Here is a 144,179-nt window from a genome sequence, read left to right on the forward strand (position 1 = left end):
AGGCCCACAAGTAGGTGTCCAGCACGATCCCAAATCAGCAGGAGTCCTCAACAGGTATTCCAGATAGTCGTGAAGGTCTAACTTAGAACCTATGTTGACATGTTCTTATTTGAGTCAGGTCAGGTCGTGGCAGGCTTCTGTCTCAGTAATGGCATATATTTCCAGACTCTGGAGCTCTCGCTAGACTTGGTCCAGTTGGGTGTGCAGTGCAAAATGCACCACGTTTGAGTTCTTAATGCAGAGCTCCCTAATGTATGCTTTGAACATGGCCCACTGAAATCAGTGGTGATGTCGTTGAACCCACATTGAGCTTGAAGTAGCATGTTATTTCTTCCTTCACTGTGCTAATAATACATAATTAAGAACTAAACATTAATTACTAACATGAGAGAAAGATGTTAGGTTTAAAACTGCCATTGCTTTTAATGCTTTAAAATTATACTGTGATCTTTGCATAACCTTTTGCCGCTTCAGTCGCAAACTCACTAAGCTGGCAGATTCTTGTCACTGAGTGTTGACTTATAACCCCTGTTTGACTTGTACATGCTACGAAATGTTTGTCTTAAACAGTGAAACCAGTATTAACTATATCCCTTTTTCATTTACTAAACTGCTTTTGAATGCGCTAACATGCATAGAAGATAACCTATTTACTTTGTATGAATGACTTAACAGTATGAATGCAATGGGATCGAAGTTGAAATTATATTCATGTATACAATTCGTTCTTTCAGAGGAAGAGTGGACATATGGGAGGAAAACAAAAAGTGTAAAAACCCTTCTGTTTGTCAAAATGTTCACAAATATTGTATATTGGAGCTATCAATAATGTATAAAAAGGTGTCCCAGGGAAATAGTAGGGACTGCTGCTGTACTATTTAATTCTAAAAGTAAACATTTTGGTTGAGGGGTTACTAACAAAGACTAAGGGCCTCATTAAGAGTGCTGCGGTCTTACGACCGCCACATAACCCTAGCAGACAGACCACCAGGATCTTGGATCTCAGCAGAGATCATAAACCACCAGGGCAGCGCGGCCCTGCCCTCTGGATTACAACCTCGTTCTCTGCCAGCCTTTTCAGGGTGGTAACACCGCCATGAAAAGGCTGGCAGAGAACAGGTGTAGGGGGCCCCTGCGCTTGGTATGGGCAGTGCAGGTGTCCCCCTGCCCAACACCGTCACAGACAGTGAACATTGCAAGGCTGCTAATGCATCCTGCTGGCTACAGCATTGCCGCCAGCTTGATTACGAGCCAGATGCAATGCTGTAGCCTGTTTCCACCCGCCGACCTAGCAGGAAACTTAATGACTCCGGCAGGGAGGTTGCTGCATAGGTGGACACCCTGTCGGGAATTAAGCAGGCGGGCTTTTTTCCATCCACCAAACTCCAAATGAGGCCCTAAAATCCAGCACCTCATGAATTTGTGACTCACAAAACATGAGCAATAGATTTTATCTGGAAACAATATGGTGCTACAGATAGGTCATGTTTTAAATTCCAGCACACTGTTGCCGATACCTGAAGAAAATGGGTCTGACCATTACTAATGTGTTTTATATGTTCTAACAGAGAAATACTGCTAAATTCGGTTTTCACTGTTCCAAGGCCTATCTCTCTCATAGGTTAACATGGGGGCTGCCTTTAAATATGATTAAAGTGTAGATTCCCTTGGGGAGCGGATAGACATGTGGAGTTTAGGGTCTCTGAGCTCACAATTTAAAAATACATCTTTCAGTAAAGTTGATTTTAAGATTGTGTGTTTGAAAAGGCCACTTTTAGAAAGAGCATTTTCTTGCTTAAACCATTCTGTGACTCTGCCTGTTTGTGGATTCCCTGTCTAGGTCAGTTGGACAGTTGAGCTGGTTCCACTTCTCTCTAGACAGTGAAACAAAGGGAGCTGGGGTGTACCCTGTATATCCTGATGAGCCATCTGTGCTAGGAGGGAGGGGTGGAGTGGTCACTCACATGACAGTCTCCAACCCCCTGGTGTGTGTCTGGGGCCTGGTCCGGGCAAGGCAGGACTTCACAAACAAGAAGAGGCTTTTTTTTTTTTAAGTAAGCCTACTTCAAAGGGCAAAATAGGTAAAAGAAGAGCACCCAAAACCAGACTCTAGATAACTTCTGGAAACCAAGAGGAACCTCTGCCTGGAGAAGAGCTGAGGAAGACGAACTGTGCTGTGCCCTGCCTGTGTTTTGTGGAGCTATCTCGCAGTTGCTGCTTCTGCCTCTGCAAGAGGACAAAGACTGGACTTTGTGTGCCTTCCTGCTTGTGAAGAACTCTCCAAGGGCTTAAAACTGAGCTTGCCTCCTGTTGTTAAAGTCTCAGGGAAAGCAAAGACTTCTCTCTGTCAGCACTTGGAGCCTCTGCTGAGACTCCTGCCCTGCCAAGTGGTGCCCTATCCAGTTCCTGGGGCCTTGACAGGTGAAGCTGGTGGACCAAGGTTAGAAATCCACACCCAGATCGATGTGCGGAGAAATTTCTGACGCAACCTCCGAGAGCGGCTATAGGAACTATGCACCACCGGCTCCACGGCTGAAACAGATGCAGCGCAGCTGGGAAATTGACCCACATGGCTGGAGAAACAACGCTCTGCATTGCTGATGGAGGCTGCAACATCACTGGGCATGAAAAAACAACGCAAGCCTGCCCAGACCTGAGGTGTTTTGTCTGGATCGACGCATCTCTCTCCTGCAGGGAAAGAAACGACGCACGCCGATCAGACCGGAGAAGGAGAAACGAACAACCCAGGTACATTTTAACGCTAACAGCATTAGCGTTGTGTTTAAAAGAACATGAAGACTCTTTTTGCATTTTAATTAATAACGACTTGTGTATGGTGGATGTTAGTTGTTTTGGTCTTGTTTTGCTTAGATAAATATTCTGTATTTTTTTAAACCTGTGTTGTGTCATTTTGTCGATTTTTCATTAAGTTACTGTGTGTGTTGGTACAAATACTTTACACCTAGCACTCTGAAGTTAAGCCTGCCTGTTTGCGGCATGCTACCAAGGGAGTGAGCGGGGGTTAGCTGAGGGTGATTTTTTTTTTTTACCCTGACTAGATCGAGGGTCCTTGCTTGGATGGGAGTAACCTGACTGCCAACCAAAGACCCCATTCCTAACACTACTGTACAATTATGTCATGCACATACAATAGTTCATACATGACTGGGAGTCAGGAGGGAAGTCTTCTTGCCATGATTTTGAAAAACAGCTGACAATTGGGATGATTTGAGACACAAGCAAGAAAATGTGCCTGTGGAGGAAAAACAAAGTTGGATTAGAACAGGTTGTGGAACTGATGATAACAATGTATGGGCCTCAATGGAAGGACAACCAGTATTGCCAGACAGCCTACTTGTCCCAGTGACACATTATCTACATGGTCAGGCACATTTAAGCAGAAACACTATGTTCAGAACATTCAAACAGTATTGGTACAATGTAAAATTCAGAGCTCAAGCTGAAGAAGTCTGCAACAGGTGTGTGGAGTGTCAACACATGTATGTGGGAAACAGAACACGTCACACAGTCATATAGGCAGGTCAGGAGGGCCCTTTAACAGGACGCAGATGGACTTTACTTAAATGCCACCTTGCAATGGTTTAAGGTACACTTTAGTGATTTTATCTTTTCTAGATGGTGGAGGCTTATCCAACAAAAAGAAATGACAGTCTCATGGTAGCAAAGCTACTTTTAAGGGAGCTGATACCAAGGTATGGTATATGCCTGCCTCTCTAGAGTTAAATCGAGGTACTCAAGCACTGTAATAGTGATGATGATGTTGTCTGCAGCATTAAGAGTTGACCAATACCTCCATTGCAGTTATCGTCCAGAGGCTTCTGGAATTGTGAAGCAGCTAAATGGCACTATTAAATCAAGAATGGCAAAGAAAAGCTTTGTGCTTCTACATCATTAAAACAGCCGGATGCTTTACCTTTGGTTCTAATAAGTCTGCGAAACATACCAGATTGAAGAACTGGTCTGTCACCCCATGAAGCTTTGATGAGGAGAGCCATGAGGTTACCGCAGTTCTAGCAAATGTATTTGTAAATATTACAGGTGACAAAGTGCTCAATTATGGCAGAGAACTGGCTGATGGGGTGCATTCTATGTCTCGACAGGTTAAAACTGTGACTAAAAATCTGAGCCAGAGCCAGTACCACAATTTAAACCCTGGTGTCTGGGGCCTTGTTAGAAAGCATGTGAAAAAGTCCTGTTTAGAGGGCCATTGGAAAGGCCCTTACCAGGTGATTCTGATCAAAAACACTGCAGTGAAATGTGCTGGAGTTCCTAACTGGGTTCATGCATCTCACACCCAGAGAGCAAGGAATCCACATGAAGATATAGAGTTGTGTGGAATCTCAACCGTGCTGTCATCTCAAAGAAAATGTAAATGAAAAAGCTGTTGAAGAGCTGACTGTCTTGTGTCTTCTCCTTTTGCTGTGGATAAGATACTCCTGTTAAAAGAACCTACTTCCAGAAATATCAGAAGAATGGTTCTTCATTACACGTTCCTTGGTTCAGTAAAGCCAAGGGATTTGGTGAAAATAACATCTCCCATTGTACGAGTATAAACTGGTGATCAGAACAGTCAAAAAGATGATAGGGGTGAAGAGACCAACAGGTGAAGTGGTCACTTTGCCAGACATCTCACAGAGCTGTGATGATGGAGAAGTACTGATCATTACTGTCAGAGACCAACATACAGGAGTGAACACACAAACAATTTGATGATCAGTGAGAGAGTACAAGTTCTGGAAGTAATGCCAACAGAAATACAGTTAACGAGAGTTGGTTCAAAAATGTCAAAAATAAACATCAACTGAGTGTGAATACCAAACTAGCACCACTAAAACAATCAAAGAAGAACCAAGTCGTACTAGGAAGCAGATGAAGATCAAATTGAGCTTGAGTAACTTGCCAAATATATTTATCACCTGACTGGACATACTATTCAAGTCAGATACTGGACCTTCCGATCTTTGACTTACTTGATTGGAGCAAAGAACTGCCAGAACCTCCTTGAAAATAAAATGGTTGAAAGAAATTGAGAAAGTAAGACGTCAACAAAAGAAATGATATGAACTGTGCAAACAAAAAGAATTGTAAGCCGATTACCTAGAGCCAAGATTAAGAAGAATAAACTTAGGGATTACAATTAGAAGAACAAGAAATAGAGTTAATGATTATCTAACAAAGATTGTGTTAAGAATAGTAGAAAAATAATAACTGACTAGCTGAAGAAAATAAAATGTTGTAATTGTTCAACTGGAAGAAGAAAGTTAAATTGCTGTCACTAACAATTTGATTGGTAGTAGATCTGATTATAGAGACATGTGTACTGTAACTAGAAATAAAGTTAAGATATTCCAAATGATTTTACTTGTGTTGGTAGTATTGAAAGCCACATCTATAGTTTTAGTGATCCAACTTTTGAGTTGTCAGGTGGGTAGTGGCAGATTTTGCAACAAGATGACCCAACAGTACCAGGAGTATATTACATATGTGGAAGATGTGCATATTATAGATTACCTGCTTTTTGAGGCAGAATATGTGGCTTAGGTTTGTTATTTCAAAACATGCATCATGTACAATCTTTAAAACCACTAACAATGAAACCAGCACACAAAAGATTCACACGGAGTATGAATGAAGGGACATAAATGGAAGGAAATATATTTAGAGCAATTATACCATCAGTAGTTTTAAACAATGAAAACGTAAGTTTGTCAACAGTAGTAGATAAGCTAGCAACAAGTACTTCTGGAGCTATTTTGTTAGAAAACACAGAGCTTGTAGCTATTAGTTCAATGGTTTTACAAAATCACTATGCACAAGACATTCTTTTAGCTGAGAAAGGCAGACTCTGTAAAATGTTAAGGAATTAGAATTGCCGCAGCCACGTTCCTGATGAAAGCAAAAAGATAGAAGCATATGCTAATAACAAAACTGATTTAGAGTTCTACCTAACAACTTTGGAGACTCTTACTATAGGTGGAAGTGTTTCCAAAGGGCATGCAACAATGAGAACCTGGCTAAGATGAGTAGGAATCCTCAAAACTATATAGATACCCATCATAGTAATTGTTTGTCTTTTAAACACACTAGGCTCCTATAAATCTATAAAGGCATTGTTAATAAAGAGAAAGAACTGCATAGAAGAATGAAACAAGATTTAGAAATTAGCGACAGTGAATGAGGAATACAATAAATAAAAGAAAGAACAATTGCAATAAAAAAGGCACGGGTCTGATGTCAATGAAGACTGAAATCTAGTAATTATTGAAGTAGTTTGTAATGGTTCCAAACCATCAAAGGGGGGATTGATAAGGCTTCCAATAGATAATTAAGAACTAAACATTACTTACTAACATGAGAGAAAGCTGTTAGGGCTAAAAGTGGCACGGCTTTCAATGTTTTAATAGCAGGCTCTGAACTTTTGTTGACTTACACATCCTATAAAATATTTGTCTTAAAACAATGGAACCAGTATTAACTATATTCCTTTTTCACTTACTAACCTGCTTTGGAATGCCTTGATGTGCATAGAAAATAGCTAATTTACTTTGTATGAATGACTTAACAGTATGAACGGGATGGGAAAGGAAGTTGAAATTATATTCATGAATGCATTTTGTTCTTTCAGTGAAAGAGTGGGCATATGGGAGAAAAACAAAGTGTCAAATCCCTCCTGATTGTGAAAACACCTATTGTCTGAAACTGCAACATTTCAAGAAAATGTTTACAAATATTATAAATTGCAACAATCAATAATATATAAAAGGTGTCCGAGGAAAAGAGCAGAGACTGATGCTGAAGCTGTTGAAACTGATGAGAGCTGAGGTTCAGTTTCGAGCTGTAGAAGACACCATTAGTTGCAGTCACCTCCTCTGTGTGAGCTGCTTGGGTTCTGGGCTATTGAGGTACAGTATTGCGTTTTTTCTCTACTGCAGAATAGGCATACTTATTATAGAGAGAAGGGAGCTGAATAAACCGTTAGTGTTGTATGATAGCTGAGAGCATATTGTACAGATAGTCGTGGTAAGCTGTTAGTCTTTAAAGAGTGATTTATTTTTGGAGGAAGCTAAAAAGTATTCAGTCTACTTTAGACAACAAGACTAGATTGTTACAGCATTATGTCTTTGTGGAGCACATTCTGGGAGAAAGACAAACAGAGTAGAAACAGATTCGGGACACTTCATGTGTGTTTCTGTAAACCTTTGTGATTATTAAAAATTATTATGCAATTTTAAAAATAAATATTTCAAACTAGCCTAACTCTCTTTATTGACTAACAAACTAGACAATATTGGCAACTGTAATTTGTGGTATTATTTTGCAACTTAATACACCTAACAGCCACCAAAATAATTATCCATACGGAGGACCCACGAGAAGAAAGCGTAAGTGGTAGCAGGGAAAAGAATAAGTGATCACAAGTGGATGTTGCTTCTTTAAAGTCTGAGTGCTCCCACAGTGCTGTGAAACTCATTGTCCAAGGTCGCACAGCTGAGCTGCCACGAGGGGATGCACATCTTCTGCCTCCCTCACCTCAGAAACAGAAGGTAGGGGCAGCGGTCTGAGCCTACCCTTAAGAGATATTCAGCATAATGTGTTGTACCTGCCAGGTGCCTGGATATGAGAATCGGGTCAACTCTGGTGTGTAACACATGTATGTGAAAGGGTGCGAGTGTTCACTACTTGCTGGGTGGGTCTGGCACCTCACATTCCAGCAGGTGCCATTTGGCCTGCTTCTCTCCCAACTGTTCTGCTATCCAAAATGAGAAAGCAAATTTGTCTCTTTGGACCCACTAGGGTAGAAGAGAAAAAAAACTTGAATCTGACACTGCTCCAGTGGTCAGCTGAAGATTAAGAACCTTGCTAATCAGCAGGATAATTTTTCAAAATGTCAGGAAATCAGAGTAACACCAGAAACTATTCTGTGGCAAAATAAAAGACTTAAGGCCAGATGTAGCAAGCAGTTTTGCCCATTCTGTGTCTATGGGAAAATGTGTTCATACATATGGCCCTTATTGTTGATTTGCCCAACCCTAGGCTATTTTGGTTGCACTACCACTCTTTAGTATTCAGGAAACTCGAAAATCACTAGGGGCGTGGGGCATACTTTTTAGTCTGGGTGGAAAGTGGTCAGTGAAGGTCCAGATGAAATTGTGTTAGGAAATATTCAGATTAAAGAACACACGTCTTGTCTATCAGACTGTCTATTTTCCAATCTGCCACCCCAATTGCAGGCTTCACATCATTCCTGCCCGCTCAGAAGTCACTTTACAGGGTGCTCCCTAGCACCATTTCCTCTGGGCCTTTGGGTCCCAACAAGGGTGTGTCCAACAATAGTTCACTCTACACATGTCTGAGAAATTAGACATTTGTGTGGATGCAAAAGCTCTCCATGAGGTACAGTATCAAGTTCAAAGTGTTTTTCCATTTTTTTCAATAATGTTTTGTATGGCCCGTACAAATTAAAGACATACATTTATGAACAAGCCCTTGGAAAATAAATACGCTCAATTTATTTACAAAATATTTTAGCAGGCAAAAGATTGGAATAATAATGTGAGGTAATGTGCTTGAATTGTGCTCAAGTGAGTGAAAGCTGAAAATGCATCCAAGCATGAAAATTATGAATGACCCGACTCCTCGGATGATTTATGGAATGTGGTCAAAATGGAATTCGGGCAAAATATAAATAAAAAAATATTGAGATGCAGAAATAAAGTTTTTTGTATCACACAAATAGTGTGTGCAAAAGCTTTGTTGACAAAAATATCGATCTTTTAAGAAATATCATTTGTTTGTGTTTACAAAATATTTTAATTGTCTAGGTTTTATATTGTTTGTATAATTGTTAATGTTTTTAAATATAGTTTGTAATTTTAAGTTATTTATATTTTTTAATTTAATTGTAAAAAAGTCATTTATAGTGTCATCGTGGGTTGTGAGGTTTGTAGGAGTACAGGGTGGGAAGTTAATGGATTTTTTTTAATTATTAATTATTCAGTATGTGAATTGTACTAATAGTCTTTTTACGTTTGAAGCAGTATAGAGTGGAAAGTTAATTAGATTAATTATAAATTATTTATAATGAACTATTATGTAAATTGTGTAATTTTTTTTTTTTTTTAATTTAGATATGTGTAATGTGCTACTATTGTGTGGGAATTTAATGAAATTAAATAATATTTTTAAAATGATAATTATTTTAATTGTTTAAATGTGTATTCAATCTTATGTTAATAGTCATATTTGTTATGAAATTAATATTTGTATTAAAATAAGTTATGTTTGAAGTTTAGTACTATTCCTAGTATTGCACAGACTGGAGTCGGAATAACTAATTTACCCATCCCGATTCAAACGCTTTCCCTGCTGTAACAGAGACTGAAGTGGGAATAGTAAATTTTACCCCTCCTGAGTCCACAGCTTTCACTACTGCTGCACAGAGTGCAGTGGAAATATTATATATATTATTCCTAGAAATTTAGTTTTTTATATTGCTTAAAATGATATTGTTTGTGTTTTTTTTTTTTTTTTTAATTTGAATGTTTGTAATATATATTTTTAGTACTTTGCCCTCAACTGGTATTCGATCACCTTTGATGGCCTCCCTTTTGATGGCTCTGCAAGCTCTTTCTGGCAGTGGCACTATAGAATTAATGGTAGGATTTTTTTTTTCAGGAAGTAATTGTGCTTCAACAATTCTGGAAGAAACAATTTTGAAGTTAGAATCAAATTACACCCCCAGCACACCCTTCAAACGTCTTCCTCCCTGAAACCTATTGCCTGCATAGATGGTGCTCTTTCATTGTTGTTTTTGCTTGGTCTGTCCGGACGTGTCCTTTTGCCCAATGTATAATCTTTTCTTTATACAGCAAAGATTTTCAGTTGATAGTTCCAGGGAGGCACAACATACATACCTGGTATTCCTTATTTATAGTGAACCTTCAGGTTAGATAGACCATTCTGATAATACAAAAATAGAATTGAGGATCTTCAGCGACAAGAAAGTTTCCTGTAAACATTCCCAGACCCAGTTAAATACAGTTGGGTAGAACCCAAGCTACTCATTCCAGCATTGATTTACCTCCACTGGAAGACCTCGTCAAGCATTGGTAGCCGAATCAAAATAAATTACATGTTCTCTGTTCACTTCTAGAGGTATCCTGGCACTCCTCCAAACCCAACAGTGATGATGGGTTAAAAAAAAAAAAAAAATGTAAAGTATAAATCATGGAGCATTTTGTTCTTATAAGTCTGCAAACTCCACCCAGGCCAATGCAAAAAAAAAAAAAAAAAGCTACAGGAATATTGGGAAAACACAGACCCAACCATCGTGTGGCTGTATAAAGCAGATCGTGGTAATCCAGAAGATACATTAGACAGCAAAACAAGTACTTAGTAGTTACAACATAAATACCTCAAACGTGCAATTATCTGGCATTTGTTCCCTCCAAATGCCTTACACTGATCCCTAGTAAAGTAAAATAGTACAGTAAGCCAAATGATGTGTGCATGGAACAAAGTACTGGGATTCAGGGCACTGAGTAACCTACAGCTTCCTAGTAAGTGCTTATTCAAGTTTCCCATATACATGGTGGGGGGGGTATGGCTACGCCAGTGACCAAGATGGCCACACAGCATTAAAGCTCCACGTGGATTGGGCCCTAATACCTTTGCAGCCCCGTAAACAGAGCCCACGGCTACAACCTGTCAGCACACCCGGGTGCCGGACGACCTGTTGCCGATGAATGTCTGAATCAGGGAGAAGCTGGAGACCTGGGGGTGGGCTGCTGGCAGCCTAAGTGTGGTCACTGCACCTTCGATGCCCTGTAGTGACGGGGGCTGCAGGTGGGCTTGAGGCACAGCCAACTCAAGCTGCGCAGTGCAGCTCACAAATGCTGGCACCAACTCCCCTACATGAGAAGCCTGGGCCTGCTTCAAAGACCAGGGCCGCAGATGCTGCACAGACCTGGGCCGCAGCAGCGAGTTTGCTGGCCGCAGGGTGCTGCCTGCGGCTGTTGCTGGGCCTCTGGGGAGACAGACTGTAGAGGTCCCGCCATGCCCCCCTCCCCCCAAACCACCCTCCCTCCTGACTGGCTGGGCTGTCAGATGGGATGCAATGGATCCTGTAGGGGGTGTCCGTGCCCCCCAAATGCCCAGGTGGCCCCACTGCAGAGGGATGTGGGGCTTGACCGGTAGGTGAGTGCCGGGCCTGCACTGCACCGTTTGCAGTGAGTGGGAGCGAGTATCCGAGGGGTGCTTTTCACCACCACCTCTTCACCATACAGCAGGGGTGGGGGTGAATTGCCCCCCTGATACATTGCTGGGCCCAGTATAACATGCGCACTGGAGGAGCACACGGTTATACTTAACTGATGTGAACATTCAACTTTGGTACATGGCCCGTGCTGTCATGGATAAAACAGACCCCAGGCTGCGCAGACTCACCTTTGACAGGCAAAAACATTTGCAGCAACAAGGGGAGACCGGCATGCAGGAGCAGGGAGCGTACACACAACAATGCAGCGCAGCACCGCACCGCTGCCATTCTGAGGATGCTCCGTGCAGTCTTCAAGGCCATCAATGCTAGTTTTGACAATGGTTGGCCGCCTGGACAAGCGCCTTGACCACCAGGACCAGGAGAACTAAATATTCAAGACAGAGGACACCACTACTAAACACGCCAGAAGGCTGGAGGGGCTTGAGGCCCATCTTCGCACTGTTGCAATTAAAAGCAAGAACCTAGAGGTGAGAAGTAGACGTTACCATACGCATCCTTGGGGTAGCAGATACTACGAACACAGGATGCATGCACATCTTTGTTGAACGTTTGCTTACTGAGCTTTTTGACCATTACAGCTTTACATTTACATTTGTTGTGGAATGCACCCATGGATCTCTTATGGCACAGCTGGTGCCTGGTGCCCCCTCTCGTCCAATCATCACCCGCCTGCTCAACTTTAGGGCCCACAACACCTCCCTGCGCTTGGCAGCCAAAAAAAGCTCCTTTACAATACCATGACACCACGATATCCATGTATCCTGACTACACTGCAGCTGCACAGGAGGTCAGAGGGAAATTTCAGGAGGCCAAAACAGGCCTTTGGAGACATGATCTTCGCTATTGTATGTTGTACCCGGCCAAGGCTATATGTAGATGTCCCGGATGGGAAACCACGCATCTTTGACAAGCCAACTGGAGTGCTAGATTTCTGCAAAAACCTCTGTAAGGCATTGTCAACCCAGGACAGCACAACTCAGAATGCTTAACCAATGCACCCCTTCGGGGCTGCCAGTCAGAAACTCTTCACATCGGACTGATCATTCCCTGTGCAGCTCCAGTCGGTTTTGTGATGTAATGAGACCTGGATTCAGATGCCAGTCCCCCCTCCTTGGGAATGGTCCCTGCAATCCCGGGTCAACTGCACCACCTCTGGGGCTCCTCAATAAGACTTAATTCTCTTTTCTTGCATATTGGAGAAATAGGGCCTATCCGCAGTAGCGTTGCCAACCCTCCATGGTGCACATCATGTTACTTGATCTTTTGGGTTTATCCCATATTTAAATGCTTTGGGCTTCAGCCATCATGTTCACCAAGTGTGGGTGGGAGATGTATATGCATTCAGTTACTGTATTGTTGATATGTTTCTATGTGCAAACCAACATGCCCATGCACTATTCTGGTACACCACCCTTCACCTGATAGAAGGCTGACACACTGATGCCAAGACGACATAACACGGCTCTGTGGGTGTTTTTGAGGTCCCGGGTGTTCCACAAAAGGGAAGCAGGTTCCACAGTATCTGGCAAGCCATTGCGTACAAGTTGCCTTCATGCAAGAGAGCCACCTGCCTCCTTCCTCTTCCTCCCCATTAGCAAAACAATGTGGTCCACACGGATTTTTCTCAAATTATAGCTCCTACTCACATGAGGTTTGCATCCTGGTTCACAAAACTTTACAGTTCTATCACCAACACACCTCATAAAACAACAATGGGTGATTTCTACTGGTGAGGGGCATTCTGTCTGGCCGCCATATAGCTTTACTCAACATATATGGCCCAAATACTGATACTCCTGAGTTTTTTCACATGATACAGCGGCACTTGGACAAGGAACCTGCTGAACACCTGATATTTGAGGGGGTGAAACGGGGTGGGGGGTCAGCATGACCGACTTGAACCTGCTAGAAGACCCCACCCTAGACACCATCTACCAACACTCCTCTATCGTGGCGGGTTCTCTGTGACATATGAGAAACACTCCCTCCATGACCCTTTGCGACTAGCCACCAGTGCCACCCTCACATATACTTTCTACTCCACCGCCCACAGCACCTGGTTGCAGATATATTTCTGGCTGCTGTAGCCCATGTAGATTATTATTATTATTTTTTTTTGGGAGCGAGTCAAGTTTCTGTGCATACATTCTCAGCCACACTGTGGTCTTCTATTGTAATTTAGGAGAAGTGTTTTTTGTTGTTTGGTCCAGATGACGCGCAACTTGATCAGTATGGACTGCACTGCAGTAAGGCACGAAACATGTTGACTTGTTGTAGTGGTTGAAGGTAATTCCTTCACCCATGTCTGTGTTTTGCTGGTAGAGTGGCTGAGCATTATCTTTTTTCCACTCCCAAGTATTCTTTTAACCTTGACCAAGACCCTTCCATGATCAATAAATTGTAGGTTTTCAGCCAATTTTATCCCTTTTTTCTCTCCTGCTCTCTCCTTGCCTGTAGGTTAAAATTCATCCCTACACTCTAAGCCATGGCACCGATTACCAGTGAAGATCTCTGGCAAAGAGCCCCCTTTTTGGGGGGCCCGTCAGACATTTCAGCACCAGTCTGACTAGGAGCAAGCCCTATGATGAAGCATGACATCCAATGGATTTGTAAGGGCATTTGCTTCTAGATATAGAAGTGCCTCGTGGATTTCTCATCTTTTCTGGAACAGTGTGTTTTTGTGTGTTATCATTATTAGGGACGCTGTACACTGAACCATTAATCTCCCTGTCCCTCTTAATGAGTGTGTAGGTATGCTGTCGCCCTTGGTCATGGCAGGGCAGCACAGCCCATTTACCACACACACTTTCACACCACTCCCTGGTCCGACTTCAACTACACATCCCATGCATGGCCTATATGGAATGCCCATGGAGCTTTCCCACATTGACCGTGCACGACAATGCTTTCCGCAAGGAGATCTGCATAGTGATTACTGAATATTTCAACCTTAACGCTCCCTCGTGGGCAGTGCTATGGGAGTCATTCAGGGGAATAATTATCTCCTAACATTCAGATGTGCTGCGTTCTATATGCTGGAAACTTGCCCGAGTAAAGGCTGCCCTGACTAAGCTGGACGACTATGATACTAATTCTGATGACCCGTTGTTGCAGGCTAGGTCCCACCTTATGGAGGAATGCAGGGAACACACAGAGCGTAAATATGCCAGGGCACGCCCTATGCTGGCCCTCCTCATTCACCCATCTAGATCCACCTCCTACATCCCAAAGATAAAAAGGCCAGAGGGCACCATGGCCTCCGTCACCATGGGCGTCCAGGCACAACTGCTTGACTATTATCAACAGTTGTATACTGCCCAGATCACCTCCAGCAGCCTAGCTCTACTACAATATTTAGAGGAGGTGGCTATGGTTTGGCCAAGTTCAGACCAACAATTCCTCAGTGAGCCCTTCACTGAGGAGGAACTTCTACTCGCTATGGATGCACTGGATGGCTCTAAAGCACCCAGGTCAGATGGCTTCACAGGTGTCAAGAAATACAAGAAACTCCTGACTCCTCACCTCCTTGACATGTATCAGGCGGCAGTGGTACACAAAGTCGTCCCCCCATCTTCCCATCTCCCATTCCCCCCCCAACCCCCCTGCCCCCAACCCCTCAACCCCCCATTCCCCATCCTCCCCATCCCCCCCATGCCCCCAACGCTTAGAGAAGCAGAAATCACTCTGCTCCTGAAGCTGGGGGAAAACCCATGCTATGTGATCATTGCAGGGCATATTTCCTTGATAACAAATAGTGGCACTTCCACAGTTCTTAAAACTCTTCGGTAACATTCCATTTCCACTAATTCATTCTTCAGAACGCTGCAGAGCTCACTTACCCGACTGTTATGGGCCAGAAGGCACCCGCGGATACACTGGGAGATCCTCGCGCTCACTTACGAACGAGGGGGACTCAGAATTCCCTACTTTCAAATATATTATCTGCACAGTGCCATTACACTCATTATTGGTACCATCCAGACGCCCGCTAGGCATACCACATACCAGAAAGGGACCTAGTGTCCCTACATGCTTGATGACCCTGCTCCCATCCGGCATCCTGTTACACTACAGACGTTCAACCCCTTGCCACAACATGCTGGGCAGGGCACCATTTAGGACACCTACTGGCATCCCCTACATTATACTCACCAACACTTCCTCTGAATGAAGAATCTGTGGCTTCCGCTTACACTGGAAAAGCTGGTCCACCGTACCCTTCACTCCCATCATTTACTGCAGGCGACCTTTTCCCAGACAGACACATTCTCCCAGATGGAAGACCCTTGCTTCACAACAGCCACCCAAATGGATCACTTTCTCTTTAGATGTCTTCAAAGTACATTACAGGCACTCCTTCCCACCTCCCCATCTTTGGATTTTACTTCACTTACTTTGATAATTACTGCCAATTCTAATACCGGTCTCATATCCAAACTTTCACACTTGTCTTGCACAGCTCCCACTTAATGACTGGCATGTGCTGAAAGCTTGGGGGACTGATCTGGGATGTGATATCTCGGACAAGGTGTGGCTATGAGTGCTGCACACAAAAGTACAATATCCCTTAATCATAGACATAAGCCATTTCTACATAGAATACATATGACACCTAAAGCCCTAGCCAAGCTTGATCACACCCGACCCTCTGTTTGAAATGTAATGCTGAACACACACAGACTTTGCCCACCTGGCCGGCTTATTCCACCGACACTCTCAGCCACTGTTGGTTATATTGCTATACCTTTGAATGTTTCTCCGTGTCAGACTCCATATGTTACTGGCCCTATTATGGACTTGCTACTTTTTGTATGTGGCGTATGACTGCTTACAGTTGAAAATAGTTATAAAAATAAATATATTTAAAAAATAAAATAAAAAAAATTGCCATATACATGAGAAACAGGGTACTTGGTGAAGGTTTAAAAAAAAAAAAGCGGGGAAGGCACTGCATGGGACAGAAAAAAAAAATAATGTAGACTTTTCTAGAAGATTTATTAGTGATTAAACAGATATTGATTTATTTTGCTATGTTACGTATGGCTCTTCTGTCATCTTGTGAAGCTGGCTTTACTTCTCGTTGCACCATTTGGCCATCCGGCTATTGATTGGTGTTTTTATAAAGCGGCTGGATTTCATGTAAGCAGCGATCTTTTCCAAGGTCTGTTAGGAAAACAAGTGAAGAATGATCAACAATAGCAAGCTGTTCTCAGAGAGCAGAGTTTAACAAAGTTACTCCTTGGACAACAAACCAAGCTTGATGAACAACACACTGCCACAACACTCCACCTTCGCTCCAATCTCCTCTGTCCAAACAGGCCAGTTTCAGTGCCTGCTCTATACCCTGACACTGCCTCTTTATTGTCCTTTCTCCTCATCCCCTAAATACGTAGGGGCCTATTACAAGTTTGGCAGATGGGAACAGCCATCCACCAAAACCCCCAACGGGGTGGTCGACACCATACTGGTGACCTCTCTGCCAGCCCCATTACGACTTTCCCACTGGGCTGACCAGCAGAAACCAAGGTTTCCAACTGTCAGCCCAGTGGGAAAGTGGCGGCAGCTTTGTCGAGCTGCTCATAAAACAGCCAGTGGCCATGCTGCTGCATGCAGAGGCCACAAGCACAGTCAAAATGTGCACTGTGTGCATAGCAGACAGTGCATATTTCAAGGATGCTGGGCAGGAGGCCCACTGCACTTTTTTTCCGCCAGCCTTTTCATGAAAACAAGGTTGTAATCAGCAGGACGGTGCAATGTTCAGCACCATAGTGGTGGGTTCCCTTGGATGAACCAGGATGTATTTTTAACAAAATATTTTCTGCATCCCTGCTTTATCCAATAAGATACATTATCTAAGAACTCTCATTTCTGGTTGAGTCGGCCCCAGTGGTATCATCCTACCAGGGTGTGGATAGGCGCTGATGATGAAGCATGCAACAAACAAGGGGTGACGCATCTACTCCAAATCTTTTTTGGATGTTTAAGATAGGCTTTAATAGTGATTACTTTTCATAATGTTTTCCTTCCCGAGCCAAGTTACATTTTGCATTTAAGACAAAAATGTAAGTACCGTTTGTCTGACTCAAGCTTCTTGTACCTGAATGTTCACTCAGTAATGCTTAGTGAGTGTAGCTAACAGTCCATCTTTCAGCTTTACAGAGGTGTGCAACTTACATGTTACCTAGGAAAGATATAATGTTCACTTTAGGAATTGAATATGCCATAAACAAACTGTTTTATGTGTCTCACTCTGGCATAGCAAACCTCAATGCATTTGAGCCATGTGACAAAGCCCATCTTGGGCTGCCTAAGGGATACAAAGACCTGCTTGGTTTTTCTAAAGAATTTGATGAGGTCAGTGTAGTATAGAAGCTAGAAGGGCTTTTTTTTTTTTTTAAACATCCAAACTGTGCACAGCCCATTCTGCAGTGAACTTTGTTAAGGGTAAGGGGGGGGAGGGGGGTGGGGTTAAGGAGGGCAAAAAAAAAAAAACCAGTTTGATGTCAAAAGGAGACACTTTAGCTAGAAAACAATTAGTGTTCTAAGGACAATCCAACCTTTGTGCACTTGAATAAACAGCACCTCAACATTTAAAGCTTGAAAGCTTGTAGACCACTATCCTTATGCAGTAACATGACTGCACTTCCCAAGAAACCAACGGAGAGGACAAAAGTGTAGTAGTTCAAATGCAGGCCCCATAAGTCATGCAAGGACAATGTTAAGATCCCATGAAGGGACTGGTGGTGTCCGAGTTGGGATAGCCCCCCAATAAAGACTAACTACCAGTAGATAGAAGTTAAACTGGTCTTCCAGTTTTGCAGGTAAGTGGCTAGGTGTACTCTTATGGAAGAGTAGGCTACTTCTGCCTTTTGTTGGTGCAACAAGTAACAGATGTCTTACACTGTGGTTCCTAAGGGCCATTTTTTAAGATATTTACAATCGAAGACAAAGCTTTGCCAGTTACCAAGGCATTTATTCGCCATTCTTGTTTGTTGGTGGCACTACTCAGCGAGACTACAACTATCACTGCAATTCCGGGGTGGTGTTCTACTAAGTAGACAATCTGGTGACAAATGCCCCAGTACCAAATTGTCTGCACTAGTGTGGACAGTTGTAGTGGCTTACTGTTTGGCATTGGCAGATAATCCCGACGGTGCAGGAGTAAAATAGCTGGTTGAATGCAAGTGAGGTAGAGGATTTGGATGCTGCTCTTCTCATGCCTATGGGACTGGCTGGTAAAGACATGAATGTCATTGCACATAAGATCTGCTAATAAAACAGCCTGGTATTTGTTGAACACCAAAGGGGCTTTTCTGACCCCCTTCCCCTTCAAAATGGTAGTTCTTTGAATTGATAATGAACTTTACTTGCCATGAACCTGATGTACTGGCAATGAGCTAGATATGTGGAAATGTGCTGGGTGGATGGGAATGTGGAATTAAGATCCAGTGTTACCATGTAGTCCCAACGCAGAGCAGCAAAAAGTAGTCTTGGAGAGTTGTCCTATTAAAGATGCTTGGATAGGACATACTGACTAAGATGTCAGAAGAGTAGTATTAGCCGCAGGTCCTGTTTTTCTTAGGGATAAGAAATTGTAGGGAATAGATTCCTTGCTCTCACGGTCGTTGTGATCACATAGCCATCTGACTTTCCAGAAATTGCTGGTACAGTAGTCGTGATGAACTTGCTGTTTTTGCTGCAGCTCATAACTCCTGGTGCCAAAACTACAAATTCTGCCTGGTTCTGGAACGCTTCCATGGCCTATGTGGAGTTGAAGAAAATGTTTGCCATAAAAACAGCAAGTCACTGAGATGCTACTGACAGTAGTCCAGATGCTGGCGTTCACCCCATGGGAGGCAATATTAGCACTGTGGATATTCGCAATTATTTTGCCCTCTTAGACAATCTCTTTCCCTCACTTTTTGTAAATCTTAGGAAAGTGCACAACTAGATCCTTCATTTCCTTCCAGTGATATCAGTCATGCCTAGTAAGCGGGCCAAAAGAAAAACTGTAGATTCACCACAGTGACAGCCCCACAGTTAGCTGCTTACCCACTGCAGGGATCTTCGAACTCCTTATTGGGAGGAGAGGGTAATTCCCTCCCCCCTTCCCCCCCCCATCACCTGCATTAATGGCCCTTTTTGAGCCACGTTGACGACCGGGGAAGTCAGGTGGGATAGGACTGCGAATGAAGAAGGGAACTTGCAGAGCAGCTTTAAGAGGTTTCTCCTTTCTGGTTGTGACCACTCGTGCCTTAACTGGATCCTTAAAATTCGCAGCAGAGCATTTTGACATGCTTTTAAAGTATGGGCAGGAATTGCAGAAACTGCTCAATTTTCAAGACAATCTGTATAAGGAAATCTTCTTTGATTTCTTCCATATGGTATTTGACCTCGAGATGGTCTGCCGCACATTGTACAACAACATGGTAGGAAGCTGTATCATCAGGGTTTGACAGGATAAGGCTCTAAAGATGGGTTGTCTGGAGCATCTACATAAACATGCCAAGGACAGTCCCAGTCATCCATTGATTTGTCTGCTCTTGGGTCCAGCTCTATATGAATGGACTGGACTGGACTGGACGGTGTAAGAATCATGGGCTTGGTTCAATGGCCTTTTGTATGGGGTAAGCCCTAAGCTCCTCTGCAACTGCCTCCTCAAAGGTGAAATGGCATATTTTGGCATGTGGCTAGACTGTTGGAGGAGGCTATCCGAGGATATGCCTAGATACGTAAATCTTCCTTTCGGTACATCAGGATGGACTCCGTGGGCTCTATGCTTCGAATGTTGTGTTGAGGATCTGCTTCTGGAGCAGAAGGAGTGACCAAAGCTGAAAGCAACTTTCGAGCTAAAGGGGCTTCGGGAAAAGTGGAAGGTGCCATCTGTAAAGGTTTCTTACAATTGGGTATCAACTTGTGATTTGTCCGTACCCTCCTCCCCTCGCACTAGTCATTCTCAGGTGACCTATATGGGGATTCTATGTATGTTTCAGCTCAAAGTATAGGACAGCAACACAAGTCATGGAGTGTTGTCTGTATTCCAGTGTATCTGCGTCAAAGATCCTTGGCTCTAGAGGGAGAAGGTACCAGAACATCTAGAGGATACATCCGACCCAATGTAAGAAAAGGAAAAAGAAAAAGAAAAAGAAAAAGAAAAAAAATCTGAGGTGGGGTGCGCCCTTGTGCATTCAAGGTTTCAGGGAGCTTATCACAAGTCACCTTAAAACATAAACTCCTTCAGAAGAAGTTTGCATATGATCTACAGCAAACACAAGCTGTAAACACAAATGCACGAAGGTCTTGGATTAGTCTCAGTACTTTTGAAAAGTCACTCAAGACCCGACTTGTAGAATTCCATAAAACAATATAGAGCTTTAAGGGAACTCATGCTAGAGCCTCCTGAAAATACAATGTCATTGATCAGGGACACTCTTGTTGGGAATTTGGTTACAGAGAAGGATAATGTAACGCGAGTCCAAGAACTTATTACCCGTGTATGACCAAGAATGGATTGGATATGCTTGTACAAGGTGTGGCATTTACAAAGTCCTTGTTTTATAGGCGCATAGATAGTGCCCCGCACTCATTTAGATCTGCCGTTAAGGTGGCGCGCTCTTCACTGTGTTGTTCAACTAGAAATATCTTCCATACAACTAGAACATGCCTGTTCTCCACTGAAAAATCTCATCGACGTCTATGATACAGATGTAGCATCTATGATGGCAAGTGCCTCAACTTTGTGTGACCTCACATTCCCTGAGCGACTAAGACCGAGCGAAGGAAACGAGCGCCTGCCATGAGTTTGCATATTTTGTGGTAACATTTGCTAGCATTCTTCCACTGTGTGCAAATGTTGTATGAAGGAGATCGTGAGGGCATTTTTCCTGATCGTTTTGTTGCCACGATGGAAAACACAGAAAAAAAACCCCAAAAAAACACACTGCAGCAATTCAAACTAAAAGCCTCTCCAATATATTTTAGGAGACAAACAGCAGTTATTTGATGCGTAACATGATATGTAGCAGGACAATCCTGCCAGTCAAAAGTGGCAATTCCCGAGAAAACTGGCAGCGCTCAGCATTCTTGGGTACAGTCTGAGGAGTGCAAACATGAAATGCCTCAAAGCCTGTGCCTGCAGCGAAATTATGGCTAGGCCGGGGCCTGCGAGAGTGTTGTTGCTGTAAGCAGTTACATGAGACTACCTGTTAATTCTGTGTCGGGTTTGCTTAAAAAAAAAAAAAAAAAAAAAAAAAAAAAAATTATAAACACCCACACACACCGCCCACAATACCCTTACAGTACATAAAATAAAATGTTAGTCAGTTTTAATTATCTTCCAATATAAACGGAAAATGTTATTTACCCTTTAACTATCTACTCGCAGCACATGGCGCTGTAAACTTGCATGCTTTGCAAACTCCTGCCATCTAGTGTTGGGCCTGGACGTTTGTAACTGGTTTTTCTTCAAGTAAGTTTCAAGTCTGAAGACCTGATGTGCTCCTCCCTTAGTTCTCCTCCACAGATTGTTTAGCCGTTCAGCAGATGAGTAGCCTAAGTGGGGTGCAATATGGAAGGTAAGTGTACTGGGTGTTGTGGTAAGGTAGTCCAAAGGCAAAACATCAGGAGACTCTTGCACTACACTCCCTGCAGAGCTCAGGGTTCAGCTTCGTCTTTATTTGTCAGGCTCTCCAAGGTTCGCTTGGTAAGATCTGCAGGTCGCTCCTTTTCTGTGTTGGGTGGCAAGGCATTGATTGGGATCAGCTTCCGCTCCTTCTGCGCTCACTTCAGTCTCAAGCCCGTTTCAGGGAAGAATTGAAAACACCTCTTTTCTTGCTGATCTTGCGGTGAGGAGCTGGTTTTGACCCAAGCAGTGTGGCGCCAGGACACTCCTTCGGAGTAGCTGAACCCTGAGCTGTGTGAGAACTACATTTAACTTCCAGACAGGGCCGGAGGCATTTTGGCAGGTATAATCCTTATAAGGCTCTCCATGAAAGTTTTAACTACAGGAATTTTGAGGCAGGACTTCTGTTGCTTATTCTGCAATTGCAGTCAAGTGTAGGTGGATGGAAGTGTACGGTAATACAGCCTCTTGAATGTGATGCAAGTAGCAAACGATAACCTGAACTGAGATCTGGGAGGTTTATAGGTTAAACAATGCAACAGTGGACACATTGTTTCTGCTTTTCCACATACCAGGCACATGGAGTGTTCTTGGTTGAGCGGTCTGCAGTCTCGGACACAGAGCTGGCCCAGAGATTGAGTGAGAAGTTCTGGTCTCATAGGCACCTTCTTGTGAGGGCTGATAGACACCTCCAGGAGACCAACTGCCTGGTCCAGGGGTTGGCACCACTAGAATGGGAGCAACGGACACACGCTTTGCCATATCAGAAATGAGTGGGAGATGTGGAAAATTGTAGGCAGATATCCCAGACTAGTTCATCCATAGCACATTGCCCATGGGCGCGCTTATCTGGAGGTGAAGTTATGGCATTTTGCATTTTCGGAAGTAGCCACCAGGATAATTATCAAGAACGTCCCACTGTTGGAAGCACCTGTGGAAGGCTTGTGGGTTCAGTACCAGTTTGTGGATTGACAAGTCCTGCCTGGTGGGTTGTAATGGTCACCTGAGCAAAAGGGTAGGCCTGCTGAGCAACAGATTGTTGCTAATTCCCTAGAAGAGGAAGTAGAGTCTTGGCCTGCTTGTGACCATTGCCTCAGGAGGCCCTGCCTTGTAAGTGGTCATAATGCAAGAGATTACACAATACTGACAGGGCCCTTTTCTGTATGCTGTACCTTTCTTTTCCCCAGAGAACCCCTACAAAAAGCTGATCACCCATCCAAATGTCACTGGTGCAACGGATGTAAAAGCTTAACACTCGTGGGGTCCAACCTGTGTAGTCTCTCCTCCACTTTCAAGGGGTGAGGCACGGTGCAGAATGTTGGAAATATGATGGGTTTCCCCTTGTGCAAAGGGGCAATGACTTTGGACAAGAAGGCCAATGTCCCTAGGATTCACAACTTTCATGCAGAGAACCAAGGTGGCCTTCTTGCCCAGTCTGTCGAGAAAAGTTAGTGTAGGGCAGTTGCACTGAGTGCTGGAAGTTCACTCATAATGAGCTGATGTGATTGCAATGAGGAAGACAGTCTTCAATGTCGGGAGACTCAACAAGCAGCCGTGCATCAGCTCGGACAGCATACACTTGAGAAAGATTGTAATCAAGCTATGGTACCGCTATGGCATCACAACGATTTGTGAGGAAACATGCATGTCAAACCTTTAGAAACAGGCAACTTAAACAAGGACTAATCCAGTCAACGTAAAAAGTTCAAAAGGGCTGCCAACCCTTAACAATCGCACCCACAACAAGGTCTTGCAGGGCAAAAGGCAAAAACAAACAGGTCAACTGACAGTTTGCTTATGAGGGCTCTGCCTTGGGGACTTAAAGTTAGCCGCAAATTTGTCCTGGCACCCCCTCTAAGTAGCAGAGCATCACACTGGTACCAGCCACCCTTCCAAGACAATCAGCATTATCACAGCCAAGAAGAAGAATTTGCTTGGCTGCATCTTGACCATCCTGAATGGTGCGAGCCAGTTATGACTTGGGTTTTCCAGGTCTGCCAGCAAGATCGATAGCCATGTCCTAGGGGGTATGTGTAGATTGATCCAACAAATAAACTGCCTTGACTGACCTCCATGGTAGGCTGGTTGCAGAGAATTAGACTTCTGAACACCTCCATCCTTTTACACTCCCTATCCGACAGAAATGTGGGGAATGAGTTGGGGTTCATCTTTGTGGATGAAGCCTGAACCACAAGACTTTCTGGAGTAGGATGTTTAGTGAGAATGGCAGGGTCAGTAGGCACTGGGCTGATGCCTTGCTACTTGCCTATTCACAGGTGGGTAAGAACAGGGATTTGACCAAGTGCCAATTAAAGTATCAGTGAGGGCCTCAGTGAATGGGAGCAAGGGCTCAGAAGTGTCTGTCCCAAGCTGCAAGATTTCCAAAAGGAAATTTTGCTTAACCTCAATGGAATATAGTTGTAGGTCCAAGACATCAGCTGCATGTCAAATTACCACCACAAAGGAAGCACTCTTCCGTTTGAGGGCCAAATGGAGTCCAATCCTGTATCACGAGAACTATCAAGCCCATCACCATCATCACCTCTAGGTGGTGTCAAGCTTTGAACAGAATCGGAGCTGAAAACATAAAACAACCTCTAAGGAAGATGAACATGATTAAAGTCAGGCTATATGGTGATCAGTTGCACTTTATTGATCTAATAGTGGAACATCGGTCTGGATTGTGCTGATGCTGGTTCATGTCAGACATCAGAACCAGCACCAGATCCTCCACTAGCAGCATTGATGGAAGAACAATCACAGGTCATGGCTCCTGGGTGGAGGTCCGAACCAGAGATGGCACAGAGCCCATCGAAAATCCAAAGGGGTCAGACGGCGTGGAGGAAGATCTATCAGCTGTATCCAGACTGCCCTTGCAGATTCTTGCAGCCAAACCCCTCCCCACACACCACCCACTGCCGCAGGTGTGTCAGAGGGAGCTAGAGAGCACCACATAGCTACAAAATTTACTCCTTAAGGCCTTCAGCCTTCAGGACGAGCTGAGGGACAGGCTGCACAAATGGAGAACCAGAGGCAGAAAGACTCAAGAAAAGATGCGAGGGAATCTCATTGTCAGACAGTAGCAAGCAAGAGCTGAGTTCCATTTTGCTTTCCTGCCATTGTTTGCACTTTACCTTACCAGAGGATTTGATCTTTTGCAGGAGTGGCCTCGTGAGCAGGTCCGCGCCCTTGACTTGGAGTGGGACATGTGAGGGCTGCAACTTCTTGTTTTTGCTGATGAGCAGCTTTGCTTCCTGGACCCAGATCCATTTTGGCGCCTGAAGGTACACTTGACGCATGACTTAAGAGCCATACGTTGAGCCCAAAATCCAGAGACACCTCATGCAGGACCATAACCAACATCTGCCTGGTAGTCTCCTCACGGTTTGAAATCTAGTTTTATAAAAGAACAGTGTTCTCTAGCACACTAGCTTTTGTTTAGGTGGTCCCAGTAGACAAACAAAATTGGGAACAGAACTCAGAATCTGCATTAGAATGTGCAGAAATAAAGGGACGGACATCAGCACAAAAGGGTGGCAACACCAACACCTAGCAACTTGCAGGAGCATTGCTGAAATGTTTCCAGATAAAGTCTGGCACCTGGATTATATTCTAAAAGGTGATGCATCTGCAGTTAGAAGAATAGATTACAAAAAATGTGTAAACATCCTAGACCAACACACATTTTAGTTCTATGTTTTTCCCTCACACACAAATTTCATTTGGTGGATAGTCAATAAATATATTGTGATTGAGAAGTACTACCGCCTCAATATTGCATCCAAGCTGGACTACTGCAATTCTCACTTACCCCACTAAGGCAATAGGCTGCAATAAATATAGAGCAAACACAGCCACCCAACAGACCAGCGGTATCAGAAGTAGACAGCACCTTTCTAAGGTCTTATCTCAAGCACACTGACCGACACTAAACTAAATGATTCAGTTTAATCAACTTTGCCAGGTAAGCAATGGCTTCTATAATCCTGATCCAACCTTCCGGATTCATCACTAAATACTGCACCCCAAGCACTTTATTGATCTGTGCTCCCCATCTAATCATTATCTGTACGCGTCTAAAACAAATACACTTGGTGTACCCCACGTCTCTGGAATGGTTTGACCAGAGTGCTACATACTCTCAAAAATCACTTAGCACCAGCATCAGAGTTTGGTAGAAGAGATACACCTTCACAAATGTAATGGCTATCCCACCCACTGTATTACTAGTGCCAAAGAATATAGTGCACATGTAATAGGGCACTCAAGCTATCCGTCAAGTTTGTGACAGAGTATTCCATCTGCCAATCAGGAACTTAGAATTAATTGTTTCCCCAAATAAGATGGACCATCACAATCACCCCACCTGGATTCGTTTAGCATCACAAAACCTTCTTTGTTGTGCAAGCACTTAAGTCACCCATAAATACAACCCTCCATTCCAGAAGGATATCCAGGCCCATCAGGAACAAAAGTACACTCAGACAAGCATCCCTACACAATAACCTACTACAAGAGTTACCTCAAACTGCTGCATAAAGGTCTTCAGGTTGGGGAAGGACTCAAGACAAGTGGCCTCCAACATCCGATGTTGATCAAGAACATCATACATTAAGAAATCAGCAATGGTGATCTGAGGAGAGAAGACTAAGTTTAACTACTGCAGTGTGTCAGGAACCACTAACAACAGTTATAAGGCCAGCTCTCACAAGCTGCGCACCCTTGTAGGAACAAGGAACACCACACAAGATCACAATCCCAAAAGTCTTGTAAATTTATCAGCTTTCTTTTACCCATACACTCACCTTTCTTACACATTTCTTCTCATCACAAATAAACCACAATCCTTTCGACACTCGAAAGGCAGTTTGAACGACCAGCACCCCCACCTTCTGGGTTAGTTTCCCCATGTAGCCTACTGCATTCTGCATGTTGCAGATGGCTGTGGGCTGTGGGCTGGCAGAGTGATCACACACTCCACAAAGTCTCTGGGTTCAACCACAGAGGCAAGGAGTACTCCCTCTTAGCCCAGACACCCCCGAGCACCAACAATCAAAAAATACCTTTTCTCCTGCAAACCACTTCCGCTCTCCAAGGTACTGTGAGAACCGCTTCAATTTATCAGGGAGTTGCTCCAGATATGGGCCCTTTAGACTCTCCTGTATTAAAAAAAAAGATAAAGCATGGTCAGAAAAGTTAAATCGGGCAAGAGGCACTGCAGAAAGGCACAACATCACATGCCTTTACAAGAAAGAGTACCTCACATGAAAAACCGCACAGATGAGCCCTCCTCCCACTCCCTTATGCACAATCCACAAGTACTGTAAATAAAAAAATAAACTTACAAAGTTCGGATTATATGAAATATTAGCCAGTCCCAAGCGGAAATCCATGACCTGGCTCACTAAAACATCCACTCGGCTAATTTCGGTCTCACTTTCACCACCTAAAACAAAATACACAAACAAAACGCTGAGATGCGACACGTTTACATTTCACAGAACTCAGTATACTGATTCCAGCAACCATTTACAGCAGTTACTCGCAAAAATGATATTAAGTGAGCGGTTGCTAGCATGTGGCCAAATTATGCATAAAAATTCAGCTTGCAGGACCTCCATTGGCTCAGGAGCCCGAGATAGTGGGTGGCTTTCATAGGTCAGCCTAAACCAGTAGCATACTTAGAGTGTCATGTGCCCTAGTGCACAGAAGGATATTGCCCCTAACCTGCCTACTGTTTAAACACATATATATATAAAAATAATGTTACTTACCCAGTAGACATCTGTTCGTGGCATGTAGTGCTGCAGATTCACATGCTTTACATAAGTCTGCCATCTGTTGTTGGGGTCTGAGTGTTATAACTTGTTTTTCCTTCAAAGAAGGTTTGAGTCACGAGATAGAGTGACTCCTCCTCTAGTGCACATGGGCATCGAGTCCTTTGTTAGGCTGTTTTCCCACAGGAGGGCGAAGTAACTGAAGTAAAGAGTGTGTATATATATAAAAATATAAATATATGAGAGAGCGAGCATGTGTGCAGCTTTAAACTGCCAATTCGATGCAATGTATATACATATTTACATAAATAGAGTACCACAACCGCTACAGGCTTTCGGGGATGAGGGAAGGCGCATGTGAATCTTCAGCACTACATGCCATGAACAGATGTCTACTGGGCAAGTAACATTTTCTGTTCGATGGCATGTGTGGCTGCAAAGACACATGCTTTGCTTATACTGAAATGCAGTTTCCTCCCAAAGTAAGCGGTGGCTAGCCTTTAGGATTTGGGGTAGTTTGGAATAGTGTTTTAAGCACTACTTGTCCAACATTTGCTTGATGGCGAGAGAAGACATCCACACAAATGAGCAGTAAATGTGTGTAGTGTGGACCATGTGGCTGCTTTACATATCTGCCACTGGTATACTTCCTAATAATCCATTGAAGCTCCTTTCTTTCTAGTAGAATGTGCTTTAGGAGTTACTAATAACTGTCTTTTAGCCTTAAGATAGCAAGTTTGAGTACACTTAACCTCATAAAGGTATCCCGATTTCAAAACAAGGATTAGCCAGATGGATAGTAGAGAAGCCACAGAGTTGTTTAGATTTTCTGAAATCATATGTTCTGTCTACATAATAAATGAGAGCTATTTTAACACGAAGGGTGTAAAGAGCTCTTTCAGCAACTGAATCTGGCTGATGAAAAGACTGGCAATTCCACTGACTGATTGGTGTGAAATGGTGAAACTACTTTAGGCAGGAATTTTGGGTTTGTCCTAAGTACTATTTTATTTTTGTGAATTTGGAAAAAAGGTTCTTCTAAAGTGAATGACTCAATTTCACTAACTCTTCTTTGAGTGTCAGTGAGGGAGATATGACTGATCTTGTTGACCAGAAATGGCATTAGTGCAGGGGGAAGCATAAGCAAACATCCCTCACCAACTGATTCATAAATCATTGCCCTTGGATTGAGGGTGTTGGTAACTGGATGCGAAGTTTGGGCATTTTGTGTTTTCGCTTGTGGCAAAGGGGCCTATGTATGGGGTTCCCCACATTTGGAACTATTGTTGAATCACTTGTGGGGGAAATCTCCCATTCGTGTATTTGTTGCTGCATCCTGCTTAAGAGGTGCACTAGTTGGTTGTGTATCCCTGGGATTATACTCTGCTAGTAGTTGAATGTGATTGTGAATTGCCCAGTTCCAAATTGTCTGTGCTAGAGACAATTGAGAGACATATATATATATACACACACACACACACACACACACACAAATAAATAATCTTTATATGGAAAATGTCACTTACCCAGTGTACATCTGTTCATGGCATGTTCCGCTGCAGATTCACATGCTATGCATATTCTGCCATCTAGTGTTGGGCTCGGAGTGTTACAAGTTGTTTTTCTTCGAAGAAGTGTTTGAGTCACGGGATCGAGTGAATCCTCTTCGGCTCCATTGTACATGGGCATCGACTCCATGTTAGATTGTTTTCCCGCAGAGGGTAAGGTAGGAGCGATAGAGTATAAAGAAAAGACGTCCATGTAAATGGAAAATATATATATTTACTTAACCTCATAAGAGGTATCCCTATTTCAAAACAAGGATTAGCCAGATGGATAATAGATAAGCCACATATATATATATACACACATATATATATATATATATATATATATATATATATTATTTCATCAACAGATGGACTGATAGCCATCTGACGGCTGCACCGATCCCATCACGTATCTCCCAAGTGTCGAAGTCAATGGAGTCCAAAGCGCTCGTATTTAGTTGATAAATTTATTTATTTAGCTTATATAGGTAATTCAGAGTCCCGAATGAGATGTCTGTCAACGCGTTTCGGCAAAACGCCTTCTACTGGACAGTTTGGCTAATCAGCCGGCATCATTTACATATAGCTATTACGTCCTACATTTATTTCTATAACACTGTGATGTACTACAAACGCGGCGGCCATTTTGAAGTGTGTAATTATAATTATTATAGATACAACAATTAATAGAGGAATAAACCTACATTGATGCCAATATTTACAGATAACATCAAAGTTAAAATTGGACAGTCATAAGGAATAAATATTGAATAATAAATATATTAGGAAAAAGGACAATTGCTTCCAATAATTCATAATGTTTGATCATCTAAAAACATTAATTAAATAACAAGAACAATAATAGTATAAATATAAACGAAGAAACGGTAATATCAATTTTTTCAATTTTACAATGTTTAAATTATCATTCGTTATATATACTATATAATTAGTATCTTGTATTAAAATCATGTTTAGGTAGTAACAATAGTTATGTTTTAATACCATAGTTTTTATCGGATGCCCGTATAATCAAATCTAGTTCCTCACTGTCCTTATCTGTATACTAGGTAATTCCATACACATAGATATAAATATGTTGTATTAAAATGAGGCCTTGGCGTAAAGTGCAATGTGCTGAAAAACTAAACTAATAATAAGTGCAAAAGAGCATATAAAGTGCATAGAAGTGTTACAAAAACTCCAATTAAAAACAGTCAGATCTATTGATCTTTTGGTCCATGTTATAATCTAGATGTGCATATATACCTCTATATATGATATTTGATATTCTTCAGTCGCCAAGTTATAGAAGAATAAAATGGAATCAAACATCATCATCAATGGTACAGTACAAATCTGTATACGAACTAATTCCATCTATGTTTCATCAGTTTGTGATATGAATTCAAACTAGGGAAAGTTATTAAGTCATGTCTATTTTACAGATTACATCATGGCACGATCATTTAAGTAGATAAGATCTTATCACCCATCTTCCTAAAAAGGAAATATAGATAACATACTACCAAATTAGCACTACTATTTTTAGGAATTGAAACACTGGGGGAGTCTCCATCTAAAAAGCAATGAACAGTGTGTTTTCATCTAAGATGGACATAGAGCTCAGCATCAAGATTGTGCCCCAATGGGGACTCAGATCCCAATAATAAAATCATCTTGGATTCCATTTGTCTGAGCTCGAGTGTTCTATTGCCACCTCTGGAGTTGTTTTTAATGTGTTTGATGCCATAGAAAGCTAAAGTGCCACATTCTCCTTTGTGTACTTCCCAAAAATGTTTAGCCAGAGGATAGGTCTTGTCCTGATTTTTAATGGCTCTAAAATGCTGTAAGAACCTAACTTTTAATTTATGAATGGTACTTCCAATGTATTTTTTCGGGCATCCACATTCGATGACATAAATCACAAATTCAGTGTCACATGTAATCCGATCTTTGATCTCGCACTGTCGACCATCAAAAGTTTGGTATTTGTATGTGTATGTGTATGTGTATATATATGTGTACAAGTGAATATTTAACTTAAATGGCTACAGGCTCCCAGGGAGGCAGGAGGGTGCATGTGAATCTGTAGCGGAACATGCCACGAACAGATATACAGTGGGTAAGTGACATTTTCCGTTCGATGGCATGTGCAGCTGCAGATACACATGCTATGCACAGATTACAAAGCAGTTTTGCCTCCTATAAGCGGTGGTCAGCCTGAAGGAGTTGAAGTGGTTTGAAATAGGGTTCTTAGTACAGCCTGTCCTACTGTGGCCTGTTGTGTTGCTAACACATCTACATAGTAATGCTTGGTAAATGTATGTGGTGTTGACCAAGTGGCTGCTTTACAGCTTTCTGTCATTGGTATGTTCCGTAAGAAAGCCACTGTAGCCCCTTTTTTGCGGGTAGAATGTGTTAGGTGTTACTAATAGCTGCCTTTTAGCTTTTAGGTAACATGTTTGGATGCATTTTACTATTTATCTAGGTAGTCCTTGCTTTGAGATCGGGTTACCAATATGTGGTTTCTGAAATGCCACAAATAACGGTTTGGTTTTTCTAAATGACTTCGTTCTATCAATGTAATACATTATAGCTCTTTTAATGTCTAATGTATTCAGGGCTCTTTCTGCTACAGAGTCTGGCTGTGGAAAGAAGACTGGCAGTTCCACTGTGAGTGATATGAAACGGTGATATCACCTTTTGGAGAAGATTTGGGTGTGTTCGAAGTACAACTTTATGTTTGTGTACTTGTATGAACGGTTCTTGAATAGTGAAAGCTTGGATTTCACTAACTCTTCTTAATGAAGTAATTGCAATTAGGAAGGCAACTTTCCATGTTAGGTATTGAATCTGACATGAATGCATAGGTTCAAATGGTGGACCCATGAGTCGTGTGAGTACTATGTTTAGATTCCACAAAGGCACTGGCGGTGTTCTCGGTGGGGGACTCTAAATAGAGAGGTGTGTTGTATATTTTGCTAATACGCAGAAATTGCAGTGAGATGTATTTTGATGGATGAAAAAGCTAAATCTGCTTTTTGTAAATGAAGCAAATAACTTACAATGTGTTGTATTGGTGCTGAAAGAGGGGCAATCTGTTTAGGTTGACAGTACAACACAAACCTTTTCCATTTGTTTGCATAACACTGCATGGTAGTGGGTTTTCTTGGTTGTTTAATTACTTCCATACATTCGGTTGGAAGGTGTAGATATCCAAACTCAGACTTCAGGAGCCAAATTGTGGGGGATTTTGATATGTGGTACCACTGACAGATCTAAACAAGGTTGTGTACCAGGGTTGACGTGCCCACGCTGGTGCTATAAGTATGAGTTTGTTTTGATGCAGTTTGTTGACTAGAAATGGAATGAGTGGGAGAGGGGGAAAGCGTAAGCAAATATCCCTGACCAGTTGATCCATAGAGCATTGCCCTTAGATAGAGGGTGTGGGTACCTGGGTACAAAGTTTTGGCATTTTGCATTTTCACTGGGGGCGAATAGGTCTATATCTGGCGTTCGCCAGTGATTAAAGTATGTCTGAAGCACTTGGGGATGAATTTCCCACTAGTGCGTTTGTTGATGATCTCGGCCGAGAACATCTGCCAATTGGCTGTGTATTCTTGGAATGTATTGTGCTACCAGGTGAATTTTGTTGTGGATTGCCCAATGCCAAATCTTTTGTGCTAAAAGGGACAGTTGTGATGAGTGGGTCCCTCCTAGTTTGTTTAGGTAATACATTGCAATCATGTTGTCTGTTTTGATAAGAATGTTTTTGTGAATGAGAAGAGGTCGAAAGGCTCAGAGTGCTAGCAATACAGCTAGCAATTCTAGGTGATTTATGTGAAATTGTTTGTGTTTGGTGTCCCATTGTCCTTGAATGTTGCGATTGTTGAAGTGTGCCCCCCCCCAGCCAATCATTGATGCATCTGTTGTGAGTATGGTCTGAGGCACAGGGTCTTGAAATGGCCGCCCTTTGTTCTGATTTGTGGAAGTCCACCACTGAAGTGATGTGTGTGTTTGGCGGTCTATCAACACTAGATCTTGAAGTTGACCCTGTGCCTGCGACCACTGCTTTGCAAGGCACTGTTGTAAAGGCCGCATGTTTAATCTTGCATTTGGGACAAAGGTGATGCATGATGCCATCATGCCCAACAGTTTCATTACAAATTTGACTGTGTACTGTTGGCCTGACTGAATTTGTGCTAATACATTGTGGAATGCTTGCACTCTTTGTGGACTTGGGATTGCAAGTGCTGTTTGTGTATTTAGTGTGGCTCCTAAATACTGTTGAATTTGCGCAGGTTGTAGATGGGATTTTTGGCAGTTTATGGAGAACCCTTGAGTGTGTAGGGTTTGTATTACATAATGTGTATGGTTTTGACACTGTATGACTGCTGGATTTTATTAGCCAATCGGCGAGCTATGGGAAGACATGAATGTGTTATCTCCTTAGGTAGGCAGCTACTACTGCTAGGCATTTTGTAAATACTCTGGTATCTTGTTATCCCGAAGGGTAATACTTTGAACTGGTAATGTTTTCCCTGAATTACAAACTGGAGATATTTTCTGTGCGCTGGGCGGATGGGTAGGTGAAAATACGCATCCTTGAGGTCTAACGTTGCCATGAAATCTTGCTGTTGTAGCATTGGGACCACATCCTGTAGCGTTACCATGTGAAAGTGTTCTGACAGGATGTAAAGATTTAGAGTTCTGAGATCCAATATTGGTCTCAAGGTTCTGTCTTTTTTGGGAATAAGGAAGTACAGAGAGTAAACCCCTGTTCCTATCTGATCTTGTGGTACAAGCTCTATCGCTTGTTTGAGTAATAGTGATTTTACTTCTTGCAACATTGAGATATGTTGTGAGGAGAGTTTGTGTGGTTTCGGAGGTATATTTGGGGGAATTTGTGCCAATTCTATGCAATAGTCATTGTGGATAATACCCAGTTGTCTGTTGTAATGGGTAGCCAATTGTGGAACCTTTGCAGTCTTCCCCCCACAGGTGAGATGTGAGTTGGGAAGAGATGGAGAAAGTCACTGTTTTGGCTGTGAAGCTTGTTTTGTTGGCTGATATTTTCCCCTGTCTCTGGGGAATTGGCCTCTGTAATTACCTCTAAACCCACCTTGTTGGTATTGAGGCTGGTAGGTTGACTTCGATTGTGAGGTGGATGCCTCAGGTGTTTGCGCTCTAAAACGACCTCTGTATTGAGGTTTCCGAAAGGATCCTCTGTATTGTGTCGTATACAGAGCACCCATGGCTTTAGCCGTGGGTGAGTCTTTTTTTAATGGCCGTATCAACTTCAGGGCCAAATAGCTGTTTTTGATTGAACGGCATATTAAGGACAGCCTGTTGAATTTCAGGCTTAAACCCTGACAACCGAAGCCATGCGTGTCTCAGAATAGTAACAGCAGTATTGATTGTCCTAGCTGCTGTGTCTAGGAACGGCAGGCTATTACTAATAACCAAATTAGATCAGCCCTAGATTCAGCAGACTATTTGTCCCCCTAGGTGGCCTTTTTTGTTGGTCTTTGGGGAGATGTTGGATGATATCTTTCATCTCGTCCCAGTGGGCTCTATCATACCTAGCCAATAGTGCTTGGGAGTTGGCCATCATCCATTGGTTGGCTGCTTACGATGCTACTCTTTTAAAAGCAGCATCAAATTTCCTGCTCTTCCAGTCATCTGGTGGTGCATCACCAGATGACTGGGAGTTGGCCCTCTTCCTAGTCACAATTACAACTACAGAATCAGGAGGCAGTTGTTGTGTAATGAATGCCGGATCAGAGGGAGGTGGTTTATACTTTTTCTCCAATCTGGGAGTAATTATCCTGGCTTTGACTGGCTCTTGAAATATCTGTTGTGCATGCTTTAACACACCTGGAAGCATGGGAAGGGTAGCGTTTGTGGAGAATAATGTGTTGAAGAGAAAATCATCCTCCAAGGGCTTGGTGTGCATGGCGACATTGTGGTATGATGCCGCCCTAGCCAGAACCTGAGTGTATCTGGTGCTATCTTCCGGTGGTGATGGTTTGGAAGGATAGCAGTCTGGGCTGTTATCTGAAATGGGATCTGGATCATAGAGATCCCATGGATCCACACTGTCTTGTTGTGAATCTAAAGAATGTACAGGAGACTGCAGGTGTAGTAGTACGTGGCGAGACAAGCAGGTGAGGAGGAGACTGAGGAGGTGAAAATTGTGGAGGTGGAGATCTTTGTTGAGGCTTTGGAACTTTAGCCGGTGGCTGAGCAGTGTCCAATTGTTCCTGAAAGGCCAGTTTCCTCTTTGGCAAGATCAAACTACACCTCCTCTGAAGCCTGTGTCCTTGTGAATGTGAATTCTGGCTTGCCTTTCAGCAATGTCCTCCATCTGTGTGTATTCCTCTGAAAACGTATGGCTTTGAGTACTTTCGAAAGTCCATGCTCCTCGGTGTAACTTGGCCTTTTCAGCTCCGAAGCGGGTTCTCTCGGGATCGGAAGGCCGGGAGTGGATGTTGGCCTCAGCTCCAAAAGCGATTGTCGAGGCTTTGACTCGAAGGGTCGATGTTTTCCTGTTTCGGAGCCAGTGTTTCGGCTAGAGTCCGAAGGCTTCGGTGGCGTGGCCTTTTTCTATGCCGAAGTGGTTGCTTGGTCACCGCAGGTCTTTGCAGGTCGCGCCATGGCCTTCCGGCAGTGGCGTTCCCGAAGCCTTATGTTTGGGCTTGGCTGGGACAGGGGCAGGCGTACTCACATGCTGTCCTGCCGTGACCAGTCTGTCCTCCTCGGAATCCTGCTCAGAGTCGGACCCTCGGACGGAGACTGGGGTGTGCATAATCTCCTCCACCTCAAGACGCTCAGTGCTCTTCGACATCATTTCTAACCTTTGTGCTCTTCTGTATCGGAGAGTCTTCTTCAAACAGAAGGATCTGCAGGCCTCACAATTTTCCTATCGATGATAGGGAGAGGCAGAGATTACAGACAAGATGTTGGTCTGTATACGGAAATTTGGCGTGGCACTGAGGACAAAAGCAAAATGGGGTCTGGTCCATAAGGCTTCCACGCAGTTGGCCCAACCAGGCCAGAGTTGGGCTTGGGTGCCCCGAAGGGCGAGTCAAGATGTTAGATCCGACGGTACCAAAGTGTCGATGAGAGAGGATACGTGATCGAAACAATACCGACGAGAATTAATGAGTTATAAAAAAAATTCGACTCGAACTATCGGAGCAAAAAGAAACACGTCCGAACCCGATGGTGGAAAGAAAACAATGTAACATGGAGTTGATGCCCATGCACCATGGAGCCGAAGAGGAGGAGTCACTCGATCCAGTGACTCAAAAACACTTCTTCGAAGAAAAACAACTTGTAACACTCCGAGCCTAACACTAGATGGCAGAATATGCATAGCATGTGTATCTGCAGCTACACATGCCATCGATAACACACATTATATATATATATATATATATATATATATATATATATATATTTAGAAAATGTCACTTACCCAGTGTACATCTGTTTGTGGCATGTTCCACTACAGATTCACATGCTGTGCATACCATCTGCCATCTAGTGTTGGTAGTTTATGGAGAACCCTAGGTTGTGTAGGGTGTATTACATAATGCGTATGGTTTTGACACTGTATGACTGTTGGAAAGACATGAGTATGTTGCCTTCTTAGGTAGGCTGCAACTACCGCCAGGCATTTTGTGAATACTCTGGGAGCTGTTGTTGGGTAAGTGAAAATACACATCTTAGAGGTCTAATGTTGCCATGAAAATTGTGCTGTTGAAGTAGTGGGACAACATCCTGTAGTGTTACCATGTGAAAATGTTCTGACAGGATGTAAAGATTGAGGGTTCTGAGATCTAGTAGTGGACTTAAGGTTCTGTCCTTTCTGGGAATGAGGAAATACAGTGAGTAAACTCCTGTTACTATTTGATTTTGTGGGACTGGCTCTATTGCTTTTTTGAGTAAGAAAGACTTTACTTCCTCTTGCAGCAGGGCGATATGTTGTGTGGAGAGGTTGTGTGGTTTTGGTGGAATATTTGGTGGAGTTTGTGCCAATTCTATGCAATAGCCATTGTAGAGAATTGATAATACCCAGCTGTCTGTGGTAATGGGTAGCCAATTGTTGTGGAACCTTTGCAGTCTTCCCCCCACCCCCACAGTTAAGGTGTGAATTGGGAAGGGAAGGATCAAGTGGCTGACTGATATTTTCCCCTGCCTCTGGGGTACTGGCCTCTAAGTACTTTTGAAACCACGTCGTTGATAGAGGTTGGTAGGCCGACCTTGTTTGTGAGGTGGATGCCTCAGGTGTATGGGATCTAAATCCACCTCTGTATTGGGGATTACAAAAGGATCCCCTGTATTGTGTAGTATACAAAGCACCCATGGCTTTAGCTGTGCCAGAATCTTTTTTCAATTGCAGGGTCTACCTCTAAGCCAAAAAGCTGTTTTTGGTTAAACGGCATATTGAGGACAGCCTGTTGTATTTCAGACTTAAATCCTGAAGACCTAAGCCATCTGTGTCTTCGTATGGTGACAGCAGTGTTGATGGTTCTAGCTGTTGTATCTGAAGAGTCTATGGCTGACCTGATTGTGATGGGCTGCCCTTCCTCAACTATTTGTTGTGCCCTCTTTCGCTGTTCTTCGGGGAGATGCTGGATTATATATCTTTCATCTCATCCCAGTGGCCCCTATCGTATCTAGCCAACAGTGGCGGAGAGTTGGCTATCCTCTACTGGTTGGCTGCCGGAGATGCCACCCTTTTTCCCACAGCATCAAAAACTTTCTACTCTCCTTGTCTGGTGGGGGTGCATCCCCTGATGACTAAGAGTTTGCTCTTTCTCTGGCTGCGCTTACCACTACAGAGACTGGAGGCAATTGTTGTGTGACAAAGGAAGGATCAGAGGGAGGTGGCTTAAATTTTTTCTCCACCCTGGGAGTAATTATCCTAGTTTTAACTGGCTCCTTGAATATTTGGTCAGCATGCTTTAACATTGCAGGGAGCCTGGGAAGCGACTGATAAGTTGCATGTGTAGAGGAAAGTGTATTAAAAAGGAAGTCATCCTCTACCAGCTCAGTATGCATGGCGACATTGTGATAGGATGCCGCACTAGCTATGACCTGAGTGTAGCCTGTACTATCCTCTGGTGGTGATGGCTTAGAGGGATAGCAGTCTGGGTTATCTGGAATGGGATCTGGATCATAAAGATCCCATGGATCAACATTGTCCTGCTGCAAATCGAATGAGTGTGCTGGTGATTGCATAGGTGTAGGACTGGGGTTGGGGAGGGAAGTAAATGCAGAGAGTGAAGATGAGACTGAGGAGGAGAAAATTGAGGAGGTGGAGGTTTCTCTTTGGTCCTTAGCACTTTAGCTGGTGGCTGACCAGTGTCCAATTCTTCCTGAAAGGCTAATTTCCTCTTTGGCTTTAGAGGAGGTGCGGTTATAATTCTGCCAGTGTCTTTATGGATGTGGATCCTGGCTTGCCTTTCATCTATTGCCTTCATTTGTGAGTGTTCCTCAGTCAGTTTATGGCTTTCTTTGAGTGTTTGTGAAAGTCTATGTTCCGCCGTATAAATTGGCTTTTTCGGCTCTGAAGCAGTTTTTTTCGGTATCAAAAAATTCAGCGTTGATTTATGGTCTCGGCTCCGAGAACAATTTGAGGTTTCGGCTCGAAGGATCGATGTTTGGAGGACTCTGAGACAAAGCCTCGGCTCGAGTCCGATGGCGTGGCCTTTTTCAGTGCCGAAGTTGTGGGTTGATCACCGAAGGTCTTTTTACAGGTCGAGCCATGGCCTTCCTGCAGGGGCGTTCCCAAGGCTTTATGTTTGGGCTTGGCTGGGACAAGGGCAGGCGTACTCACGTGCTGTCCTGCCGTAACCGGTCTGTCCTCCTCAGTCTCCTGTTCGGAGTCGGACCCGCGAACAGAGACAGCCTTCTGCACGATTTCCTCCTCTCCCACATCCAGACGTTCGGTGCTCTTGGATGCCATCTCGAGTCGCCGTGCGCTTCTGTCTCAGAGCGTTTTCTTGGAGCAGAAGGATCTGCAGGCCTCGCAATTTTCTTCCCGATGGTCAGGGGAAAAGCAGAGATTACAGACGAGATGTTGGTCTGTGTAGGGAACTTTTGCGTGGCACCGAGGACAAAAGCGGAATGTGGTCCGGTCCATGAGGCTGCCACACGGTCGGCCCGACCAGGCCAGAGTTGGGTGCACGCACCCTGAAGGGCAAGTAGAGATGTTTAACCCAACAGTACCAAAGTGTCGATAGAGGATGGTATGCGATCGAAACAATACCGACGAGAATTAGAGCGTTTTGAAACTTTCTGACTCAAACTATCGGAGTGAAAGGAAACACGTCCGAACCCGATGGCGGAAAGAAAACAATCTAACATGGAGTCGATGCCCATGCGCAATGGAGCCGAAGAGGAGGACTCTCGATCCCGTGACTCGAAAACACTTCTTCGAAGAAAAACAACTTGTAACACTCCAAGCCCAACACTAGATGGCAGAATATGCATAGCATGTGTATCTGCAGCTACACATGCCATCGAACACACACACATATATGGAAAATTTCACTTACCCAGTGTACATCTGTTTGTGGCATGTTCCACTACAGATTATACTATGCATACCATCTGCCATCTAGTGTTGGGCTCGGAGTGTTACAAGTTTTTTTTTTTTCAAAACTTGTAACACTCCGAGCCCAACACTAGATGGCAGGCGGTATGCATAGCATGTGTATCTGCAGCTACACATGCCATCGAACATTTTATATGTGTGTGTGGGGTCATGTTGTCTGTCCTTATGAACACTGTTTAGTGTGTGATCTGTGGATGAAAAGCTTTGAGTGCTAGCAACACTGCTAGCAATTCTAAATGGTTGATGTGACAAAGTTTGTTGAATTGAGTTCCATACCCCTCGTATGGTGAGGTTGTCGAGATGTGCTCCCTAACCTATCACTGATGCATCAGTTGAGGTTATGGTGTGTGGCAAAGGGTACTAAAATGGCCAACCCTTTTAAGAAGTTGGCGTGATTCCACCATTGTGGAGAGTGGCAAGTTTGGCGGTCCAACACCACTAGATCCTGAAGTTGACCCTGTGCTTGAGACCATTGTTTCGAGAGAGACTGCTGTAGCGGTCTAATGTTTAGATGTGCATTGGGTACTATTGCTATGCTGGATGCCATCATTCCAAAGAGTTTCATGATCAACCTCACTGTACAAGTGCTGTTGTATTGTAGTTGAGATATGATATTGTGGAAAGCTTGAATTCAGTGGGTTTGGGTATGCTAATGCCGATTGAGTGTTCAGGCTTGCTCCCAGATATGGTTATATTTGTGCTGGCTGCAGATGAGATTTTTGGTAATTGATTGTGAATCCTATGTTGTGTAGGATGTCCACCATGTACTGTGCGTGCTGTTGACAAGTTTGAATTGTGCTGGCCTTTCAGCCAGTTGTCCAGATAGAAGACAACATATACATGTCTTTCCCCGAGGTATGCTGGGACCACTGCAAGGCATTTGGTGAATACCCTTGTTGCGGATACTCCAAAGGGTAGTACTTTGAAATGGTAGTGCCTGCCTGCTATCACGAAGCTTAGAAATTTGCGATGCACTGGATGTATGGGACTGTGGAAATAAGCATCTTCTAAAGCTAATGCTGTCATGTAGTCTTGTTTCTGTAGCAGGGGAATGATGTCCTGTAGAGTGACAATGTGAACGTGCTCTGGCAGCATATGCTGATTGAGGGGTCTGCGATCTAAGATTGGTCTGACAGTACTATCTTTCTTTAGTATGAGGCAGTATAGAGAATATATTTCTGACCCTTGTTAGGATATAGGTACCATATCTATGGCACCTTTGAGTAGAAGTGATTGTACCTTCCGTTCTAATAAATTTAGATGTTCCAGAGAAAGTCTGTGCGAGGAGGAATGTTTGGTGGAGTAGAGCTAAGTTCTAGGCAATAACCATGTTGGATAATTGATAGAACGCATTAATCTGTAGTTCTGTTGTGCCATTGTTGGTAAATATTTTCCAGTCTTCCTTCCACAGGAGATGTATGCTCTACATGGATGTGTGAAAAGTCACTGTTTGGTTGAGGAGGAGGAACCTCTTGGGGTGGTTGATTTATCGTGCCCTCTATAATTAGGTCCTCTGTAAAAGCATCTGAAGGAGCATTGGTTGTAAAAATGTGTCCCTTGTTTCTGTTGGAATGTGGATGGCTCGGTGGTTGATGGTTTGAACCCACCCTTAAAACTGCAAAACATTGACTGAGTAGGGGTAGTGTAAAGGGCACCCATAGATTTAGATGCATCAGTCTCTTTTTTCAGATTTTCTATGGTAGTACCGACTTCTGGGCCAAATAGGTGATGCTTATCAAAGGGCATATTTAACACTGCCTTTTGTATTTCTGGTTTAAACCCTGAAGTTCTTAACAATGCATGCCTTCTAATGATTACACTGGTATTGATACCCCTTGCTGCTGTATCTGTGGCATTTATTGCAGGTCTAATTTGATTATTGGTGATAGCCTGCCAGTCTGTTACTATCTTTTGTGCCCTTTTCTGGTTGAAAGTACTGCAACAAATCTTCCACCTCATCCCAATGAGCTCTGTCATATCTTGCTAACAGAGCCTGAGAGTTTGCAATCCTCCAATGATAAACAGCTTGAGCTGCTACTTTTTCCAGCTGCATCAAATTTACGACTTTCCTCGTCTGAGGGAGAAGCATCCCCTGTGTATTGGCAATTTGCCCTTTTCCTTGCTGCACTGACAACTATAGAATCAGGTAGCAATTGGGCTCTAATAAAAAGTGGATTTGAGGGTGCAGGTTTATACTTTGTCAATCTACCCTTGCTGTCATAATTCTAGACTTCACTGGTTCTTTGAAAATGTCCTCTGCATGTTTAAGCATGCCTGGAGCATAGGCAGACATTGATACTCCTTGTGAGTGGATGTTAGTGTGTTAAATAAGAAGTCATCCTCAATGGGATCTGTATGTAACTGCACCTTTTTCAAATGCAGCTGCCCTAGCTATAACCTGATTGTAAGCAGTAGCATCTTCAGGTGGAGATGGTACTGCAGGGTATAAATCAGGATCATGGGAAGGTATGGGACCCCAAACCCTAAGTCCCATGGACCTATATCCTGATGAGTATCCTCTAAATCATCCCCATGTGTTGAGATAGGGGATTGTGGAGAAAATTGTGTAGGTGAAGGTGGTGGGGTATCTGGTGGTGGAGAAGCAAGAAGTAAAGGAGAATGTGGTGGTGAACGCTCCTTTTGCTTGAATATTTTAGCAGGTGAAAGCCCAGCTCTTTCTGTGTCCTTATGTATATGGATTTTTCACTGTTTACCGCCCATTACTTCCAATATGGGTCTTATTTCAGAAGACTCCTCAGTAGTTGGAGCATCATTTCCAAGTACAGGTTTCAGCTCTGAAAGTTTGGAAATTTAATATTTTAGTCGGGCCGAAAATGTCAGCTCTAAAATTGTTGGCAGTTTTTTCGGCTCAGAGGTGGAAGTCTGATTTTCAGCTCGATCCCGAAATAGGTATGGCATGCTGTTTAGTCGGCGCCGAATGCCCTTTGGTCTTATATTTTGGTGCTGAACCCGAGGGTTGGTCACCCGATTGCCTACAGTGGTTGGACCCAAAAAATACAAGCAGTGGGGGACCCAAGACCAGTGCTAAAGTATTTTTGGTTGTCTTTTGTGGATAGCAAGGGGCTGATGCACTCCTGTACTGCGCCGCTGGAATGGATTGGCTGTGACCATCGGTATCTCGATCTGAATCGGAGTCTGCAATGGAAAATGTAGTTTGATGAGCCATCTCTTCTTGTGTGTGTTCTTCGCTGAAGTTGTCTGGCGTTTGTTCGACGACTTGGGAGCCATCTCCAACCGACATGCTCTTCGATCCCTCACAGTCTTCTTCAAACTGAAGGATAGACATGCTTCACAGCTTTCTTCTCTGTTATCCGAATGTAGGAAGCTGGCCTGGTGTGTGGTGGGTACTTACACCTTATACCAGGTCTCCCTTATTAGTGTAGTGCAGTCAGTGTCTAGAAGCCAAGCTCTCTAGAGGTAACTGTGGATGAGCAGGCGAGGCATATCTAGGAGACATGCAAAGCTCATGCAATACCATTGTAGTCACACTTAGTACTTACACATATGAAAAAAAACACTCAGTGTTACACAATAGTTAGAAATGGGCCTGGGGGGGGGGGGATGGGACACAAACCATATATGGAGAAAGTGCAATGCAAAAGTCAGTCTCCCACCTAGGCAAGTGTAGTGTGTAGAGGGGAGCTGGGAGTACCAGGAAAGACCAAAGGTAAGTACCACAACCCACCCTAGCGACCAGGAAAACAGGAGTAAATCACAGTAAGTTTCCCAGAACACACAGAAGTAAAGAAGAATGTTGCAAAACCCAGAAGAGACTGGACAAGAAGACCTATGGAGGAACGGGAGGAAGTCTAAGAGCAACAGAAGTGTCCAGAAAGGGCAGGAGCCCCTACCCACCAGAATGAATGTGCAACGTTGTGAAGAAGGAAAGTCAGTACTGCACACAAGACGACGAAGTCGGGTTCCTGGAGGGTGCAGCTGATGTTCTACTCTGGATGGAGGACTGCAGTCAGGTTTGCGTCATCCGAGTCCACCAACAAGCCTTGGCACACGCAAATCTCGCAGTTAGCGGACAGTGGATCAGCAAGGACTCAGTGGACTCTACCCAGGAGTGGGAGTCGGGGAAGGGGACCTCAGCAACAGAGAACCCACAGAAGACCAGGCAGCACTCACCAGACTCCCACAGGACGTGGACACGAAAGTTGCAGAAGAGGCCCATGCAGTACTACTGTAAAGGTTTCCACGCCGCCGGAGAACCACTCCGGGAGTTAGTGTGGCAGGATAGAGTGCTGGAGCTTCAAGATGCACAAAGATCTTGGAGGAAGGATGCCAAGAAGCCTTGGCAGCTGCAAAGGATATGGTGCACGGGGGTACTGTCTTGTGTGGGGAGGCAAGGTCTTATCTCCACCAAACTTGGAAAGTTGGAAGAGAGGACCGTCAGGACCACATCAGTCCACCACCTGTGATGCAGGATCCACGCAGCTCAGCAGCAGAAGAAGAAATCCACGCAGCCAGTCGTCATAGCAGTTGGTGCCTGCAGAAACAGGGGAGGGACTCCTTCACTCCAAGGGAGATTACTTCCTTCTTCTGATGCAAGCTGACCTCGGAGGATGCATGACTAGGAAAATGTTGCAGTAAGGAGCCTGAGATACAATGATGCAGAAGGCGCCTTTGCTTCTTTGTTGCAGCTTGTAGGGTCCTGAAGAGTCCAGGTGCAGTTTCTTCAGTCAGAGGTCGAAGTGGAGGGTGCAGAGGATTCCTGCTGGTGTCTTGCAATCTGAATCTGAGGAACAGCCCAAAGGAGGGACCCTAAAGAGCCCTGAAAAGGGGGGTGGAATTGGTCAGCTAGCTGGGTGACCACCTATCAGGAGGGGGCTCTGAAGTCACCTGCTGGCACTGGACACTCAGATGCTCCTAGAGTTCCCCGCCAACCTTGAATCCAAGATGGCAAAATCCAGGGACCCTCTGGAGGAGCTCTGAGCACCACCCCTGGGGTGGTGATGGACAGGGGAGTGGTCACTCCCCTTTCCTTTGTCCAGTTTTGCGCCAGAGCAATGACTGTGACGGGGGGTCCTTGGACTGGTTTATGCAAGGATGGCACCATCTGTGCCCTTCAAAGCATTTGCAGAGGCTTGGGTAGGTTACCTCTCAAGCCTGTACACCTATTTCCAAAGGGAGAGGGTGTAACAACCCTCTCCCAAAGGAAATCCTTTGTTCTGCCTTCCTGGGATCCAGCTTTTCAAGCAACAGGAGGGCAGAAACCTGTCTGGGAGGTGGCAGTAGCTTGGGTTGCCTGGAAACCTTCAGAAGGCTGTAATGGCAATACTGGGAGTCCTCTAAGGAGCCTCCAGAGTGCATGGAATGCTTGCAAAAGCCTTTGGGATATGATTCCAACACATGCCAATGATTGGAGTTACCATTATGTAGCTGGACATAGGGAGTGACCTATGTCCAGTACATGCGTAAAAGGCCATTCCCGCACTCACCAAGTCCAGGAAAATGGGCATGGAGTTTGTGGGGGCACCTCTGCTAGTGCAGGATTGCCCTCACACACACACAGGTACTTTGCATCCTGCCTTCTGGGATAGAAGGCCTGCCATATGGGTATCTTATAAGTGACCTGGTGTAGTGAAAAATGGCAGTGAAAGGGTGCTTGCACGTTTCACGCAGGCTGCAATGGCAGTCCTGCAGAAGCCTTTGCTTGGGCTCCCTTATGGTGGCAAAATATGTGCTGCAGCCCATAGGGATCCCCTAGAACCCCGATGGGACCTATACTTGGGACTTATAATGGGGGCAACAGTATGCCAATAGTTGGTGAAATACCGAGTTATGGGAGAGACAGCATAATTACTGGGGCCCTTGTTAGCAGGATCCCAATGAACACAGTGACATCAGGCAAAAAAAGGGGGTAACCATGCCACTAAAGAGGGTACTTTCCTACACCGGAGAATGAGATTGCACACAGAGCTCCGATCGGTGTATGGAAACTTGGCGTGACAGAGGGCAAAAGCGAAACAGAGTCAGTTCCATCAGCCTGACATTGTGCGAAAACTGCAAGTTGAAGTAGGCCCAAGAATGGCGCGACCGCTTGAAAAGGGCATTTAATCGACCTAGATGATTACAATCGGATTGAATGTAAGTTAGAAAACACGATCGAGAACTACACTGAAGTTTATAGAAAAGATAAGTTCAGATAGTACCGAACCAACATCTAACGGAGCGAGAGGAAATATGTCTGAACCAGACGGCGGAAAGAAAATCTAATAAAGGACTCTATGCCCATCACAGAAAGGAGGAGTCACTCAATCTCGAGACTCGAAAACCTTCCCCAAAAGAACAAGAACTTGTAACACTCAGAGCCCTACACCAGACTTATGCAAAGCATGTGTATCTGCAGCTACCATGCCAAACACACAAACATATATCTCAATATCCATCTATAAAACAAAAAAACACTGCAACAATCTGGGTTCAGTAGGCGCTTCAGGCCTCTGAGCTCCAGTGACATTGCACCTGCTGCACCAATGGAAGCTATGCCCTCAGCCTGAACCACCCAGTGAAGCCTGTCCTGTACACTAATGAGGGGAACACTTACAACAAGGATGAATTTAGGTAATGTGCATCAAACTCTGGTTAAGTTATTTTGAATGGACTGTGCCTGGAGAGCTGCCTTTTAGGCCTCCACCCAGACCTGAAGGAGCTCAAAGTTTTCAGCCCTTTGCCTCATTTCTTCATGTATGTATCTTATACTACTGGGTTCTGGTCTGTCGTTTAACACAACCTCCTCACACAGCTTGCCAGATATACCACTTGGATTTTAGGCAGATATCAAGCAAACTAAAATCCAACCATACTTTTATTTACCTCCCCACAACTAATGTCAATAGTTGGTTGCTTATTGCCCCCTCAAACTCACACAGCCAATACTTTGCTGACTCAGGAGAGGCAGATTGTACAGACAACTCAAGTTGAGCTGACATCTTTGTTGGATCACCAGGAACCACTCTGGGCTTAGAAAGGGTATCTTTCCAGCCAGACCAGCAGCCTTGAGCACACAAATCTAGTATTAAGACTCAGAAAGCACCATTTACCAAAGGGACTTTGCACTACACGCTCCTGTGTCTTCAGCTAGTTCAAGGTTCCATACAGCGACCATACATCAATGTTGCTGGTATAATGGTGGTACTTCTACGTGTAAATTAGCCAAGTCTTTGCCTGAATCCCACATACGTAATGTTGGTGTTCGGGGTGGTGTATGGGCCAATATTAACCTTCCCTGAGTTAGTGCTCCTGCAGTCTGACTGTGATTGCACCTCTGCCAATGCACTCTGAAGAGTGCTGCCACAATTCAACTTTCTACCACCAGCCCCTCACTTCACCCACCATCCTTCCGCTCCACCCACTAGCCGGTCTTTAACAATTAGCTTAGTGCTAGGAAGCTTACTAATGTATGTTACCTTACAAATGGCAACCTACATCAAGAGATGCCTGAAAAATCACAAGCACAGTACAAAACCAGGTGTAGAAGCATGCTATGTGTACCAAAGACAACACATGAAAAGGTACCAGCAATACCACAGGTTAAATGGAGGTTGACATGAGACAGGGAGCACTTTGGAAGCCCTCTCAACATGCAGTGGCTAATAGACTGCTTCACGATATCAAATTCACAAGTTCTTCTGTATGGTCTGGTCAGTTACAGATTCAGTGTGCTGTAAACACAAGATGCATTATTGTGCTCTAGCACAAAGTGCTCTGCTACTTACACAAGTTGTGTTTGCGCCCGATGTACCGGAGGATGGCGTTGCTCTGAGTGAGTTTCACATCCCCATCAATCAGGTATGGAAGCTACAAATGAACACAGTAACGGTAAGAAACAGAATAAAGCATTTTAAATGTTTTATATTTTCTGAAGATGATCCTCACAAGGGACAGCACAGAGGAAGAACCAGTGGTAGGGGGCTATATGGCCAGAGTGCGGCCTTTCCATATTGCAGCTTTGTTCATCTCCTGCACAACTGTCCATCCGCATTTAAAGCATCCGAGTAGCACAGGCTTTTCATAATTGGGAACATAAGATGTCAAGGAGACACGGGAGGGGGGGTGGGACAAACCTATCACAATGGGAAGAAATTTCTAGGGGAAAAGGAAGCGCTCCCAACAGTCCCCTTAAAGTGTAAACATAGGTGCTCCCGGCCCTGGAGGAATCTTCCCCACCTCCAAAAACTGTGAAAACAGTTAAGAAAAAGGACCTAGGCACTCATAAAAATAAAATAAACCACTACTATGTTAATGAGAATACATAGTAAATCATTAGTTAAGAGGATTATTTAAATATATAGTCGAACAATGATCCAGTGAAATCTGTATGTCGTGAACATTTTATCTTTTAATATGACGAAAGGCAGCATAAGGATTCCATCATCAAAGAAAAGGGAAAACGAACAACAGCCACGAAGAACAGCCAACACGTGTTTCATCATGGGGGGTATACTCCCCTTTACTTTTTCAAGGCTAGACTGTAGACAGATAGAACCATGTCCGACTAGATATATGGTTTGTAACAACTGTATCCAAGTTAGACGAGTGAGTAAGATTTATGTACAGGTAATTCAGAACGATTGTATCCATGAGTATGTATCATCCGTGTATGATAAAGTCATCAAAGAAAGAGAAATTATGGGACCACGGTAAGTCCTCTGGAGCTGTGCTAAACACACTAGTCGGTGTACGGAATGTTAACAGCAGGGGTGGGACAAACCACCTGGACTAGATGTAGCCTAGGCACGGGTGCCCAAATATACAATTACAGGGGCTGAATACAAGTAATGTTTGCAGGGGCAAATGAAGGAGAAAAGAAAGAGGAGAGTCAGACCCTGGTAACATGACCAGCACGATTCACCCAGAACCCGATGAGTCTTCTTTAGAAACCATAGACCAAAAAAAAAAAAGCACAAGAGACAAGGCCCTCACGCTATCAGTGCTGCAGTTACTCTCAAAGTCCATGCAATCATTGTCTCAAAACCATAACTTCATCCAGTAGGTAGGGCAGGGAGTGAGTCTCCACAGAAGTAAATTGTCAGGCAGGAAGTAGAGAGACACAGGGAAGAACAGCACTTTATACAGTCCAACTACCCTGAAATCAAGGTGGTTCTCAAAAGAATTGTTATTTTCAAACAAGTTACTTACCTTCAGTAATTATCTATCTGCTAGAGACATTCTAGCTGCAGACACTTTAACCTTAGAATTTCCCCAGGCATCAGTCTGGATCCAGAGATTTTTTCTTTTCTTTCTTCGAGCAGTACCCCTCTGCACCATCAGTCCGCTCCATGTCGGTCGCTAGCGTCATGGTCACCAGATATGACATGACCGGTCATACATAAGTGCCACCCCAGCAGACAGACTTCAGTTTTTCACAACTGTCCACACCAGAAGCACAGAGCCATGAAGAACACAGACATGGGGAGCCAGAACCAGGGTCTTGAAAGAGAGGTCCCGGTCCCTAGAAATCAGTTCGCAGAGCGGGGAGGATGGGTGGGTCGGTAAGGAATCTGCAACTAGAATATGCCTCTACAAGATAATTTGTTATCTAAGGTAAGTAACTTGTTCATCTGATAGAACTTCTAGTGACAGATTCCTTACCTTAGAATAGATACCCAAGCAATACCACCCCTGTAGGTGGGTCTGCGTACCAAGTCCATATTCGGATGTCCAGCAGGACCGAACAGCCAATGTAGCCGCCTCTGCGGGCCAGACTGCCCAGGCAGTAGTATTTAGTGAACATGTGGAAGGACGCCCACATTGCTGTCTAGCAGATATCCAGGACCGGAACTCTGCATGGTTGCAGCTGTTGGAGAGTGACCCAGCAAACCCTTAGGAGGGTTGCTTTTTAACCAAAGAGTAGCACATTTTAATGCAGAGAACAACCCATCTTGTGATGGTTCTTTTCTGCACTGCCAGACCTTTCTTTGACCCCGCTTAGCCCACAAAGAGTTGATTACCCACCCGGATCTCTTGAATATGATTGAGGTAGAACGCCAATGCTTTTTTTTTTTGGGTCCAGGCAGTGGAGTCCCTCCTCTTCCTTAGAGGGATGTGGAGGGGCATAAAAAGTAGGCAAGGTGATGGATTGGCCTACATGAAAGGGCGTGACCACTTTAGGGAGAAAAAGTCCTAGCATGACGCGCCTCCTCGTCAGCATACGTGCCTTCTTGTCAGTGTAGAAGACGAGAGGAAAGGTGGCTTAGAAGAAAGAGCCTGCAACTCACTCACTTTGCCTGCTTACTCTGAAAACAGCCTTTTTTGGCTATTACCTCTGCCTGCAAAGTGGACAATTGTGAAGTGGCTCAAAGGGAGCACACATCAGATAAGTAACAACCAAGTTCAAATCCCACTGGGGCATTCTGAACAGGGAAGGAGGAAGAGGATGGTTAAAACCCTTAAGAAATCGTCCAACAGTGGGGAAATTTAAAAAGGGCGGGTTTGTCAGGTAATCGGAGGAAAGCCAATATGGCAGACAAATAACCTTTGAGGATGACCAGAGAGGAGCCCTGTGGGGCCAAAAATGAAAGAGACAAAAGAACCTCTGAAAAAAAGCGGTGAGGAGGGTGTGGGGGGTGTTGTTGACAGACTTGTCCTCACACCAAGCCACAAATTAGTGGCAATTCAAGGCATATCCCATTTTGGTGGAGGGACACCTGGCTGCCAAGACATCACAGACTTTAGGTGGGAGATCAAAAAGAAAGCAAAGACTAGACAGGTTCGGGTGGAGAACCATAACCTGCCGCTATGTAAGAAGATCCACCCGAAGGGGCAGTCTGGTCTGTGGATCGATGGCTATGCTCAAGATCTAGGGATACTAGACTCTTCTTGCCCAGTCTGGGGCCACAAAAATGACTTGGGCCCGGTTATTCTTGAGAACTCTGGGCAGAAGTGGCATCGGCATAAAGAAGTAAAGGAGGCCAGAGTTCCACTTGAGAAAAAGCATCGCAGAGCAAGGGCCGCCCTTGGAAACTCAAACAGCTGACATTGCACATCCGGTGGAGGCAAACCAATCTAACTAAGGCTCTCCCCAATGCTAAAAGAGACCTTGTCCCACCTCCGGATGGAGAAGCAATTTGTGATCAACTAGGCAGCAATAGCTGAGTTAGTCTACTCTGGCGCACAGAGAGCCCACCAGATCTTGAACCACCAGGGATTTCCCTGCTATTACAGCCATGTCCAGAGAGGAGAGCCTCCCTTTCCAATTGCCAAGGACCCCACTCCGCCCTGCTTGTTGTTTCAGTACCACATAGCAGTGGTGTTGTACCTGCATCACTTTACCTTTGAGGGGAAATTTAATGCTTTCAATGCCAGATGCATCGCCCTGAGTTCCATAAGGCGGATAGGGAACTCTGACTCCGCTGGAGACCCTGGCACCGCCGATCTCTGCCTCTCCCAGGTGCGAAACTCCAACACCGTGAGTGACATCTGTCAGTAAGGTGAAACCTGGTTGGGAGGGGGGAGGGGGTGAGGGTTGGAGTCATCGGCCCTTGACCCAATCGCGGTTCAAACGTCACCAGTGCAGATCTCGTGCAGTCCCCCCTCTGAGATCTGGACCATGTTGGAGATATTTCCCTGCTGCTGTGTCCACTGGAACTTCCGGTCCTACTGCACAGCCCACATACGCCATCTGGAATGAGTCACTAGCAGGATGCAGGAACCCATGAGGCCCAACAGCCTCAGTCATTCTCACTAAAATCTATGACAAAGGCTGAAACATCAGTTATCAATGACTGAATATCCTGGACTCGCTGCTCAGGAGGATAGGCCCGAAACTGCACTGTGTCCAGAACAGCTCTGATGAAAGGGAGCGGTTGAAAGGGAGTCATGTGTGACTTCAAGACACTTATAGTGAACCCCCAGTGAATGAAGAAGGATCACTTGTAGTCTGAAGGTGGGAGATGATAGCCTGGGGCAAGCTCTCCTTCAACAGTCAGTCCTCGAGGTCGGGAGGCTCAGGGGGGGTGGCGGAAGAGACTGAAACCACTAACCTGTGCAGCTGAGCTGCGATCACTGCCATCCCTTTGGTAAGCATGTTGAATTGAAAATGCTTGTGGCCTACAACAAACATCTGTGGGCAGGTAGGATGGGAATATGGAAATAAAAAGGTCCTATGAATCCAACGTTACCATCCAGTCTCCATGGTAGATAGGACCTGAGCATTTTGAACTTTTCCTTCCAGAGGAAGAGATTGAGGGCCCAGAGGTAGAGGGTAGGGCGGAAGCCCTTGTCCTTTGTGGGCACCAGAAAGAAGTGGGGATATCAACCACAACCTACTTCTGGCACACAGACTCTCTCTACGGCTCCCTTGGCCAAGAGAGCCATAACCTCATGGAGAAGTGCCAGGTGATCCTGTCATTCAAATCGTAGGATGGTGGCATAGGGAGAGGAGTAGCACCTTCAGACTATTTGCATAACCCGCCTGTTTGACGGATGTTGGTCCAGTGGGGCAGGTGATGGTGAATTCTGCTGCCGACTGGTCCTTTGCTGGGGAGAAGCCAGATGAGGTAGGCTTGGCGGCTGCAGCAGAGGCGGGGGTGGTACTTGTTTAAATGCTGGCTCCCAGTTCCACATGAATGCTGGATGCCACCGTCCTCAGCCATGCAAAGGCTGTGTAGCACGCGATGCACAGCGGCTGGCAGGCAATGGATGTGGCTGACTGCCCCTTCCATAGCCATGAAAGGGGTGAAGAGCAGACTGAGGTGGCTGCGGGGGAGCCGCAAGGGACCAAGCTGTAGCCGGAAACTCCTTAGAGCACCGAGTCTGCTTTGTTCATGAAGCAACATGTGCCAAAGGGCATGTCAGTCACAGTAGTTTGGACATCCCCTGAAGAAAAAAAAACAGATACAAGTAACCAGATGCATGTAACCAGTCATGGCGTCTCAAAGCAACCAGATGCAACCAATATGCCCAGAGAGTTGGTAGCATCCAGCCCACATCTCTCCCCTCAGCAACAGCTTTCGAGAGAATGGTCCTGGCCTTCTCCAGGACCTGTGGCAGCACTTGCACGACCGTGTCCTATAAAGTATGAGTGTAACAGCCCAAAATCCATGCAGTGTTTACCAACCACAGGCTGGAGAAAGAGAACAGCTTCTTCCCAAGATGGTCCATCCTCTTTGATTCCCTATCTGGAAGAGTGGAAGTGAATGGGCAATGGGAGGTTAAGGCTTGGCTGACCAAGCACTTGAGGGGGGAATTGTTAAGTTCAGGCCTATGGGGACGAGTGATTATCATATTAACAGGGGCCCCTGTGCCTGGCTTGCACCATGTTCCCAGCAGTACATCAGTGAGAGCGGCAAAAGGGGTTCTGATGTAGAAGCCCCAGCTTGAAGCACCTCAGGTCAGGAGGATGGTCCTGACATCCACTGAAGACAGCTCGAGGCCAAAGACCTCAGCTGCTCTTCTCACCATGGAGTAAGAAGCTCTCTCCTCTGTTTCTCCTTCTACTGTGTCTACAAAGTCAGTTGAGGTATCCAACCCGCTGTCTTAGCCCAGTCCATAGGATCTTCCATCCGGTATTCTAAAGGGTTCAGCAATCCCTCCATATCGGTTATACCTGGCAGCATTTGGCGTGTCTCCCATGTCTTTTTGCCTTCTGACCCCCTGGTTTTGGACACTGTTTTTGCTGGTTTATTGTCTCTGCACACTTTACCACTGCTAATCAGTGCTAAAGTGCAAATGCTCCCCATATAAATTGTACTGTGGATTGGTTTATCCATAATGGGCATATTTGATTTACTAGTAAGTCCCTAGTAACATGCCCTAGAGGTGCCCAGGACCTGTGAATCAAACGCTACTAGTGGGCCCGCAGCACTGGTTGTCCCACCCACATTAGTACCCCTGTAAACATGACTCAGACCTTCCATTGCAGTGTGTGTGCAGTTTTAAACTGCCAATTCGACTTGGCAAGTGTACCCACTTGCCAGGCCTCAACCTTCCCTTTTACCTCATGTAAGGCACCCCTATGTTAGGCCCTTGGTAGCCCCAGGGGCAAGGTGCAGTGTATGCTTAAAGTAGGACATACACTAGTGTGTTTTATATGTCCTAACAGTGAAATACTGCCAAATTCAGTTTTCACTGTGCAAGGCCCAGCTCTCACAGGTTAACATGGGGACTGCCTTTAAATATCCTTAAAGCACAGATTCCCTTTGAGAGCAGATAAAAATGTGGGTTTAGGGTCTCTGAACTCACAATTTAAAAATACATCTTTTAGTGAAGTTGGTTTTTAAATTGTCTGTTTGAAAATACCACTTTTAGAAAGTAGGCATTTTCTTGCTTATACCATTCTGTTTGTGGATTGTTTGTCTGGGTCAGTTTGACAGTTGGGCTGTTTTGCACCTCTCTAGACAGTGACACAAAAGGGGGCGGGGTGTAGCCTGCATATCCTGATAAGACATCTGAGCTAGAGTGGAGGGAGGAGTGGTCATTCACACCTGAAAGACTGTATTGTGTCAGGGCAGGCACAGTCCTCAGACCCACTTGTGTGCGTCTGGGACCTGGCCTGGCCAAGGAAGGATCTTGCAAACACTTGAGACTTTGCTTTGAAATTTGTCAAAGGCAGAGCTGGGTATAAGACCCAAAACCCCAGACTTAGAATCTTTCTGGAATCAAGAGGAACCTCTGCCCAGGAGAATAGCTGAAGGAGGAGTACTGTCCCTTGGCTGTGTTGCTTTGCTGGACTGGCCTGCAGTTGCTGCTTCTGCCTGAAAGAGTGCAAAGGGTGAACTTTGCTGTGTGTCCTGCTTGAGAAAGTTCTCCAAGGGCTTTGAGTAGAGCTTGCCTCCTGTTGGACGTCTCAGGGATACCAAAGACTTCAGTTTCCTCAACCTGCAGCACTGGGAACTGTGCGTTTTGTGCTGTTCAAGAGGGGAAACCACTGCGGCGCCACCAACACCACCACCACTGGCCTGAACCGTGACCTGCCGATGCCACATGGAGTCACATTGCCCCGTGGCCCTGGTCTCCCCGACAGTCATAAGACGACTTCTGAGCCGCTGCTCGCACCGCGACCTGTGGGCCCCGCACTCCAACATCGCCTGCTCACACTGCAGCCTGGGCATCCCCGACGAAGCTCCTGATGACATTGGTGCCGCTGCCTGCACCGTGGCCTGTGGACATCGCTCGTGAGGTACATGAAGCACCATCCCATCCCGCACCGCAGACCCGGTCCACCGACTCCAGCACCATTGACTCCTGTGTCGTCACCAGGCATCCTGCCTGCACCGTGGCCTGTGGACACTGCTCGTGAGGTACATGAAGCACCGTCCCATCCCGCACCGCAGACCCGGTCCACCGACGCAAGCACCATTTACTCCTGTGTCGTCACCAGGCATCCTGCCTGCACCGTGGCCTGTGGACATGGCTCGTGAGGGTCACGAAGCACTGTCATGTCCCGCACCGCTGGCTTGGGCCTACCGACAACAGCGCTTCAGCAACGACAACGCCGCAGCCTGCACCATGACCTGTGGACACCACACATCACATCATCCTGCTTCGCACCACAGCCCGACGCCATCCACGCCGGTGCACCTGACTTCAGCCTGGAGTTCGATCTGCAATTCGTGTGACCTAGAGGGCCCGATGGCTCCTGTACCGACTCCGGAACAGACACCGTGACATCAGTGACGCCGCTCTCCGGAGCTCACCGCGCAGATCACGACACCCTGCAAATCCAAGGTACTGTTTGTGGGTCTTCCCTAAACCGTAGCTGGCCCGCAATGCCGCAGCCGGCCTGAACTGTTAGTTTTGTTGATCATGACTCCGTGATAGCTCCACCTGGGGCTATCGACTTCAAGGAACTTTAGTTTTGAATAAATCTTGCAGAATTTATATTTATTACTGTATGTTGGATTTTTATCGTATTTGGTCTTGTTTTATATAGATAAATATTGGCTATTTTTTTTAAAACTGTTGTGACGTCCTTTTGTAGTGTTTTCACTTATTACTGTGTGTTATGTGCAAATGCTTTACACATTGCTTCTGAGATAAGCCGGACTGCTCATGCAAAGCTACGAAGGGTGTGAGCAGGGGTTATCTGAGCGGGTATCTCTCTTATCCTAACTAGAGTGAGGGTCCCTACTTGGACAGGGTGCAAACCAACTGCCAACTACCTTTGCCAATTTGAGATCCATAAAAATAATCCCATCTAGGGACCAAAGGCGCGGCCGTAGACAGAATCAGCATTGAGCGACGTCATTCCGGCTCCGTGTTGGAGATGGTGAAGAGTATGGGGTTATCGCTGCCTGAACGGATGTTGGGGAATGTCAAGGTGCAACCGACACCAGTGTAGATCCAGAAGGGGATCCTTGGGTGCCCTCTGATCCAAGGCCAAACTGCCCCTGCTAAACCTGTGGGGCCCAAGGGCTCTCTAACAGGGCTGGCAGGCTCAAAAATGAGGAGCATGGCCTTGTAAAAATGAGTTGGGCAGGGGTGGGTGCAGCTCCTGAAAGTCGGAGAGGTGCGGAGCCGACCCAGAAGTAGGCTCTAGAGCGAGGATGCTCCTTGTCCTGCATCGGACTGATAGGGTGAAGTCGAAAAGTGCTTGTACTTCTTACCCAAATGTCCCAACGATTTAGAATGGGATGAGGAGGAGTGGTGGTGGCTCCGCAGGCGGTCTTTAGACCTTCCCCTCGAACAAGAGCGAGGTGAAACCAGACACCGGGCCACGAGCCGCTTCAGGGATGGCTCACTCAAAGCCTCCGGGTTTTGGTTGCGCTCCAAGCACCACAAACATACCAGGTGCAGATAAGTCAGACATCATGCGGTCACAGGGCTTGAAGCCGGCCTTCTTGGACATCCGACGCACCAGAAAAGTTGATATTAAATTAAAAAAAACACCTGACAAAAAAGTTGAAAATCCAGTCAAAAAACGACTGAGAGTAGCTCTTCCAGATCTGCACACGGGCTGGCACGGAAAGAAAATAACTGACGTCAGCACGCTGGGGTGGCGCTTATGTATGACCCACTACATCATATACAGCGATTACGATGCCAACAGATGCAGTCGACCGACACCATCTGACGGTGCGCAGCAGTACTGCTTGAAGAAAACAAAAAAATCTCTGGATACAGACTAAATAAAGCATAAGGAAACTCTAAGGTAAGGGATCTGCAACTAGAAGTCTATCAGATGGGCGTCTTTGTAGTGTGCCACTGCTCCCATTCTTCCAATCTCACTCCTGACTTACAGCCATACAGCAAAGGTAATAAGTCCTCTGCTGGAGATGAGGGAAGGTGTACAGACACAAGGTCAGTGTGCTCATGCAATGTTGCCTGCACAAAGCAATGCCACTCAGCCCTCCTATGAAGATCCTGAAGCTGTCTGGAGTGTTATATTGTGGTACGTACACAATGAGTTATATCCCTTACAAGGTCACAAGATGCTTTCACGCAGCAACATGAGCCATGCACCTAGGTATTCCTGGTTAATATAGTGTGGTTTGAAGTGGCTATGGGAGGCGTGCAGCACAGTAAGAATGATTACACCAACTCACATTTACCCTTCTGCAGGCCCGCCCCTTCCCTGCACACCCATGCAAAACATCTCACATTAGGGAAAGCCAGTCCCAGCGTTTCCTTTTCCTTCAGCCAATGGCTTCTGTCATAATCTGGACCTAAAAGACAAAAAGAACAGTTTCTAAAATAAATCAGTGTACAATAATGCCAGCCCTACAACTCTACCACTTAAAGCAAACATGAGGTTGATCTAATTACAAATAGCTTTCCTTGTCTTGGTCAACCATATCCCCTTGTAAGAAGTCACTTAATGGGAGGGGGGGCAATTGGTACCCTCCCAAGCAAACACAAACCCTCACTCACACTACTGCAACAGGCAGAATCAAGAGCATACATATAAAGCTCAGCAAGGACCACTCTCCCGTACTCCAGCATGAGGCAAATTACTTCGGGGCCCAGTCTGATAGGGAGCACAACTCACCCAGACCCAATTTATGTCCAACTGGAACACACTTCCCAATACTACACTGCAACTAGCCAATACTGTATCTTGTAATCAACCAGGAACCAGACCATGCCCCCCCCCCCCTTTCACCCATAAAGGCCCCTCTCCTCCTACGCCCCTCCTTCACACAACAAAAAGCCACGACAGCCCCCTTCATTGTCCAAAGAGGAGCCATTTCTTCCATTATCCCCTCCCTTTTGCTTCAGTCTGCCAAAGAACCATCCTCTTCAGACACAGGACTCCTCTTCTGCAGCTCCACATCACTATGCAGCAGACCTTTTAGTGGGTCACTCCTTGGACAGCAGTACCCTTGCTCCCTCCACTCTAGGAAAACGTTGACAATCCGACAAAATAGAGGCCAACCTATTTCTGGTAGCTCCCCATTGGAGAGAACCTTGCAGTCATAAATAATAATAATAATATTTAAAAAAAAAAAAAAAAAAAAAAAAAAAAAAAATGATATAGATATATATCCCCAGACCCTGGAAGCAAACTCCGTGTGTGTGTGTGTGGTGGTGGAGGAGGTTTGGGTGGGGGGGGGGGGGGGAAGCACTAGTTTTCAAGAAACAATCTCCCACTTTCAGTGACTTCACAGATCACCGAATATGGTGTTTTTTCCTCCAATAGTCTGCTGAACACAACGTCCTCAGCCAACTTGAGGGACAAGGAAAAGACCGCCATGGGCAAAATCTTGCCCTATATTTATTATCAGCATATTATGACCCAGCCCCTTAACTTCCACTCTTTGTAAACACCCTCATTGATACTGGCACGCCTATTTTATTTATTTTAAATCGGATTAACAAAGACCACAGCCTACTCAACAACTTGAGCTCCACCCCTTGCCGTACTCCTCATCCACTCTGCCTTCTCCAACTCCGTACACCTAGTCACCCTTCTCACATTCCAGTTGCCATCCGATAACCTTAAATTATCACCATGCACATCTCTTACTCTTCTAGGTTCTGACAGCTTACTCTAGTTTTGTAACACTAGTTCCCAGTCTTCCTATCACCCACATGCCTTTTTCATACTTTGTTTTCCGTTGATTCTGCTATTGTGCCTAGTTTCATATTGTTTGATACTTTATCACTCAAATGTTTGTACTTTGTTATGATTCCCCCTCTCTAGACATCCACGCTGGCACAGCTACAGAACTTAGTACCCTCCCTATCAATAGCAAGAATGGCGTTTCTCCAGTTACACTATGCTGAGTAGTTCTATGACTCCACAACATGTCTCAGACCTGATCCCTCCAAGAGGAATTATTGAACATCGCTAACTAGATACCTTCCCCTAATACACGGTTAAAGTCTTCAACCATTCCATTACCCCTTTGATGATATACACAGGGGTCTTACAATGTTTTAGTCCCCACTGCTTGAGGAACTTTCCAAACTCAACAGACGTGACCTGTGGATCATTGTCCTTCAAAATCACCTCAGGACAACCTTCTCTTCTAAAAATATCTTCACAGAATGTTATCACATTACTCATTTTCACAAAAGCTATTTCTGGCCTTTTTGAGTAATAGTCCATCATGACAATGGCAAATCGGTCCGACAAACCCCTAAATTCGAATGGGCCGGAAACCATAGCGACTCTCTCCCATGCTTTCCTGGGAAATGCCAATTGTTAAATGGGCAATTCTCACAGTACATGTGATTTATCACTACATGTGCATTACCTTACATATCTTTCTATATGTCTGTTCATTCCTGGCCACCAAAAATTCTCACAAGTCTTCCTTTTCATGGCAGATATGCCACCATGACAGTCATGTAGTAGATTTAATAATCTTTCTCTCGGACTCACCGGAATGACCAATTTGTCACCCATTCTCACCACTCTATCCTCAACTGATAATTCCACCCATACATTCATGAAAACTTCTAGTACAGCATCTAAATTCCATTTCATCACTTCTGGTAATGCCTTTAATAACTTTCCCAAAACTAGATCTGATTGTACTGCAGTTTTCTACTCATCCTTATCTATGGCTCCACACATCAGATATCTCTGCTACCACCCACTCATCCTCTTCAAATACTTCACCCATCATCTAAATGGTAGTCTTGACATACAATCTGCATTTATATTTTTTATCCCTGGCACATATTTCATTTTAAAAGTATATTCCTGAAGTCTAAACAGCCATTTGGCAATGTGGGGGTGTAGCCTTGCTAGCGAGTAGATCAACGGTTTGTGAGCCATACAAATTTAAAATTCCATTCCCCAAACAAATATGCAAAAATGTTGCACTCCCCACCAACATGCCAATGCTTCCTTTTCAGTCGTGGAATATGTTTTTTCAGCTCCCTTTAACATCCGTGATGCAAAAGCACCACTAGTTCTTTGCCTTCATGTTGCTGCAAGAATGCTGCCCCCAAACCATATTCACTCGCATCCGCTACTATTCTGGTTTTGTCCGCTGGATCATACGGTTCCAGTGTTATTGCCTTTATTATAGCTTGTTTAACTGATTCAAACACCTTTTGACAACTCTGACCACTCAAATTTGCTACCTTTTTTCATTAACTCTTTTAGGACATGTACCTTGTCTGCAAAATGATCTACCAGTTTAGTGTAATACTCCGCTAAGCCAAAGAACGATCTTAATTGTTCCTTATTTTATGGAGAGGAAGCCTTTTTTATTGCCTCCATTAGATTTAACTTCGGTTTTATTCCCTCCTGGTTCAACGTATGCCCTAAACACTCTACTTCTTTTACACAAAAGTTATTTGTTTTTCCTGATGGCAAGTCCTGCTTTTTCCATTCCTTTCAACACTTCATCATGTATTTGCTCGTTTCCCCCCCCCCACATTAGTATATCATCCTGACACACTAAAGTATTAGTCATGTCGCCTAAACCTTTTCGCATCATCCTTTGAATTACAGCAGCTGCTGAAGCCAGTCCAGAAGGTATTCTTACAAATTGGAACGCACCCTCAGTTGTAATGAAAGATGTTAAATGTCAGGAGTCTTTCGCTGAAAGTATCCGATAAGCATTCAATATGGTTAAATATGTTCCCACTCTGGCACCCTTTACCGCAGATACATGAAATGCTTGCTATTGTTAATCAACTGATTTGCTTCCATTCAGATCTCTTAAATCTATGCACATCTGTCTCTTTCCATCAGGTTTCTTCACTATTACTATTGGACTTAACCAATCAGATGACTATAGGTTTAGTAACCCCCTCCCCCCCTTATCTGCATAACATTTGTAGTTCTTTCTTCAATTTGTCCTTTAGTACCAATGGCACATTACGTGCCTTCGGTATTACATTTTCTCTTAAAATAATACGTTGTTCAAAGCCTTTGAGGCAACCTAATTTTCAACTGAAAGTGTCAGGAAGTTTGGTGACCAACTCATTCACTGCTTGACTCCATCAATAATACTGGTTTGGGATGATTAGGGTTTAACACAATCCCCAAGGCACGTTCTTCCCAACCAAGTAATGATCTCCATTGTTGCACCACATATTTTTCCACAGGATTTTCTGTTTTTAAATTAAACATCTGCATGGACATATCCAAATATTGGACGTTTTCCTCCACAATATCCTTCTGGTGCAACATCTGTTTGAATAAGTGCATTGCTCTAAGTTTTCCCACACTTGCTTGTCTATCAATGTAAAAGGAGAACACGAGTCTGCCCATATTTGTACTTGCTTCTCATTCACTTCACTGACAGTTTGGTGGGTTGTACTCCTCACCTTCCACCTCATGTTGGGCACACACCAGTGTCTTTTCTCCTTCGACCACTAAAACTGTCGGTTCATCTTCCTCAAATGTACTTAAGTCACTTGCTTTACATTTTGTATCACAATTTTCCATTAGATTCACTGACTTTCTGAATGTTTCAATTTGACATCCTACATACTCTTGCAAAATGTCCTACCTTCCCACATTTACTATTAACAGCTGGGCAATTCCTTGCTTCAGCTAAATGTCTATTACTACCACATCAGAAGCATTCCTTCCTTTTCCCAAATTCTTCTACTTTCTTCTCCAAATTAATTTGCACTTCTCCTGGTAATTTTCACATCATTTACTAGGGCATGCTCCTTACCTCCAGTTTCCAGGCTATTCAATTCTTTGAAATACTTAATTGTATTCTCCATGTTTGGTTACTGTTGGACCTGGCTTTTTGACAGGGACATCCCCAAACTTTGCCTCCTTCCTCCTATTTTTTCTGACCTGTTGTTGTTGGCTTTTGACCTCTGGGCACTTTACCACTGCTAACCAGTGCTAAATTGCATATGCTCTCTGGGTAAATTGTACTACTGATTGGTTTATCCATGATTGACTATTTAATTTACTTGTAAGTCCCTGGTAGAGTGCACTACATGTGCCTAGGGCAGGTAGATTAGATGCTACTAGTGGGCCTGCAGCACTGGTTGTGCCACCCACCTCATTAGCCCCTTAACCCTGTCTCAGGCCTGCCATTGCAAGGCCTGTGTGTGCAGTTTCACTGCCACTTCGACTTGGCATTTAAAAGTACTTGCCAAGCCTAGAACTCCCCTTTTACTACATATAAGTCATCCCTAATGGGTGCCCTAGGTAACCCCTAGAGCAGGGTGCTGTGTAGGTAAAAGGCAGGACATGTACCTGTGTAGTTATATGTCCTGGTAGTGTGAAACTCCTAAATTCGCTTTTACACTACTGTGAGGCCTGCTCCTTTCATAGGCTAACATGGGGGCTGCCCTCATACACTGTTGAAGTGGCAGCTGCTGATCTGAAAGGAGCAGGAAGGTCATATTTAGTATGGCCAGAATGGTAAGACAAAATCCTGCTGACTGGTGAAGTCGGATTTAATATTACTATTCTAGAAATGCCACTTTTAGAAAGTGAGCATTTCTTTGCACTAAAATCTTGTTGTGCCCTTCAATCCACGTCTGGCTAGGTTTAGTTGACAGCTCCTTGTGCATTCACTCAGACACACCCCAAACACAGGGTACTCAGCCTCACTTGCATACATCTGCATTTTGAATGGGTCTTCCTGGGCTGGGAGGGTGGAGGGCCTGCCCTCACACAAAGGACTGCCACACCCCCCTACTGGGACTCTGGCAGACAGGATTGAGCTGAAAGGGAACTTGGTGCATTTCTTAGAGACTCTTTGAAGTCACCCCCACTTCAAAGGCACAACTTAGTATAAAACAGGGCCTCTGCCCTACCTCATCAGACACTTGCTGGAGAAGAAACCTGAACCAGAAACTACATCCTGCCAAGAAGAACTGCCTGGCTGCTCAAAGGACTCACCTGTCTGCTTTTCTACAAAGGACTGCTGCCTTGCTGTTGGCCCGCTGCCTTGCTGAACTCTTGCCTGGCTGTAAAAGTGCTCTCCAAGGGCTTGGATAGAGCTTGCCTCCTGTTCCCTGAAGTCTCAGGACCAAAAAGACTTCACTCTTCCTCTTGGACGCTCCGTGCGCCGAACTTTGACGCACAGCTTGTTCCGCGGCAAGAAAAACGCCGCACACCGACGCTGATCAACGCGACGCCTTCGGGACGACCGAAACTTTGACGCACGGCCTCGCAAGGACAACGCCGCCCGACTTCCCGGGAGAAATCGACGCAACGCCTGCTGTGAGATCAAAACTTTGACGCACGGCCTCGCAAGGACAACGCCGCCCGACTCCGCAGGAGAAATCGACGCGACGCCTGCCGTGAGATCAAAACTTTGACGCACGGCCTCGCAAGGACAACGCCGCCCGACTCCGCAGGAGAAATCGACGCGACGCCTGCCGTGAGATCGAAACTTCGACGCGCAGCCCCGCAGAACGACGCGCAGCCGGAAAACAAGCAGGGAAATCCACGCACAGACCCGGGACATCTGGTAATCCCTGCGACCCACAGAAAGAGACTGTCCGCGCGCCGGAAAACGACGCCCGACTTCCTCGCGTGGAAAATAACGACGCAAGTCCGTGTGTGCTGGGGAGAAATTGAAGCACACACCCTTTTTCCACGCACCTCTTCCTTTGTGGCCCTCTGAGGAGATTTTCCACCAGAAACCAGGTACTTTGTGTTTGAAAGAGACTCTGTTTACTTTCTAAAGACTTAAGACACTTTATATCACTTTTCAGTGATATATTTACAAATTCATATTGCAACTTTGATCGTTTTGACCTGAAGATACCCAGATAAATATTATATATTTTTCTAAATACTGTGTGGTGTATTTTGGTGGTGTTATGCTATGGTGTTGTATGATTTATTGCACAAATGCTTTACACATTGCCTTCTAAGTTAAGCCTGACTGCTCGTGCCAAGCTACCGGAGGGTGAGCACAGGCTGATTTTGGATTGTGTGTGACTTACCCTGACTAGAGTGAGGGTTCTTGCTTGGACAGAGGGAAACCTAACTGCCAACTAAAAACCCCATTTCTAACAGTTACATCTAAGGTCTTATCCAACGCGGGGCTTCTTAAAACTTCGCAAATTTTCCCTGTATTTTTGTATCTTTTACTACGTTTATAAATTGATCTCTAATAATCTTGTCATTAAGATCTTTAAATTTGCATGTTATGGCCAATCGTCTTAACACAGTAATACATTGGTCTATTGTCTCTCCTTGCTTCTGCGTACACGAAAACAATGTATGTCTCCACTACAATGTTGATTTCCCCCCCCCCCCCATAGTGCTTTTGTAGCACATTCATATACTTCCTCTTGATAAGAATCTCCACCCCCTTCCCTTATATTAGGTGTTGGAAGAGTTCAAAACTTTTCGCCCTTCCACACCAAGGCAATGTTTGAGAATGGCTAATTTCTTTTTTTCTACATGTGTCCCCTCCTATGGCATCCAAATAGGTTTCAAAAGCTTCCTTCCAATCTTCCCATACCATACATGGCTCTCCTGGATCTTGTAAGAAAACTGAAGGAGGTGGTATCATTTGTGAAGCTATATATATATATATATATATATATATATATATATATATATACACATACATACACACATACACACACACACACACACACACACACACACACACACACACACACACACACACACACACACACACACATACATACACACTATTGTATTTTATAAACGATTATATACTCCTATTTAACTGTGCACAATTATTTGTGTATGTACGCGCATCAGCGAAATGACTGCTCAAAGCTGTGCCCATGCGAATAAGTTTCCTAGCTGTAATTTTCTAGTACATCTCACAACTGTGTGCACCACCGAGTCAATCTTCCTGCTGTGCACCTTGAATTCTGTGACTGTGCGCATCAGGGAATCAATTTCCTGCTGTGCATTTTTTAATTCTATAGCTGTGCACATCAGCGTTCGTGTTGCTAGGACACGCTGAACGCTCACAGTAACCACGCGCGTGCCTCAATATCAATCAGACTCCTTCAAAAACTACTCACGCACAGTTCCTCATATGCTTTTAAATGCAAAGAAAAAGCCCAGTAAGGTTTCTTTTTCTTATTACGCAGCCTTCCGATAAGGTGTCCTGTGCAGCTCATCTTATATTTTCGGTACTCAAAAGTTCTCAAGCCATGCCGTTTAGATTTGCCTTTAGAAGTAATCTGTGCCGCAAATAATACTCTAGGTTCAACCAGAGGTCACTTCAGTTGCTTTGTTCTATGCAAACCGGAAACCTCCAGTGTGAAGGAAAATAACTTCCAAATGAAGAGCCTTCAGAAGATCACCCCAGTGGTTCCCAAATGAATCCTATTCATATCTGAATCCCTACTTCAGCATTCCCATCAATCCAGAACCCATGTATTGAGAAGCTTGCTAGCCTCAAGACTACCAGTGAGTTTACCAAAGGGCTAGCTCTATAACTGAAGTGATTGAGACGTAGGGTCTTAGAGTTTGGGGGCCATAAATGTGGTAATTATCAAGACTGCCATATTATAAGTGCATTATAGCCTATGGCACACATGACTGACAGCGCTGCGGTTTTACATTTGTGGCAGTATCCTCTCCGGACATTTTGAACTTGTTGTCTTTTATAGTGTTAAATAGAAGAAAAAAAATCCACACAATTGTTTTCATGTTGCAACATCTATTTTCGTGTAAATATGCTAACTGCTGGATTAAAAATAAAATAAAAAATAAAAAAAGTTTAGGACCACCAATAAAGATATAAACTCTGATGCAACTTCCTCTAGAAGTCACTGACATAATAAAATGTGGAAGTCAAGAAAACAACCTACTTCAAGTAATGCCTGAAAAAAAAAAAAAAAAAAAAAAAAAAAAAAAAAAGAAGGACTGCCATATCAATTCCGAAAGAGCAGGTTCAGTTTAAGAAACTATCTGTGGGAGCTAAGGTCGTAAGGAGTCGGCATTTACTTCAAAAAGGGGGCAGGTATCTGGGCTAACCTTTTACTGGAGCAATCATTGGCTTCCCCAAAAATATTCTACACTGCTCATTTACAGCGAGTTCAACAAAATCACCAAGCCAACTAAACTTCTCAAACTAGTTTGGGACTCAGTAGTGCACTTATTACAGCTAGGCCTCTACTAATTGAGTAGAAAACACATGAAGCTGTTTTTCTCAAGTGTAGTTGAGCATTGATGGAGTACTTACAGAGATTTATCGGAATTAGCTGCAAGTACTCACTAAACAAAACTACATAAATAAGAGGGCTGTTCACTACACATTTATGGACCTCTAGTTGAGTGCAGAGTTGAGGTCGTGTTTTAAACAAATGCTTAACTGGCCCCTGCTTGTACAGATGGGATATCTGAATAGCTCAAAAACTATTCTACAATCCAAGATAGTTAACTTAGTTAATCACTCTTTGAAAGTACTCAGAGTTAAGATTAAACATCGAAATATTTCTCCAGCTTGGTTGAGCACTTAATGTGTTTAAGTGGAACAGACTGGATAAATAGACATGAGCAAAGCAGTACATTCATAATCAGTTCCTCAAATTGGTTTTACTTGGGAACATTTTTGCAGACTATTTCAATTTAATTTTGGGTAAAGCATAACCCCCAAAACAAACTGCATACAATGTATGTAAAATTACTACAATGCATGTAACAAAACATAAGTGAAACACCAGCATTACAAAAAAGCAACACTTGCAAAGATTATATAACTGTTTGTTATAATGTTTATAGATCTATTCTGGGACGAGAATGAAGAAAACGTCTGAGGCATTCTATAGAATCAAACACCAGGCAGTCTGATCAATAAGAATACAATAATAACAAAAATAAAAAATAAAAAAAATAAAAACACAATGCACATAATGGTGTGCATTAAGGCTCATAGTGAACAGGGATGGGGGTCCTTGTTTGCCCTTAGCAGACATTGGAGGACATACTTATTGCCTATCCAGGAAGAGTGTCTTGCTGAATAATGATAGATGGTCTCCCAAGAGTGTAATACCTATAAAGGTGATGATCAGGCAGCTATTTTTAACTAAATTTGGAAATCGTGTTTAACCTGCCAGCAGAGAGCTGACATGTGCCCAACCACAGGTCTTTGTGTTCTAATGTCTTTGGGTTCTTGGCCGCCTTGGGATTATGCTACATCATGCTGTGCCATTTCCTGTAGTTAACTACTCTATACACTTTGCTGCTGCTGGCCCTATGTGCAGCGAGTAGTGAACATGGACAGTGGTGTGTACTGTTCAGCCAAGGTTTCCATTCATATAGGGAGTGGTTTCATCATCTAACGAGTCATGAATTTGAGGATTAAATGAACTCCATCTTATACTGCTTACTGGCATTTTGTTTCTCCGGATTGCGTTATACCGTTCCCTTACCATATGCCTCCCCATCATCTTTCCCATGCTGAGAACTTTGTACTTTTATTTGAACCATTTTGCTCATCTCATTTGTGTTCTTATTGTGCATGTTGCTTTAGTGACTGAATTATTTATGTACTATGTTAAATGCATTTGTAATGTGCACTATCACCTGTGAGGATATTCTGGCACTGAGCAGGTGTGTGCACCAATCCGGCTTATGGTAGGTTGGGTAATTGATAAGACAGATCTTTAGCTACTTGCCAAATTCAAGAAGAGAGGAAGATGCTCTAATGTGGAGTGCTAAGGGGGTCCACCAGTTATGAGCGATGTAAGAGAACTACCACCCTCTCGATCTCATTCTGTGCCTGTGTGAATAGGAGTCCTGTAGAGCAAAATTGTCTGGGTGGTTGGTGGAAAGAGGTGCAACTGTTCACGTCTTGGGGCCCACTGTGTAGAACCTTGAATGCATGTTTGGGGGGAGGGGGGGTTCGAAACGAGCATGTTTGGGAGTCACTGGAGCTCAAGGTGTGGTGTGGCACGAGTCATGTGGGAGGTTGAGGATGAGGATGAGTTCTGGATGGTGTCTAGTCTGAGTTGCTTAGTGATCCACTATGTATTTTGGTTTTTCAAAACTTCAGGATATTGCGGATTAATGTCTTCAAACACAATACATTTTCACTGCCTAAATTTCCAATACATAAACAAAGGTATGCAGCAAAATGAAAACTGATTTTCACATAAAAACCAGATATTTGGTGCTATACAGATTTCAGCACAATATTGTTAACGTCAGGACAAGAAATTTGTTGCATCAGTCACCCTAGTTCCATGGTGTTTGTCCACTTCATCTGACCAGTGTAACTGCTGACTTAAATTTGATAGATAAAAAGCTTCACAGAATAACTTTCTTATGCAAATCATGGTACAGAACTGAAATGCACATTGTCCTGTATGCATATTTTTGCTGTGAATGAAATTCGGAGTTGGGGCCTATTGTAAAATTTAAACTGTTACATTCCCTCTGCACCCCCACACCTCCTCACCCATTGAGATTGTTTTATAGAAGTTCAGATTCAGTAGATTTCCAACTAGAACTGCAATTATATTTCCAGGTACATGTTCCTTTTATGTGACCTCAAAGTGTCTTGCCAAAACTGCAACCCTTAAAAGTATTTCGTTTTTCGCACTGCAACACCATAAGAAATAAGTGGCCCTCTATCTTCGAGTAGCGAATTCCGTGGCAGACATAAGCATATAGATTACACTGACAATGTAGATATGTATGTTATATAGGGGACAACTGAGGGACCCCCTCCCACCCCCCAGAAGAGCCCCAACTCAAGGGCTGCTGAAGTAAAATGTATTTGATGGTTACAGATGTGTGACCATTCAATATCTCTTGTAGTCATAGCAGAGTGCGTCATAATGCTAAGTTGTTCTTTCGACTATGTGCCCAAAACTATATTTTTTTGGGGGGCTAAAAACACACAATTGTAGGTGGAACGTACATGCTGAGCCATTGTGGGTTACCTGAAAGTAGGCCATTCTTGAAATTACAAGTCTCATGTTTGAGTAAATAGCTTGTAATATTCCAAGTCCAACACTTGACGGCAGGATGGTGCAAAACACATGAGCTATAGTAAGCCTCTTCAATGAGCAGCTCATGATCTACATGTAGCTCTCCAGCTGTCTAAGTAGCTCTCCTCTGTGCAGCCCAGCCTACTGAATTAGATTTGCTAGGTGAAGTACAAAAATGTGTACAAAAATTGAAAAGTGTGTATTCACGATGAATGTGTATTTTGAGAACTCATCTAATGAGTTCAGAAAAATGATAGATTTTGTCAAATGTTTGAGGACGCTATTTGAATGATAAATCATGCAGCATCAGAAGGGCTTAGGACTCATAAGTACCTTGGCACCAGGGGTATTACAGTTATGACTTATGTATTACCCATGTAGAGGCATTCCGAATTGATAAAGCCTTGTTTACACCTTACTGGTAGCAACCCTGTCTGGAGCACCGGGACAATCACTGCTGGCAATCTTGCATGGTGTGGTCGCTAATGTAATCTTGTTCAATGTGCTCACTATTACGATAGTAATAGGAGTAGCTTGCGATGATATTCGTTAAACTCTTACTACAGAAAAGGTTAGAGACCACTGATCTATAAAATGAGGCTGTCATGTCGATTAGAGGGAGAAGCGAGTCAAAACTTAAGTTTGTTCTTTTATCCCACCTTGAATGGGCATCAGGGGTTCGGAATAACCCCTTACTGGGTTGGGTTATAAAAGCTACTGTGACGTCATTCATTTGATGCGCCGTTTAAGATCTCGTTCACGGACACTGCTCCATAGAGCACAAACACGGCTACAACAGAAGGAAGTTGGATCGTGGCAATGCAGGTTACCTTTCATGAAGTCTAGAATGAAGCAAAAGAAAGGGGAAAAAAGTTCCCCATTTTTATTTTTTTCTAAATATGGCGTGATCCCGTCCCAGATTTATTTCGAGCACCAGCTACATTACACAAGCTCACATTACTTTTTCTTTTAAGGTATGGGAAGACAGTGATTTTCCCAGAATCACAGGATGTAGAGTCGACGCAGCGACTCAAACCGATTTTCCTAATTCCATAGTCAGCAGCTCTGGCCTTAATACCACATCTTCTCCCCAAATTTGGGATGTTCCGCTTATATAAAGATTCGAGAAACAAAGTACAAGGGTTTGCTTTCATTGCTTCATCCACTAGGTTAACGGACCTGCCAGAACATCATAACAAATTAATCGCTGTGTATGAGGGAGCAGGACTACACTGCTGGCCTCAAATTCTCACACAAAAAACAAACAAGCATTGCCAAAGCCAATCGGTCTGGCCTTTCACAAAGCTACAGTAACTGAAGTGCTACTGGACGTAGCTTTTACGTGACAAGAAACTGTGTGAAGTCTTCAACAAGACTGCAACTCTGCAGAACTTTACTACAAGCCTCACTCAAGTCAGAGGCATCTGTTAAACAAGTCTTTCACAAAGCTGCAATAACTCATGTTAATAAATGTCCCTCTCGAGTAAGATGCAACTGCTTTGAATGTCCTCAACTAAGTTGAAAGGGTGTGGCTTAAAAAAATAATATATATAATAAGTTTTGCTACTCTAATAAATTGTGCTCTATTTCAATAGAATAAGTAAATGTGCCAAAGCTGAAGAATCAATTGAGATTTTCAGTAAGTGTCTTATTTACTATGGTCATGAAACACCTGTAAAGACAACCACGTATATACAGGTACCAGCAGTCACTGATTAAGTCAAGTGCCTTCTACTGTATTGTTGGGAAACTGAGTGGCACTATATGTCCTAGTAATATGCACTCTGCCTTATGATATGGGCTGTAGTAGGAAGAAGCAAAAATCAAGCCAATAGATAAAGAGTTGGTGAAAGAAGATCAGAACCCAGGATACAGAGGAACAGCCAATTTCCACTTCAAGCATGACAGAGGTTCATTTGTCATGGAGTGGAGGAGGGGGTTGTGGGGGGCGGGGGGTTCATCTCTTAGCATAAGCCGACTAGTTTGATCCAGGTAAGGTAGACAAACTGTTTTCCACAGTTGAAAGTAATGTCAGTCTAAACCAGACACACTCACTTAGTTTCCAGAGAGATTAGCCTTTTTAAGGGCTATTATTCGAGGCTTCGACAGCACTGTGTTGAAACAGCCATGCTCCAAGTATTCAACAAGTCCCTCTTCCTCGAGGAAAAAAAAAAAACACACACAAAACCCTTTCCTCCTCATCCTATGCGACCTCACCTCATTCAAAATGGATTCAGTCCCTTAAAAAATTTTTTTTTTTAAAAATCACACAAGCTTCACTGGCATAATCCTACAATGGTTCACTTCCTACCTCATACTCAAAAATGGGGTAGAAGCTTCATTCACTTTACTATTGTATACTTGTTTGATACCTACTGCACGACCATAAGTAGTCTCCTTCTTTAGGGGACATTTCCTTTATGGATGAAAAAGCCTCACCCACTTGATCGTGGCATTCTTCTTCATTGGCCGGGTACAGATGATACTCACCTGGCAGTCTCAACTAACTCCAGGGGAGAACTAGCTCCTCTTGGGGTAGGGAGATCTAGATAAATGGTCTACTAGTTAATAGGGTACCAGTGTAGTTTACCCCCCTCCCCCAAAAAAGAAAAACACACACACACACCACCATTTTAAAGTTAAAACTCTCAATATCTATTCAAAAATTCTTTATTCAGGATGATAATTAAAACCACTTCACCCCCCTTCTATACAATGGGGGCCCGGGTGTCTAGTGGATCTATAATGATCACCCCCCCTTACACCCTTTTCAAACTGTCAACATGCTTTCAGAATAGTTTCCCGGCAGGTACCTCTGTGAGTGCCAAAACATGAGTCCTCTGGCTGTCTTCAGGGCAAAACGTTTTCTAATCCCCGTCTGTTATATCTAGCATGCATAAGGTAAAACTAAATCCTACCTGTGTCCTCCAAGCATCTCCCTGCAATTGTCAGGGAAGGGCCTTATCAGTCTTTTTTGGGTGGTGGTGGTGGCGCGCGCTTCTTAGCGCTGTTGCTGTTCTCACTTCCTACCTCCCCAACCATCAGCTACTCAGACAGGAATTACCAGATGCCTGTCTCCCACCCCCCACACCCTCCTGGGCACCATTCAATTTTCAACCTAAAAATTTGCATAAAAACACTCCAGCTACTTTAAAGACTTGCTCATGTTCAGTAGGACAAAATAAATATACCAACGCTGGTTTATAGGGAGAAATGAGCACTAACTTATAATAGATTTTAGGGTTTTGAAAATAATAGATGTAAACCTACTGACTAATAGTCTCTATACATTTGGGGTGGGGAGTATAATATTTAAAGGGATATGTTGCATAAGTCAAGTAACCAATAAGTGGAGTTTGACTAAGGCTCAGCTAGTGAGGCTCATTAAATGCCCAACTAGGGCTTGCTAAAAGATTAACACGAGCAATCTGATCTGCATGCCGAAGTTCCAGTGCTCATCTAAGTGCAAGTGAACTTTGCAGGTGCGATGCAGTCAATGCTCACCTGGTTAGCCTCAGCTAGGGTTCGAGTTCGGTGTAGTTTGCATGTACACATTTTTACCAGTGGTCATGGAGGTTCAGATTCACTGAAGAGCCAAGTTGATTGCTTCATGAGCACTATGTTTTGGTAGAGGGGCGGCCTACAGCTAGGACTCCAGACTGTCACTAAAAATGTGCTAGAGAGGTCCCTATTGCCAACACGTGATGTTCTGCAGCACGCCAGATTTTGGTGTCATGTTATGCTAGACTGATCAGCAGTGACGCACCAGCATGCAGCTGTTTGTAAGGACTCCAATGAGATGTGGAAGTAAGGTCTATATTTCTTACCTGTACCCCACAGGTACTACTAAAATTGAAACTACCTTGTGCATGCCCCATCCCCCAAAGCTGGTTTGAGGGAGAGATAAGCTTGGGTCCAATTCAGAGCTACTTGGGTATTTGAAAATTTCACCTTTATAGCACACCCAAACAGAGGATCAGGGCTACCAGTATGAATAAATGGAAACATCTAGCATCCAGCTCTAGACATGAGATCCACTTCACTTTGTAAGGACTGGCACTAGGAGTAAGACTAAGTAATGAAGATTATCTGAAAGTAATCCAAGGAGTACCAGGCCGGCAAAGTTCAAAACCATCTTCAATTTTTCATGACCTGGCCCACTGAAGACATCTTATGCCACATCCAACCCTTGGTTACCTGGTCCGCAGACATACTGCTTGTCTTCATATGAAGTCCCGGTGTATTCCAAGAGCAGCCTGATGGGATGCGCCAGCTGTAATGGGAGAAAGCATAACAGACAAGATCAAGTATGTGGCATGGGTCATCAGTACGTAACCTCATATGAGGAAGTCAATATTAGACACACTGGACAAAGGCACAGGCATTTCAACCCTCTTAATCTAATGGGTTCCCAGCTACAAGAGGAGTACCTGCCTCCTTTGTCGTTCTATAGCTCGGACATTATCCCAGTGGATGTTCGAGCACTTTACACACAATGCACTAGGCAGTATTGTATTCCTTAAGATACGTACTGGACATATATAAAAAAAAAATAATAATAAAAAAAAAAAGTACCCCAAATATAGAATCCACAATATTGGTGGGACAGAATATACCTACCTGTAACCAGTGTAGATCGGTTTGTGCCATGTTCCACTGCAGATTCACATGCTATGCATACTTCTGCCATCTGTTGTTGGGCTCAGAGTGTTACAAGTTGTTTTTCTTCGAAGAAGTGTTTGAGTCCCGGATCGAGTGACTCTCCGGCTTCGTTGCGCATGGGCATCAACTCCATGTTAGATTGTTTTCCCGCAGAGGGTAAGGTAGGAGTGATAGAGTATAAAGAAAGAAGTCCATGCTAACGGAATATATAAATAAATATATACACACGCATGTACAAGTGTTTAACCTAAACAACTACAGGCTTCCGGGAGGGAAGGGAAGGGGAGGGTGCATGTGAATCTGCAACGGAACATGCCACGAACAAATGTACACTGGGTAAGTGACATTTTCCCTTCTATGGCATGTGTAGCTGCAGATACCCATGCTATGCATAGACTACAAAGCAGTTATCTGTATGAGGTTTTTGAAAAGCTAAAAATAGCCGTTTAGTTCGCGTGAATGGTTTTGTTCTATCTATGTAGTACATTAGAGCTCTTTTAATGTCTAATGTATGTAGAGCTCTTTCTGCCACAGAATCTGGATGTGGGAAGAAAAGACTGGTAGTTCCACTGTTTGATTGATATGAAAAGGTGATACCACTTTAGGAAGAAATTTAGGGTTAATTCGTAGTACCACTTTATGTTTGTGTACTTGTATGAACAGTTCCTCAATAGTGAAAGCTTGAATTTCACTAACTCTTCGCAATGATGTAATTGCAACTAGGAAGGCAACCTTCCATGTTAAGAATTGTATTTGACATGAGTGCATAGGTTCAAATGGTGGGCCTGTAAGTCATGTAAGCACTTTGTTTAAATTCCACGAAGGAACTGGAGGTGTTCTGGGTGGAATGATGAGTTTTAAGCCTTCCATGAAGGCTTTGATAACACGTACTCTAAATAAAGAGCTGTGCTGTATATTTTGCAAATATGCGGAAACTGCAGTGAGATCTATTTTTATGGAAGAGAATGCTAAATTTGATTTTTGTAAATGAAGTAATTAGTATACAATATCTTGTATTAATGCTGAAAGAGGGGCAATTTGTTTAGATTGACAGTAATATGCAAATCTTTTCCATTTGTTCGCATAGCACTGTCTAGTAGTGGGTTTTCTTGATTAGTTAATTACTTCCATACATTCTGTTGGTAGTTGTAAATAGCCAAATTCTATGGCCTCAGGAGCCAAATCGAGTGTGTTGGGATTTGGGTGCCTGATCTGTCCTTTGTTTTGTGTTAACAGGTCTGGTCTGTTTGTGAGTTGAGCGTGGTATTACTGACAGGTCTAATAGTGTTGTGTACCGCGGCGGACGTGCCCACATTGGCGCTATGAGTATCAGATTGAGCGTGTTTTGACGCAATTTACTGACTAGAAATGGAATGTGTGGGAGAGGGGGAAAAGTGTAAGCAAATATCCCTGACCAATTGATCCATAGAGCACTGCCCTTGGATAGGGGATGTGGGTATCTGGATGCAAAGTTTTGGCATTTTGCGTTTTCACTGGTGGCGAACAGATCTAGGTCTGGTGTTCCCCATTGTTGAAAGTATTTTTGAAGTACTTCTGGGTGAATATCCCACTCGTGTCTGTTGATGATTTCTGCTAATTGGTTGTGTATCCCTGGGATGTATTGTGCTACCAGGTGAATTTGGTTGTGTATTGCCCATTTCCAATTTTTTTGAGTTAGGAGGGAGAGTTGGGACGAATGTGTCCTCCCTGTTTGTTTAGGTATTACATGGTGGTCATGTTGTCTGTTTTGATCAGGACATTCTTGCGAATAAGGAGAGGCTGAAAAGCTTTGAGTGCTAGGAAGACAGCTAACAACTCTAAGTGATTTATGTGTAGCTGTTTGTGGTGGGCATCCCATTGTCCTTGAATGTTATTGTTGAGGTGAGCTCCCCAGCCAATCATTGATGCATCTGTTGTAATTATGGTCTGAGGCACAGGGTCTTGAAATGGCCGCCCTTTGTTTAGATTTGTGAAATTCCAACACTAAAGGGACATGTAGGTTTGGCAGTCTATCAACAATAGATCTTGAAGTTGACCCTGTGTTTGTGACCATTGTTGTGCAAGGCACTGTTTTAAGGGCCGCATGTTTAGTCTTGCATGTGGAACAATTGCAATACATTATGCCATCATCCGTAATATTTTCATGACAAATTTGACAGTGTACTCTTGACCTGTCTGTATTTGTGCTATTATATTCGGGAATGCTTGTATTCTCTGCGTATTTAGTATTGCCCCTAAATACTGTCGTATTTGCGCAGGCTGTAGTTGTGACTTTTGGTAATTTGAGAACCCTAGCGTGTCCAGGGTTTGTATTACATAATGCGCATGGTTTTGACACTGCGTATGACTGTTTGATTTTATTAGCCAATCGTCTAGATATAGAAAGACATGTATGTTGTCTTCTTAGGTAGGCTGCGACTACCGCTAGGCACTTTTGGAATAATAACAGCTCCAAGGGTATTCACAAAGGGTAACACCTTGAACTGATAGTGCTTTGCTTGAATGACAAACCAGAGATATTTTCTGTGAGCAGGATGGATGGGTATATGAAAAGACGCATCTTTGAGGTCTAATGTTGCCATGAAATCGTGTTTTGGAAGTAGTGGGATAACATCCTGTAGGGTTACCATATGAAAGTGTTCTGACAGGATGTAAAGATTGAGGGTTCTGAGATCTAATATTGGCGTTAGGGTGCCATCCTTTTTAGGAATGAGGAAATACAGTGAGTAAACTCCCGTCCCTACTTGATTGTTACACGGCTTCTATTGCTTGTTTCAGTAATAGAGATTTGACTTCTTCCTGTAACAGAGTGATATTGTCTGGGGATAGCTTGTGTGGTTTTGGTGGAAAATTACCCTTTAGAAAGGTGTGTGCAGCACAGTCCAGTGGTCTACAACTGTCAGTTGGCTGACCGCAGGTGTGGATTGGAGAGGAATGGCACAAGTCACGGTTTACTTTGTTGTGAGGCTTGTTTTGGTGTTTGATATTTTCCCTTGCTTCTGGGGTACTGTCCTCCATAAGTGCTTTTAAAACCACCTTGTTGATCTTGAGGTTGGTAGGCTGTGATGTGGATGCCTCCCCAGTTTAGAGGTGGATTTAGAGCTCAAACTGCAGTTTGAGCAAGGATCCCCTGTACTGTGTGGTGCATAGTGCACCCATGGCTTTTGCAGTGTCTGACTCCTTACACATTTTATCCATAGCAGTGTCGACCTCTGGGCCGAAAAGCTGTTTTGTGCTGAAAGGCATAATCACACTGTCTGTTGGATTTCAGGTTTGAATCCTGAGGGCCTAAGCCATGCATACCACCTTATGGTTACAGCAGTGTTGCTTCTGGTCACTGTATCTGCTGAGTCTAGGGCAGACCTAATCTGATTGTTAGTGATGGCTTGCCCTTCCTCCACTATCTGCTGTGCCCATTTTTGCTGTTCTTTGGGGAGATGCTGGATTATATCTTTCATCTCGTCCCAATGGGCCCTGTCATGTCTAGCCAACAACACCTGTGAGTTGGCTATTCTCCATTGGCTGGCTGCCTGAGATGCCACCCTTTTCCCTGCAGCATCAGACTTCCTACTGTTTGTCTGGTGGGGGTGCATCACCAGATGACAGCGAGTCTGCCCTCTTCCTGGCAGCGCTTACCACTACGGAGTCTAGAAGTAGCTGCTGGGTAATAGACAGGATCGGAAGGAGGTGGCTTATATTTCTCTTTTCTACACTAGGAGTAAAGATTCTTGCTTTTATAGGCTCGCTAAATATTTCGTCAGCATGTTTTAGTATGCCGGGGAGCATAGGAGTGACTGATAGGTTGCATGCGTGGAGGAGAGTGTATTAAATAAAAAATAAAAATCATCCTCTAATGGCTCAGTGTGCATGGTGACATTATGATATGCTGCCGCCCTAGCTGTCACTTGATTGTAGCCTGTACTATCCTCCGGTGGTGAAGGCTTAGAGGGATAGCAACCTGGGTTATTTTCCGGAATGGGGTCTGGACCATTAAGATCCCATGGATCCACATTGTCCTGCTGCAAATCAAATGTGTAATGGTGACTACATAGGTGTAGGAGGAGAGTTGTGTAGATGTGGAGAGTGAGGAGGAGAAAACTGAGGAGGTGAAGGTCTGTTTCTGGCACTTCAGCTGGCGCCTGTTTAGTGTCCAATTCCTCCTGAAAGGCTAATTTACTCTTTGGTTTTGGAGGAGATGGTTAAAATTCTGCCAGTTTCTTTATGGATATGAATCCTGGCTTGCCTTTCATCCATTACTTCCATGACTGGTTGCATTTGTGAGTCCTCCTCAGTAGATTTGGGGCTTTCTCTAAGTGTTTTTTTTTTTAAAGTCCATGCTCCTCAGTATAACTGGGCCTTTTCGGGTCTGAAGCTGGCTTTTTCGGTATCGAAAAAGATGGAGTTGAGGATGGTCTCAGCTCCGAAAATGATTTGAGATTTGGACTCAGAAGAGTGGTGTTTGCTCGGTTCAGAGATGGAGCTTCGTCTCGACTCCGATGGCTTCGGAGGAGTGGCCTTTTTCGGTGCCAAACTGGTGGGTTGGTCACCGAGCATCTTTCGGGTCAAGCCATTTCCTTCTGGCAGTGGAGTCCAAGGCCTTATGGTTGGGCTTAGATAGTACAGGGGCAGGCATACTCACATGCTGTCCTGCCGTGACTAATCTGTCCTCAGAATTGAGGGCAGAGTCTGATCCTCAAACGGAGACTGCATGATCCCTTCCTCTTCGATGTCGAGATGTTCTGAGCTTTTTGATGCCATCTCGAGCCTCTGTGATCTTCTGTCCTGAAGTGTCTTTTTGACCGGAAGGATCTGCAGGCCTCGCAATTTTCTTCCCGATGGTCTGGGGAAAGGAAGAGCTTACAGACCAGGTGTTTGTCTGTCTAAGGGAATTAAGCGTGGCACCAAGGGTAGAATTGAAATGGAGTCCGATCCATGAGGCTTCCACACGGTCAGCCCAAAAACTTTTAACACTCAGAGCCCAACATTAGATGGCAGAAGTATGCATAGCATGTGTATCTGCAGGTGTGCAGATTTAGAGTCAGGAAAGGTAAATCTATACTTACCTATTTATATATGCCTTTTGATATTTTGACCCTCAAAATGGTCCTCAATATTCAATTACCACAATATTGTTAGTGTTGATATTCAGTAGTACAACCCTAGATAAAACATCTATTAAAGGACATTCATTCAAGTCAGGAACATTGAAAGATATTGGACGGTCACTAAGTTTGACATAGTGAACTGTGCCTCAGTCACGCTTTGAAGCATAGGAAAGCTTTCACCTACTTTTGACGATGAGAATATTCGAAACCTGCAGAGCAAATTCAGAAAAGGCTCTGGAAAGATATTGCTGCATGGTTTAGAATCAAGATCATTTCTCTTAATTATCCACTACACTACCAGTCACCCTAATTATCAATAATCAGTGAGGGGTAGTCGAAGTTTATTCCATAAATGTTATTTTCCCTCATTTCTATGAAGCCTCACAGCAATGTGTGTTTTGTGATTACTTACCTCAGGGACATATTCTAGCACTTCACAATCACTCAAATGCTGCTTCATAACGAAGTTTATTCTTGAAGTGTAATTAGGCTATTCTTCCTGAGTTACATGATTATCTCTGGCATAGTAACTGGGTTGGTGCCTCTCAGTGCAGCTTTTAACTGACTGCAAAACTATCATGTGGCCCCAAGGAAGCAATACACACACATTGGTAATTAAGTTGATGAACACATCAGTTTGAGTCAGCTGGTACTGTCTGAGGGTGCAACATGCTTTTCTGAATTTGCAAACCCCCAGCCCCCAAACACACACACACACACTTGTGTGCCCGTCACCTTACAAAGTTTTAGAGGGCAACAATAGCTGAAACTCCTTTAATACCATCTCCTAAACCTACCGCCCACAAAAAATTTGTTAAACCTTCCTATTGTCTCAATGACTCTAAAGTCCCTCCCTGTGTTGCAAAATGAAAACTTTTAGAAATGTTGACTTCCTGCCAAACACATTTAAAAGCCTATTGAGGTTACCATACCTTCCTTGCTCGACAAGTCCTTGTAGACAGACTAGTACCAAACATGTTTAAGCAAGCTACAGTTGTCTCTGCAAAAGAGAAAAAAAAAAAAAAAAACAAGACGATGGCTGAAATATTAAAAACCTACAGGCCTTTACTTAACAAAAATAGTCAAATCTCACATAGCTCAAACTGTGTAGCCGCTTTAAAAAAAAAGGACGTCATGATATTAATCAGGCCTAATCTTTTTGCAGACTTTGATACGGTTGACCATAGGATATTACGGTTTTAGGGCCACGGGAATCTCTGAAATGGCATACAAGTGGCTAAGTTCCTTTATCAGTAATAGCTATCAAGAGGTACATTCAGCGCCCTTTGTAGCTCCTGTGGTCAAAATGGGCTGAGTTCCTTTAGGGCCAGTCCTCACTCCACTTTATTTTTTTTTAATAGTTTTATACTGCCATTGATAAAAGAGGTGTGCAAAAGAAAGTGCAGCATCTTTAATTATGCTTGTAGAGAAGACGTCTCAACTTCTCTTCCAAGAATCAATGTATTTATCAAAAGGTGGATCAAGACATTTTGAAAAACTACTGAAGACTGAAATTTGTAGTCTCAGCATTTAGTCTTCAAGGAGCGTGGACAAATTAAGGGGTCAGCGAAAGACCTGGGAACAATAGTGGACCATGAACTAACAGACTGCAAATTAATAGTGTGGTTTCAAAAGGGGTATTTACTCCCCACACAGTGAGAAAGTTCACGCCTTACCTTTTATCGGGAGCCACAAAATTGTAGCTATTGGAGGGAGAATTGATTATGCTGGCAGCATTAATCTGGTTTGCCAGACTGATTCAAAGAGACTCATTACTTCAGAATGCAGCCGCCAGGTTCCTGTTTAAGGCCCCTTGTAGATTACACACTTACACTGTTATAAATACATTGGCTACCAATAAAATAGCACATTCAAATTAAAATATGCTGTTTAGGATAAGCCTATCCATGGGTTAGCCCTGGACTTTGCTAAATATGTGGCAAGATTTATGCTGGCTAGGGCTCTGCACTCTTCTAAAGCCAATCTGTACCTAGGTTCTGGTAAGCAAGAGTGCAAGGTTGTACGTTTTCATTTTTGGCTCCCAGGAATTGGAACTCCTTCTTGGCATACATTTGATCGGCCACACATCCCTGGAATCTTTTAGACGGGCAGTGAAAAGCTTGCTATTTGAGAAAGCCTTTGGCTCTGAAATACAGGAACATGTCAGTATCTTCTGAGTGTTCGCACCATGATGCCTCAGTGAATGTGCACTCCATCACTACACAACCATAGTCTCACAATAGGGCAGACCTAATTGTGGTTGATTAATGGACCCCTATCATCTGACACTTTTTCAAATGTACATTCTTCCTGGCTTTCCAAATTAATCTGTGAAATTCTATGTAACAAAATACCAGTCTACAACCATCAACAACATAATAATCCAGCCTTAAAGGCCTTTTAGCTTTGGTTGAAGCATTCGCAACAGATGATTAGAACTACTTTCTTCAGCATAAATTTTCAGATTGATCAAATTGCAGCTACGTAAACTGACTGAAATGTTACCAATGAACCAATCATGCGTACAGCTTTCATCAGCTTGTCACCTTAACCAACTGAAGCCTTTAGTATTGCACATATGGTGGTCATCAGAAATACATAGTAATAATATATATATATATATATATATATACACACACACACACACACACACATATACATATACACACACACGCACACAAAAATAAAATTAGCAAAACCCCTTTAAAAAAATGGCCTTAACAAGAATTGGAACATTTCAAATCTTCAACACTTAGTGTTAACCAGAACCTTGCCTTAAACTAATGTAAGATTCTGTACAACACAAATATCTGTCTCCAGCTTTTAACACACCCTAATGGCCACCCGCCCTTCTATTGCCTCACACTACAATAAATTTGCCAGGCCTGCAGAATCCTGCATAAGCTTTCCTACAGTTAAACCCTCAGGAATACAGTCAGAAAAGTATATACACAAAACTGCATTTGACAAAGCAATATTCATCCCACTAGTAAGATGGTTAACAAAGAATATTAATGTGTAAATATGTCATTTGCAGCGTTTGCTAAAGGGAGGATTAAAATAAAAACCCTTGCCTTCGACAGTAATCTGTGAGAATCCACCTAACAGTACCAATCTAAAGGCTTTAAGGGTGGGTGGATTGTTACCCTCTGTTAAAGGATTGTTGGCTGCAAAACATGAGATTCACAATAATTACGTCTGGCCTATCGAGTTCGTAAGAATTTTCATAATACAAAGATTAGACCTCAGCCTCCAGCATAACTTTTCCAATGACATTATTTATCTATATTATAAAGAATAGGGTGTTGTGTGCCCTTTTGCTCACCAAGGTACTGCTTCTCTTTTCTGCAGTTGTGTCATCCCACTAACAGTAAACAGAAGAAAATACCACCGAGTTGCTTTAATGAAGGCTCTGTGGTGCTTAGTTTCAGCTCTTAAAAAACGTTTGCCTCGTGCCTCCATGGCAAATCGTGTTGTGTCGTTTCAACTGCATAATTACTCTGTTCAGACACTTTAAAGGCAACAGCAGCCCCTAGAAATGCATATAACTCCCATGTTTCTTTTAAGCCCACTGCAATAAACAGAGGCTGGGCAGATTAAGATCAGCTGCTGGGGAGAAGAACATGGACTTCCCTTGTTAGCCTCTCAACCAGTAATTAGTTTAAACTTTAAGAGTTCTGGTCCCCAGAAAGTGTTCCTCTGAAGGTTTGTAACTGGAATGAATGATTGTGTGCTGGTGTGAGATTATGTGTATTTAGGATTCTGCCGAATCCAGCATCAGCTAGAAGTATTTTCGTTTTCAGTATGTAGGGGTGCAGATTGAACTGTGTGCCTGTATGAGTGCATGGTAAGCGGTGTGCCTGTATGAGTGCAGGGTGAGTGGGGATGCTGTATGAGTGCAGGGTGAGTGGGGATGCTGTACGAGTGCAGGGTGAATGCTTTGCCTGGGTAAGTGCTAGGTGACTTGTACGCATGTGTGACAATAGAGTGAACACAGCAATATGAAGCTGTAACTGCTGGGTGAGTAGGGTGACGTGTCCAAGTGCAGGTTGAGTAATGTGCCCGCAGGGAATGTGGCAATACTGTTTGGGAATCCATTTGCATCTTTATAAAAAAAGGTGGCAAGCTTTCTTGTAAGAGTGGAGTAATTTAACACGGGAGTCAGAATTATGAGGAAGGACTCTTCTTTATTCAACCAATCACTCTCCTCAGCTGCGCTTATCAACTGTTATTTCATCAACGTTCCAAGTTAAGCTTCATGTAGAATGTACCATTAAGCAATACCAGGGGAGATGTGAAATGTTCAAAGTGATACAGGATAAATTATACATTAACCCGTTGAATGCGGGCGTCGGCCACTGGCCGACGCCCACACTCCCTCCCTGGTGCGGGTCACAACCAGTGGCCGACACCAGGGAGGGGGTTAAAAATCCTCCGGTGCAATGCACCGGAGGATTTTTTTTTTTTTCCACCGTAGGAGACGCGGAAGAGCTTCCGCGTCTCCATCCCACCCCCCTCCCACCCCCTTAGGACGTCAGCGAGGCGCGCCGTCACATTTTTTCCCCACCGGAGAAGGAGACGGAGGTAAGCGTTCTCTCCTTCTCCGGTGGGGAAAAAAAGGCCAAAACGGCCTCCCCAGATGCCAGGGAGGCATCGATGGAAAGGGGAGGCTCTCCCCTTTCCATCGATGCCTCCCTGGCACCATTTCCTGGCCGTGGATCGCAGCGCGGCTGCGATCCACGGGCAGGAAACGCCCCTAGGCACCAGGGATCTTCTTTGGGGGGGTCGGCCCCCTCGTAAAAGGGCCGGCCCCCCCCCCGGCAATATTTAAATTATTTACACTGTTTTGGGGGGCGATCGCGCCCCCCACAAAAAAAATAAATAAATACAAATAAAAAAATGGCGGGGTCGGCCCTTGGAACACGGGCCGACCCCAGGGGGAAAAAAAAAAAACGTCGTTTTGCCTGGGGAGGCCGATCGCAAAACAAAAAACTAATTGTTGGTGGTCAGCCCTTAGGGTGACCATCAATGGGGCCATTTTTTTTTTTTATACATGTGTGCTTTGCCGAGGGCAAGCACACATGTATAAAAAAAAAAAGATTTGTGACATGAGTCTCATATATATGTGTATATATGTATACACATATATATCTCTATATCTCTATATATATATATATAGATAGATATATTTTTTTCAGGACAAGCATTGCAGCGTCCATGTGCTGCTTTTCTGACTTGTTGGTGTGTATCTGGGCTTCTAACAACGCCCACCTCACGCCCATCACTACCACTCCTTTGATGGCATTGGAAAATGATTTACCTTTGTCCCTCCTTGGGGAGGTTTTGCTACCGCCTTGGCCATCGCCCCTGGTACATGGCTAATTGCACTTTTGCTGTTACGTTTAACTGCGAGCGAACTTCTTTTCCTTTTGTGTAACTCTTCACATGATGCTCATGGTGGCCATGGCGCTGTGAATCGGCTCTCTTATGTGAAAGAGTTTAACTTTAAATTATCAATTTATGTGGCAAGAAAAGTTGGGTTAGGAGTTTATAACGCTAATAGCTCTAACTCGAGCAGATGCGAGACCCATTGCATTGTAAATGCTTGTTATTCTTGTGTGTGTTGTTTTATAATGGTGAACAATTTCACTGCACTCCACGAGGACCGTGATCAAGACTCCTTGGTGAGTTAAAACACGTTGGTGGTTATTGACTGCAATAAAATACACGTTTATTTGTACTTCATGGAGTGCGGTGAAATTTTTCGGCATTAGATAATTTCTAGATTGGTCTTCCCGGTCACTGGGCACCGGCAGTGGAGTGTGCCGCCCAGCAACCCTTCAACCACTTTGTTTCTAAACATATAAATATATATATATATATATATATATATATATATATATATATATATATATATATATACACACACACACACACATATACACACACACACACACACTATGCATGCATGCATGTCTTTTCTGTAGTGGCAGTTTTGCTGGATAGTACTGAGGGAATTAGAAGAGGAGGTAATGGGAGGCAGAGCACCAAAAATGACTGTTGCACAGGGTGTGTGGTAAGGTGAAGTAATACATTCTTTTTTTGTTTTTTTCAGTGTTTTCAGAGAATCTGCAGAATTGGAGAAGAAGCGAAGGTAAGGTGACGACATTTCCTGTTGTACACAACAAACATACCAACAAGCAATTTTGTGACTATCTGCCTTCTATGTAGGATAGTAATTTAGAGGGACAGTTTAGCCAGTTGCAGAGATGGCGTCTCGTTGGATGACTGCTGATCAAGCCCTAGCTCGGGTTATGGAGGACAGTTCTGATGTAGGCTCAGAGACTGAGACAGCAGACACTGAGACAGCATCTGAGGGAGAGGACAATGGGGCAGATTCTGGGAGTGATTTTTCAGTCGGCGGAGTCCCATCTGACGACACCTCTTCCAGTGAGTCTGAAGGAGACAATGACGACATCCGTGCTGTCCCTTCGCAAGCACATTCTGGGCAGCGGGACCACATTGGGTTAGCCGAACCCAGAGAGCACGTGCTTGCTGCCGCAAGCACAGAACGAGTGCTCTCTTGGCAGCCCCCCTGTTTGGTTCAGCCCCAAATTCCACCTTTTACTGGTGACGCTGGATGTAAAGTCGATACAGCTAACTTTTTGCCAGTCGACTACATCTATCTGTTTTTGGATGTTGACTTTCTTCAGAAAGTTGTGCAGCAAACAAATTTGCGTGCAGACCAATTTCTGAGGGAGCGCTGAGGCACTCTAGGGCCCCGTTCTAGGGCACGCCAGTGGACTCCCACTTCGCTGGCGGAGTTGAAGATATTTTTGGGCCTTACCCTCAAAATGGGGTTAGTACAGAAACCCACCTTGCAGTCCTACTGGACGACTTGCACGGTTTGGGTAACTCCCATCTTCGCACCATACACGAGCAGAGATCGTTTTTTGCTACTGCAGCGCATGCTGCATTTCAATGACAATTCTGCTGCATTGCCCCGGGACCATCCAGATCATGACAGGTTGTTCAAAATTCGGCCTGTCGTGGAACATTTGTCTGCCAGGTTTCCAGAGATCTATACTCCTGGAAAGAATATAGCAGTCGATGAGTCCTTGATCCTGTACAAAGGACGGCTGCTTTTCAGACAGTACATTGCGAGCAAAAGAGCTCGCTATGGCATAAAGCTGTACATGCTGTGTGAGAGCTCTACTGGCTATGTGTACAGCCTGAGAGTGTATACAGGGAAGGATTCTACCCTAAACCCTGTAGGTTGCCCTCCCGCGTTAGGGGTCACAGGTAAGATTGTATGGGAACTTGTCCAGCCACTTCTTCACAAAGGTTATAACCTTTATGTGGACAATTTCTATACAGGAGTAGAGCTGTTCAGTGAGCTCTACAAAGCTGGCACTGTGGCCTGCGGTACAGTTCGTTGTAACCGCAAAGGATTCCCGCGGGAGCTTGTTTGCAAGAAGCTCCAGAAATCACAGAGTACTGCATTGCGTTCTAACGAACTGCTCGCAGTCAAGTTCCTAGATAGACGTGATGTATACGTGCTCACTACAATTCATGATGAGAGCACTTCTCCCATCACGGTTTGGGGTCAGATGGCCGAAGTCCACAAGCCCATCTGTATACTCGATTACAATAAGTACATGGGTGGAGTGGACAAGAACGACCAGGTTCTTCAACCATACAATGCGTGTCGTAAAACTCGCACTTGGTACAAGAAACTGTTTACCCACCTGATTCAGATGGCAACATATAATGCATATGTTGTTTACCGTCAGACAACAACAGGAAGACTCATGACTTTCCTTGACTTCCAGTTGTCTGTAAATGAAAGCCTCACTGCTGTTACTGAAGAAGCAGCAGCCTCCACCTCATATGTTCTGGAGGATGTGGCAAGGCTGCAGGAGCGACACTTTGCTGATCGCATACCTAAAACACCCAAAAAGGATCGCCCATGTCGTCGCTGTAAAGTGTGCTCAAAGCATGGAAAGCGGCAGGAGAGTCGGTATTACTGTCCCCAGTGTCCATCACAACCAGGCCTCTGTATCCCTACTTGCTTTACGTTGTATCATACTAAAGCAAAGTTCTGGGAAATCGACTGAGGTTGAGCTGCTGTTGGGTAATCCTTTCAGTGGCAGTGCATGGATACCGAACGTCCATGGGCCACTGCTTCGTTAGGCAAGGAGCCACAGAATTTTACTTCATCATGGACTTCCTTTTGGCGTGGTCGGTGTTCTGTTCAATTAACATGCATTTTCTTCCCCCTACTGCATATACTAGTAGACAGAACATATGCCACATTGCCACGGAGTACCCTTTCTTCACCTGCATGTCTTCCTTACTTTCAACGGTAGATATGCTCTCTCAGTTCGAGAAATCACTTTGTAGGGCATACTTGGAAGCCCCCAACTTGCTTCCACAAACTAGTATAGGTTCACTTGGCTATTATACAGGATTAGCCAGGACTCTGATGAGAACAGAGACATGGATGGGTAAGGAAAGCTTATGGTAGGAGTGCCTTCACAGGGTTATTGCACAGGTAGAAGGCAGATAGTAAAGGTAGTACAGATGTACATCATCTACACCTATGGATTCAAACCCATTGGTGCCATCCCAGCACTAAAGGAGAATGACTTGTATAGGTCAGTGTTTGACCTGCTTTTCATGTTCATCCTCCATCAGAACTTAGTAGATGTTCAGTTTGCTGTATAAGTGCATTATAGTCACATCACTGCACATAATGTTGGCTGGGACATATGCTATGGACTCCCCTATGTACCAAACACTACCCTTTTCCATAGCCTATGACCTTCTCTTTAGGGAACATCATGAGAAATCCCCAGCATGTCTCCCTTAGTTTCAAAGGTAGATATGCTCACTCAGTTCGAGGAATCGCTTTGTACGGCATACTCGGACACCCCCAACTTGCATCCACAAACTGGAAGGAGTTGGATTTAGCACAGAGATTGCGCTAAAGGCGCATGAAAAACATGTCTTCCTGAGCCTCAGGTGGCTGTCACAGGAGTCATTAGTAAAGGTTTGTTACGCATGCATTTGGTAATGTTAAGGAAGAAGGAGGCAGGTAGCCTATGACCTTCTCTTTAGGTAACAGCATGAGAAATCCCCAGCATGTCTCCCTTAGTTTCAAAGGTAGATATGCTCACTCAGTTCGAGGAATCGCTTTGTACGGCATACTCGGACACCCCCAACTTGCATCCACAAACTGGAAGGAGTTGGATTTAGCACAGAGAGTGCGCTAAAGGCGCATGAAAAACATGTCTTCCTGAGCCTCAGGTGGCTGTCACAGGAGTCATTAGTAAAGGTTTGTTATGCATGCATTTGGTAATGTTAAGGAAGAAGGAGACAGTTACTTGACAGGTGGTAAAATGTAGTCAAACTTATTCCGTTCTGTGGCGTGGGAATGTGATGGGCCCTTGTCTGGCAGCGGTAAGTTAATGTGAGTGGAGTGATTGATTGGATTGGGCCCGTGGCTGGCGATATGAAAGGGTTGTTTGTTGTGCGTGAATGGCGTGTGAATGGACCATAAAGAGGTTGGTGCCTGGACGCGGCTTTATGGCCCACCTTCAGAAGGCTTGGTTTCAACATTCAGATACTTTGATAAGTAATCATGCTTTAAAACCATAATTTCTGGAGGTGCTAAAACCAACCAGTGTGAGTGGTGGGTTAACTTTAACAAACTAGTACCAGGGGAGACCAAGGGTGCAGGACTTGCATGGCTCTCACCAGTTTTCCTTCACCCAGAATCCCCTTGAAATTACATTATGTGCTTAAAAAACAAATTTTCCTTGCATTCCAATGAGCAGAAGTCCAGGGATCTGCAGGGATCCTCAAAATTCCTACCACCCAGTGTTTCCCCACTTGTCCTGATAAAAACACAACCCCGCTTGTGTGCCTGCGCCTAGTGCCTGCTTCAGGAATGAATCACTCCAGGGTTAACAGTAGACCTCAAGCAAGGACTACCATTGACCCTTGTGTGATCCATTCCTGTCGCGGGCGCTAGGCCTACCCACACAAGTGAGGTATCATTTTTATCGGGAGACTTGGGGGGACGCTGGGTGGAAGGAAATTTGAGGCTCCTCTCAGATTCCAGAACTTTCTGTCACCGAAATGTGAGGAAAACTTGTTTTTTTAGCCACTTTTTGAGGTTTGCAAAGGATTCTGGGTAACAGAACCTGGTCAGAGCCCCGCGAGTCACCCCATCTTGGATTCCCCTAGGTCTCTAGTTTTCAAAAATGTACAGGTTTGGTAGGTTTCCCTATGTGCCGGCTGAGCTAGAGGCCATAATCTACAGGTAGGCACTTTGCAAAAAACAGCTCTGTATTTTGTCAAAAAATGGGATGTGTCCACGTTGTGTTTTGGGGCATTTCCTGTCGCGGGCGCTAGGCCTACCCACACAAGTGAGGTATCATTTTTATCGGGAGACTTGGGGGAACATAGAATAGCAAAACAAGTGTTATTGCCCCTTATCTTTCTCTACATTTTTTCCTTCCAAATATAAGAGAGTGTGTAAAAAAGACGTCTATTTGAGAAATGCCCTGCAATTCACATGCTAGTATGGGCACCTCGGAATTCAGAGATGTGCAAATAACCACTGCTCCTCAAAACCTTATCTTGATCCCATTTTGGAAATGCAAAGGTTTTCTTGATACCTCTTTTTCACTCTTGATATTTCAGCAAATGAATTGCTGTATACCCAGTATAGAATGAAAACCAACTGCAGGGTGCACCTCATTTATTGGCTCTGGGTACCTAGGCCCATATTTATACTTTTTTTAGCGCCGCATTTGCGTCGTTTTTTGACGCAAAAACGGCGGAAACTTGCAAAATACCATTGTATTTTGTAGGTTTGCGCCGTTAGCCGTCAAAAAGCGGCGCAAATGCGGCGCTAAAAAAAGTATAAATACGGGCCCTAGGGTTCTTGATGAACCTATAAGCCCTTTATATCCCCGCAACCAGAAGAGTCCAGCAGACAAAACGGTATATTGCTTTCAGAAATCTGACATCGCAGGAAAAAGTTACAGAGTAAAACAAAGAAAAATGGCTGTTGTTTTCAGCTCAATTTCAATATTTTTTTATTTCAGCTGTTATTTTCTATAGGAAAACCTTGTAGGATCTACACAAATGACCCCTTGCTGAATTCAGAATTTTGTCTAGTTTTCATAAATGTTTAGCTTTCCGGGATCCAGCATTGGTTTCACACCCATTCCTGTCACTAACTGGAAGGAGGTTGAAAGCACCAAAAATAGTAAAAATGGGGTATGTCCCAGTAAAATGCCAAATTTGTGTTGGAAAATGTGGTTTTCCGATTCAAGTCTGCCCGTTCCTGAAAGGTGGGAAGATAGTGATTTCAGCACCAGAAACCCTTTGTTGATGGCATTTTCAGGGAAAAAAACACAAGCCTTCTTCGGCTGCCCTTTTTTCCCATTTTTTTGGAAAAAACGAAATTTTCACTGTATTTTGGCTATTTTCTTGGTCTCCTCCAGGGGAAACCACAAACTCTGGGTACCATTAGAATCCCTAGGATGTTGGAAAAAAAGGACGCAAATTTGGCGTGGTTAGCTTATGTGGACAAAAAGTTATGAAGCCCTAAGCGCGAACTACCCCAAATAGCCAAAAAAGGGCTCAGCACTGGGGGGGGGAAAAGGCCCAGCAGCTAAGAGGTTAATAAAATAAACCATGTATATATTGAATGATAACAAACTTTAACAATGCATAACACATGAACTTGTGCTTGGTTCAAGCTCACTTTTTTATTTCCACTCGCAGCTTTTTTCCCCACCACTTCTAAAAATGCATCAACCGCCACTGCCTCCCAGTGCAGATTTATCTGTGTTCTATTATTTTTATTTTTTACAGTTACTGTTCTGACTTAAACTTCTTCTTTCAAAGTGTTGCTGCCATGTCACTCCTCAGGCCCTGCCCATTCCCTGGAAAAGCACTTGGGGTACTGTTTAGTGTAATTCTCAAAGTGCTGCGGTCTCTTCACATTAGCCGCGGTCTCTCCACCAGCCCTCAAGATGTGCACCCATCAATCTGCGCCTCTCTAGGTGCGGTTCAATCTTTCCTCTCAGAGTGAAGTCCCTCCCTGAAAATCCACTCTTGGTGAAATTTTCTGTAAGTGTGGAGCACAACCTCTCAGGACACCATTTCGAGCTCTCTGCTTTCAGGATACTGTCCAATCCCTGTGAAGTGTTCAGTGCACTGCCTTCAATCTAAGTGTACCTTTCTTTTTCTCTCAGGGTGCTGCTGCCTTCTCCCCTTTATTCTAGTTTTGGGGCGCTTCGCCCCTCTCCGAAATCCTTCCATAGCAGTTCTCATTAGGATGCTGCACTTACACACACCCCTCCCGATCTGCCCCTCTTACGGTACTGTCCCCTTCATGCCGCTGCTGGCCTCAAGCGCACACAGCCGGCTGTCCCATCCTCACGGGGTGACGTCTGCCTACATGCATCTTCGGCAGGGGATCCACCCACCCCTGTGTCCTCATATGTCCACCGATCAGTTTCCCTGTAGTGAACCATTTCTAAAGTCAATTCATCTTTTATTTATGAAAGCAAGCATGTGACTTGCAAAGAGTCAAACGAAAACTACACATTTTTCACATTCTAGATGCGATTTTATATCATGCGTTTCTGGCCTTTTAATTACCTACATCAGCACTACTTCCCTCTTCACATCCACTGCCGCAATGTCTCCACTCATTTCTGGACCAGAGCTATTCTTCCTTCCACTGCATCTCTCTCCATCCATCCATCACTTTGCATAGTCCCTGCCTCAATCTTCTATCATCTCCACCCAGTGCTCAGCTCTCCATCCAGCCCTTGTTCTTGGCTGCCCATTTATCTCCATGTCCTTTCCTCTCCGCCCATCCCTTGGCTATCACTTTCTATCAACGGCCCGTCTTCACGGATCCCTTGATTTCCTATCCCTTAGTACACCTTAGTCTTGGTCTCAACACCAGAGTATCTGACTACCTGCAGTCCTTCCACTGATCCAGGCCACTCCCTGTATCCCAGGCCAAAACCCTCACACTTCCAGTCTGCTTCCCCTCCATATCTTTGGTACATCTGTCCACCCATCCAATTCATCCTCGTTTCTCCACCAACTGCTGGCCTCTCCACCCACTATCACCCCTAGACTCCACCCAATCCAATTCCATCCCTCCAACTTTCCCCTCGCCCTCCACTTGTTCCCATCCATCCCATGCCCCTTCATCCTGCCCTCACCTCTAACAATTCTATGCCCCACCCCACCCGCACTAGTCCTCAGTCTCCTGCCTGCAGGTTACGTTTACATTCTGGCACCTCTGGTCTAGGGCAGTCTTTAATCCTTCTGAGGTCAGCAAGTTTCGTACGAATTCTGCCCAATTAAACATAGAACTGTGGTAATGGCATCACTCAGGCCCCCTCTCTTGCTTCTCAGCACACCACCCCCTTTATCAGACCCTCCGAGGGCCTCATAGCGTGGGTGGTTTCTCAAATGCACTCATCTGACCGGACAATGCCTACCGCTTCCCCTCCCACACCTCATTCAGCTACTCTGTGGCAATGAAGCAAGGTTACCACACGCAAGGAACCGAGCTTCTAGGCTCTTTCTGCTCATCCGATTATTCTGTTCTTGGAGGTGGGCAGATGCTACTCATAAGTGGTAGGGCTGTAGGTCAGGCTCCCAGCATCCTCCATCAGGACTCCCAACTTCGAGTCAGGCAAAACACACCCTGAACCACACTATGTCTGAAAAGGGCCTACTGGATGAGACAGGGGCACATACCACAGACCATTAGCACAACACTATACAGAAGGCATCACTAAACACTGATCACAACCTACCCCTCCTTCAAACCCCACTCCTAAGTAACCACCGTGCAAAATGCCCAACAATGAAAGCACCTCATTGCGGATTCACATCCTGCATAACGCAGCTTATTAACATACCCAGGCATTCTTTTTTTTTTTTGTTTAAACTCTGAACTTTCACAACACAGCTGAACAAGAAACAAACCTTTCTGCCAGTGTGCCTGCGGTCTAAGAGACATGAAACGTACAATTTTTTAATCTGCAAATGGGAAGGCTACTTGGAAGCCACTTTGGGTTTAATTGATGGAGTCACTTGTGCTTCCTGACCTGATTTTTTTTTTTTTTAGAGAGATATTGTAAGAGTGTTATCAACCGAGCTGTGGAGAGCATGCTTTTAATGGACATAAAAATGGTTTGCAGCAGGTAGCCTGATTGCATATTGTTTAAACTATTTTGCAAGCACGTTATCATAAAACAATCTTTTATGCAGTCATACTGTGTATCTAATAGTGCATTTCCCACTGATTCGTTTAATTTGATTGAGAACTCATACTCAAACCACAAAAAAGCATTGTCAAACCCAATAGATCTCACCTTCAGGTCAATTACCTTTTCTTTTCAGTCATGCTGTACAGCATCCCCAAATCGCCAATGCTGCACTCCATGGTTAATTTAAAAAAAAAAAAAAAAAAAAACACACACACACACCTCTGATACAGCCAGCTGCATTCTTTTGAAGCCCCATTACGTTTACATGCCTTCAAAATGACACTGCCTTTTTTCCATTTACCTATGTGAGTAAATAGAGGGGAAAAAGGTATCACTAAGCCAAATAATATCCCTATTACTACTAAGAATAGTGCCCATTAGGATAATAATGACAAAGAAAACTATAGATCTGACCAGGGCCATTGTAATTATGCATTAGGGGAGGGCCAAGTTGTCTGGCTGGAAAAATTAAATTATGAGGCAAGAAAAGGAAATTAGGCAGTTTATTGCAGCACATTGCTAGTATTACTTCATTAAGCAAGGGGCGGAACATGGAGACAAGAAAGTTGACTAATACGTCTTTCACAACTTGACACAGGGCTTTAACTGGGCCAGGTCCCTCTGGTTCTCAGACCCGGTAGTATTAAAACTAACATTGGAACAGGCCCTTTGTGGGGCCTACATTCATGTCTCACTTTACTGGGAAAACCACTTACGATTCCTGAGTGGTGCCAGTGTGGCATCTGGGAAGCCATTGAGTAGGACATCACAACGATTCATATGGCTGCATGCTGTACAGTGTCCATTCACTGCACCAATAAGATGCTAATGTTCCTCTGACTTAACCAGACACCAGATTTGTCAAATTGGTCACGTGATCTCAATTTCCATCCCATGTTTTTGGAAGGATAAACACTCTAGCCCACTGTTCACTGCCATTAAATGATTACTGTGCAGCACTACTCTCCCACACCCTTCCAGATGTTATGATATTTTTTCACGTCACTTCAATAAGGTTTACGCTTTATGGATGGCGGCGCAGCTCTATCTTCTAACACGTGGTTTCACCACGGCAATATGAATAGGGATTTAGAGACCGCAACATCATGTGGACTCCAACAACTTCCCACCATAGGCTCTGCACATGTGGTACAGTCACAGTGCAAGAGGGCGCCTCACTGCGGCCAATCCCGGTGCCAGGACTAGATAACTTTGTGGCCTCAAACCAGCTGTGATGTGCATTAGGGAGCAGTGACAGCTTGTGTGTGACTTCACTTCACTGTAGAAATAGCAGTAAGGTGGGCGCAGTCTGCTTTAGGACATCTACAGTTAGCTGTGCACTGGCTCCATACCAAGAGGGTGACCTACAGCTGTCCCAGTGTTTTAAACCCACATTATGCAAACAGCACACCAGATCTACTCGATTCTTCTTGCTTTCCTGGTCTCAAACAAGGAACTCTTAACCCAATCTTAACATTTCTCTTGTGCCTCCAACTTTATTTTACAACTACTTCTCTTTTGTTCTATACCTTTTCTGCTTCTATTGCCCTGTTACTGCTCTGCCCCACTCTAGTTGTGGGGCGAAAGTGAGAGGCAAGAAAATGAGGCTTGTTTGAGACCAAGTTAAAATTATTTATCTCCAACTCCAGGATACAATCACATGATCAGTATATGTGTATTTGTGTACACAGCATTGAAGTAATCCATAAAAGCAGGAGCAAAAAACACAAGGGAAATCTCAGCTTTTCAGGTCTCTGCTGAAACATCCCTAGTGGAACACACCAAAAACCGAATGGGTTTAGAGCCCTCATTGCTTACTTCACCGGTTAACAGTCAAGAAAGTACTTTCTCATTCTGTACTCAAGTACAGTGGAGGTGTTTTCTGGCTTTTGCCTTTGTATGCTGCTTTCTACCACCAGATACCTGCTCGGTTCCCATCCTACCCACCCCAGTGTTGCACAACACCCCTTTCAACCTACCTGTGTTAAAATACAGAGGTATATTTTTTCCAAGGTATGGTCAAAGAACAGACTTTAAGGGTTGTTTTATTTTCATTTCTTGTACCCCACATATGGCATGAATGCAAAGGACTTGTCATACAAAGGCATGAATGGGTAATTTGGCGGAGGGGGTGGAGAACAGAGAAGAACTGCCTCCTGTACTCAGCTTTCGTTTGAGGCAGAAGACATACGACATACTTTGCGTGACTGAGGTGATGTCCCGAGAAGGCCCAAAAACCTGCTCTATGGGCAGCTGCGAAGGACCGACATGGCTGTAACATGTTTTAGTACTGTATTAAGTGAATAGGGCCTTGGCAATTGTTTTCCTTTTAATTCTGACACTTTCTTTCCGAGTTAGAAGCATAAACAAAATGTAGGCAGGCCATTTATAAGGGATCTAATATGGAACTCAAAAGTACAGTTTTGACAACTTAAGGTATGCACTGACTTCCCCTCCAACATTTTTCAATGTTTTTTCCTTTTTTTAAACAAGCTACAGCAGAGCCAACGGCTTGTCTCTGCAGTCGAGCTGTAGGCAGATGGAACACTATGGCCAAGCACTTCTATGTTTTATTGTGCAGCCGTGTTTTGAGGATTGTACCTGAGCTGCATTCGAGAGCAGAGCGATGTGCCAAGAAGCAGTTTACACTCACTTAAGAAAACGTCAGAGTAATTTACACGGATGTGAAGAATCTACAAAGTAAAAGCCGCATGTGCTTCTTTGCTCCTTAGCTGTTCTGTGCCCAAGCCCCGAGGAAGACAAACTGGTCTATTAGGTAACGATATGCTTTAAACATCTGCCTGCGTAATTAAAACAAATGTTTCATACACGCAAGCTTTGGCAATAATAGTATGTTGAACTATAGCGAGTTCAGTATATTTTCAGCTTTAGTAAGAGAAAAATAAACTAGAGTACCGGGAGAGCACTCTTGTCCTCCAGTTTTAGGCACATCTGGCACATGGGGAACATGATTTGAATATAGTGTTGTGGCATAGTCCGGAATTTTTAACTGTTGGCTGCACTACAGCCTGCCTCATAGGGCACGCGAGCTCATCTACATTGTTTTGACAATGCAGTCTGGTACCTGTAGTTCTGCTATTACAAGGTCTAACTGGAAATGTAAGGCGATTGTCTTCGTGCAGCTCCGATTTCGCCAGGGCTTCTTTTTAAGGGCAGATTTAACCACCAAAGAACAGAGCCACGTCCGGGTTTAAATGAAAAATGAAACCGGCGTACTTAGAATAAGACAAAAAAAAGAAGAAACATGACCTTCTGGGAAAAAACACTGCAATCAGAGATCAATTCAAAGTGGGTTGTGCTTCTATGAGCTCCGTGTTAAGCTTGGCTGTGGGTTCCAGAAGGGGCTTGTGAAAGCAGAAGCTTGAGGGGCGTGCCTGGATTTTTTTGCTCCACTAGGAGCGCTGTTCCCGAGGCCGGGCCTGTGTACAGTGCACTGAGGCGCAGAAGGGGTGTGCGAGACTCGCAGGGAGGAATCCTGCCGAAGGATAGTATTCCAGGGACGGGTCAAGTCCAAATCCACATGTGCAGCAACGACAGTCTGCGTGCACCACAGACAGCGACTGGCGCACGGAGACATAAAGGCAATACAAGGACTGATTACTTACGTGGACTATGTCCTTCAAACACATTTCACCTCCTCCACCCCACCCCTTCGCCAATCTGCACAAACCAACAAGACCCCGAATCCCTCCGTCCACCCCTACCCTCCCGTCCCGTGGGAGACCGCGGTCATTCTCCTTTTATCCCAACCTCCCCCCTTCTTCCATGCAAACCCCATCCCTTCACCACCCACCTGCCGCTCTCACGCAACTCTCGCCCTACTCACCTTATCTCAACTGTCCCACCTCCCTCTCTCTCCCCTTAACTCACCAACTCGCTCCCAACTTACCCCCCGGATGTCCCAGTACCCAAATATCATGGTCATTGCGTAACCGGAATAACAGATGACTCGATCCTAGCACTCCAGAAGCGGCAGACGTCCAGGAACCGTGAGCGGCGCGATGATTTTATATAGTGCTGGGTGCGGAAGCACGTGAACTCCCGGAGGACGGGAGGAGGCGGAGGCAAGGGGCAGCGGAAGTCGTAGTTGAAGCTTTTTTTTTCACTTGGGTCAGAACTCACATGGAGGGACTGGAAAAAAGAAAGAGTATAACAAAATTTCTACCATTCGCGCTAAGAATTTTTCAATTCTATTAAGGACATAGAAGCGAGGATTATGCTTTTCTTTCCATGCTTTATTTTTAACAGCAGCCAATGAAAATCATGGTAAACAAAAAACTACATATCCCAACACTTGTAATATCAGGTGATGATCATAGAGGAGGAAGCCTATAAAGTGTTGCACCACACCCAGCCACTCCTCTTTCTTTGTCCAAAACTGGCAACAGATAAGTCAAAGTCTTAACATGAAACTTGAAAACGAAATCCCGAAAAACAGAAGAATTGGAATCCAACTTGACTGGAAGTAGAGCGATACCAGAATGGGCCAAAACTACTTCTCTTCATTTCCTAGGAAAAAAAGGAAAATTCGGGCCATAAAAACTGAATATCATAAAGAGATACTTATATCTACTACTAAACAGGGTGGGTTAGCACTGAAATACAATAACTTGTACATGAACTTCAAGAAATAATATGTACCACAATAAAACATATACAACAGTGCGGCGGGATAATCCTCGCCTCCGTGTCCTTAATAGAATTGAAAAATTCTTAGTGCGAATGCTAGATTTTTTTTTATTCTATGTCAGCACCGGAGGCTCAGATTATGCTTGTTCAAAGCTGATTCACAACCACCGATGCAATATCCACAATAGGTTTACAATAGAAAGTTTTAAAAGTCGAAGGAGAAGACCAGTCTGCTGCCCTTAAAATGTCCTCTAAACGAGAACCCAAAGCCAAAGACTTTGAAGCCATAGCGCCTCTGGCAGAATGAGCACCAAAACTAGAAATATCAATGCCTGCTTCATTCAGTAACCAACGCATCCATCTAGCGAGGGTGGCTGATGAAACAGGATGATACGGCTTAACTAATGAAATGAGTAATTGACCCCCCATATCAGAACAAAACTCTTCTGTACTCACCTCGTAAGCTTTAAGACACTGCACCACACAAAGTTTGGGGTTGTCCACAAAACAGGGATAAGAAACAGCCTTCAGATTGCATTTAGTTCTACGCGAAATAGAAAAAGAAACCCTCTCATGGGAAAAAACTCTCCCTGCCAAATCCAGAGCCCTAACATCTGAAACTCTCTTACAAGAAATTAAACATAACAACATAGTAAGTTTAGCTGACAGCTGTTTCCTAGACAAAAATCTATTGGAAGGCCAAGATTCTAAAAAATGAAGGACAATATTCACACCCCAAAGGGAAGCATAGCGAAGACGAGGGGGATTAGCCAATCTGATACCCCTCATTAATTTACACACAATTGAAGACTCCCCGATGGGTTTAACCTCCACTGGTAAATGGCCTGCCGAAATAGCAGACCGATAATTATTGATAGAGCGATTAGCTAGACCTGACGCCGCTAGCGAGTATAGGAAATTTAGGACCAGACAGCAACCTGCTGAAGAAGGATCCGCACTCCTAGTACTACACCAAGAACTCCATCGCTTCCAAGCCGAAGCGTATCTCTTGTGAGTACTGGAGGACCAGGAACCTGCAATGAACTCGAAAGACTCTTTCCAAAGACCTGGGATGTTCCATCTTTCCCTGAAAGACGCAAAGCCATCAGAGATAGCTGACCCGACAGGATTAATGGATGCAAAAGACCCAGAGGGTCCTGGAGAAGATTCTCCCGGAAGGGAAGAAGGATCAGATGATCGCAACTCAACTCCATTGCCAACGGGAACCAAAGAGGAGTCACCAGGACCAACTCTGCTTGCTGACGTCTGATCTGAGCCAAAACCGTGGGTATCATTAAGAAGGGAGGAAAAGCGTAACTCTGTTCTTGAGACCAGTCCTGAAGAAAGGCATCCGTCTTCGATGCTTCCGGATCTGGTCTCCAACTGAAAAAACGTTTTATCTGCCGGTTGAGGCGAGACGCAAACAGGTCTATTGAAAAAGGACCCCACCGCGCAGAAAGAGTTCTGAAAACTCTGGGATGTAACCTCCAATCGCTGAAGTCTCTCAGGTGACGAGAGTTCCAGTCCGCCACCAAGTTGTTGGACCCAGGAAGGTACTCCGCCACTACTGAAATCCTGTGCTGAAGGCAAAAGTGCCAAAACTCCTTGGCTATCTCCGCTAGAATGCGGGAACGAGTTCCCCCCAACTTGTTGACATATCTCACTGCCGAGATATTGTCCATGCGAAGGAGAATATAACAGTTGGCCCTGATGGGAGAAAGACTCTTGATTGCAAATGAGCCGGCTAGGAGTTCCAAACAATTGATTTGGAGGTTCAACTCCGTGCTGGACCATCTGCCTCCCTTGGACACTGATCCGCACTGGGCTCCCCAGCCCCAATGACTGGCATCGGTCTCTATCACCACGTCTGGGTAAGAGCTGAAGATGGCTCTGCCGTTCCAGGCTTCCATATGATCCAACCACCAACCCATCTCTGCACAAGACTCCTCTTATAGGGGAACCTGATCCGCATAACTGAGGCCTTTCTGAAGATGAGATATCTTCAAACGTTGAAGGGCTCGGTAATGCAAAGGACCCGGAAAAATTGCCTGAATCGAAGAAGAAAGCAGGCCCACCATGCGGGCAATCGCCCTCAATGATACAGTCTGTTTGGATAACAGAGACCTCAACTCTCTCTTGATCGAATGAATCTTCCCGGGGGGAAGAATCAATAGAGACTGTATCGAGTCTATTTGGAAACCCAGAAAATCTATCCGTTGAGAGGGAACCAGAATGGATTTCTGGGCGTTGATTATAAAACCCAGACTCTGAAGTAGAGACACTGAACATTCCGGATGAGACAACAGCAGGTCTCGATCCTGGGCCATGATCAGAATGTCGTCTAGATAAATTATTAATCGGACCCCTTGGGAGTGAAGGAATTCCACAATTGGACGCATTATCTTCGTGAAACACCAAGGGGCAGAAGACAGACCAAAGGGGAGAACTTTGTACTCCTAATACTCGGTCTCCCAACAGAACTGGAGAAATCTCCGATGCGGAGGAAAAATAGGAATGGTCAAGTAAGCGTCCTTTAGATCTAAGCGGACCAACCAGTCTCCCTCTTGGAGAACGTCTCTCAGCAGATGGATGCCCTCCATCTTGAAATGACGATATAGTAAAAAACAGTTGAAATCTTTTAAGTTTAGAACCAGGCGAGAACCGCCACCTTTCTTGTCCACTAGAAACACCGGGCTGACAAAACCTGAAGGGTGACGAGAAACCCTGACAATGGCGCCCTTCTTTACTAGAGCTGAAATTTCTGCGGAAATGAGACTGTGTTCTTGAAGGAAAAAATATACCTGTCTGGGAAGGCACTGTTGATACGGAGACTCGTAAAACTCTAGCTTGAACCCCTGCACGGTCTCTAAGACACAAGCATCTGAAGAAATCAGACGCCAAGCCTCCAAAAAACTCTGAGTTCTGCCCCCAACATTACCTCTGAACTTACAATCAAGCTCACCTGTGCCTCCCGACTCCTGGGAGAAAGATTGATGGCCTTTGGATCTCCCCCTGCGGAATCTGCCCGACCATATCTTGGTCTCGATGGGTAGAAGGTAGAAGAGGAGGAGTCGTACTCCTGAAAACCTCCTCTTCCTTGCTAGTAGAAGCCACGTTGAGGGCCTTGTTGATTGAAGCGGCCGAAGGCACGCCCTCTGTAGCGTCCGTCCCCTCTAAAAAGTGGACGCAGCACTCTCCTGATGGATCCTTGTGCCTTGTCCAAACTGGTGTAAGTGGAAACAAACTTGGAAAGTTTTTTCATAAAGGGGGACCCAAAGAGCAAACCCTTGGCCCCAGGGCCTGATTCAGAAGCAGCCAGGTCTGCCAATTTGGGGTCTAGCTTCATCAACACAGATCTGTGACGTTCAGAAGATATGGCGCAATTGGCATTGCCCAAAAAGCAAAGCGCTCTCTGAGCCCAACCTACTAGAATGTCCGGGTTGATAGGCTCACCTGACTCCTTGGCCTGAAAAGCCAACTCTAAAATCTTAGTTAAAGGACCGGAAATGTCCAACAGCTTATCCTGGCATCAGCGCCAGGCACGATCTATACCCTTCTTTGGGTCTTTTGCAGATTTCTTGAGGAAAGAGACCAGAGTAGGATCTAATGGGGTCTCGGTAATTTGGGACGGAAAATCTGGTCTGGGACACTCAGACCTCAGCCTGGAACGAATATCCTTATCGAAGCTGTGTCTAATGTGGGCTTCCACATAATCCGCCACCTCAGGGGGTGGCAACCATAGTGAAGATCTGGGGTGCACAATGTCCTCTGGTTCGAAAGTCAGAACCTTAGGGGTAGGAGCCTCCTGGTGATGAACCTTCTTCTTGCGCTTACGAGGGGGGGATCATCCTCCTGTTCGGAGGAGTGCTCAGAGGAAGAAGAAGCTGGGTCACTAACAGCTTTCTTTTGCGATCCTGCATTATAGTCATGCTCCCTTGCCATGTTTCTTATAAGGGATTCAAAGTCCGCAGCATGCAGGTTAGAAATCTACTTAGAAGCTTGGGTGTTCGTTGAAAGGGAAGGTTCCCCAATGGTTGGACGCCCAACGGGGCTACCCAGCCCTGTTGTTCCACCAAACCCAAGAGATGGTGTTTGATGGGCTGAATGGCTGGAGCTAAAGCCTGATTGACCGAGTGACGCACTCCTGCGTCAAGAGCATATACTAAATCTTGGTCAAAAGAACCAGCTGTATCATCCAGATAGTACAATTCCTCGGCTTGGTCATCGTAGCCAGCCATACTGTAGAACAGTAGAAAGGGCTCCAAAGGAGCAGTATAAACAGTTGAAAGAAGCAGGGCACTAAAAAAAATAAATTAGGATATGGAGGGACCTGCCCTGTGAAGAGGTAATTATATCCTTGAAAGCAGGCCCAGCCTGAATAATAATTTATTTCAACCCCAGTGTACAGGCACTGGGGTGTAGGTGGGGAGCTGAGCCGGTGAAAAAATATCCAGTAAATTCACAGCGCTGCAGCGCTTATTCCTGAAGAGGAAGAACCTCTGAAGAATGCGCTCAAACGATCGTGAAATGGCCTAGAAAGGCTTTAGGATAATTATCTTCACGCTCCGGCACGAGCTCTACAGGCAGGGGACCCCCTGGGGCAAAGCAAACAACAGACTCGGCCCGGCCGCTAAAGTGCTCGTGCTCAAGTAATTTACAGGCCTCCCAGGGCAGAGCAAACAACACGCGGCTTCGCGCTGCGATCCAGGGCAGAATAAAGCTCAGGAGAAGCGTGCACATGGGCTGCACTTGCTCCAGATAACGCGCTCACGTAGAGCGTGTGTAATAAAATAAAATAATTAATAAAAAACACAACACCGGCTATAAAGAGAGGACTGCGCGGGAACGCACGAGTCCTCGCTCCCCTGCTCCCACTCCACACAGTTAAAAAGCGATCCAAATGGACGCTTTATAAGAAGGGAAAAACCGCTCCATGCACAATAACATTTAAATATACTGAAAAGAAGAAAAAAGGGAAAACCGCTTAACTGGCTGCGAAGCAGCAAAGAAAGAGGAGTGGCTGGGTGTGGTGCAACACTTTATAGGCTTCCTCCTCTATAATCATCACGTGATATTACAAGTGTTGGGATATGTGGTTTTTTGTTTTCCATGATTTTCATTGGCTGCTGTTAAAAATAAAGCATGGAAAGAGAAGCATAATCGGAGCCTCCGGTCCTGACATAGAATTGGTTCTATGTGGAGGCGGAGGGCTGGAAGAGAACTGGGGGCAACGAAGGACTACTGTATTCCAACCGCCTGCGCCTCTCCAGCTCAAGAGGGAAGTTTAGAAATACCGCTGCTGCCCCTGCGTTTGTGCCTAAGCCTCCCCGAAAGCGACGTTATGGAATGCGTGAAGAATCACAGAAATACTGTTTCAACCACTATGTGTAAATGTTTTTGTATACTGTAATATTGTACATGGAAATAGTCAAGTTGTCCATTTTGGAAACAAATAAGTATAGTGATAGAAGTACGTGTTGTCATTTTTGCAAAATGACATTTGCAGCGGCAAAAGTAAAATGCTGTTTTTCTAGGATCACTGGGTTTAAAGTATTTTTAAAATTTAGGCACAAGAAGCTCCTGGCGCGCCTGGTCCTTAGTAAACTTACAAGGGGACGTGTATAGGTCGATGAACCTTTTTAATCACATGGAGTATCCAAGCTATGTAGTAATTGATGAACATCAATTATCAATGTAATCAATCAATAGCCACTAAGGGAATCATTAAACATTTGACAATATATCAACATTTCATGAATAACCACAACTCAATATAGGTTTTAACAATTTTATTTCCCTATTTGTTACAATACTAGTCCATTGATTAATTCAAACTTTATTCAATTAGCTCAGAATTAGTTAATTAATGACGACCAATAACATAATCTAATCAGAATTTGAGAAAACATATGCTCTAATGCTTCAGCCTAAGCTAACAAGGATGAATATATCAACATTAATAGCAGAGTTCAGCAATCAATTCGTCAATCATTTGTCACTGTCAACGTCACCCAAGGGACGCTTCTCTAACCCAGATTAGCATTAGCATGTGGGACTTCATGCCAAAACAATTTAGAACACTAATTTAGAAAACATCTAGCTAAAAGGAAACCTTAATCAAACAGCACAGTTGGTACCTAGAAAGAAAAGGCACAAAAAGTTAACAGTCACATCGTCATAGCTACCTATCCACAGAATGGATCAGCAACAAAGTCAGTCTTCGTCTTCAAGTCATCAATTGATCAGCAACGTATCAGGCTCTCAAGAACATGAGCCCAATGACAGATTCTCAAATCGCGTCTTCTGGCATCAGCATTCCATCCCTCACATCTCGCATCTCATCTGAAGTTCTTGCCCTTTGTCATGACTTTTTATTTAGGTTTTCCAGGCCATCCCCCTAATTCCTAATTGGTCAGTCAATCACCAGTTATTACTGTAACCAATAACTTTAATTTTACAAATCTATAAATTCTAATATTACACCATTCTCAGGGTGTTGATTGGTTCACTGTACAATGTCCTCATCATCCGGTTCATCAGGTATTGAAAATGTTGCATCTTCTTCTGCAGTCAGTGTCTCTATTGTTCGAGTCCTGGGAAAGTACATCTTGTCTGCTCTACACAACATATGTTGCGATTTGATTCACTCATCTCCTGTCTGTCGGTACATTGCAGAAAATTCTAGCTAAGCAGACTTTAACAGCAAATGGTTCACGGTCAGTTCAATACATCAGCTTTTTCTAAAGTGCTAGTAATTCAGCTTCTGCACGAGGCCTGGCAAAACTAGGCCAAAACTTTGGCTAAGTTAACTCTACAATATAGTGCAAAACAGGGGTTATATATCTTAATATGACATACTACTACATTATTATTACACATTTTCATTATTTCACACATTTTTAATCATTTTAGTGCAAGTTCGTATAAGTTGGCTGTCACTCTCCCTGGGCACATTTTCAAATGCGCACATTCATTTCTCTACGTTTAGTTTTCTTGTTAATCAAAACACATAAACATTCATTAATAATTTCTAATTAGCATATCTGCTTCAACAAAGCTTTGTGGTTTTTGTTATAATAACAACATACAAATATATATAATGTTTATATAAATATAGTGTGTGTGTGTGTATATATATATATATATATATATACAAATACAATTTTAACAGTGAGAAAGATGATTGGCAAATTCAAATCCTGCAGGGCACAATCCGCATTCCATTTTTCCAAGGTTGAGTACCCTTAATTTAGGCACTAGAAACATCTTCTCAAAAGCACTTTATAAGTGTAGTATGAAGCATTATGTAAAGATCCGAGTTGTTGTATTTTAAGGGCCAGAGTTGTTTACTTAAGTAACAAAATTAGAGCCCCCCACCCTCTGGACTCACTCCGGGTGTGCTGTGCTGAGACGGCCCACTGGAGCTTAAGGCCCCCTGCACTACAGGGGCTGTGGGGGCCTTTGTTATGCCACTGGTTTTCTTTGTATTTTGGGAACAAAGTTTGAAATCACTTTCCATGACCCCAAAAACTCTAATAAAAATGAAACTGACTTTGTTAATGTAGTCTGATACTCATTTAAGGCATTCTAGCCCTGTAGTGTAAGTGTAGTACAATGTAAAACAACAAAAATATTAAAAAACTTTTTTTTTTAAATTATAAGTACAGAGCACCATTCCGTTAAACATTCACAGATGGCACCACTGAGCGTTAAGAATGTTGTGATCCTGGAAAGTTGCGTAAATTTCACTTACACTGATATGTGGAAAATGTGTAATTTACCCCTTCTGGCCATGTGGATACATGCCCCATGGGGAATGAAAAAATGTATGGGTTTTAGGAGTGTAGGTGTGTCCTGATGTCTTAATGGTCCACCCCTACCCATTTGTAGGCCTGCTGACAGCTCATTTGCTGTTCCTGCAATATATATTGTGTACTCTACTGGTTTGTAGCCTGTCCATCTCTTACTGTAGGACCAGACAAAAAATCAATAAGGTGATGGATAGAATGCTTAAATGAATCTCAGCCACTGGAAACTGCTCAGGCCGCATCCCAATCCATCGTTTTATTTTTGTCCATCATGCTATCCCAGTTTTGACCCAGCCATATGCAAAGCAGTCTTTTTTTAAACAATTATTTTTTATGGCATTTAAACAGCAACCAAAAATCTTTCAGCAGCCTATTGGACAACAGTAGGATGTAATTTAACCACATTTCTTCCTCTGGAGGCTCCCCAGGGCTCACTCCTTCGCTCCACGCCCTTGCAAAGTCAAAGCATAACTTGAACATATGGTTATATCTGGCTACAGCTCCCCGCTCTTACCGGGCTAGGCAAGGGGCACAATCCCCCTCTATAAGCGTTCCACTTTCCCAAAATTTCAGTCCGTTTTCTCGGGCATCCTTTGCTCGCATAAACCACTCTTTCAGCTAGCATAGACCAGCCCAGGTCTAGTTTCCAGTCCTCCAGTGTCGGCAAGCGACTCACTTTCCATATGCGGCCAATATTACGTTTTGCTATTGTCAGCCCTAGAGACATCCACACCCGGTCCAAGCAGGTGAGAGCCGTTTCACCCCAAATGTTCAACAGGCAACACTTTGGGGAAAGCACAACGTCCTCCCCGCACACAATATTTAGGCATGACATCACTGGTTCCCAATAGCTCTGTATGGCCGGGTAGCTCCCCAACATATAATAAAAGGTCCCTACCTGTTCACAGTTTCGGGAGCAGAGGGGTGTCCCAACTCTGCCCATCTTTGCCAGGATCGTGCAGGCATAGTAGCTTCTGTGTAGGATTTTCCCTCAGGGAATCGAGAGCCTCTTGCCACTCCCCATCCTCCAAGTCGCCCAGATCTCGCACCCACTGGCACTTCAAATTCCCCAAAACATCAAGGGCGTTGTTAATACGTTTTTGGTATGTGAGAGAAATGGCCTTTCTGGGCATATATTCTGTTAGTAGGTGCTCTTCGAGCGGGGAGGACTCTGGGGGTTCTGCCCCTTTTGTCAGTGTCATGCACAGTGCATGCCTAATTTGTAGGTATTAGAATGTTTCTGTGGGTGCCAGCTGGTATTCTGCCTTGAGATCCAAGAAAGAACGGACTGTGCCGTTCCTCCACAGGTCCCCACCTTTGCTATTCTGATAGTGTCCCAGTTGTGAAAGCCCTTCTGCGTGCCCACTGTGCCCAATCTTGCAGTATCCCATAGCTGGGTGGCTTGTGTGAACGTCTTTTTCCAACAGTGAATGAAGTGTTTCGTGCCAGATGGTAAGGTTTATTGCCATGGGAACGGGAAAGGTCCGGGGCTTAACCCCTCCATATAGTGCCTGCTGGAAGCCCTCAGGTTGCATGGCCCAGCAGTCTAGTTGATAAGTCAGCTCAGTCTGGGGAGATGGACCCAGTGGTTAATAGGTATCAGTTGTGTTGCTTGGTAACAGGCCTGCATGGCAGGCATTGCGATGCCTCCATCATACCAACTTCTAGTGAGTTTTGTGGTGGCTATACGCGCAGGGCCTGTGTCACATAGCAGGGTGCGGAGCGCACTATCGATGTTTCGAAAGTAAGAGACAGGGACAGGGTAGGGTGTGTTCTGGAGAACGTACAAAAAGCAAGGCAAGGCCATCATTTTAAATAAGGCCGCCCTGCCTAGCAAGGACAGTGGAAGGGATCACCAGCATTCTATGTCTTTCTGTAGGTGCGTCAGTTGGGGTATCAAATTGCGGGCTCTTAATTCACTTTGGTCCATAGTGACGTAGATTTCTAAGTATTGGAACCCCTCTGTGACTATTGGGGGCGGAGCACCCGGCCTGTAGGCTCGGAGCCACGCCACAGAGTAGGTATATCAGAGACTTATCCCAGTTAATAGTGTAGCCTGAGTAGTAGCTGAGTTGCGTTAGGACATGAAATATTCTGTCGAGTGTACATGTGGGATGAGTTATATATAGTAAGATGTTGTCTGCGTATAGAGATACCCTGTCCTCCCAGTCTTCTGTCCATTTCAATCCTCTGATCAGGGGGTCGCCACCAGCAGTTCAAGAGGTAGGGTGAAGATTAGGGGGAACAGTGAGCAACCGTGTCTCGTGCCCTGCTGCAGTCGGAATGGTGCTGATTTATTTCTATTCACGGTTACTTGAGCCAAGGGCTCCGTTTAAGGACGTGAACCGATTCCATAAAATGTGTCCCAAAGCCAAATCGCTGAAGGAACTCGAATAGTTATGGCCATTCGAGGGTATCGAAGGCCATTCTTGCATTAAGGGAGAAGACCAAGGTGTCTTCACAGAATCAACACACCCAGCCCAGAACGCCGAAAAGACGCCTCAAGTTAAGAGTTGTGCTTCATCTTGGCATAAAGCCAGACTGATCGGGGTGGATCAGGGAGGGGATCACCTTGATCAAACTGGAAGCCAAGAGTTTAGCTAGGATTTTTACTTCAGCATTGAGGAACGAGATTGGTCTATATGAGCTACATAACTCCAGTGGTTTGCCATCTTTGGGTATAACCACTATGGTAGCCAACCTCTGATCTCTGGGTAAAACTCCCTTGTTGCGGCTTTCAAGGAACATTCTCAGGAGATGTGGGGCAATCGTGGTAGGTGTGAGGCTGTATAATTCGATAGGGAGGCCGTTGGGCCCTAGTGCCTTGCCAGTAGACAAGTTGCGTATGGCTTGGGTTATTTCATCTACTGCTGTCTCCTGATCTAGTAGAGTTTTGTTTGTTTTAGACAGTACCGGGAGTTCAACATCTGCCAGCAGCTCCAGAGCCTCAAGTGCTGTAACCGGCGATACAGGGGAATAGAGTTGCGTGCAATAGGCCGCGAATGCATCTGTAATCTGCCGCCCTTCTATCACTCGGTCTCCACTGTTGGTCACGATTCCTGTTACCCATCTATTTGCCCTTTCCTTGCCATATAGCCACGCCAGCAACCTTCCAGCCCTGTCGCCCACTTCCTACAGCCGTCTTTGCTGTGATATGTATTGGGAGCGGGCCGCATCTGTCACAATATCTCTGAACTCTTTCTCTTTCAAGGCCAATTGGTGGCGCATTGTCGCTTGTCCCGAACCCGTGTGGCTTGCCTCTAGCTCTAGAATGTCCTTCCCTGATGCCTCCAGGTGTGCTCTCTTATCTTTCTTGAGGCCCGTTAAAAATGAGATCCCCTGACCTTTTATTACTGCCTTGTAGGCCTCCCACAACGGCTGCGCTGACTCCACTGAGCCTGTATTTTCCTTAAAGTAGTGCTTGGCAGTCATGGTTAGATTTTCACAAATAATTGGAATTTAGAGGTACCAAGGGTTGATCATCAGATGGCGTTGCTCCGAGACAGGTGGGCCCCCATATATCAGACAGAATGGAGAGTGATCCAATATGCCATGGCCCCCAGAAACTCTGACAATGGCAATGAGAACGCGTCCCCCCAGATGGCCAGCAGTCCTTAATCTCACAGTGCATTGTGTTAAATTCCCCTCCCAGCAACAGTTCCCCTTCTGGGAACTCAAGTACAAGGGTACTCAGTGCGTCAAAGGCCATGTCGTGTAGCCATGTTGGGATGTAGATCGAGACTGTGTTGACCGTAGTGTTCTCCCATTGTCCCGAAACTGCTACATATCTCTCATAATGGTCCCCAAAAAGGTGAGGTCTTTTGCATCATGATACCCACTCCTCAGGAGCCTGACGTGTATCCCGCTTGTCCAATCAGTCTAAATCCCTAACGATCTAGGGCTAGATAGGTGTTGTCTTGCAGGTGCGTTTACATTCCAGGAGATCAACTTAATATGATGTGGTGATGATGTCATGAGTAAAGACGGAGGGGTCTGCCACTCGAGGAGGTGAAACTGCGAGAGGGAGCAGGTGCCCTATCGCAATATACCAACCCTTGGGAAGAATTGTGTAACGTGTCCAGTCAATGATGCTCCTTGCTAAATATTTCGATAATCTTTCTCCTAAGAAAACAAAACAACGTTCAAACCCAACCCCACTCCCTGCCTCTGTGCAAGGTGGATCTAAAACTACCCACCCCCCAAAGCTGCAGAGTGCCTGTTGCTCCAATTCAACTTTTTCAACTATAGGTGGCAGTTACCAACATACAGAAGTCCCCATCGTATGCCTCTCATAAGGGAAGTAGTGGCCCTGCCATCGCCGCTCCATGTACGATAGCATGATTGTCCAGTCCGGCGCTGCCCAGTATCGTCTTGATGAATAGAGTGCTGTGAGGCTACTAAGTTCAAGGGGCTTCCTTTTCCTATAAGACTTGTGAGGTCTCGATCTGCTGCGGTGAGTTGCCGAGTTCACTGGTATATTCCTGTGTTGGTCAAAAGTCTGGTCTGTCCGTTCCTTGTTGCCTTCTTCCCGGGTATGCTTTCATTGCGGCTTTCCTACCGTGCGCTATCCCTCCAGAAAGGTCAAATTCCTCTTGTGGTTTCTCAAAATACCATGCATTACCCTTGGCCACCACTCGTAGCTTGGTGGGGAACATCATTTTTTTCTCAATCTTGCAGTACCTTCTTTACCTCCACAATGTTGCACTGAAGTTTTTGTCCATGCATTGTGAAGTCTGGGAAAAAAGTTATATTTGAATTTTCATATTGCATAGGAGGGGCACTGCGAGCAGAATCACGTCTCGGTCCGGGAAGTTGAAAATCCGGGCTATTATCGGTTGTGGAGGTGCTCCCGGGCATCGGGTCCCTCCCAGGATGTGGTGGGTCTGTTCCACTGAGAAGAACTTTGATAGGCCCCTTGGTTGGAGCTCCTTGAGAATGAGATCCTGAACAAAAAGTCCACTGCGGGCCCCTCTGAACATTCCAGCACCCCAATAATGCAAATGTTGTTTCTTCGCGACCATCCCTCATTGTCTTTCAACCGGGCTTGTAGGGTGGTAAACAGGGTCTGCAACTCCCCCACCTGTGCCTGCACCGTCTTTGTGTCGCCCCAGAGAGCAGCGGCCAAGTCCTCCATGTCCTTCACTCGCGTTGCCATATTTCGCAGGTCTGTCCGTAGCAATGATACTTCTGTTGACACTGAGTCGATCCATGTTTCCAGTGAGGTGCGAATCCCCTGTATGGCCACCATAATGTCTTGTAGTGTGAGGGACCCTGGCTCAGGCGGAGGATGATCCGAAGCAGCGGTAGCAGAGTCCAGTGACGCCCCCACATCGGGTACATCTTCAGAGTTCATACTTGTCCAGTTTGGACTGGTGGACTGCGTGTCCTCTCCTGCCTCCAGTCATGATCCGTCCACCAGTTGCTGGGAAGCGCAGGTCTCTTCCTCTGTCAGTAGTGGAACTATTCGGGGCGGGCAACGCCTCAGTACTCACCGCCGCCCACCTGGGGTGGATCAAGTACCCCTGTCGGCCTGTTGGTTTTCCTGCTACTTCACCCATCTTCCCCTCCAAAGTGGTGCCTTGCTGTGTATCTCTCCGGTGGGTGGTTGGCTTCAATAAGGGCGGATGGGCCACTCCAAAGCCCGTCGTTTTATTTCTTGACCACCGGCCTTACAGGGCAAGCACGTCTTGTCGGCCGCACTTCAATCAGGCCATCGGGTGGAATGGGGGGACCCGGGACCTCCTTCTCCTTTAGTTCTTTCCAGCCTGCAGTTGACTGCCTTCAACAGCGCCCTTGATCCGCAGCCGCCCTCTGTAGCTGGGCTGCTGCTCCTCTCTTCCAGCGCTGGTCACGCGCTTGGCCGCATCAAGCATCCCTCCCGCGGTACTGATCCAAAATTGCACCTGAATGGCTCAGGAGGTTCCCAGGGCTATTCGGACCCAGTGAGGAGCCCTTTCACCCAAAAACAGATCATTTTACGGCTGTTATGAGGCTTGATTTTACGTGGGGGATCGGAGCTGCTCTAAGAAGCGGCCATCTTGTCTGGCTGTTGGCCACGTCCCCGATGCAAAGCATTCTTGACCCTGCTCCACATGGGAACAGTCCTGCCTGAACTGCCACGCCAGGTCCTCTCTAAACCGGAAACAAGCATCCTGGGACCTGTTCTGGGGTATTCCCCCTCATCAGCTAGGCTAGCTTAAATCTAGTGGCAGCTGGTCACGAAGTCACACAGACCCCCAGGCACAGTACCTTTGAAAACAAAGAAGCAAAGATGTTGCATGGAGTCGGGGAGGTGAGGTGTCACTGGAGCCGGTGTCGACTCAGTTCCTTACAGCGACCGGGGTGGGTTAAGACGTCGGTTCCATACTGCGGGGCAGTGGAGGCAAGCTTAATCCAAGCCCATGAAGAGCACTTGTGGAGGAAGGCAGAGTCCTTTCAGCAAAGCCAGGGGTCAGGAGGCAACAGGGCAACAAGTAGGGCAGCAGTCCATCCAGCAAAGCAGTCAAGAAGAGTCCTTTGGGCAGCCAGGCAGTCCCTCTGACATAGTCCAGGTGTAGGTCCAGAAGTGTCTGATTTGGTAGGGTCAGAGACCAGTTTACATACCCAAAAGTGCATTTGAAGTGGGGCAAACTTCAAAGAGTGGTTTTGCAGTGCACAATTTCTCCTTTCAACCCAGCCCTGGTTGCCAGGATCCCTGTGGGGGTTATCAGTCCTTTGTGCGAGGGCAGGCCACTGGCATTTGAAGTGTAAGAGAGAGCCCCACCACCCTTCCTGGCGAGGGAGACCCATTCAGTATGTAGACAAATGAAAATTATGCTGAGGGTCCTGTGTTTATGGCTGTCTGGGTGGAATGCACAAGGGGAGCTGTAAACCAGCCCAGCCCAGATATGGATTGGAGACAGGCTGTAAGGCACAGATGCTAGTAGTTGCAGAGGAATGCCCACTTTCTAAAAGTGGCATTTCTAAAATAGTAATATTAAATACACTTTCACCAGTAAGCAGGACTTTCTATGATCATTCTGGCCATACTTAACCTGACAGGACTGCCCCTTTCACGTCAGAATATACCACTTAAAAGTCTGTAAAGACAGTTCTAATGCAGGCCTATGAGAGGAGCAGGCCTCGCAGTAGTGGCAAACAAATTTGTGAGTTTTTCACTACCAGGACATGTAAACACACAAGTACATGTCCTGCCACTTACTTAGGTAGCCCCCTGCCCTATTGGTTACTTAAGGCCAACCTTGCGGGTGATGTATATGTAGAAAAAGGGACGTTTAGGGCCTGGCAAGTAGTTTTAAATGCCAAGTAGAAGTGACAGTGAAACTGCATACACAGGCCTTGCAATGGCAGACCTGAGACATGGTTAAAGGGCTACTTATGTGAATGGCACAATCAGTGCTGCAGGCCCACTAGTAGCATTTAATTCAGAGGCGCTGGACACATCTAGTGCAATTTACTAGGGACTTATAGATAAGTTTAATAGGCCAAATGGTTATGAGTCAATGTTACCATGTTTTACAGAGAGAACATGCACTTTAGCACTGGTTTGCTGTGGTAAAGTGCCCAGAGTCCTAGAACCAACAAAAATTAGGTCATAAAAAGAGAAGGAAGGCAAAAGGTTTGGGGTGACCCTTCAGAGATGGCCATTTTCCAGCAACCCCATATCAATCTGGCTAGCTTGAATCCAGTGACAGAGTGAGCCCAGGACCCAACTCTGGGCATACCCGGCGAGCCTATGGACTTTAATGCAAAAACGACAAGGTGATGGATGGAATGCTTGACTTTATCTCAGCCACTGGCAACTGCTGAGGACCGCATTCCAATCCACCACTTTTGTTGGACCGGACATCATTTGATTGTTCACTCCCTGGAATTTTTGCCTTTGTTGCTGACTTCTTTTTGTTGGTTTTATAACTCTGCACACTTTTTCAGTTTTAACTAGTACTAAAGTGCTTGTGCCCGCTCCCATAAACGTGGTGAAATTAGTTTCTACATGATTTTTATAATTAATTAACTTATAATTTCCTGGTAAATGGCACTTTGGTACCAAGGGCCTTTAATATAAAAGCTACTAGTTGGCTTCAGCACTACTTTGGTCCCCCACTACTGTAGTTCTAACCATGTGTCCCAGGCCTGCACTCTTGCAGCCTGTAGTGCACTTTGAAACTGTAATTTCTACCTTGGAGGTGAACCCCAGGCCAGGTCTTAAACCTTCATTTTTAGCTCTTGGAAAGATAGCACTTGGGCTTTATCGTCGGGACATTTGGTTTACTGTTAGTGGCTTTGGAGTCTTCCAATTACTTATTACTGTTGGGCTTCAAAACCACTCTCAATTGCTTTCTCCCTGCTGGTCAGTTCTGTGGTCAACAATTCCCTCTTAATGCATATGACCCTGTGCTAGAGCTTGACTCAAGTACTTGTTACTTTACACTGTTGACACTTTTGTGACAGTTTCTTTTCTTTTTGTTGAGACGCTCCACAGAGTTTATCTTTCCTAGCTGGCTCTGTCATGTGCTTGTCCACCTTGACTTGATCTCTCCTGAGAGTACTCGCTTTGCAATGTTGTACACCAGTGTGGTTGCTGTTCAGCATGGTTAAAGGTTAATGGCGTGGAGTGTCAGAGTAGAGAGGGGGGGGGTAGAGTGTTGTTGATTAGATTTGTTGGAGTGTCAGAGTGGAGTAGGGGGAGTAGACTATTGTAGTGTTGAGTAGAGGGGAGTACAGTTCAGTGGTTCAGTGGCAGAGAGTGTTGTAGCATGGAGTGGATTGAGATAGTGGGGTGGATTGACTGGAGTAGACTGGGGTGGATTGGATATTGTGGTAGAGTTTGTTGGATTAAGTAAAGTCGGGTGGATTAGTGTTGGGTGGATTGGAGTGGGGGGTGAATTGAAATGGGTTAGTGGATTGAGGTGGATTTGAGTGGAGTGGATTAGATTGGATTGAGTGGGTGGTTTGGATTGGAGATGTGGGGTTAGGGTAGGTGGATTGGATTGGAGTGGGGTGGATTCGATTGGAGTGAGGTGGATTGGAGTGGGGTGGATTGGATTAGGGTGGATTGGGGTATGCTGGACGGATTGGGATGGGGTGGGGTGAATTGGATAGGGATAAAGTGTGGGGGATTGTATTGAGTGGGGTGGATTGGATTGGGGTGTGGTGGGCTGCAGTGGGATAGATTGGATTTGAGTGGGGTGGATTGGATTGAAGTGGGGTGTGTTGGATTGGGTTGGAGCATGGTGGATTGCACTGAGGTGGGCTTGATTGGATTGGAGTGGGGTGGATGGATTGGATTAGAGTGGGGTGTACTGAATAGGGATGGGGTGGGGTGGAGTGGATTGGCGTGGAGTGGGCTGCGGTGGATTAGATTGGAGTGGGGTAAACTGGATGGATTGGATTGAAGTGCTGCAGACTGAATTGGGGTGGGGTGGATTAGAGTAGGGTGGAGTGGATTGAAATGGGGTGGGGTGAGGTGGATTGGGGTGAGGTGGATTGGGGTGGGGTGGGCTGAATGGGTGGGTTAGATTGAGGTGGGGTGGATTGGAGCGGGGTGGATTGCATTGAGGTGAGGTGGACTGAATTGGTGTGGGGTGAATTGCATTGGAGTGGGATGGGGTGGGGTGTACTGGAGTGGGGTGGATTAGATTGGGATGGAGCGGATTGGGGTGCATCAGATTGGAGTGAGGTGGATTGGATTGTGTGGGGGTGTGTGAATTGAGTGGATTGGATTGAGGGGGATGGATTAGGTTGGGGTGGATCTATTGAGTGTTGTGTATTGGACTGGGGTGGATTGGATGCGTTGGATTGGACTGGGGTGGACTGTATTGGGATAGAATGTGGTGGATTAGACTGAAGTAGGGTGGATTGGATTGGAGTGGGGTGGATTGGGAAGAGGATGTGGTGTAATGGCCAGAGCTGCCGACTTTAGTTGCGCTATATAAAACTGCCCAAACATTTTTTTTTAAATTGGAGAGGGGTGGATTGGATTGGTGTGGTGTTGGGCAGAGTGGATTGAAGTGGGGTACATTAAGGTGGTTTGGAGTGGGGAGGATTGGACTGGAGTAGGATGTATTAATGTGGACTGGAGTGGGGTGGATTAAAGTGGATTGTATTGGAGTAGGATGGGTTGGATTTGAGTGAAGTGGATTGAGTAGCAGTGGACTTGATTGGAGTGGGTGTATTAGGTTAGAGTGGATTAGGGTGGATTGAGGAGTGGTGGATGGGAGTGGGGTGGGTTTTAGTGAGGTGGGATGGATTGGAATGGGGTGGATAAGACTGGAGTGGGGTGGATTGACTGGAGTGGATTTAGTGGATTGGACTTGGGTGAGGTGTATTGCATTGGAGTGAGGTAGATTGGACTGGGCTGGATTTGGGAGGATTGGATTGGTGTGGGGTGGACTGGGCTGTAGTGGAGTGATTGTGATGGATTGGAGTGGGGTGAATTGGGATGGAGTGGGGTGGACTGGATTGGTATGAGGTGGATTGGATTGGAGTGGGGCAGATTGTTTTGGATTAAAGTGGGACAGATTGAAGTGGGGCAGATCGTTTTGGATTGGAGTGGGGCAGATTGGAGAGGAGCAGATTGTTTTGTTTGGAGTGGGTGGATTGGAGTGGGACAGATGTTTTGGATTGGAGTGTTTCATACTGTTTTGGATTGGAGAGGGGCAGATTGGAGTGGGTCAGATTGTACTAGGGTGGATTGGAGTTGGGTGGTTTGGATTGCAGTGGGGTGGATTGGTTTGGAGTAGGGTGAATTGGATGGGAGTGGTGTGAATTGGGATGGGATGGATTGGATTGTGCGTATTGTTTTGGATTTGAGTGGAGCAGTTTGGAGTGGGACAGATTGTTTTGGATTGTATTAGGGTGGATTGGAGTCAGGTGGTTTGGATTGCAGGGGGTGGAGTGATTTGGAGTAGAGTGGATTGGATGGGAGTGGCGTGGATTGGGATGGGATGGATTGGATTGGGCGTATTGTTTTGGATTGGAGTGGGACAGATTGTTTTATATTAGAGTGGGGCAGATTGTTTTGGATTAAAGTGGGCCAGATTGGAGTGAGGCAGATTGTTTTGGATTGGGACAGATTTGAGTGGGGTAATTGTTTTGAATTGGAGTGGGGCAGATTGGAGTGGGGTAGATGGGGTAGGGCATATTGTTTTGGATTGGAGTAGTGCATAATATTTCGGAGCGAAGTGGGGCAGATGGTTTTGGATTGGAGCAGATTGTTTTGGATTGGAGTGGGGCAAACTGGAGTGGGGCAGATTATATTGGGGTGGTTTGGGAGGATTGGAATGTGGTGGGTTGGAGTGGATAGGATTGGGGTGAGTGGTCTGGATTTAGAAAAGGGCCCAAGAGAAAAAACAAAATGTGAGTGTAAAGTAAGAAAAGACAACTTGGCAAAAGTAAACAAAGTTAGGTATACAAAATAAAACTTTGCAATTTTGACTGTCCTGCTGGGCAAATTTTGCCAGTCACAAGCCTTTTGTGTGCAGGACAGTAGAAGTTTAAAAGAACTAAATAGTTCCTCAGTCACATCTCTGGAGCAACGGACGGCCACTGATTATGTTGAATCAATCTGTGCTTGGTCCCTGCTCCACACAGAGGAACCAAAATAATGCGAGGCCTGCAATGAAAAATTACGAGGCTGTAAAGTGCCACACAAGCCAACAAATGGTAAGCGATAGGCAGGCTCCAAGTCCTTTACTGTGCACAACAGCATCTTGCAAGCGAGACACATGCACTAGTGCATGCACTCGCAGGCTCGACCCTAATAAAATGTGCTGAAATTTCAGAATACCTCATAATGAGAACAGTATAAAAGAAGCACATTTTTAAAATTCTCAAGTGTGGTGCAAGCTAGAGATCAGGAACCGCCAAGCCCGTCTTCCAATTTTTTCTTTAGTTATGGAAAGGGAGACTCTCCTACGTCATCTCGCCCAGATCAATGAGACCAGTAGTCCATCCAGCATACGAAAGAAGATGGGTGCAAGCGGAAATAAAGTATTCAAAATCAGATAGAAACAAAGAGGAAGGAACACCAATTTTGCAACGGCTGCCCTACCCATCACATATAGAGGAAGTCTATTCCAAAAAGCAACAGAGTTCACCAGACCACCATCTACTATCTCTGTGTTGAAACGACTGTGAACCTCCTCTGTATGAGTAATCCATATGCTGAGGTATTGAAACCCCTCCAACTCTGATCTCTATCCCATCTCTGGTAGTTGGGCCACCTGTTTACCCCCAAATGCCCCCAGGGGAAACAACAAGGACTTTCTGGCATTAATCCTGAGTCCTGAAAAATTACCAAACACTGACAGAAGCTGCATTAGCACTGGCACCGACTCCCCTGGTGACCTAAGATAAATCAGTGCGTCATCTGCATATAATGAGACCACATGGGATTGAGGCCCTATTTGTATCCCATATTGGTTCATATCACGGTGCAATAATGTTGCAAGAGGCTCTATCTCCAGGGGAAATAGGAGTGGCGACAGGGGACATCCTTACCTCATACCCCTGCCCACCGTCCAGGCTTCAGACAGCTGGCCCCCTACTCGCATACGAACAGTGGACTCTGTGTTAAGAAGGCGCACCCATGCACAGAACCGCTTCCTGAAATTCACGTGACACAAAATTGCCTACAAGTAATTCCATTCAACAGTGTTGAATGCCGTTTCCAAATCCAGTAACACCACGGCGAACTCCTGAGCAGTCTCTGAGGTCTCATCCATAGACTCGAATTCATGAACTGGTGTCTCCCTCGCAGTCGGGCGAACCGCTCTGGATTGCGCCCTCTCTTCAACCCGATGTGCCAGAGGCGCCCTGACCTCCACCGGTACCGCAAAATCAGCTGGTCGCCCAAACCGCTGACCCTCTAAGGCCAACCCATGCTGTTCAGGAACATGAGCTTGATTACACCCAGAAAGGTACACCCTCGCACCCTGTTGCCCCAAATCTAACCGCACCTGTGCAGAACCTAATCTTCCATCATCTGTGGTCACCGCTGAAATGGTACCCCTAAGCACCATACCCTGCTCGTCCACAAACTCAACCTGCTCCCCTGCCCTCAACACTAAACTATTAGCCACCTCCCACTCCTGCACTCTCCGCACCACAGGACTGACTACCCTTGGCACCCACTACAATAACCTGCTACTACAAGCCTTCTCACTTACCTCACACTGGTCAAAATTACCTTTACCAATCCAGCCTTCAACCTCCTCATTCTCTCCTTCATCTTCCGACTCTATAATAATAATATTTGCCTCTAAACTTTTTGCCCCCCACCTTCTGCCCGACGCCCAAATTTCGATTATTGTGCTCGATAGAGCCAAAAACTGCCCTTCCCGAGGGCGCGGCCATCTTGGCCGCCCCTCCTAATGGTCTTTCTTCAAATTGTTCGTCCTTGCACTCCCCACCGCTCTCTACGGCGAGTGGGGCTTCCTTTACCGCTTTTTGGAGCGTGCGCGCGCGTTTATACGCGCGCGCTGATGCCCCGCACGCCACCATCCGGCCCCTTGGAGGCACCGCACTCATCGCGCTCTGTGAGCGCGAACTCACCACACTCGCCGCCTTGCCCTGACCAGCGCCCGGCACCATAGTAATGGAGGAGCCTCGCCCCATAGCAGCTACGCGCTGCCTCAAAAACGAACCGGTCCTCCTGGTTAAATGCGCACCACCTCCTCGCATATCAGGTAATCCTAACAAACCTTGCTCAATGCCCTCCGACCGCTCCGGTGACACAGAAACTTTTCTGCCTGCTACACTTTTAACCTTAAATTTCTTACATTTCTTGGGGCTCTTAGGTGACGTACATGCTAAAACAGCAGCAGTAACACGCTCTGCTGAGGACCTCTTTGGCCGTTTGAGCCCAACCCACGCCTGCTCTAAAACACCTTCTTTTATTAAATCCTTCCTACCTGCATCCTGTAATACTTTCAGAGCCTGAACTACGTTATTCGCTGCCATGCCAACCCCTTAACAACCAAGTAAACACATCGACAACTTGCACACTCTCGGCCTAAAAACGCCCCCCTGAAAAACAGCACCGCCTCCTGGGTGTGTACAATGGCAGAAGAGGCTGCCTACTTCCAGCCCACCCTTTATATACCCACCCCAAGGACCCGCCCCATCCTGTCTAATTACCAATGGTTTTCCCGATCTCCATGTGGCCCGTTCCACCCGCCCGATAAGCCCGGGGGAGACCGGGTTAAACCTCGGCTCCCCCCAAGCCCCCATTGTCCCTCACAAAAAACACAGCTGATGAGGCTCGTAGTCAGAGCTCTGCCCAAAGCTACCATTCGACAGGGCGAAAACCCTTCACTAAGAAATCTTTTGCAGCTTGCCCTGTATCTATGTTGTAGGCTCCTTCCTGTGAAACCCCTCTCAGCAGGGGCAGCTGGTAATAAGGGGAAAAGAGAGTGTCAAACAGTAAACAGAAGAAAATACCACCGAGTTGCTTTAATGAAAGGCTCTGTGGTGCTTAGTTTCAGCTCTTAAAAAAAGTTTGCCTCGTGCCTCCGGGGCAAGTAGTATTGTGTCGTTTCAACTGCATAATTACTCTGTCCAGACACTTTAAAGGCAACAGCTGCCCCTAGAAATGCATATAACTCCCATGTTTCTTTTTGCCCACTGCAATAAACAGAGGCTGTGCAGATTAATATCAGCTGCTGGGGAGAAGACTATGGAATTCCCTTGTTAGCCTCTGCTAGAGCGGTCCGTAGTAATAATTTACCTGTGTTCGGACGCTCTTTAGGCCGATGAATCTTTTGACTAAGTGGGAACTCTCCGTACTCTTAATCAATCAATCTCATTAAAATCAATAATCAATAACGAACATAAGCAATACCTTGATCAACATAACACTTAACAATTAATCCAGAATACATTTCGACGAACCCTGACCTTTCAGTCAGGAATAACCACACCAGTTTATTGCAAAGTTAGTAAATTTATTTCCCTATATTAACAAAGCTAGCACAATATAGATGTGTCTCAACACCAAATGATAAACATAAATGAACATTAATAGCTGTCCATAGCGGCGAAACAAGTGTAATCTATGCAGCATTTGAATCACAAGGCATTCGATAATAGCAATGCAAATCACTAATACGATAATCTATAATGAGCTAATTGCATACATTTAGTCAGCATAACAAGATCTCAAATTGCATCGTGCGACAAAAGGAATCCTCGTCTAACCTCAAATTAGCATCGGCATGTGGGACTTCATGCAAAAACAATTTAGCAACATTAATTTGGAAAAACTCCTAACTAGGGCTCTTATCAAAATCAGCAGTTGGTTACCTAAAGGAAACACAATGCAATTTCCTTTCATATTTACCAATTACGATCAGCATACAAGGAAGTCTTCGTCTCACAGGTACCGTTTCTTGATCAGCATGGGTACCGTTTCGATCAGCATGGAACGGGGCAAAGGGGCAGGGGTGGACGGGGCAATTGCCTCACGGCGGCAAGGTAAAACTACTACTTCATGCAAAGGGACAAATCAAAGTTAAAGTCTCTAGGGCAAGAATCATTAAAGTCTCTTTCTCTCGATTAGAGAAAGCATCAAAGTCTCTTTCAAAATGGCGTCGCAGCGAAGTGGGCCATAATAGCTACGAAGTCTGCAAAATGGCGGGTATCAAGCTGGTAATAGCCGATAATAGCTACTTTCTTCTCGTGCACCTGGTTTTTATAGACAACAGTTCAAATCCAGTAGGGTCTTCCATTGGAGGGTTCATAGGTTAGCTTCAAATTGTCCAATCAAAAACGACAGTTCTCAAGCTTTTGCTTAAGCATACATTATCCTTGGAGATGGGTACGCAAGTTGCAACATTTTATACCAATTAACTCACTTTCAGAGCTTCCATTGTCCGCACCTGCAGATCGACCTTGGAGTAAAGAGAAAATATGCCAGGCTGGCACGAAACTTTAAGATAAGCATGTGAACGGTCTCAGTGGAAAAGTACAGCTTCAAGCAAAAATACACGTTTAATAGCACATTGGAAAAATACGAGCATCTAAACCGTGAGACCAGGCCACTAGGCCAAAGCCTGCACTAAAGTTATGCTAAGCTAAAGCATTTCAAACAAGCAAATCGTAGCACACGTTTATGATTATGTCGGATTAGTACAATTCTAATACACCGCGTTATATAAAGCACGCTTATAAATGTTGGCAAACTACTCTAAGGGCACATTTTGTCCCCGTACAATCTTTATTAGTTCGGTTAAAGTCACACATGATTATTTCACACTACGTTTAAGCGTTAATAAATGTAAAACCTTCATTTTCTGCTTCATCAATCCCTCCTCTGATGACTACTAGTCATCACACAAATCTTGCCCACAAATTTTATTCCATTAAAATTCTGTCAGTTCTCTTTTCCTTTTAATTCCCCTAGTTTGCGCTTTGTATTCTTCTGCCATTCTTTTCATAAGTTTCTCTTCTTTTCTTCTCTTAATTCTTTCCATAATCATTATTATTCCCCTTTTTATTCCCCAAATTCCAAATATGCAAATTATAACTATTAAAATTCCCTCTATTATTTTTAGCAATATTCCATTCCAAATTCCCCCAATCCAATGTCCCACTGAAGCAAGTCCTTTTCCAACCTTCTCCTACACTCCTGGTTCTTTCAGTTCCTTCAAATCTGCACTTTCTTTTGTTAGATTAGCAAGCATAGTTTTAATTTTCACACTATTGTCTGGAATATAAGTACAACAGTGTCGTGCACCAAGCATTTTGCAAACGCCGCCATCCTTTGCTAAAAGAATGTCTAAAGCAAGCCTATTTTGAAGAGTCATAGCTCTTTCCGCTGCAAGTTCAGCATCTATCAGGATTATAGCACCTGAAAACTTTGTCAACATGTTATCCACTATAGTAGACAACTTTCTTATTTTGATGGAATTCAACACAACTCCCAATGAAGGAATCATGGCTCCAAATATATCTCCTACCACAGCAGCTGCGGTCTCTCGTTTCTGGATACGATGGGATCCAGATGTCTTTTGAATCATCGATAGGTCATCCAGTTGATAAACCTTTGGGAACACTATACCCAAATAACATCTCCCCCACCATCCCTTTGGAAAACGATAATAGGCATTATACCCACAAATGTAATATACACCTGGAATGACAGGGTCAAGTCCGTCCATCATGAATGTCCATTTGGCCTTAAAGATAAACGTATGTTTACACTCACTCGCTCCTACAAAAATGTTGTCATAATAAGATTCACCTCGATATATACAAAATTTCCCTACATGCCAAGCATCTAAAGCTATTCTCCCTTGTGTCTTTATTGCAGCAAAATCATAATTATCTACTGAAGTCCTCTTATGTAGCTCCTTTTCTAATTTCGCATTCATTTGTGCCCTTCTATCATCGGTGCGATCTAAAAAGCTTATCTCTACTGCAGAGAGCGAGCAAGTAAGGTTTTCCCTATGAGCGTGAGCCGTTTCAAAAGGTTGCATTGGCTCGAAAAATTCCCTCATTATTTTAGCATCCCAATCTTTAGCAATCTGGCTTAGCTGCGCTATTATAGGAACATATGCAAAGGTAACATCATAATTTTAGTAAAAATACTGTATGTTAGTTTGACCATAAAACCTAGACATTACTATACTACATGTAATCCCGTATGTAAGAGGCATGTGGTGATATGTCACCCCTTCCTTTACTGATGTCGGTATCTGTGTACACACATAACAATCTTTCGCATCCATAGTCTCAACATATTCTGTTAGCAAGCGATAGAAAACGTTATACGAAAGCTCTTTCTTATCGTGCAAGAGTCTCTCATCCAATGCTAGTCTTTTCAATGCGGTTAGTTCAGTGACAGTAACAGGAGCAAAAGTAGAAGCGTCAATTTTCTCATTCTCACCCTTTCCATGCATTCCAAGCACAATTGCCATTATTATTAGTACACATGCAATTACCAAGCCTATACACACATATTTACAATATTTCTTTCTATTGTTTTGCGTAGCCATGATCTGTATAGAATCAGAGAGCTAGAAGCACCTATAAATGAAACTATTTAGCAATTCAGTTACAAAGCTGAACGAGCGCAATGTACACACAGTTTTCTTCAGGAGGCCAGTCACTTATCGGTTAGCAGCATTTGTCTCAATTCGGCAATAACTCAGTCTTTATCAGTTTAGCAAATGTCTCATCCGGTTTAGCAATGTCTCAGCTGGTTATTTGTTTCACGTTATATTGTAGCAAGCAATATCATTTATCACCCTTTCAATCAACAGAGTCCATAAAACTTTTCTTTTCTATTGGTATCTCTTCTTCTTCGTTCTCAATGCTTAGAGATACAAACTCGTCAGTCCAATCGTCATTGACTGCATATGCCCATTCAGGACCGGAATACCTTCTGTTCGGTATCCTTTTCCTTTTCAATTTTGCTTCTCTTTTCGATTCTGCCTCGCTGGTACTTTCCTCTTTTGTCAAGTCTTTTTCTTCACTCGAGGTTGGTACCACGACAGACACTTCCTTTCTTTTCTCTTTCACTTTTGGCCTTTCTCCGTCGTTCAAACCCTCTCCAGTCCTTTGTTTTACTGGTGATATACTTAGTCTCCTCTTTGCACCATGTCCATTTGATGGACCTGCGACCTTTTCTGTAGAAGTTTGAACTTTTTCGTTCTGTTCTGCCTTGTCCCCTTCTTCTGGGGAATCAATCACGTTCTCTTTTTCTTTTTCTGTATCGTCTGCTTCTGGGAAAGCCCTCCTCTGATCAGGCTCTCCTGCTTTTTCACCTTTTTCGAGCCCTTCGTCACCGTTACTTTCGTCAGGCTCTGTATCACTTTCAGCTGCTTCAGGTTCTTTGTCCCCTTCAGCTGCTTCAGGCTTTTTGCTACCCTCAGCTGCTTCAGGCTCTTTGTCACCTTCAGCTTCTTCGTCGCTGTCTGAACTTTCTCCTTGGCCTTCCCCAAGTGAGTCGGACTCTTCGCCCTCCAATAATATCTCTCTCTCTCCTGCTTCTGCTTGTCCGCTTTCAGTTCGGTTTTGTTCTGTCTCAGCACTCAGCACTGTTTTATCAGGCACTGGCAGTTTCAGCGCTTCAACTTCCTCATCTGTGGGACACAACACCTTCTTTGTGTGACTGGCGTGAATCCAGTTGGGAACCCCCGCACACTTCACAGCGGTAGTTGTCGTCAGGATCACTTGGAAAGGACCTTTCCAACGGGGTTCCAGACACGATTTCCTCACGTGCTTCTTTACCACGACCCAGTCACCTGCTTTCAGTGCGTGTCCTGGACCTTGGATCGGTGGTAAGGTGGTCGCTTCCACCTGGTGAGAGAAAGAGCGAACCACGTCAGCCAGACCCTTGCAGTAGTCTAACACCATATCATCTGTAATATTCAAAAGCGCGTTTGCGGGAACTGCAGGAAGTCTCATAGCCCTGCCCATGAGAATTTCGTGCGGAGACAATCCAGTCTTTCTATCAGGGGTGTTTCTCATTGACATTAGCACTAAGGGCAATGCGTCAGGCCATTTCAAATTTGTCGATGCACATATTTTCGCCATTCTTGATTTCAGTGTACCATTCATCTGCTCCACCAATCCTGATGCTTCAGGGCGATAGCTACAATGCAGTTTTTGCTCAATGTTCAGCGCTTCGCAAAGTAACTTTATCACCTCGTTATTGAAGTGACTTCCCCTATCTGATTCTAAAGAGATCGGGAATCCGAAACGTGGTATCAACTCTCTCAACAGTAGCTTTGCAACTGTAAGGCTGTCATTTCTACGTGTGGGGTATGCCTCAATCCAGTGACTAAAAATGCACACAATCACCAACACATATTTCAGACCTCCATGCACAGGCATCTCAATGAAGTCCATCTGCATACGACTAAAAGGCCCGCTTGCCCTACCAATGTGGCTCGCGTTCACAACTGTTCCCTTTCCTGGGTTCATCTGCTGGCAAGTGACACATCGATGGCAAACTGCTTCTGCAGCTTGACGAAATCTGGGGTTAAACCAATCAGTTTTGAACAATCTTATCATGGCATCTCTCCCTAGGTGAGCTTGCCCATGATAGAACCGCGCAAGCTGTGATAAGAGACTGTTTGGCAAAACAAATTTTCCCTCGTTTGAAACCCATAACTCATCTGGTCTCTTTATACATTGTGATTTAATCCAGGAATCTCTTTCATCCTCCCTGACATTATTTTGTAATGCTTTTAATTCATCTATTGTATCTACGACCTTCAAGGCAAATGCTTCAGCTGGTTCGAGTTCTGGCTCACTTATTGAATTCCATTCGTCCCTGAGTAATATACAGTTCAAGGCACAAAATCTTGCGACTTGATCCGCATATGCATTTCCCAGAGAAACATAGTCCTGTCCTTTCGTGTGAGCACTGCACTTTACCACTGCAACTTCGGCTGGCACTTGAATGGCGTGTAACAATTCCCTTATCCTCTCCCCGTTCTTCACTGGGGATCCTGAAGAAGTCAGGAAACCTCTCTGTGACCATAGTTGTCCAAAGTCATGCACAATCCCAAACCCGTATTGACTATCAGTGTAAATGGTGACTTTCATCAGTGCAGACAGTTGACATGCTCTGGTAAGGGCTACAAGTTCTGCTACTTGTGCAGAATAGACTCCTTGAAGCCATCCCGCTTCCAAGACACCTGTTACAGTACATACAGCATATCCTGCTTTCAAAATCCCCATCCCGTCTCTTAGACATGAACCATCAACAAAAAGAATTTGGTCATTTTCATCAAGCTTAGTATCCTTAATGTCCGGTCGAGGTTTTGTGCAAAATTCAGTCACCTGAAGGCAGTCATGCTCGACGTCTTCAGCGTTCTCAATTTCAGCATTTTCGCCAGGGAGCAAGGTTGCTGGATTCAACGTAGTGCACCTTTTCAGCTGCACATTCGGTGAGCCCAGAATTATCGTTTCATACCTTGTGAGTCTTGCTCCGGTCATGTGTTGCGTTCGGGAGCGGGTCAAAAGTATCTCAACTGAGTGAGGGACCATGACTGTTACTGGGTGTCCCATCACTATTCCTTCACTCTGAGTGAGGCTGATACCAACTGCTGCTACGGCGCGCAAACACCCTGGGAGTGCTGCTGCGACCGGATCCAAAGTAGCTGAAAAATACGCTACTGGTCTGTTTACGCCACCATGGGCTTGAGTCAAGACAGACAGAGAACATGCATCACGTTCATGACAAAACAATGTGAAAGGCTTTGTGTAATCAGGCATACCTAAAGCTGGAGCCCTACACATGCATTCTTTCAGTTCAACAAAAGCATCCATCTCATCTCCTTTCAGTTCAATTTGATCCAAGGCATCCTTCTGGGTCAGTTTCAGTAAAGGCTTTGCTAGAGTCGAGAAGTTGGGAATCCACTGGCGACAATAGCCCACCATTCCCAAAAACTTCCTCACCTCCCTCCTTGTCTTGGGTGGACTCATTTGAAGTACACTCGTTATTCTTTCCTTCATTATTCTCCGTGACCCTTTCTCTATCTGGTGACCCAAGTATTTCACTTTCTTCTGACAGAACTGCAATTTGGAAGGAGACACCTTATGTCCATTCCTTCCCAAATGGTTCAACAGAGCAATGGTATCGGCTGTGCAGCCACTTTCTGTCTTTGATGCAACCAGTAAGTCATCAATGTACTGTACTAGAGTTGACTCGAATGGCAATTCTAATGCTTCTAAATCTTTCTTTAGAATCTGATTGAATATTGACGGTGACTCAGAAAACCCTTGAGGAATTCGACACCAACTGTACACTCTGTCCAGGAATTTGAAACAAAAGAGAAATTGGCTGTCCTCATGAAGAGGCACCGAGAAGAACGCTTGTGACAAATCGATGACTGAGAACCACTCAGCATCGCAAGGGACTTGAAACATTATCACAGCTGGATTCGGTACGATAGGGCAGCACTTGACTATGATGTCATTTATTTTTCTCAAGTCCTGCACAAGTCGGACCTTTCCACTTGGCTTTATTAGTCCCATTATTGGTGAATTACATGGACTGCTTAACACTTCTTTCAGTACCCCCTGTTTTACAAATTCGTCAATAAGTTGGGCAACCTTCATGAGGGTGTCTTGTGCCATGTGGTATTGTGGGGTCTGGGGAAAGATTGCATTGGGCTTTACAGTCACTTTCACTGGTTCCACTCCTTTCATCAATCCCACCTCTTTCCCTGTCATATCCCACACTTCCTTTCTGACTGTTTCCCGTAATTCAGCTGGAATATCTTCTTCAGTTATCATCGGGAAAAGACAAATCAGAGGATATTCTTCATCGACAGCTTCCATCTCATCCCCCTCTACGCTGTCCTCTTCTTCCCCATCACTGCTCGTCTGGATTGTTATTCCTTCGTTCGAACACATGATCGAACAACCCAATTTGCACAATAGGTCTCTTCCTAACAGTGCTATCGGGCTTGAGTCACATACCACAAACTGATGCACCCCTTGATAGTTACCGATGCTGACTGGTACCGGATCTGTTATTGGGTTCGTCAGGTGCCTGTTTGCTACTCCCACCACTTGAACTGTCCTCCCTGAGAGTGGCAAATCTGGTACTTCACTGCTCTTAACAGTTGAACGTGTGGCTCCTGTGTCAACCAAGAACGAGACACGATGACCCATTACTCTTCCCTCTACGTACGGACCCTTTTGATCAACTTCCAAGGATGCTGCAAGCACACAATCTCCTTCTTCTTCTGAACTTTCACTCTCCCATACATTGTTTATTCCACTCTCGCTGTGTAGTGGGAACTGTTGTACTGTGCCATTTGTACTCATTACCTGACCCGAGACCTGTGGAGGAACCATCACTTGCTGCTGACTCATTGGTGCCAAGGGTATTTGCATTTGCTGATTAGGTACCATGGGTAACTGCTGTTGCATTGGCTGCATTTGCGTCATCTGCACACGGGGCATCTGCATCTGCTGCGGCTGCATAGGTTGTAATCCCTGCAATTGATTTATGGTCTGAAAATTTGGGTTTGGACCTCTCATTTTCGGTCCCCTCATTGTCTGAAATGCATTGACATCATTGTTTTGCTGACCAACACCTACACCTGCACCTGCACCTTCCTGCACCACCATCGGGCACTCGCGTTTCCAATGACCGACAATTCCGCACACGTGACACGGCATCACCTTCTTCATTGCCTGCACACCCGTCACAACAGTGTTCAAATCCGGACCATTATTCGCAAAACCTCCTCTGCCTCTGCCTCTGGCCTGTGGCTGAAACGCTGTGTTTCCCTGTAACTGCGGCTGCGGTTGCGGTATCTGCTGTTGGAACCCTTGCAACCCTTGCAGACCTTGCAAACCTGTCTGAGCTGCCTTAAGCTGCATCATCATCACCTTCTCTTTCAACCTTTTCTGTTTCACTTCAATTTCGTCGCTACAGTATTTCGCATAATTCAAGACTTCGTCAATCGGTTTAGACTGCCAGCAAATCAAATGCGACTTTATCATCTGACTTATCTCTGGTCTCAACCCTTCCACAAATCTGAACACAAAATGAAGCATGTCTTTCGCCTCTATTGTCTCTGTGCCACTGTAGTTCTTAAACGCCTTCAACAACCTCTCATAGTAACTATGAATCGACTCTTTAGCCTCTTGGGCCGTTCGATCGATCTTCTGCCAATCCACATTTTTCGCGGCAACCTTCGTCTTCAAATGCTCAATCACTTTATAGTACAAGCTCATCACCATGGGTGATGGTGCACCCGTCTCCCTGTCTCTCTCTGGTTCACTTGTCGGCCAACCTACAGCTCTTTTGCAATCCTCCCACAAATCTGCCGGAACCACAATCTCAAAGAGAGTATTCAGGTCTTCCCAGAGACATTTTGCAAGCTTCACGAACCTGTCAGTCTGTTGATACCATTCAATCGGCTTCTCTCTCAGTTTGGGAAAATCATCCGTAAAAGACTGAATGTCACTTCTGTGCCATGGTACATGTATTAATTTTCCCCCTGCTGTCTCCCTCATTGGTAACATGGTTACTGTCTTGCTGCTTTGTGGTCTTTTCTCATTATGCTCTGTAGCACTGTCCCTCCTCTTTTCCTTTCTCTTTACCCACCTGCTTTCCCACTTGTCTAAGCACCTCCACACTTGTGCACTCTGCAGCAATTCTCTAAGGTGCGCCTTCATGCCTGCTGACCTCATGTGTTCAAAATCTGTGGCCCCAAAATCCAACCTGTAGCTTCTGCTCAAGTGTTTCATCTTGTCTATGTCAACCCCGTTTCTGTCAGCTACTTCCTGCAAACTTTTATGTACCTTGTTCACTTCTTTCGTAATCTTTGGACATAGGTATCTCAGCTCTTCTTCCGTGTAGGACTCTAACCTATTCACACCCATAGTCCCTTCCACCAATTCTTGTGCTTCCATGTTTAACCTCATCCTATTCAGATAATCTTCTCCTTTCCCACTGGCTGAACTTTGTGTGGAATTCAAACTGTTGAACCACTGCGTCAGCTGTTGCGCATTTACCCCCATCAGTGTAGCGTTCACATCGACTGCCATTGATGGTTGCGGCAACTTTTCAGTGTTCGAGGTTAGAGGTATTATCAGTGGGGGACTCGACCTCACCAGTGTTGACTGAGCACACACGGGACTAAACTCCATCAAGGATCCAGATCCATTTGGCTGAGCCGCTATCGGAGTTATCCCTGGAGTGTTTTCTATGCACCTCCTTTCGGTCCCATTCTGCAGCATTGATCCCTGACCGCTCATACCTAAGTTAGGCTGACTATACAAAGGTACCGGTGGACCTACAGTAATGGGTAGTGATATCGCATCTGGGTTTTGTCCATTTCCCATGTTCTGAGGCATGTTCATTCCCACACCATGGGTCATCATTGCCGGCATGCCCATCTGACTCCCCGTCATTTGAGCATGTGCGTTTCCCCCCTGCATCTGCTTTTGGGGCATCAGAAACTGAGTTGATTCAGCTTGTGCCAATGTCTGGTTGTGACCATTCTGTACTCCCCTTACGGTTGGATCTAGAATCATTCCTCCACTGTTGTCACTGCTGTAGTACCCTGGCATCTGCGGCTGATAATTTTCTGCTGGTTTCAACATGGGCACATCTGGATATATTCTCCTAACCTGTGGTATCTGCGGGGTGAACAGTAAACTCGGGTCCTTAGATCCCGATGACGCTCCTGAACTCTGACTTTCACCGTTCTGTACCGATGCCGGAGGGGCAGAACTGGTACTTGGACCTTGTCCACTCTCCGCATAAGGTGGTGGACGGTCGTTCAGCAATTGCATTATCAACTCCTCATCCTCTAGCTCCTCTTCTCTTCTCAACTTTTCCTCGTCCTCTCTATCCTTGGAACACTTCCTGTCTGTCTTACAGGTGGCTTTCTTACCTGTCTCCTCTTCTTCCTTAGTAATTGCGGGAAACAATTTTATCCCCTGCAATACATCTGACCTCCACACCTTCTGTGCATTATCCCACCTAGCATCCGCTAGTGTCTTTTCTACCTTCCTTATCCTGTTCTCGAACTTATTTTGCTGTTGCTGTCTGGCCATTAGTTCCCAAATCGCTAGAGCCTCAAACTGTGCTGGCCGTGGAGGTACCTTCATGTCGTACATCGTGAATCTCAAATTCTCTAGGATCCTTATATTGAATGTCCCATGTATCGGGAACGCTACGCTCCCATGTTTCTCTGTCAGTTTGTGCCATTGCTTTAGCCAAAGACACGGAGCTACCCCCTTCTCTTCCATTACAATGTAAGCTGGTGTGCCCTCGGGCGGTGTCTCCTCTCATACGCTCGCTTTAATGTAAGACTCCCCCTTCATCGCACTCCTAAATGCTTTAAAGAATTTCCTTTTCTCGTCTTTTATTTCACAAAAATTTGTAATCAATAGGTGACTTTAATTCCCGGAATACTCTTCGCTTGCCTTTCCCCTTCCAATCGAGTCCCACGGACTGCGTCCAATCCGTGCGCGACCCTTCTCTGCAACCAACCTATCCCAGCGCGGCTCCTAGTGACGTCACACTCACACACACTGCGGCTGACAAAGCCTCGTGGCTAGTCTTCCTTCACTCAGCTCCTCTCGTAACAACTTCTTGCATGTATCGCGAGCTACCAAAAACTAAAACAGATCTGTCGGTTTACTACAGGAAGGGTAACACAATCGCTTCAGGACCTTAGGGATTTTTCACTAGCCTCGGCAGTTATTCCATCTTTCTCGGTCCCCACGTTCGCAAGCAAATCTGACCCGCAGACCTACTCTCAACTTGTCAATGATCTGTTCTAGTGCACTTAGAATCTTGTCAAAGCCCGAAGTCGAAGTTTCTTTCACTCCCTTACACACGTACCGACTCGTTGACCACGCCCGATCAACCTACTAAACCGCCCAGACCACAACATGGATCAACATACTCCGGAGTCTCTTGACCTCGCAGGGCCCGTCTCAACAACAACAACCACGTGGACCTTTTTATGCACGAAGCGCCACACGCACATGAAGTTCGACGACTTCCCTACTCTCACACTCGGAGTCACACCTCCGCTATCTTCTATGAAGTTCGACGACTTCTCTACTTCTACACTCGGAGTCGCACCTCCGCTATCTTCTAAAAAGAAAAATCCTCGCAACCTTTTCACACACCCTGCGGCAATAAGCTGTGCAAGCGCAAAACCCTAACTTCACTCATACCATCACTAGTACCGCCAACGCCGAATCCACACCTCCATTCTCTCCATTCGCAAGCTCCGAGATCCCGGGAAAGTCGCGGTGGACCTAGCCCATCATCATTCTGTCAATCTATTTTATCCAAGAAAATCTAATTCAACTTCTCGAGTGGGGTCTCAAAATGCGTAACCGTTAATTCAACACCATGTACTTTAATAGTACAGGGTCCCAAAAGACGAAACCGTCCTCTGCTACCATCTACTGCTAGAGCGGTCCGTAGTAATAATTTACCTGTGTTCGGACGCTCTTTAGGCCGATGAATCTTTTGACTAAGTGGGAACTCTCCGTACTCTTAATCAATCAATCTCATTAAAATCAATAATCAATAACGAACATAAGCAATACCTTGATCAACATAACACTTAACAATTAATCCAGAATACATTTCGACGAACCCTGACCTTTCAGTCAGGAATAACCACACCAGTTTATTGCAAAGTTAGTAAATTTATTTCCCTATATTAACAAAGCTAGCACAATATAGATGTGTCTCAACACCAAATGATAAACATAAATGAACATTAATAGCTGTCCATAGCGGCGAAACAAGTGTAATCTATGCAGCATTTGAATCACAAGGCATTCGATAATAGCAATGCAAATCACTAATACGATAATCTGTAATGAGCTAATTGCATACATTTAGTCAGCATAACAAGATCTCAAATTGCATCGTGCGACAAAAGGAATCCTCGTCTAACCTCAAATTAGCATCGGCATGTGGGACTTCATGCAAAAACAATTTAGCAACATTAATTTGGAAAAACTCCTAACTAGGGCTCTTATCAAAATCAGCAGTTGGTTACCTAAAGGAAACACAATGCAATTGTACAATTTCCTTTCATATTTACCAATTACGATCAGCATACAAGGAAGTCTTCGTCTCACAGGTACCGTTTCTTGATCAGCATGGGTACCGTTTCGATCAGCATGGAACGGGGCAAAGGGGCAGGGGTGGACGGGGCAATTGCCTCACGGCGGCAAGGTAAAACTACTACTTCATGCAAAGGGACAAATCAAAGTTAAAGTCTCTAGGGCAAGAATCATTAAAGTCTCTTTCTCTCGATTAGAGAAAGCATCAAAGTCTCTTTCAAAATGGCGTCGCAGCGAAGTGGGCCATAATAGCTACGAAGTCTGCAAAATGGCGGGTATCAAGCTGGTAATAGCCGATAATAGCTACTTTCTTCTCGTGCACCTGGTTTTTATAGACAACAGTTCAAATCCAGTAGGGTCTTCCATTGGAGGGTTCATAGGTTAGCTTCAAATTGTCCAATCAAAAACGACAGTTCTCAAGCTTTTGCTTAAGCATACATTATCCTTGGAGATGGGTACGCAAGTTGCAACATTTTATACCAATTAACTCACTTTCAGAGCTTCCATTGTCCGCACCTGCAGATCGACCTTGGAGTAAAGAGAAAATATGCCAGGCTGGCACGAAACTTTAAGATAAGCATGTGAACGGTCTCAGTGGAAAAGTACAGCTTCAAGCAAAAATACACGTTTAATAGCACATTGGAAAAATACGAGCATCCAAACCGTGAGACCAGGCCACTAGGCCAAAGCCTGCACTAAAGTTATGCTAAGCTAAAGCATTTCAAACAAGCAAATCGTAGCACACGTTTATGATTATGTCGGATTAGTGCAATTCTAATACACCGCGTTATATAAAGCACGCTTATAAATGTTGGCAAACTACTCTAAGGGCACATTTTGTCCCCGTACAATCTTTATTAGTTCGGTTAAAGTCACACATGATTATTTCACACTACGTTTAAGCGTTAATAAATGTAAAACCTTCATTTTCTGCTTCATCACCTCTCAACCATTAATTAGTTTAAACTTTAAGAGTTCTGGTCCCCAGAAACTGTTCCTCTGAAGGTTTGAAACTGGAATTAATGATTGTGTGCTGGTGTGAGATTATGTATATTTAGGATTCTGCCGAATCCAGCATCAGCTAGAAGTATTTTCGTTTTCAGTATGTAGGGGGTGCAGATTGAACAGAGAGCCTGTATGAGTGCATGGTAAGCGGTGTGCCTGTATGAATGCAGGGTGAGTGGGGATGCTGTAGGAGTGCAGGGTGAAGGCTTTGCCTGGGTAAGTGCTAGGTGACTTGTACGCATGTGTGACAATAGAGTGAACACAGCAATCTGCAGCTGTAACTGCTGGGTGAGTAGGGTGACGTGTCCAAGTGCAGGTTGAGTAATGTGTCCGCAGGGAATGTGGCAAGACTGTTTGGGAATCCATTTGCATCTTTATAAAAAAAGGTGGCAAGCTTTCTTGTAAGATCTGGGTAATTTAACACGGGAATCAGAATTATGAGGAAGGACTCTTCTTTATTCAACCAATCACTCTCCTCAGCTGCGCTTATCAACTGTTATTTCATCAACGTTCCAATTTAAGCTTCATGTAGAATGTACCATTAAGCAATACCAGGGGAGATGTGGAATGTTCCAAGTGATACAGGATAAATTATACATATAATAAAATAAAGCATGTGTATATTTAATGATAACAAACTTTAACAATGCATAACACATGAACTTGTGCTTGGTTCATGCTCGCTTTTTTATTTCCACTCGCAGCTTTCTGCCCCACCACTTCTAATAATGCATCAACCGCCACTGCCTCCCATAGCAGATTTATCTGTGTTCTATTATTTTTCTAGTTACTGTTCTGACTTACACTTCTGCTTTCAAAGTGTGTTGCTGCCATGTCACTCCGATGTCGTTTCTCAGGCCCTACCCATTCCCTGGAAAAGCACTTGGGGTACTGTTTAGTGTAATTCTCAAAGTGCTGCGGTCTCTTCACATTAGCCGCGGTCTCTCCACCAGCCCTCAAGATGTGCACCCATCAATCTGCGCCTCTCTGGGTGCTGCTCAATCTTTCCTCTCAGAGTGAAGTCCCTCCCTGAAAATCCACTCTTGGTGAAATTTTCTGTAAGTGTGCAGCACAACACTGATAGAGACCTCACTCCACTTCTGTCCACTTGAGATGGTGAATCAGTCTTCCTGTGTAGGGTGCGTCACCCCCCCCTTCATGGTAATATCCTCTGCAACCTCTCAGGACACCGTTCCGAGCTCTCCCTGCTCTCAGGATACTGTTCATTCCCTGAGAAATGCCTCGCTAGAAGAGGTCCTCACGGCACTTCACCACCACAACGACACTTCTCAGTGCACTGCCGTCACTCGAGGTGTACCTTTCTCTCAGGGTGCTGCTGCCTTCTCCATTTTGTTCTAGTTTTGGGGCGCTTCGCCCCTCTCTATGAAATCCTTTCATAGCAGTTCTCATTAGGATGTTACACTTACACACACCCCTCCCGATCTGCCGCGCTTATGGTACGGTCCCCTACATGCCGCTGCTGGCCTCAAGTGCACACAGCCGACTGTCCCATCCCCACGGGGTGACGTCTGCCTACATGCATCTTCGGCAGGGGATCCACCCACCCCTTTGTCTTCATATGTCCACCGATCAGTTTCCATGTAGTGAACCATTTCTAAAGTCATTTAGGGCCAGATGTAGTAAAATCCGATTCGCAAAATTGGATGCAGAACGGTGTCTCAGACACCGTCTGCAAATCGCAGTGGGGTCGCAAAGACCCACCTCATTAATATTATTAATGAGGTGGGTCACATTTTGCGACCCCATTGAGATTCCCTGCACTCACAGGGATGGTGGCCTACTGGAGACAGCAGACCTCCATGTCTGTGACTGTTTGTTAAATAAGGCAGTTTTTTTTTTGTATTGCAGCCCGTTTTCCTGAAAGGAAAACGAGTTGCAATACAAAAAAATAACGAAACCATTTGTTTAGTTTTTTCAGAGTAGGCAGTGCTCCATTGGACCACTGCCTGCTCTGAAGAAACATTAATGGCGACATTCACAAAGGGGAAGGGGTCCCATGGGGGACTGGGTTACCACCAGTGTGACACTGGTGGTAGCTGCGAATTGCTTTGCAACCGCGCTTGCGGTCACAAAGCAATTCTGCATCGTGGTGCGAGTCGCAAATAGGAAGGGACAATTTGCGAGTCGCATTCCCATTTTGCGAGTCGGTACCGACTCGCAAAATGGGAATGTGCATCGCGATGCTCGTTTTGCATGACGCAAACTGCGATTTTCGCAGTTTGCGCCATGCAAAACGCTTCCTACATCTGGCCCTTAATCTTTTATTTATGAAAGCAAGCATGTGACTTAAAAAGAGTCAAACGAAAATTTTACATTTTTCACATTCTAGATGCGATTTTATATCATGTGTTTCTGGCCTTTTAATTACCCACCTCAGCACTGCTTCCCTCTTCACAACCACTGGCGCAATGTTTCCACCCATTTCTGGGCCAGGGCTATTCTTCCTTCCACTGCATATGTCTCCATCCATCCATCACTTTGCATAGTCCCTGCCTCAATCTTCTATCATCTCCACCCAGTGCTCAGCTCTCCATCCAGCCCTTGTTCTTGGCTGCCCATTTATCTCCATGTCCTTTCCTCTCCGCCCATCCCTTGGCTCTCACTTTCTATCAACTGACTGTCTTCACTGATCCCTTGATTTCCTGTCCCCGAGTACTCCTTAGTCTTGGTCTCAACACCAGAGTATCTGACTACCTGCAGTCCCTCCACTGATCCAGGCCACTCCCTGTATCCCAGGCCAAAACCCTCACACTTCCAGTCTGCTTTCCATCCATATCTTTGGTACATCTGTCCACCAATCCACTTCATCCTCGTTTCTCTACCAACTGCTGGCCTCTCCACCCACTGCATATCTCTATCACCCCTAGACTCCACCCAATCCAATCCCTCCAACGTTCCCCTCGCCTTCCCCTTGTTCCCACCCATCCCATGCCCCTTCACCCTGCCCTCGTCTCTAACAATTCTATACCCCACACCACCCACCCCACCCGCACCCATCCTCAGTCGCCTGCCTGCAGGTTACGTTTACATTCTGGCACGTCTGGTCTAGGGTAGTCTTTAATCCTTCTGAGGTCAGCAAGTTTCGTATGAATTCTGGCCAATTAAACATAGAAATGTGGTAATGGCATCACTCAGGCCCCCTCTCTTCTGCTTCTCAGCATACCATCCCCTCAATCACACCCTCCGAGGGCCTCATAGCATGGGTGGTTTCTCAAATGCACTCATCTGACTGGACAATGCCTACCTCTTCCCGTCCCACTACTCATTCAGCTACTCTGTGGCAATGAAGCAAGGTTACCACATGCAAAGGAACCGGGCTTGTAGGTTCTTTCTGCCCATCAGATTATTTTGTTCTTGGAGGTTGGCAGATGCTATTCCTCATAAGTGGTAGTGCTGTAGGTCAGGCTTCCAGCATCCTCCATCAGGACTCCCAACTTCGATTCAGGCAAAACACACCCTGAAACCACACAATAATGCCTGAAAAGGGCCTACTGGATGAGAAAGGGGCACACACCACAGACCATTAGCACAACACCATACAGAACTCATCACTAAACAATGATCAAAACCTAGTCCTTCTTCAAACCTCACCCCTTCTTCAAACCCCACCCCTTCTTCAAGCCCCACCCCTAACTAACCACCGTGCAAAATGCCCAACAATGAAAGTACCTCATTGCAGATTCACATCCTGCATAACACTGCATATTAACATACCCAGGCCTTCTGTTTTAACCCGTTAACTCTGAACTTTCCCAACACAGCTGAACAAGAAATAAACCTTTCTGACAGGGTGCCTGCGGTCTAAGAGACATGAAACGTGCAATTGTTTAGTCTTCAAATGGGAAGGCTACTTGGAAGCCGCTTTGACTTTAATTGATGGAGTCACTTGCGCTTCCTGATCAGATTTTTTGAGAGAAAGATATTGTAAGAGTTTTCCCAACCGAGCTGTGGAGAGCATGCTTTTAATGGACATATAAAAATGGTTTCCAGTAGGTAGTCTGATTGCAGGGATTGTGTATTGCTAAATCTATTTTGCTAGCACTTTATCATAAAACGAAATCTTTTTTGCACATTTTGTGGCAGTCTTGTACTGTGTGTGTAATAGTGCATTTCCCACTGATTCGTTTAATTTGATTTTGAGAACTCCTAGTCAAACCACAAAAAAAGCATTGTCGAACCCAATAGGTCTTGTCTTACGATATATTACCTTTTCTTTTTAGTCATACTTTACAGCATCCCCAAATCCCCGATGCTGCAGACCATTGCTAAATAAGAACAAAAAAAAGCCTATGATGCAGCCAGCTGCATTCTTTTGAAGTCCCAATGCATGCCTTCAAAATGATACTCCCACTTTTTCATTTACCTATTTGAGTTGGAGTAAATAAAGAAAAAAAGAGGTATCACTAAGGCGAATAATATCCCCATTTCTATTAATAATAATGTCCATTAGGATAATAATGACAAATAGAACTATACATCTGATCAGGACCATTGGAATTATGCGCTAGGGAAGGACCAAATTAGGAAATTATGCAGTTTATTGCAGTACTCTTTGTGCTGGTATTACTTCAGTATTTTGTCATTTTTAGGTAACACCCTACCAGACAGCACAGCTGTGTGGTTTGTGAAAGAAATACATCATGGGGACTTTCAGAACGTTGACCCAGGAATGCATTCCACTCATTAAATACTATTGGCTTTGTGGTTTGTAACTCACAATTTCTGTCTTTTCATTTGCATGCTCGCTTTCCCTTAGGCTCTCCAGGTTCACTTTGTCCCTCCTATTGCCTAAACCCTGTGTTCTGTACCCTTCCAGAAACTTGTTTTCTGTTAACAGGCCTATAAATCGTGTTCTTATCTCGTCACATTTGCTTTGCATTCAAAGACTGAGATCAAATGTCAGGCTCTGCCATCTGAAGACAAGCATTTAGTTTTCTTTCGCTGACTTCAAAGTGGGAGGGTTTATGTGACAATCTTGGGGAGTACTGTGATTAGGAAAGTTTTATTCTAGCACACAACGTTTAAATGAACTGTGCAAGTATTTCAGAATATATCAGAATTAGGAATACAAATGAAGCACATTGTATTATTTCAGAAGTGTGTTGGAAACAAATACCGCAATAAGATCAAAAGAAATCATTAAACTAGGTGATGTTATTTCCACACATTTTCATCTGTGTACTGTATAGTTTTATTAGTAAAACTGCCATTACAGACAACACCTTTTCAATTGAAATAACCATTACATTTATAAAAACATACAGTGTGCTAACACACCATGAATACTCCACTCCACACAACTCCACTCTGCCATGTACCACTTGTAATACTATGGGGCATATTTATACTCTGCTTGCGCCGAATGTGCGTCAAAAATTTTGACGCACATTCGGCGCAAACCCTGCCCCATATTTATACTTTGACGCCCGACCCCGCGGGCATCAAAATCCCACCATGTGCGTCATTTTTTGGAAGGGGGAACCTGCCTTGCGTTAATTATATGCAAGGTAGGCGTTCCCTTCCAAAAAATGACATTAAGGCCTGTGCGCCTTATTTATACTCTGGTGTCTTTTTGACGCACAGGAGGGGGGCGGCCCTTTTAAAGCGGCACCCAGCTTGATGGGTGCCGTATTTTAACGCCTGGGTCAGGGCAGGCGTTAAGGGACCTGTGGGCTCGGAAGGAGCCTAGAGGTGCCCTCCCATGCCCCCAGGGACACCACCTGCCACCCTTGCCCACCCCAGGAGGACACCCAAGGATGGAGGGACCCATCCCAGGGAAGGAAAGGTAAGTTCTGGTAAGTATATTTTTTTATTTGTTTAAGTGGCATAGGGGGGCCTGATTTGGGCCCCCCTACATGCCACTATGCCCAATAACCATGCCCAGGGGACATAAGTCCCCTGGGCATGGCCATTGGGCAAGGGGGCATGACTCCTGTCTTTGCCATGACAGGAGTCATGTCAATGGGAATTGTGCGTCAAAGAAAATGGCGCAAGTCAGGTGTGAGGCCTGATTTTTGCCTCAGACCGGACTTGCACCATTTTTTGACGCACAACCCCCATTTTCCCATACGCTGGCGCTGCCTGGTGCAAGTCATTTTTTTTTTTACACGTACCAGTCCGCAACGCCGGCTAACGTCATTCCATAAAGAAGGCGCCCGCATGGAATTTTGACGTACAACTGTGTTGGTGCAGTTGTGCGTCAAAAGTATAAATATGGCCCTATGTTTATTTGACCACCGAATCTCTTGACCACTGAATTCATTGTGTGCTTAGCTTCAGTCTGCGTTACAGCAGCAGCTCAGGGCTTTTCTACACCGAGCTGGTTTTCACACAGAACGTGGTTGCACTTCTCACCAGCAAAGAGTTACACCGTGTTGGAACACAACATGGGGGATGTGGAAGGTAGACATGATAAGAGTATCAGCCTGAAAAAGTACAGCTCTGTCTCTGGAATGCGCATTGGGGCAGGGCCCGTTCCTTTGCGTGTTTGACAAACTGAGTATAGCCAGCGCTTGAATTTGATAATCGAAGAGAGGGGGAATTGCTAGAATCTTCCTCTAGAGTATAAGATATTTAAGGTGGGGAAACTTGGCACTAAGGAAGGAGCTTGCCTGAAAGTGGACACACTGTTCTTTTTTTTGGGGGGGGTGGGGGGGGGTTGGGGAGCTGATCCCATGTTGGGAAGACCTGCCTCAGCTGTTCAGGGTTCCTCGGCTTGATGCTGGCAAGGATAAGGATTCAATCCCCATGGTGATTCATTTTAACTCTTCATAACTGACCGTGACTATATATATATATATATATATAATAATGTGTTCTCACTGCATATATTCACTGTTAATGTACTGCACATTTTCTGCATATCGTTGTTTAACTGTCGTAAGTATTTTGGCATCTACACGTGTTTAACTCCATTCAAGGGAAGTGCCCTAATAAATTCATTACTCAAAGAGTGCTGCATTCTTTGGCATAATTTCCTCTTAGTTTCAAGTACAGCAATACACCACTCTAAGTGAACGCACTTTACACCAATACAGTCGAAGCCACACCAATTTACTCTGCACAGTTCCACTCTACACTGCTGCACTCTAGGCCAATACGCTCTACACCAATGTACTTTACTCTAACACTCAAATCCATGCCACTGCACTCTTCGCCAATCCACTGTATACCACTCTATTCTACTCTGCACTACTTTACTCTACAGCAGTAAACACTGCCACTACATCACTGTACCCTGAACCACAGCATTCTAAGACATTGCATTGTACGCCATTATACTCTACAACACTACACCAGTCCACTATGTCACTCCAGTGAATGCCACTCTACACAACTCGACACTATCCCTCTCCAATTCACAGCACTCTGCCACTCTACATCACTAACTTTTAGCCATGCTCAACAGCGGCCACGCTGGTGAAAAACATGGCTAAAACATATGTAAAGCCAACAGCTCTTGCATAGGCGAGACCTAATGGCTTTGCCAATGATTGTTTAACTTGTTAATAATACTGTCTAGGCATTGGTTGCACCTCATTAGTAGGCCTGGGCCTAAATCCATTGTTCCAGAGAGCACCCCTCTCTTCACATATGTCGCCCTAAGTGGGAAGGGTACGCCCAGACGTGGGTCCTGTACTTAGTATGCCACCAATTCAAACTAGCCTGGTTGATGGGGGCGTTAGGCGATACACTGAAACCGATCCCATGATGCTTGTTTCTGGTCCAGAGAGAACCTGGCCTGGCAGTTTGGGCTGGACTGTTCCAATGGGGAGCGGGGTCAAGACTGCTTTGCATATGGCTAGGTCCAAACTGGAATGGCATGACAAGCAAAGAACAGTGGATTTGGGTCTAGATCTGCGATTGGAAAGAAGGGGCGGTAATGTTTGATATTGTGAACATTCCTGCCATCACAAGTTCATTTTGCAAATCAATAATTATGCAAAACTTACTTTAGCGCAAAATTAAATAATTCATATAACTGGTATGATGCAATGTGCATTTGTTACATCTCTAGAGTGTTACTAGAATAGCAAAGGAACCTATTTAGGTACCTACTACGAACCATTTCTATTTGTTTTATGTGACACCTCAGATAGCTCCTACATATCAAGATGCGATGCTGATAATTCCTTCGGGTCATTCATTGCAGCAAGCAACATTCCATTTGTAGGTGAATACCCACTTTAATGAGTATTAAAATATAACAATATAAACCTGTTCTTACTGTACCCTAAGACTGTTTTCTTGTACTCGTGTGTTAGAGGGTGCCTTCGTGCTTTGATGTTGCCTGAACTCGGTGGCTCGCCGTTCAACAGGCGATGGATGGACTGAGTAAATATCTGTACTGTTCAGTTAATGCGGTGACACACACCAACATAATCCTCGTGGCGGACAGCTAAACACACACAAAACAAACTCCCAATGCAACACAGCATGCTGCCCCCCCCCCCCCCCCCCTCCACCCACCCAAGGCAAATGAGGAGGAATCCTGGAAGAGGCCTTGACTGCTGATTTAATAGAGTCAGAGAGGCAACTTTGTTTAAAGAGATATTATCAAGTATCTCAGGACTGGGGTGAAAACTGGCACTGGTTGCATGAGCTAGAGTGTAACAATGTTTGCAGAATGTAAAGTGAGGATTAAATTAATAATAATTTGCGTATCAGAGGAGGAAATCAGTAAATGAAAGAAATAATGCCCATTAGTAGCAGATTTTCTTTTTCTGTTTGCTGATCCAACTCATATCGGTGGCTAAAGCATAAGGAAGGGTGACGGGGACCACCAGGGGAGTTTGAGGGCGTGGAAGCATACATGGGAGGCAGCTGGAAATGACATGCACTCATGGAGTGATTAACCAAAAAAAAAAAAAAGTTTGTGGCGAGCAAGCACTCGTGGAAGAATAGGAGTTGCCAAGGAGAGAGGCTATCTCCACAAGGAGGAGCAAACAATCATGGACTAAAACAAATGAAGCAAAAAGTACGCAAGAAAGTGAATGGTAAAAGACACAGCCAATGTTAAGCAAGGGGCGGAACATAGTCAACTTTCATAATATCCCCAATACGTCTTTCACAACTAGACACAGGGCTTTAAGTGGGTCAGGTCCCTCTGGTTCTCAGACCCGGTAATATTAAAACCGACATTGAAGTAGGGCCTACATTCGTCTCACTTTACTGGGAAAACCACGGACGGTTCCTGAACAATTATTTCAATTATGTTTAGGTGATCCACGTCATGTGATTTTGTTCCTGTTTGAATTTCACGTTTTACTCAATCTTGCACTGTAATTAGAGTGAATTATTCCCAGGATGACTTTTTTGGCGTTGCCTTTCGTGGAGCATATGCCTGCCTGGTTCATACCTGAACCGAGTCGCCTCCAGGGGCTTATAAGGGCCACGATAGAGACCTCTGGTGTTCAGGCTGAAGGTAGTGCGGATTTCACGCAGTGCCTGCCAGGGAGTCAAAAAGATGTTTAGAAAACATGGCCTTCCAATCCTCGGTGTGGCAGAATGCAAATCGGAAAACTAATTACCAACTGCACAATAAAAGCCTGTAGGAACAAGGAAGCAGCAAAAGTCCCTTTGTTCTAGGTTTAATGTTCTCTTGACAAAAATAAAAGCATGAGCAAGGGAGAGAGGCAAAAAAAAAAAAAAAAGGAGGCGAAAGCGTGGGAAATTAAGTCTGAACGCAAGGTGAAAAAGAGGGAGAGTGGGAGCAGAGAAGGAGATAAATGAGAAAGATGAAGAAGGAAACTGAGGGAGAATGAAGTACACGTCGGGGGAGAGGCACAGGCGGCCGACAATCCTTGAGCACGACTAGTAATCCTATTGGATATTTTGGAAACTGTCTTTTTGTGGACAGTTACTT

The 144,179-nt window shown here is 44.7% G+C and overlaps 1 protein-coding gene across 1 annotated transcript; it reads right to left on the minus strand.

Annotated features, from left to right (window-relative positions):
• Nucleotides 1-16,275: 16,275 nt before the first annotated feature.
• On the minus strand, nucleotides 16,276-97,319 carry LOC138299792 (glutathione S-transferase Mu 1-like). The gene is made up of 8 exons (XM_069238348.1): nucleotides 97,162-97,319; nucleotides 73,361-73,436; nucleotides 57,446-57,510; nucleotides 47,623-47,704; nucleotides 27,266-27,366; nucleotides 26,984-27,079; nucleotides 26,443-26,553; nucleotides 16,276-16,462 (listed from the first exon to the last, which is right to left on the minus strand). Exons 1-8 carry the CDS (start codon nucleotides 97,195-97,197, stop codon nucleotides 16,370-16,372), a joined length of 660 nt encoding a protein of 219 aa, XP_069094449.1. The 5' UTR covers nucleotides 97,198-97,319; the 3' UTR covers nucleotides 16,276-16,369.
• Nucleotides 97,320-144,179: the final 46,860 nt, after the last annotated feature.

This window comes from Pleurodeles waltl, chromosome 6, assembly GCF_031143425.1.
Source record: "Pleurodeles waltl isolate 20211129_DDA chromosome 6, aPleWal1.hap1.20221129, whole genome shotgun sequence".
In the NCBI taxonomy this organism is placed as follows: domain Eukaryota; kingdom Metazoa; phylum Chordata; class Amphibia; order Caudata; family Salamandridae; genus Pleurodeles; species Pleurodeles waltl.

Excerpts from the sequence above, each read along its gene's own strand:
- LOC138299792 (XM_069238348.1), bottom strand. The coding sequence starts at position 97,197 with ATGACCATGATATTTGGGTACTGGGACATCCGGGGG. Across the intron at positions 57,511-73,360 it reads GCAGTATGTCTGCGGACCAG|GTCCAGATTATGACAGAAGC; the intron begins GTAACCAAGGGT and ends TTTGTCTTTTAG. Across the intron at positions 27,367-47,622 it reads CGGGCGCAAACACAACTTGT|GTGGTGAAAGTGAGACCGAA; the intron begins GTAAGTAGCAGA and ends ATTTTGTTTTAG.